General features: G+C 34.4%; 9 protein-coding genes, 1 long non-coding RNA gene and 77 other non-coding genes across 106 annotated transcripts in view; 6 read left to right on the top strand and 81 right to left on the bottom strand.

Moving 5' to 3' along the window:
• LOC123906965 (beta-glucosidase 24-like) overlaps positions 1-1,545 on the top strand; it is a 4,238-nt gene extending 2,693 nt beyond the window's left edge. Inside the window, exons 10-13 of the mRNA XM_045957000.1 lie at positions 34-65; positions 187-289; positions 540-648; positions 753-1,545. Of these exons, the coding sequence (XP_045812956.1) occupies positions 34-65; positions 187-289; positions 540-648; positions 753-948 (440 nt within the window). The 3' untranslated portion in view covers positions 949-1,545. The remainder of the gene's footprint in view (positions 1-33; positions 66-186; positions 290-539; positions 649-752) is intronic.
• Positions 1,546-4,557: 3,012 nt separating this feature from the next.
• Positions 4,558-15,426, top strand: LOC123906964 (beta-glucosidase 12-like). 2 transcript variants are annotated; one of them, XM_045956999.1, is made up of 14 exons: positions 4,558-4,803; positions 5,475-5,544; positions 6,098-6,156; positions 8,760-8,835; positions 8,954-9,031; positions 9,113-9,200; positions 9,292-9,547; positions 13,498-13,613; positions 13,880-14,097; positions 14,288-14,319; positions 14,475-14,577; positions 14,834-14,942; positions 15,074-15,314; positions 15,346-15,426. In XM_045956999.1, exons 1-13 carry the CDS (start codon positions 4,639-4,641, stop codon positions 15,282-15,284), a joined length of 1,581 nt encoding a protein of 526 aa, XP_045812955.1. In that variant the 5' UTR covers positions 4,558-4,638; the 3' UTR covers positions 15,285-15,314; positions 15,346-15,426. The 2 variants fall into 2 exon arrangements, with proteins under 2 accessions (XP_045812955.1, XP_045812953.1); XM_045956997.1 differs by having other exon boundaries at positions 15,074-15,426.
• Positions 15,427-18,014: 2,588 nt separating this feature from the next.
• LOC123909673 lies at positions 18,015-22,287 on the top strand. 3 transcript variants are annotated; one of them, XM_045960549.1, is made up of 3 exons: positions 18,015-18,235; positions 19,947-20,221; positions 20,864-22,287. In XM_045960549.1, the coding sequence occupies exons 2-3, from the start codon at positions 19,975-19,977 to the stop codon at positions 21,847-21,849; spliced, it is 1,233 nt and encodes a 410-aa protein (XP_045816505.1). In that variant the 5' UTR covers positions 18,015-18,235; positions 19,947-19,974; the 3' UTR covers positions 21,850-22,287. The 3 variants fall into 3 exon arrangements, with proteins under 3 accessions (XP_045816505.1, XP_045816503.1, XP_045816502.1); XM_045960547.1 differs by having other exon boundaries at positions 19,947-20,248; XM_045960546.1 differs by having other exon boundaries at positions 19,947-20,266.
• Positions 22,288-22,930: 643 nt separating this feature from the next.
• LOC123908926 (cullin-1-like) lies at positions 22,931-25,799 on the bottom strand. The gene is made up of 3 exons (XM_045959665.1): positions 25,467-25,799; positions 23,804-25,303; positions 22,931-23,692 (listed from the first exon to the last, which is right to left on the bottom strand). The coding sequence occupies exons 1-3, from the start codon at positions 25,695-25,697 to the stop codon at positions 23,204-23,206; spliced, it is 2,220 nt and encodes a 739-aa protein (XP_045815621.1). The 5' UTR covers positions 25,698-25,799; the 3' UTR covers positions 22,931-23,203.
• A 4,981-nt stretch (positions 25,800-30,780) lies between these two features.
• On the top strand, positions 30,781-31,645 carry LOC123905103 (disease resistance protein Roq1-like). The gene is made up of 2 exons (XM_045954744.1): positions 30,781-31,422; positions 31,621-31,645. Exons 1-2 carry the CDS (start codon positions 30,941-30,943, stop codon positions 31,643-31,645), a joined length of 507 nt encoding a protein of 168 aa, XP_045810700.1. The 5' UTR covers positions 30,781-30,940.
• A 1,982-nt stretch (positions 31,646-33,627) lies between these two features.
• Positions 33,628-38,662, top strand: LOC123904012 (TMV resistance protein N-like). The gene is made up of 5 exons (XM_045953711.1): positions 33,628-34,700; positions 34,888-35,160; positions 35,291-36,142; positions 36,563-37,373; positions 37,628-38,662. Exons 1-5 carry the CDS (start codon positions 33,753-33,755, stop codon positions 38,455-38,457), a joined length of 3,714 nt encoding a protein of 1,237 aa, XP_045809667.1. The 5' UTR covers positions 33,628-33,752; the 3' UTR covers positions 38,458-38,662.
• A 118-nt stretch (positions 38,663-38,780) lies between these two features.
• LOC123909089 (basic-leucine zipper transcription factor A) lies at positions 38,781-41,370 on the bottom strand. Its single transcript, XM_045959866.1, has one exon. It carries the CDS (start codon positions 41,297-41,299, stop codon positions 39,194-39,196), a length of 2,106 nt encoding a protein of 701 aa, XP_045815822.1. The 5' UTR covers positions 41,300-41,370; the 3' UTR covers positions 38,781-39,193.
• A 10,352-nt stretch (positions 41,371-51,722) lies between these two features.
• LOC123908218 lies at positions 51,723-55,903 on the top strand. 12 transcript variants are annotated; one of them, XR_006809586.1, is made up of 10 exons: positions 51,723-51,887; positions 51,965-52,009; positions 52,116-52,169; positions 52,600-52,681; positions 52,801-52,850; positions 53,596-53,619; positions 53,853-53,922; positions 54,586-54,683; positions 55,258-55,370; positions 55,517-55,903. It is a non-coding gene; the product is annotated as an uncharacterized LOC123908218 (long non-coding RNA). The 12 variants fall into 12 exon arrangements; XR_006809577.1 differs by having other exon boundaries at positions 53,551-53,619; XR_006809585.1 differs by having other exon boundaries at positions 52,775-52,850; positions 53,551-53,619.
• Positions 55,904-56,374: 471 nt separating this feature from the next.
• Positions 56,375-72,893, bottom strand: LOC123908217 (beta-glucosidase 12-like). Its single transcript, XM_045958784.1, has 13 exons — positions 72,666-72,893; positions 71,157-71,226; positions 69,159-69,217; positions 60,471-60,546; positions 60,128-60,205; positions 59,931-60,018; positions 59,566-59,821; positions 59,024-59,139; positions 57,934-58,151; positions 57,611-57,642; positions 57,173-57,275; positions 56,949-57,057; positions 56,375-56,713 (listed from the first exon to the last, which is right to left on the bottom strand). The coding sequence occupies exons 1-13, from the start codon at positions 72,849-72,851 to the stop codon at positions 56,518-56,520; spliced, it is 1,587 nt and encodes a 528-aa protein (XP_045814740.1). The 5' UTR covers positions 72,852-72,893; the 3' UTR covers positions 56,375-56,517.
• A 10,702-nt stretch (positions 72,894-83,595) lies between these two features.
• Positions 83,596-86,323, bottom strand: LOC123908857. 6 transcript variants are annotated; one of them, XM_045959584.1, is made up of 4 exons: positions 85,955-86,323; positions 85,307-85,545; positions 84,405-84,496; positions 83,596-83,640 (listed from the first exon to the last, which is right to left on the bottom strand). In XM_045959584.1, the coding sequence occupies exons 1-4, from the start codon at positions 85,999-86,001 to the stop codon at positions 83,638-83,640; spliced, it is 381 nt and encodes a 126-aa protein (XP_045815540.1). In that variant the 5' UTR covers positions 86,002-86,323; the 3' UTR covers positions 83,596-83,637. The 6 variants fall into 6 exon arrangements, 3 of the variants coding, with proteins under 3 accessions (XP_045815540.1, XP_045815541.1, XP_045815539.1); XM_045959585.1 differs by having other exon boundaries at positions 83,602-84,496; positions 85,307-85,369; positions 85,454-85,545; XR_006809750.1 differs by having other exon boundaries at positions 84,201-84,496; positions 84,684-86,323.
• Positions 86,324-87,694: 1,371 nt separating this feature from the next.
• Positions 87,695-87,813, bottom strand: LOC123912209. Its single transcript, XR_006811099.1, has one exon. It is a non-coding gene; the product is annotated as a 5S ribosomal RNA (ribosomal RNA).
• Positions 87,814-87,984: 171 nt separating this feature from the next.
• On the bottom strand, positions 87,985-88,103 carry LOC123912225. Its single transcript, XR_006811118.1, has one exon. It is a non-coding gene; the product is annotated as a 5S ribosomal RNA (ribosomal RNA).
• A 171-nt stretch (positions 88,104-88,274) lies between these two features.
• Positions 88,275-88,393, bottom strand: LOC123912122. The gene has a single exon (XR_006810996.1). It is a non-coding gene; the product is annotated as a 5S ribosomal RNA (ribosomal RNA).
• A 171-nt stretch (positions 88,394-88,564) lies between these two features.
• LOC123912158 lies at positions 88,565-88,683 on the bottom strand. Its single transcript, XR_006811038.1, has one exon. It is a non-coding gene; the product is annotated as a 5S ribosomal RNA (ribosomal RNA).
• Positions 88,684-88,768: 85 nt separating this feature from the next.
• On the bottom strand, positions 88,769-88,887 carry LOC123912259. Its single transcript, XR_006811157.1, has one exon. It is a non-coding gene; the product is annotated as a 5S ribosomal RNA (ribosomal RNA).
• Positions 88,888-89,060: 173 nt separating this feature from the next.
• Positions 89,061-89,179, bottom strand: LOC123912241. The gene has a single exon (XR_006811137.1). It is a non-coding gene; the product is annotated as a 5S ribosomal RNA (ribosomal RNA).
• Positions 89,180-89,350: 171 nt separating this feature from the next.
• LOC123912328 lies at positions 89,351-89,469 on the bottom strand. Its single transcript, XR_006811222.1, has one exon. It is a non-coding gene; the product is annotated as a 5S ribosomal RNA (ribosomal RNA).
• Positions 89,470-89,639: 170 nt separating this feature from the next.
• Positions 89,640-89,758, bottom strand: LOC123912381. Its single transcript, XR_006811272.1, has one exon. It is a non-coding gene; the product is annotated as a 5S ribosomal RNA (ribosomal RNA).
• Positions 89,759-89,929: 171 nt separating this feature from the next.
• Positions 89,930-90,048, bottom strand: LOC123912120. The gene has a single exon (XR_006810993.1). It is a non-coding gene; the product is annotated as a 5S ribosomal RNA (ribosomal RNA).
• Positions 90,049-90,219: 171 nt separating this feature from the next.
• Positions 90,220-90,338, bottom strand: LOC123912119. The gene has a single exon (XR_006810992.1). It is a non-coding gene; the product is annotated as a 5S ribosomal RNA (ribosomal RNA).
• Positions 90,339-90,479: 141 nt separating this feature from the next.
• LOC123912118 lies at positions 90,480-90,598 on the bottom strand. The gene has a single exon (XR_006810991.1). It is a non-coding gene; the product is annotated as a 5S ribosomal RNA (ribosomal RNA).
• Positions 90,599-90,771: 173 nt separating this feature from the next.
• Positions 90,772-90,890, bottom strand: LOC123912117. Its single transcript, XR_006810990.1, has one exon. It is a non-coding gene; the product is annotated as a 5S ribosomal RNA (ribosomal RNA).
• Positions 90,891-91,061: 171 nt separating this feature from the next.
• LOC123912116 lies at positions 91,062-91,180 on the bottom strand. Its single transcript, XR_006810989.1, has one exon. It is a non-coding gene; the product is annotated as a 5S ribosomal RNA (ribosomal RNA).
• Positions 91,181-91,351: 171 nt separating this feature from the next.
• Positions 91,352-91,470, bottom strand: LOC123912213. The gene has a single exon (XR_006811104.1). It is a non-coding gene; the product is annotated as a 5S ribosomal RNA (ribosomal RNA).
• Positions 91,471-91,643: 173 nt separating this feature from the next.
• LOC123912115 lies at positions 91,644-91,762 on the bottom strand. Its single transcript, XR_006810987.1, has one exon. It is a non-coding gene; the product is annotated as a 5S ribosomal RNA (ribosomal RNA).
• A 171-nt stretch (positions 91,763-91,933) lies between these two features.
• On the bottom strand, positions 91,934-92,052 carry LOC123912114. The gene has a single exon (XR_006810986.1). It is a non-coding gene; the product is annotated as a 5S ribosomal RNA (ribosomal RNA).
• A 171-nt stretch (positions 92,053-92,223) lies between these two features.
• On the bottom strand, positions 92,224-92,342 carry LOC123912113. Its single transcript, XR_006810985.1, has one exon. It is a non-coding gene; the product is annotated as a 5S ribosomal RNA (ribosomal RNA).
• Positions 92,343-92,514: 172 nt separating this feature from the next.
• On the bottom strand, positions 92,515-92,633 carry LOC123912112. The gene has a single exon (XR_006810984.1). It is a non-coding gene; the product is annotated as a 5S ribosomal RNA (ribosomal RNA).
• Positions 92,634-92,804: 171 nt separating this feature from the next.
• On the bottom strand, positions 92,805-92,923 carry LOC123912161. The gene has a single exon (XR_006811041.1). It is a non-coding gene; the product is annotated as a 5S ribosomal RNA (ribosomal RNA).
• A 172-nt stretch (positions 92,924-93,095) lies between these two features.
• Positions 93,096-93,214, bottom strand: LOC123912111. The gene has a single exon (XR_006810983.1). It is a non-coding gene; the product is annotated as a 5S ribosomal RNA (ribosomal RNA).
• A 173-nt stretch (positions 93,215-93,387) lies between these two features.
• Positions 93,388-93,506, bottom strand: LOC123912109. The gene has a single exon (XR_006810980.1). It is a non-coding gene; the product is annotated as a 5S ribosomal RNA (ribosomal RNA).
• Positions 93,507-93,678: 172 nt separating this feature from the next.
• On the bottom strand, positions 93,679-93,797 carry LOC123912108. Its single transcript, XR_006810979.1, has one exon. It is a non-coding gene; the product is annotated as a 5S ribosomal RNA (ribosomal RNA).
• Positions 93,798-93,969: 172 nt separating this feature from the next.
• LOC123912107 lies at positions 93,970-94,088 on the bottom strand. Its single transcript, XR_006810978.1, has one exon. It is a non-coding gene; the product is annotated as a 5S ribosomal RNA (ribosomal RNA).
• Positions 94,089-94,260: 172 nt separating this feature from the next.
• LOC123912106 lies at positions 94,261-94,379 on the bottom strand. Its single transcript, XR_006810977.1, has one exon. It is a non-coding gene; the product is annotated as a 5S ribosomal RNA (ribosomal RNA).
• Positions 94,380-94,550: 171 nt separating this feature from the next.
• Positions 94,551-94,669, bottom strand: LOC123912105. The gene has a single exon (XR_006810975.1). It is a non-coding gene; the product is annotated as a 5S ribosomal RNA (ribosomal RNA).
• Positions 94,670-94,842: 173 nt separating this feature from the next.
• Positions 94,843-94,961, bottom strand: LOC123912104. Its single transcript, XR_006810974.1, has one exon. It is a non-coding gene; the product is annotated as a 5S ribosomal RNA (ribosomal RNA).
• A 172-nt stretch (positions 94,962-95,133) lies between these two features.
• Positions 95,134-95,252, bottom strand: LOC123912103. The gene has a single exon (XR_006810973.1). It is a non-coding gene; the product is annotated as a 5S ribosomal RNA (ribosomal RNA).
• Positions 95,253-95,423: 171 nt separating this feature from the next.
• LOC123912102 lies at positions 95,424-95,542 on the bottom strand. Its single transcript, XR_006810972.1, has one exon. It is a non-coding gene; the product is annotated as a 5S ribosomal RNA (ribosomal RNA).
• Positions 95,543-95,714: 172 nt separating this feature from the next.
• On the bottom strand, positions 95,715-95,833 carry LOC123912101. The gene has a single exon (XR_006810971.1). It is a non-coding gene; the product is annotated as a 5S ribosomal RNA (ribosomal RNA).
• Positions 95,834-96,004: 171 nt separating this feature from the next.
• LOC123912100 lies at positions 96,005-96,123 on the bottom strand. Its single transcript, XR_006810969.1, has one exon. It is a non-coding gene; the product is annotated as a 5S ribosomal RNA (ribosomal RNA).
• Positions 96,124-96,296: 173 nt separating this feature from the next.
• LOC123912194 lies at positions 96,297-96,415 on the bottom strand. Its single transcript, XR_006811081.1, has one exon. It is a non-coding gene; the product is annotated as a 5S ribosomal RNA (ribosomal RNA).
• A 171-nt stretch (positions 96,416-96,586) lies between these two features.
• On the bottom strand, positions 96,587-96,705 carry LOC123912258. Its single transcript, XR_006811156.1, has one exon. It is a non-coding gene; the product is annotated as a 5S ribosomal RNA (ribosomal RNA).
• Positions 96,706-96,876: 171 nt separating this feature from the next.
• Positions 96,877-96,995, bottom strand: LOC123912137. Its single transcript, XR_006811014.1, has one exon. It is a non-coding gene; the product is annotated as a 5S ribosomal RNA (ribosomal RNA).
• Positions 96,996-97,166: 171 nt separating this feature from the next.
• Positions 97,167-97,285, bottom strand: LOC123912098. The gene has a single exon (XR_006810967.1). It is a non-coding gene; the product is annotated as a 5S ribosomal RNA (ribosomal RNA).
• Positions 97,286-97,458: 173 nt separating this feature from the next.
• LOC123912224 lies at positions 97,459-97,577 on the bottom strand. The gene has a single exon (XR_006811117.1). It is a non-coding gene; the product is annotated as a 5S ribosomal RNA (ribosomal RNA).
• A 171-nt stretch (positions 97,578-97,748) lies between these two features.
• Positions 97,749-97,867, bottom strand: LOC123912097. Its single transcript, XR_006810966.1, has one exon. It is a non-coding gene; the product is annotated as a 5S ribosomal RNA (ribosomal RNA).
• Positions 97,868-98,040: 173 nt separating this feature from the next.
• Positions 98,041-98,159, bottom strand: LOC123912296. Its single transcript, XR_006811192.1, has one exon. It is a non-coding gene; the product is annotated as a 5S ribosomal RNA (ribosomal RNA).
• Positions 98,160-98,330: 171 nt separating this feature from the next.
• LOC123912257 lies at positions 98,331-98,449 on the bottom strand. The gene has a single exon (XR_006811155.1). It is a non-coding gene; the product is annotated as a 5S ribosomal RNA (ribosomal RNA).
• A 171-nt stretch (positions 98,450-98,620) lies between these two features.
• Positions 98,621-98,739, bottom strand: LOC123912096. Its single transcript, XR_006810965.1, has one exon. It is a non-coding gene; the product is annotated as a 5S ribosomal RNA (ribosomal RNA).
• Positions 98,740-106,933: 8,194 nt separating this feature from the next.
• On the bottom strand, positions 106,934-107,052 carry LOC123912157. The gene has a single exon (XR_006811037.1). It is a non-coding gene; the product is annotated as a 5S ribosomal RNA (ribosomal RNA).
• A 171-nt stretch (positions 107,053-107,223) lies between these two features.
• On the bottom strand, positions 107,224-107,342 carry LOC123912319. Its single transcript, XR_006811213.1, has one exon. It is a non-coding gene; the product is annotated as a 5S ribosomal RNA (ribosomal RNA).
• A 173-nt stretch (positions 107,343-107,515) lies between these two features.
• Positions 107,516-107,634, bottom strand: LOC123912095. Its single transcript, XR_006810963.1, has one exon. It is a non-coding gene; the product is annotated as a 5S ribosomal RNA (ribosomal RNA).
• Positions 107,635-107,805: 171 nt separating this feature from the next.
• On the bottom strand, positions 107,806-107,924 carry LOC123912240. The gene has a single exon (XR_006811136.1). It is a non-coding gene; the product is annotated as a 5S ribosomal RNA (ribosomal RNA).
• A 171-nt stretch (positions 107,925-108,095) lies between these two features.
• LOC123912094 lies at positions 108,096-108,214 on the bottom strand. The gene has a single exon (XR_006810962.1). It is a non-coding gene; the product is annotated as a 5S ribosomal RNA (ribosomal RNA).
• A 172-nt stretch (positions 108,215-108,386) lies between these two features.
• On the bottom strand, positions 108,387-108,505 carry LOC123912195. Its single transcript, XR_006811082.1, has one exon. It is a non-coding gene; the product is annotated as a 5S ribosomal RNA (ribosomal RNA).
• Positions 108,506-108,676: 171 nt separating this feature from the next.
• Positions 108,677-108,795, bottom strand: LOC123912318. Its single transcript, XR_006811212.1, has one exon. It is a non-coding gene; the product is annotated as a 5S ribosomal RNA (ribosomal RNA).
• Positions 108,796-108,968: 173 nt separating this feature from the next.
• LOC123912093 lies at positions 108,969-109,087 on the bottom strand. Its single transcript, XR_006810961.1, has one exon. It is a non-coding gene; the product is annotated as a 5S ribosomal RNA (ribosomal RNA).
• A 171-nt stretch (positions 109,088-109,258) lies between these two features.
• On the bottom strand, positions 109,259-109,377 carry LOC123912239. Its single transcript, XR_006811135.1, has one exon. It is a non-coding gene; the product is annotated as a 5S ribosomal RNA (ribosomal RNA).
• Positions 109,378-109,548: 171 nt separating this feature from the next.
• Positions 109,549-109,667, bottom strand: LOC123912092. Its single transcript, XR_006810960.1, has one exon. It is a non-coding gene; the product is annotated as a 5S ribosomal RNA (ribosomal RNA).
• Positions 109,668-109,839: 172 nt separating this feature from the next.
• On the bottom strand, positions 109,840-109,958 carry LOC123912422. Its single transcript, XR_006811310.1, has one exon. It is a non-coding gene; the product is annotated as a 5S ribosomal RNA (ribosomal RNA).
• A 171-nt stretch (positions 109,959-110,129) lies between these two features.
• On the bottom strand, positions 110,130-110,248 carry LOC123912198. The gene has a single exon (XR_006811086.1). It is a non-coding gene; the product is annotated as a 5S ribosomal RNA (ribosomal RNA).
• Positions 110,249-110,420: 172 nt separating this feature from the next.
• Positions 110,421-110,539, bottom strand: LOC123912091. The gene has a single exon (XR_006810959.1). It is a non-coding gene; the product is annotated as a 5S ribosomal RNA (ribosomal RNA).
• Positions 110,540-110,711: 172 nt separating this feature from the next.
• On the bottom strand, positions 110,712-110,830 carry LOC123912420. The gene has a single exon (XR_006811308.1). It is a non-coding gene; the product is annotated as a 5S ribosomal RNA (ribosomal RNA).
• Positions 110,831-111,001: 171 nt separating this feature from the next.
• Positions 111,002-111,120, bottom strand: LOC123912197. The gene has a single exon (XR_006811085.1). It is a non-coding gene; the product is annotated as a 5S ribosomal RNA (ribosomal RNA).
• A 172-nt stretch (positions 111,121-111,292) lies between these two features.
• LOC123912090 lies at positions 111,293-111,411 on the bottom strand. The gene has a single exon (XR_006810957.1). It is a non-coding gene; the product is annotated as a 5S ribosomal RNA (ribosomal RNA).
• Positions 111,412-111,582: 171 nt separating this feature from the next.
• Positions 111,583-111,701, bottom strand: LOC123912320. The gene has a single exon (XR_006811214.1). It is a non-coding gene; the product is annotated as a 5S ribosomal RNA (ribosomal RNA).
• Positions 111,702-111,872: 171 nt separating this feature from the next.
• Positions 111,873-111,991, bottom strand: LOC123912160. The gene has a single exon (XR_006811040.1). It is a non-coding gene; the product is annotated as a 5S ribosomal RNA (ribosomal RNA).
• A 172-nt stretch (positions 111,992-112,163) lies between these two features.
• LOC123912089 lies at positions 112,164-112,282 on the bottom strand. The gene has a single exon (XR_006810956.1). It is a non-coding gene; the product is annotated as a 5S ribosomal RNA (ribosomal RNA).
• Positions 112,283-112,453: 171 nt separating this feature from the next.
• Positions 112,454-112,572, bottom strand: LOC123912087. Its single transcript, XR_006810954.1, has one exon. It is a non-coding gene; the product is annotated as a 5S ribosomal RNA (ribosomal RNA).
• Positions 112,573-112,744: 172 nt separating this feature from the next.
• On the bottom strand, positions 112,745-112,863 carry LOC123912086. Its single transcript, XR_006810953.1, has one exon. It is a non-coding gene; the product is annotated as a 5S ribosomal RNA (ribosomal RNA).
• A 172-nt stretch (positions 112,864-113,035) lies between these two features.
• On the bottom strand, positions 113,036-113,154 carry LOC123912085. The gene has a single exon (XR_006810951.1). It is a non-coding gene; the product is annotated as a 5S ribosomal RNA (ribosomal RNA).
• Positions 113,155-113,325: 171 nt separating this feature from the next.
• Positions 113,326-113,444, bottom strand: LOC123912084. The gene has a single exon (XR_006810950.1). It is a non-coding gene; the product is annotated as a 5S ribosomal RNA (ribosomal RNA).
• Positions 113,445-113,616: 172 nt separating this feature from the next.
• On the bottom strand, positions 113,617-113,735 carry LOC123912083. Its single transcript, XR_006810949.1, has one exon. It is a non-coding gene; the product is annotated as a 5S ribosomal RNA (ribosomal RNA).
• A 172-nt stretch (positions 113,736-113,907) lies between these two features.
• LOC123912082 lies at positions 113,908-114,026 on the bottom strand. Its single transcript, XR_006810948.1, has one exon. It is a non-coding gene; the product is annotated as a 5S ribosomal RNA (ribosomal RNA).
• Positions 114,027-114,197: 171 nt separating this feature from the next.
• LOC123912201 lies at positions 114,198-114,316 on the bottom strand. The gene has a single exon (XR_006811089.1). It is a non-coding gene; the product is annotated as a 5S ribosomal RNA (ribosomal RNA).
• Positions 114,317-114,488: 172 nt separating this feature from the next.
• Positions 114,489-114,607, bottom strand: LOC123912081. The gene has a single exon (XR_006810947.1). It is a non-coding gene; the product is annotated as a 5S ribosomal RNA (ribosomal RNA).
• Positions 114,608-114,778: 171 nt separating this feature from the next.
• LOC123912080 lies at positions 114,779-114,897 on the bottom strand. Its single transcript, XR_006810945.1, has one exon. It is a non-coding gene; the product is annotated as a 5S ribosomal RNA (ribosomal RNA).
• Positions 114,898-115,069: 172 nt separating this feature from the next.
• Positions 115,070-115,188, bottom strand: LOC123912196. The gene has a single exon (XR_006811083.1). It is a non-coding gene; the product is annotated as a 5S ribosomal RNA (ribosomal RNA).
• A 172-nt stretch (positions 115,189-115,360) lies between these two features.
• On the bottom strand, positions 115,361-115,479 carry LOC123912079. The gene has a single exon (XR_006810944.1). It is a non-coding gene; the product is annotated as a 5S ribosomal RNA (ribosomal RNA).
• Positions 115,480-115,650: 171 nt separating this feature from the next.
• On the bottom strand, positions 115,651-115,769 carry LOC123912078. Its single transcript, XR_006810943.1, has one exon. It is a non-coding gene; the product is annotated as a 5S ribosomal RNA (ribosomal RNA).
• Positions 115,770-115,941: 172 nt separating this feature from the next.
• Positions 115,942-116,060, bottom strand: LOC123912076. The gene has a single exon (XR_006810941.1). It is a non-coding gene; the product is annotated as a 5S ribosomal RNA (ribosomal RNA).
• Positions 116,061-116,232: 172 nt separating this feature from the next.
• LOC123912075 lies at positions 116,233-116,351 on the bottom strand. The gene has a single exon (XR_006810939.1). It is a non-coding gene; the product is annotated as a 5S ribosomal RNA (ribosomal RNA).
• Positions 116,352-116,522: 171 nt separating this feature from the next.
• On the bottom strand, positions 116,523-116,641 carry LOC123912199. Its single transcript, XR_006811087.1, has one exon. It is a non-coding gene; the product is annotated as a 5S ribosomal RNA (ribosomal RNA).
• Positions 116,642-116,813: 172 nt separating this feature from the next.
• Positions 116,814-116,932, bottom strand: LOC123912074. The gene has a single exon (XR_006810938.1). It is a non-coding gene; the product is annotated as a 5S ribosomal RNA (ribosomal RNA).
• Positions 116,933-117,103: 171 nt separating this feature from the next.
• On the bottom strand, positions 117,104-117,222 carry LOC123912063. The gene has a single exon (XR_006810926.1). It is a non-coding gene; the product is annotated as a 5S ribosomal RNA (ribosomal RNA).
• A 172-nt stretch (positions 117,223-117,394) lies between these two features.
• On the bottom strand, positions 117,395-117,513 carry LOC123912052. The gene has a single exon (XR_006810913.1). It is a non-coding gene; the product is annotated as a 5S ribosomal RNA (ribosomal RNA).
• A 171-nt stretch (positions 117,514-117,684) lies between these two features.
• LOC123912041 lies at positions 117,685-117,803 on the bottom strand. Its single transcript, XR_006810900.1, has one exon. It is a non-coding gene; the product is annotated as a 5S ribosomal RNA (ribosomal RNA).
• Positions 117,804-135,409: the final 17,606 nt, after the last annotated feature.

The following is a 135,409-nucleotide window of genomic DNA, read 5'->3' as shown; positions in this document are numbered from 1 at the left end:
AATTTGTGAGTATGATGCATTTTGTTGTGACAGATGAACGTAATGGAATACCTATTGGTCCAAAGGTATGTATTTAAGTAATTTAATTGTAACTTTAACCATGCAATAATGCTTCATTTCAATTAGTTTTTCCTTTTTTTTTTTTGTTACTTATTTGATGACAAAATAGTGCCTGTATACATGCAGAGTTCTTCAATATGGATGTCAATTTATCCAAAGGGAATTCATGACCTGTTGCTGTATACTAAAACAAAGTACAATAACCCTTTGATCTACATCACTGAAAATGGTAGAACTCTAATTGTTGGTTCAAATTTAATTTTTATTTAATGCAACAACGCCACTTCAGATTGAAGATATGTCTAATGTTCGACTTATGTCAGTATCTCACATTGATGCAACACTGACAAAAGTAGCTCATAGCCTATAGTTACTTTTGTTTTCTTAAATTATTATTGATATTCATGTGTCGGTGTGAGTGGTTTTTTACTTATGACATTGATTTTTATGGGAAAAATATTTTATAAATGTATGTGTAGGTATAGATGAACTCAATGATCCAACACTCTCACTTGAAGAAGCCCTTGCAGATACAGCTAGGATAGATTACTATTATAGTCACTTGTATTATCTTCAAACTGCAATCAAGTATGTGCTATGGAACAAAAGAGGAAATTTTAATTTTTTAGTTATTTTGTTGTGTATGAGTTTTAGGGCATCCTTAACATTTTTTAACACTTTGAATTTTTCAGGGATGGTGTGAATGTAAAAGGATATTTTGCATGGTCATTGCTCGACAACTTCGAATGGATATTAGGCTATAGGGTGAGAACTGGAATAAACTTTGTAGATTATAAAAACGGTTTAAAAAGACATCCAAAAATGTCAGCCAACTGGTTTCGGAATTTCCTACAAAAGAAAAATGTTACCTATAGTGATTTCCGCTAAGAAGGCGAACTTCATTAATATGTGGCTTACATATAGCAACATTGTTCGTCGGTTCTTTTGGCCTATTGATGCATTGTCTCAAGATATAAGTTGATTTTGTAATGACGATTCTAAGATATAAAATCAAATGGAGATAGATTAAGAAGAAAAGAAGAGAGAATTGAACTTATAACTCATCTTATAGATTATTACTTCTGAAATTTAGTCAGAGATTATTAGAATTTGAGAGGCTTATACTCAACCACAAAAACTAGCTTCAGAGTTGAGGTTTGCACTAACTTATAAAGACTATCTTTACCATATCTCTAGCCAATGTGAGACTTCTAACAGAGATGACAATAGGATATGGGCACAAGGTCCTGCGAAATGCAAATATGTTGTGTATCCGCCTCATATCGATATGAGTATCCGATGTTTAAATTTTAAATGGATTAGACGATTATGTTGATATACAAGGGTTTACATAAATATGTATTAGATTATGTAAAGAAATTAGTAACTTTTGTAATTCAACCAAGTGAATATAACCTAAAACAAACAGAGCACTGTTTTAGTCATGATTATTATCCGTTAAAAATAAAATCAAAACCAAATCTATAGGTGTTTTATCCATGGATATATATATATCCAGAATTTTCTATTTGTATATATTGTTCATCAATTTTGCAATAAGCTAGGAAAAGTAGTGACAATCAATCACCCAATTGTTAATATGTTTATTTTAACTACAACGCCTTTGAAGCAACAATGGCAAATTTAATTCTTTCAACCCGATCACGGCTTCCGCAGAAAATGGGTCGTTTCAATCCAGCTATGAACCAAGAAGTAGCGTCAAACACTTATGATTCCATAATATATATGCACTCCGTAGAACAAATCGTTCGAGATTGATTTCACGGCCGAACTCTAAATGACCGGTTTATTCTCCTAAGAATTATAGGATATCCTCTATGTGTACATAGAATAATCCCCAAGCTTTGTGAGATGTGGCAAACTCTCCCTAAGAGTTTTAACACCCGCTGCATCCCAAATCAGGCATCAAACCAGGATCTTGACTAAACTAAAAGAGATACACACTATCTCATTTAAGTGCTATTGTGTGTGTGATGTACTACTTAACCAAAAGATGGGGAAGGTGAAGGTGTGTGTCTTCTATAGCGTTTTAAGGCTTTTAATTTTGTGCTATAAAAAATACAATGTTATGGTGTGAATTGGTTGTATGTTCCAAATTCCAATAAGTGCACAATTTTTTTTTTTACTCTTAAAACTAGAACTTCCGACCCGTGCACGCACAAGTCTGATTAAAAGGTATATGAAAATTTGGAGTAATATTAACCATAAATTTGGATAAATTTTCATACAACAGAAACTATTATGATATATTACAAAATATTTTCTTAAAAATTACAATATAAATTTTATTTGCATCTTCACCGTATTTGTCGATAATCAGAATCTTTAATCATTCTCTATAAGTAACTCTTAAAGTTACAAGACCATGTGAAAACACCGGCGACGAAAGATATATTTTAAGATGTTTAACAGATTGTCTTTACTCTTTATTTTAAATTTTGATTAAATATTAAAAGTTCACATTGATCTTAAATTGAATTATGATTTTTTTGGCATAAATGAATAGTGGCAACGAAGGAAAAAAAAATGAGACATGTTTTGTAAAAAAAATTTTAAAAAATTGAGTAAATATTTTTTTGTAATCGGACGTGTAAAAATTATATACACATTTCGTCATATCCCGATTTTTTTATAATTGGTTTACGGTTAGCTTATGTTAGCAAGCTTATAATATAAGATATAAGGGATGTTGCCGTTCAAATTTATTGAAAATTAGGGTTACCATATTAGAATTCCTAACTTTTATCACGATTGAAGCACATACTCTAGTGATTGAAAGACTTTATTGTAAGCAAATGCATATTCGATTTTTATTGTATACAAATTTGTATTTTTTTAAAATATAAAGCCACAATAAATCTATATATATATATAATTCCTAGATAGTTCTCCTACTATCTATATAAACCCTAATCCACATAAACCAATGACTTTTTCCATTTAGCCATGTCAATCACTTACAATGCCACATCACTTCTCTTTACATCATTATCATCTCTAGACTCTATTCACTTTTCATATACCTACATTTATATAGATGACTTTTCATATTGTCCACATTAAACCATGATGAACTTATACTAAAGAGCCACACTTTACTACTTACTCACCATATATTCCATCGGTTGCAAAAAAAATCCATCCATTTACATCATGCATATGTTCCATAGTAAATACAATAAAAATTCTTTATATTTTATTAAATTGATCAGTTTCATTTTTAAATTATTCCTGTGCACTAAATACCTATATGGCTATATATACGGTGCATAGATATTCATCATTTTTCGGTGAAATATTGTGATGGTTTTTATCTCCACAAATCCATTCCTCAAGACACATATAAAGGCAAGTGTATATATATTATATCAATTTAGAAATATTTACCTTACTTATTCCATTATTTTAGTAAATATTTTTAGTTTTTTTTTATTATTGACTCTTTTTCCATTATTATAATAATATTCCAATGCTTAACTAATTTTGTTTCCTCCCTTTGCTTTTTTTTTTTTTTTTTATCATTGACTCTTTTTTTATTATTATTTATTATTTGATCATACTTATTGTTTCAATTTTTCTATGTTATAATATAAAGCAGCGCATTACACCCGTGCACCGCACGGGTAAGGGTCTAGTATATAGGGAATATTAGAGGGAAAAAAATTAGATTAGGGTTAGCTTATATTAGCAAGCTTATAATATATATATATATATATATATATAAGAGATATAACTCAAATGCAAATCTATAACGCATCTTATTATTTGAACCCAGGGTACGTGGTTCGATTCCCACAAAAGGTAAAAACTCTATTAAAGAGGGTAGAGAATATCATAAGGTGGTACTGTCGGGATCTCCTAGAAAAGGGGTCCAGACTATTACACTACCGGCCATGTAGTGGGAGGAACCTTTGAGGTTACTCTAACGGTCTAGATGCGGTGTGAAAGACATATTCACTATGGGGGAACAAACCTAAAAGATACTTTCATTACATGTAGTGTTATATTCTTTTTTTTTTTATTAAGTAGACTATTGACTAGAAATTCCACCTTTAAGGTAAATAAGTAAGATGATCAGGGTTCGAACACCGGCTCCCTATATATAATGCAATATCTTACCAACTGAGTTAAGTTTACGGAACATGCAGTGTTATATCCTTGTTGTCATGATATATATAAATATATATATATATATATATATATATATTATACTTTAGGCTTTCACCACCCGTTTTAATCTGGTTCGGGGATCAGTTTTGACATCAAGTGGTTTCAGTCCCCTCCCGATCGCAGTTGCGGGGAATCGAACCGCGGTCCTCTCTACCAAGTTCAGCGTCAATCATCACTGATCCAACTTCGTGATATATTTGACATATCATATCATGTCTATTTGTACTTTCTTTATAAATGAATATTTAATGCATATTTTTTGAATTTTGTTATCTTTTTGCCTTCCAGATCTCAATTAATCTTTAAAAAGCTTTGGGTTTAATCGTACACATAAGTTCCACTTTATAAGGGCCCAAGTCACTCAACTTCGGATGAAATGAAGCAAATATGCAAAGTAGAGTAATGACACTTCTCTATGGAATTGTTGTGATTCTTAGCTATGTGGCTATAATTGAAGGTACAATATTATTAACCAACGATATTAGCAAGTCCCTCAACCGGAGTAGTTTTCCAGAAGATTTCATTTTTGGAACAGCTTCATCTGCTTACCAGGTACTCCAAATATTTCAATGTTCTTTTACAATTATTTGTATAAATAATGATAATATTATATACTACATTTGACAAAATTTCACAAAAAATCATGATAATATTATATACTACATTTGACAATGTATAAAAAACCCAAAAATCATGATGAATGTTCATCATCTTCGACAAGTTCTTCATCATGTGTTCGTCATCTTCATATATTCTTCATCATGTTCATCACCATACTACAATAAATTACACCCGAAAACACCTCAAAATAGCATGAATTTATGTGTTTTGTCTACGTCTATCTTTTTTTAAAGTATAAAGTTAAAATCCCCAATTTTTATTAAACCCTTAGATTTAGCAATCTGGGAATTTCTCCATAAAGCTTCTTATTTGACAGATTAAAAAACTCAAGCTTCAAATCTTGCAGATCCGTTGGAACATTACCAACAAAACCTATTATTAGCCAAATCAAGCTCATTAAGCTTCTCACCAGAAAATTGATTATCCCTAAGATCAAGCCTACCCAACTGGCTTAATTTAACCATACCGGTCCAACACTGATTATTTGAACCCAAACCTTACTCTCATTAAACTCAAGTGGATACACAAATATCATAAGGAACAACACCAGAGAGATTATTTATTTTCATCTCTAATTCAATTCACATTTATTTATTTTTTAGTATGAAGGTGCTGTAAATGTTGGTGGCAGAGGACCAAGTATATGGGATACTTTCACACATAATTATCCAGGTCTGTTAATTTCCTTCCTTTGTTGTTTGCATATATTATTATTAGTTTAAAATGAGTTGCTTAAAGCTACTCAGTTTGGTCTAGTGGTGATGGATTTAGATAGCATGTTAGAGGTGGTCAGTTTGATCCTTAGCTCCATTGTAAACAAAAAAATAATAAAAAATGAGTTGCATAAAATTAATATAGGCATGCACATCTATGTGAGTTTAACTCTAAGTCGGAAAAAAAAAAAAAACTCTCTGGGTTTAACTCTTGGTAGGAATATTGTATTGTATATATAGAATTTGGAGTTCGAATTTCAAACACCCCACTTATTTATCTTAAAAATTGAAAATGGTATTTTATGAACCGGCTTTATTGTCTGATAATGTGCAGAAAGTCCACCTCTAATATAATTCTAATACTATTTAAAATAAAATAATAAAATTGTTTAATACTTTACAGTTTATGCTATTAAAATAATAATTGTAAGCAGTGTTCATGAAAATAATATTGCAAGTGGTTACTTTTTTTTGTTGGCACCAAATTGATATGCATTTAATAAACTTGACAGGTAAGATAAAGGACAAAAGCAATGGAGATATAGCTGACGATGGATATCATCGTTATAAGGTTTAATTAATACTAAGCTCTACCTTGTGTGTTATTTTATAAGTAGTTTTATTTATTTATTTATTTTTTTCATAATTTATTTGATAAGTGGTTTAATGGGAGGGGGTTGTCTAATGTCACATTAGGGTCCGGTGAAATTGAGACCAATAGATTATAAAATAAAAAATTCCAAAAACAAAGAAATAATATTTTAACGGTGGATATAGAAACTGCTCCCTCTCCCGTCAAATTTGCACGGGAGGTAATCCTTTTCCGTGGTTTAATAGCTAGAATTTTACATTTTATGATGAACTAGTTTAAAGACTCATGCATTCGCACGGGTTCACTGATTTTTATTCGACGTTTAAAGTTTGTCACTATATTACTGTAGAAAATTTATTTAAAAATTTGTTATATAATATTGTTAAAATATTTCGTAAAAAAAATATTGTTAAAATATAAGTGGAATTATTGTGTTAATTATTTTTTGTAAATTTATTTATTCAATTTTTAATGTTTTAGTGACAAATAATGATCCCGTATATATTTTTAATAAAAAATTAGAAATTTTATTAGTACGTAATATTTAAGGTAATTTAGTAACTTTATTATATTATTATTAATTTTTCTTCCTATTTTTATGTATAAATTGTTATGTTTCGTTCCTATCTATAATCTATTTTGTTCCTATATTTAAGCATATCATCTTTCTATATTTTTTTTTAGATTGTTTTTAGTGAAATTACAATGAAAAATATAAAACTTGTAACGTGGTTAAAAGTAATAAAGATAAATTAAGTACTTTGGTAGTAATTGATTTTAATATATTAGCAATAGATAAATATGTCTATTTCTTTCTAAAACTTGCCATTACGATATCATCTACATATAGAAGTATGTAGAGAATGGCTTTCTCTTTCCTCTTAAAATGTATACACAATTATCATACCCGGTTCTCACAAAACTCATCTTCAAAGTAAACTCATCAAACAAATGATACCATTATCTTGGGCTTTTTTTCAACCGATACAAAGGTTTCTTCAAAAGATACATTTAGACTTGTCCTCTACAAAACCCTCAAGAATACATCTCAGATGCTCAAAATGGTCATATTCATGTGTTCATCTAGGTTATTTTATTGCGTAAAAAAAAAAAATCTAGGTTATTTTATTGTAGTGTGCTTGCGAAGTTCGTTGTATCTTTATACCTCATTTCCTACACAATTTAGAAAATTGCTTTTTAAGCCCCTTGGTTTGCTCTCAAACCCCCCTAAAATCCCAAAATACCCTTGTCATTGGCTCCAGTTTCGTTTGGTAAATACAAACCGAAATCACTTAAGTTCGGTAAATACGTGCTGAACACGCTGTGGTTCGGTAAATACGAACCGAGGTAATGTCATACTGTGATGAATCTGCTTATCAAGCTAGCGTTAGCTTAATGTCACATGCCTTCGGTTTACAGGTACCGAAGTGACGTTGTTTCGGTTTGTACCTACCGAAGCATTACAAGGGTAAAATGGTCAATATGGGGGGCCTGGGAGGAATATCACAAGCTTAAAAAGCAATTTTCCACAATTTATTAAACTGCTCTAAAAGGCACTTTGGGCCGTTATCAGTTGTTAACACGTTCAGTTTAGTTCCATTTTAAAATCCTACAAGAGTATGTCATTCCTTGAACATTTCAAAGGTGTCCCTATTATGTTCCAAAATGTGAACTCATACTATTATAGATAAATCATCAATCATGGTAAGAAAATAGAGACCACCCACATGACTATATGCTTTAGCCGAACATCAAAGATTCGAGTAAAACATACTCAAACGGTCTACTATAGAATAGTGCTTATTGTTCTATGCCTATTACCTTGTATGCAATTATCACAAAACTCTAGTTTATTCACTTTTACACTACCTAACAAACCTTGTTTAGCTAATTCAATCAAACCCTTTTCACTGACATGCTCTAATCTCAAATGCCCAAATTTGATTTTATCATGTGAGTTTTGATTAGCTAATGATGCATGAGCAATAAAAGTAGAGCCACCCAAAATGTATAAACCACACATTTTGGTATATATCTTTAGCAATTACCAATGTACCATGCCAAATTTTCAACATTTTATGTTCAATTATAGTACAATAGCCTAATCCATCAAACATGCTTATAGACAAAAAAAATTCACTCAAGTTTGGGAACATACCTCATATCCCACAAATGGAATTCACCACTCTCAAATATCTTAAGACGAATTGAATTCATACCTTGAACCTTGCAAATTTTGTTGTTACCGAGGTGAACACTAAAGTTCCTCCAATGAATCTTCATTATTCAATATGTTTAGATTTTGTCTCACTACTGTAAGTCTTAAAATATGTCAAAAAATGCAGGATTTTATATCACACCGAAACAAACTCCTCACGCGTCATACAACTTTTGGAGCATGTTTTGGCTTTGCCATATACGCCTTCCATTTGAGGCATAATCAACCAGACTAATTTTTTGCATATTTTAAGGCATAAACAACACTATTTTATGTAAATTTTAATAAAATATTACCTTTGTTCTCAACTTTTTATTAGTATAAAAAAATGATAAGATCCACATTTTACCATTTTAAAATGCAGGAAGATATTGAGATCATGAAGGACATCAACATGGATGCTTATAGATTTTCTATCTCTTGGTCCAGAATACTTCCAAGTAAGAAACAGAAAACTAAGACTAAGAACATTTTCCCTGGAAAACTTTTAACTGTGTATGTGTTTATGAATGATTATGAATATATAATATATATGTTAGATTCCTTGACTAATTGCAGAAGGAAAGCTTGGTGGAGGTGTAAATAAGGAAGGAATTAAATATTACAACAATGTTATCAATGAGCTATTGGACAAAGGTTCATCATATATGAAATTAATTAATTTTTATAAACTTTTGTCCAAAATACTTCATTGTTCATTTGCATTTGTGAATGTAGGTCTTCAACCCTTTATCACTCTTTTTCATTGGGATCTTCCTCGAACACTTGAAGAAGAATATGGTGGCTTTTTAAGTCCTAATATAGTGTAATTCACATTGATCCCTTATCACCAAAGATAATCAAATATCTTAAAGTAAGGCATATGATCGTGTGTTTTTCTTCCTACCTATATCCAGGAATGATTTTCGAGACTATGCAGAACTTTGCTTTAAAGAATTTGGAGACAGAGTAAAATACTGGATAACATTAAATGAACCATGGTCCTTTGCCACACATGCTTATGCTGAAGGAACGTTTGCACCTGGACGATGTTCACCCTGGCAAAAAGTAAATTGCACCGGTGGAGATTCCGCTACAGAACCATATATAGTGACGCACAATCAATTACTTGCTCATGCATCTGCTGTCAATATCTACAAAACCAAATATCAGGTTATTTTTTATTTTAATTTTTTATAGGTAAATTAAAAGCATTATAGGACATCATAGTGAGTAGTAGACTGATAGAAACATGGATCAAGAGTTGGGCCTTGACAGTGGGCCTAAAGCCTAAAGTTTGGAGAGTGCATACAAGGAAAAAGAAGAAGCATGACGTGTCTAATTGAGGGGAGGAATGCATGTGTGTGCATGAGAAGCATGAGTCAGTGCTATATATGTGGCTAGAAGGAATGAGAAAGAATCATTGAGGAATTCTGTTATTGAGTGGGATCACTTTTTAGTGATTTGGGGCACTTAGTGCTTTGGGGCTAGTAGACTCTCTACTAGTTTGTTATTTCCTTTATTCTGTTATCTTCTATCTTGTAATTGAAACTCCATTAATAGCAATTGCAAGCTTTTCTTCCATTCTACTTCATTATTACTGTTACATTCATTTTCATAATTCATAAACCCATCAATTGGTCCGACCTACCGGATTACACTTCCCAGGAACCAGTGATCGTAAGACAACCATAATGGAAGAAACAATGAGTGATTTGAAATCAACGATGCAAGAGTTCGCTTACCAACTGCAACAAAGAGGCTTGATTCTAAGTAAATTGTGCAAACAACTTGGCTTGGAGGAGACATCGCTGGAAATTGAGAAATCAATTGAAGATAACTCATACGGTTCACTGAAGAATCCATCGGAGCAATTAGATCGAAAATCGCCGGCGACACCTATAGTGACACCCTCAGTCACGAAAAATCACACGATTGTGGTTGACGTGATAAAAGAGAAAAACGATGGGTCAAAGGATGAATCAGTGCTAAAGGTGATGAACAACGCTGGAGAAGTCGCGTCTAACAATGAATTACAACCAAGGTTAACACCAAAGCCAGAAAAGGTCGTGGAGATTGTGACAGAGACGAAGGAAGTGATTGAGGTACAAAGAGGAAAGAATCAGGTGTTTGTTTTTGAGCCACTTCCGATGCCGGAACCGCCGGTCTTGGATGCATCAATTAAGACTTTACTCGAACCAAAGCCGCCTGATCTACTCTCGCCGGAATTACTTCAGTCAAAATCGCAGGACTCCAATCAACTCGCGACAATGCTTCCACGACGAGGACCGACACCTGAACCTCCAGGTACGAATCCTCCACAGTCGCCGGTGGCCAACATCCTAATGGTAGGGAAGGATTCAATCCCTAACGAGCCACGTGATGTGTACGCTGATGTGCACGCTGATGCTGAAGGTGGGAAAGATCTAGAGAAATTAAGGGCAAAATTGGTATTTTGCAACTTGAATAGTGAGGTGACTAGAAGACATTCAACATGTGTTTTGGGTATAATGATCCAAAATTCAATTGGAGAGTATGTTGTTTGGAATGCAACCTCTCTTTTGGCGTGCTATAAACAGAGCTTTGAATTTCATTGGATAGAGGAAAAATTACTTTATCTCCCTTATGGTATTGATTCATTACTAACAATGGTTAAAGATTTCAAAGTGTTAGATGCGTTAAAGATGTCTACTTATGCCATTGCCAAGTGGCAATATAAAGATGTCAAGGTATTAAATGTGCTACAGATGTTAACATATGCAATAGCCAAGTGGGCATTTACATGGGAGTGTGCATGGCATCTTTTATCTCCACCTCTGCAGAATATCTACCAATTTCAGTATGGGCAAGGGGTTGATGAGCATTCAGGAAAGGAAAAATGTGTAAGTATTTTCATTCCTAATCATTATATTGGCACATTAAAGGAATTGAGCAAACATGTTGTATTTATAAGAGTTGGAAATTCTTCTAATCTAATTAGGATTGGTTGCTCGCTCAAACAACACAATAATAGAGTCATACGATCTATTTGTGATGCAATTCAATCGGTAGCTATTAAACAAATAGAGACACATGAAAATAAATTTCCAAGATATGTATTAAAGAAAGGTTATGCCAAAGATCTTGCTGTTGCAGCAAGGGGGGGACTTCAACAAGCATTTCATGAGGTTTTAGATGTGGTTCTAATTGATAAAGTAGGTGGTAGATATGATTATGAACTTTTGATGCAAGCATTGTCAAGTTATGAATATTTTCTCTGTGACAACACGTCTAAGTTCATTTCAAGTCTTAAAGGCATGGATACAATGGAGTATCAACCAATATTTATGAAAAAGTACATAACTCCAACTATGGACAACAAGAACAGAGAAAAGGGCATAGCACCAACACCATTTGCTTTTCATATAACCATCTTATCAATGAAGGATGAAGTCAGTGGTTTTATCATACTTCTTGAATTTTTAGAAGAGACACCACTGGATATATTGATTACTGACCAGTATAGTGAGCCATCATATGTCATAAGAGTGAAGCTTGAAATGCTTATTGCAGTGGCAAATGAAACTAACACATATGATGTGGCGACACAACTGTGTGAATGTACTGCCAATGTAAACATTCCAATTGCTAGGGAATCAATTTGGTTGGTTGGGAAAATGGCACTGCAGCAGTATGTGTATGATGTCAGTATTGTTATTCCACTTCTTCACTTTCATGCGATGGAAAAGAGCTATGCTACCTCTAATGCTTTGATGTTGGCAACTACAATAAAGTTATCAGCAATGGTAATACCATGGGATCCATGGAAGTTCAATACTCATATGACCAAATATGCTTATCAATGTTGCTTGAGAAGTGCTCTTTCAATCTATGGTTTGCTTAATATCGTATATGACAGAGGAAATATTTGGCTCAAAAGCATTTGGGTGGTGCTTATGTTGGTGTATGATAGAGGAAAGTTTTGGTCTTCAAGCATTTAGGTACAATTCAGGTTCAACCTTAGTATCTTCAATGGCTCAATCTCTATGTATTTCTCAAGCGAATGGGCGGATCACCTAGCAGCAAGAAGAGTAATAGAAACCTCTCCCAACCTTGAGGACAAGGTTGTTCTTAAGGGGGTGGTATTGATAGAAACATGGATCAAGAGTTGGGCCTTGACAGTGGGCCTAAAGCCTAAAGTTTGGAGAGTGCATACAAGGAAAAAGAAGAAGCATGACGTGTCTAATTGAGGGGAGGAATGCATGTGTGTGCATGAGAAGCATGAGTCAGTGCTATATATGTGGCTAGAAGGAATGAGAAAGAATCATTGAGGAATTCTGTTATTGAGTGGGATCACTTTTTAGTGATTTGGGGCACTTAGTGCTTTGGGGCTAGTAGACTCTCTACTAGTTTGTTATTTCCTTTATTCTGTTATCTTCTATCTTGTAATTGAAACTCCATTAATAGCAATTGCAAGCTTTTCTTCCATTCTACTTCATTATTACTGTTACATTCATTTTCATAATTCATAAACCCATCATAGACATTAGAGGAACATCTAGTAGCACTAATTCTATGTCTCTCTTTGCTCATATACAATATAAAAAAAGAGGAAACTGTACAAAGTGAGGGGGCTAAACCTTACTCGGATAAAAAGCAAAACAAAAAAAAAATACAAAGGAAAAAAATCAAAAAGCAAACCAAAATTAGGGAGACTATCCCTAAACTAGTCCTCAATGAAGACATGAGGCAAGATTTTCCACAAAAGAAAACCTCTGTAATATACCAAGAGAAGTCGACTTGTTGAAACTTTCCTATTCCACTCTAATACTTCCATAAAGGAATCATTGAGAGTATGGCAGAGTTGGACCCTTAGACCGGGTATGATATATAACTCCCAACGCAAATTTTGTGTTTTAGTTTTCTTAGAGACGTACAAAATAAACGGAACCTTTTCTTCGATATTGAACCCGTTCTAGTTGTCCATTTTTTTATTTTTTATCTTCTTCATATAATCAGGTTGCTGCAACACAAGATGTGGAATGAGAAGAGAGTTAAAATCAATCTTCAATATCAGTTTATGTATTTCTTTATTGATTAATATTAATATTGAGCCTAAAATTTTTCTTACTTTGTGTGTGCAGCCATCTCAAAAGGGTAAGATAGGGATAACACTGGTGTGTCACTGGATGATTCCACTCTATGATACAAAATTGGACCGTGATGCTTCACAAAGATCCATTGATTTCCAGTTTGGATGGTAATTAACAACTTTATCAACCTAAAATTCTACGTGGAACACAACTATAGTCTATATATTATACCATGTACATTTAAACTCTATTAGGTTAGCTAACCATAAAATGGTGTAGCGTTGACATTTTCATTTATAGTAATTATTAAAATTAAATATGAGAAGCTCTCTAAAGCATGTCACATCATCACAATGCTTGCTTATGAGCAATTCAACATTCCTTTTACTAGTAAAAAATTAAATATCTATTTTAAAGAATGTATATATTGTAGGTTTATGGATCCATTGACAATAGGAGATTATCCAAGTTCCATGCGGTCATTAGTAGGAAGTCGATTACCAAAGTTCACAACATATCAAGTCAAGCTTATAAGAGGTTCATTTGATTTTATTGGCTTAAACTATTACACTACCAATTATACAACCAATGCACCTGAGTTAAGTGATGCCAAACCCAGCTACCTCACAGATTCACTTGTTATTGTTACAAGTAAGTGTATTTTATCACGCTGTTTTTAGTAATAGAATACGCTCTTTATTGATTAAAATTTACGAGTCCCACAAAATTTATATGAAATTCACATAATTTAGTGGGACTCGCATGAATTTATCTAATAAAAGAAGCGGGTGATTTTTCTTACTAATGGATTATCATTTATATATTTTATTTTTGTTGACAGACGAGCGCAATGGAATACCTATTGGACCAACGGTATGTGCAAGATAATTTAATTGACATTACAACTATATTGTTATTTACAATGCAAATACAAGTTACAACCATATTGCCTTATTTTAATTAGTTTTTGTTTTTAATTTTCTTTTGGGCTTCATTGAAATAAAATTGAATCTATATTACACATGCAGGCCTCTTCAACATGGTTATCAATTTATCCAAAGGGAATTTATGACTTGTTACTCTACATTAAAATAAAGTACAACAACCCATTGATCTACATCACTGAAAATGGTAATACTGTTTGTATTCACTTTCAATCCATTTCTTTAAGTTGCAAACATTAAGTTATTTTTTTTTATTTATTGGTTTTCACCAGCAGTATCCGGTCCACTGGACCGCCTAATCTAGTTCGGAGGTCAATTCTGACATTGAGGTTCCAGCCTCCTTCCAATTCATTTATCCTAAAGTTTACATACGAAATTTATGCTATATATGTTTATTTCCCTCAAGTTTATGTTAAACAACTATATTGTTAATTTATATATAGGTATGGATGAGTTTGATGATCCAACACTTCCTCTTGAGGAAGCCCTTGAAGATACACTAAGGATTGATTACTACTATAATCATCTCTACTATCTTCAAAACGCAATACAGTATGTATCCTCAAAACGAAAAGAAATTTACATTAACAAAAGAAATTTATAGAACAATATTATAAATTCTGTCACAAATTGTACTCATTAAAATTGACACTAATATGATTCATGTATCCAAATTTTGTCAGGGATGGCGCAAATGTGAAAGGGTATTTTGCATGGTCATCGATTGACAACTTCGAATGGATTTTAGGATTCACCTCGAGGTTTGGCTTATTCTATGTAGATTACAATAATAATCTCAAAAGATATCCAAAAAAGTCAGCCATCTGGTTTAGAAATTTTTTAGAACACAAAATAGTTACACAAGGTGATTCACACGAGTCCATTTATTTGTAATTGATATATAGAATAAATATGTATTTCAATATGCCAAAAGGATTTCAGTTGCATTTGCATAATACCTGTTCAAGGGGTAGAAAACTTACGTAAATTGAGAAGCTCTTTATTTTTATTTTTCTTTTCTAAGTTACGTTCATGACCCCTTGTTTTTACCTTTTTTTTTTTTCAATATGCCAAAAGGATTTATATAACAAAAAATTCGTAAGTTTTATATAACAAAAAATTCGTTAAGACTTGGACTCTTTGTCCCTCCGAGTTGCAACATGTTCTCCTTGCAAATATTCTTGAGTTGTTTGTTTAAGATCGTAGATTTTATTTCTTTTTTGCTAATTTCTTCTTTATAAATAAAAGAGAAGAAAAAAATTTAGACACACAGTTAAGAGCGGATAGATCCTCAAATTATTTCTCAAGAATAATGTGGTTCACATGTATAATTTATTGAGCAAATTCTTGATTTAGATCTGCCCGAGAAATATCTTATTGATAAGGGTTAAATATGTTTTTAGTCTCTATAAATAATTTAAATTTCGTTTTTAATTCCAATTTTTTTTTTTAGCAAGTTTGGTCACTCAAATATTTTCTGTCACTTCTTTTGGTCCTTACTTTTTTATTCAACTCATGTATATTATTTGAAATCTTGCTTCTTTTTCCCGCGATCATGTTTAGTGTATTATAGATATCTCTTGTGAAAGTTTAATTTTTATTTTTTTTAACTAGAAATGAATTAAATATGAATTTTTAAGTCATATATTATAAAAAATATCAACAAGTTTTGTACATGCTTATAAAAAAAAAGTTTTGTATATTATAAATTTTGTAAATATGAATTAATTTTCTTAACATGAATTAAATATGAATTTTTAAGCTATTAGCGCTAAAAAAATCATAAATAATTAATCTTATGTTAAAAACTTCTAATTTTTTGTCGGAGGAGTTTTTATAATATTATAAACTAGTCACCATGTTCGTGCGTTTGCACGGGTCAAAAATTATAGATCAATTATAGAAATTTTTTGTTCTACCCCAACATATTTTTCAAAATACCTAGTATACCATTATAAAAAATTAGTATATTTTAATAATTTTTTTTTGTCGTATTTTACTGTTCCGGTAGACTGTTCATCCTCCCAAAAAACTGTTCCGGTAAGTATTTATCTTTACCGGTACACTTTTTAAAAAGTGTTCCGGTATGCAACATTTACCGGAATACTCTTTAAAAAGTATACCGGTTCGTTTGTTTATCATTATACATACCGGAACACTTCCGGTAGTTAAAGTGTTCCGGTATGTACATAAGTGTACCGATATGTAACTACGCAAAAAGTGTTCTGGTATTTAACAAGTGTACCGATATGTTAATATCAGTTTTTTTAATTTTAATTTGTTCTTTTATTTTTAAACAGATATGGCTTATCTCGGCGATAAAAGTCAAATATTGGTAGATACTACTAATGTTTTTACAACTAATCAAAAATTTGCTACCCCAAATGCTGTTGTCACATGGGCTTGAGATGTTGGAGATGTCAATAAAGTCGGTATTACCATTACTCGATCAGGTAAAAAGAACAGAATAATATTAATAAATTAGACCGGATAATTGGATACATACCATAAGACATTGAAAATGAACTATAATAATATTTCAGCACTAAATTTGTATACAAAATAAGGATTTAACAGTTGCAACGAGAGTGTAAACAATACAAATTAAAAATAATTTGATTAGTATAACTTAACAAATAATAACAAAACAAACAATTGATTACCTGACCAAACCATACATAACGAGCAACATGCTGCTCGTATCGAGTCAGGAGACTCGTATCGATCAGCCCTCTAGGCCAGCCCTGCTGCACAACCTACTGCTCAGGCACTGCCGGCAAAGGCTCATCGTGAGGCTCATTGTGTTTCGGCTCCCCCTGATGTTGTCGAGACTCTGCACGTCCTCTGTTATGCCTAATTATGTCGTATGTTCCTCTGGTGCGCACCACTGAGAAAAAAAAATAAAAAAAAAATCACAGTGAACCGGTACACTTTGAAAAAAGTGTTCCGGTATGTAAATTTAAACTAAACCGTCGAAAGCATACCGGTACACTTTCGTTGAGAGTACCGGTATGAATATTCATACCAGTACACTTGAAAAAAGTGTATCGGTAAATAAATCGAACCGGCACACTTCAAAAAAGTGTACCGGTATGTAAAATTACACTTACTGCTCTATTTCGGCAAACTCACACCGGAACACTTTCTTTGAGTAGGGTAGAGAATGATTTTTTTTTTTTTGCTTTTCAGTTTTACATTATATATGAGGACATATTTGTCATTTTAAATTCAGTTGTTGGGGTAGAGTGAAGATTGTTGGGCTAGAAATTTTTTTTTCTCAATTATATTATATCTCTTAACAACCGAACCCTTGGGACCTTCTTCAACCCCATGATGTGATGAGTCGACATCGAGGTGCCAAACAACTCCGTTGATAAGAGGTCTTGGAAGAAATAAGAAAGATATGTATTAAAAAAATCATTAAAAAAATTTGAAAGTACACAAAAATTAGATTAAAAGGAGGGAAGAAAAATTGTGATAGAAAGTATTTGGAGACTAAAAATGAAATTCAGAATATTTATAAGATAACAAATTTAATAAATAATTTCTTTTTTAATACATTAAAAATTGAAATATTTAATTTTTTTTAATAAATAATTTCTTTTTGCACAAACATATCTCGATGTAAATTTTGGGTCATGGGCTAAAGCCTAAATCATGGACTACCCAAAACAGGCCCGGGCTTAAGCCTAAAGCCTACATAGCCCGCCCGGGTCAGTCCTACTTCCTTCCTTCCTCACGCATTGCCATTTGCTTCTCCTTCGACTGCCGTGTTCTCCGAACTCACTATCATTGTCGCCTTCAAACAGTTTCTGCTTGCTGGGTACAATAGCAGACGAATCCAGGTAACACAACTTCTTTGTAATTTTTGTTTATGTGTTTCATTAGGTTCTTTTTCACCCTAACTTTTGTGATTTTTCTTTCAATTTCAATTTGTGGGCTTTGATTTTGAATTTTATTGATGCTTGAATCTGTGAAATTTATGATAAAAATTGGGAGTTGAGCGGAAATTTTTGTAGTGCAAAAGCAAAATTATTGGTATTTGTAGGAATTTGTGGAGTGGAGAAAATTTGGGTTTTTGTTGAAAAAAAAACTAATTAACCTTGAAAAAGAAGGAAATTATGGGTCTCTGTGAAAGGGTGATATGTTGCGCAATATGGGAATTTAATTGAGAAGTTCAGTTGGCAGGGACATAGATAGCATTATATATGCTGGGGCGGGGTTCGAACCCCGGAGAGAAACTCCACTTATTCACTTTAAGGGTGGAGGGTGGAATTTCTAGCACTAAGCTACAAGACCAAAAAATTAAAAAATTGAGAAGTTTAATGGAGAAAGAGATTTCATTAGCTCATACAGTATTTTTTTTTATTTAAATTTTATAACTGAATTGTGAATGTATATACAATGCACTACTTCATAATGAATATTCTGCAATATTTGTTGTTAAAAAATTTACATTTACATTTAAATTTAATTTATTTATGAAACATAACACTAAGCGTTATTGCTGTAAAATGCATGATTGTGGATAACAAGATGTTAAACTATCTTTGCATTGTTCCATTGAGCTTAACTCAGTTGGTACTTGGTAGAGAGACCACATTATATATGCAGAGGCTGGGGTTCGAACCCTCGACATTGTACTTATTCCACCTTAAGGGTGAAATTTCTAGCAGTAGGTTACTTGACCCAAAAGAAACTCTTTGCATTGTAGTTGACCATTGACCATTACAGACTAATTGCTCTACTAAAATTTATGTTGATCAGATATTTAAAGTTAAACTAATGATGCATCTATATCATGCAAATTTTTGTATGGTGTGTAAACTGTGTGGAAAATGTGATTCACAGTTGATGCATATGTTTTCCTAGTGGAGTTTTTTTTTTTGTATGTTGCGTCTACTAGACTCAAACTTTTTGTTTGAAGATTCTAGGTCCAGCCGCACAATGTGTCTTGCTATCTTATTTTGGAAAAGTGTGCTGTTAGTTATATCATGATGTCTTTGGCGTTTGATTGCATATCTGACTGTTGCACTTGTAACATTAACATTTTAGTTACTATATGAGAATTGAATATATATTTATGAACCTAAATATTGATTCAGCTATACTTTTTTACCTCTTCAAAAATACCCTAAAAATAGTCACTTTTGTGATTCTGAACTTAAAAATATTGATTCAGCATTTGTAGTTTTATTTGTGTTGGCTTATGCTTGCTCACTTTTGTGATTCATAAATGAGTTTTATGATGTGGATGGATAGTGATTTAATTTGCTTAATAGTTGAATTCATTAAGATTGTGCCTTTCTTCGCGGATTTGGAAACACTTCTACCTCATGTATGTTGAAAAATATACACCTCTCACTCCCTTTTCCCCCTTTTAATTGGTACAAAATATAAGATCTCTTGAGTTTTCTGTAACAACTGCTGCTCCGAGCAATTGAACATGTTATTTAAATATAAAAGATGCCAGTTTTTTGGTCTTTGTGAATTCATTCTGTTTGTGTATGCGTTGTATTTTGGATTTGAAATTCTCGATCTGTTTGCTTTCCTCAGTTTAGTTGATATTTTTCCGCTGGTGAAAATGTCAAATGAGATTGTAACAAGCAGTGAGATAGATTTTGAATGTGAAGATTTCAATGGTTCCAAGCGCCCAAAAATGACGTCTAAAGTATGGGAAGAAATGCAGCGTATTCAAACAACCGAAGGTAGTAAAGTTCTATGCAAACACTGTGGAAAGCTGTTGCAAGATAACTGTGGAACTTCTCATTTGAAGCGACATTTAGTCATATGCCCCAAGCGACCAAAACCAGTCGGTGTTATTGCTCAAGGTTCAATGTCATCACCGTATCTCCAAGGTAGCTATACTGCCAAAGGTTAGCGTGATATAATTTTTGATGCACAATCCTTGTTCTTTCCTCCAAATTCATGCTATCTCCATTTTTCTTTACTCAATTAGCTTACATATAGTTTATCAATTTTAGTACTCTGTGGTGAATGAACTGAAACAAAGTCCTAGCCGATTAACAGTTGAAAATATTTAAAAAATTGGGATGGGCATATCTTCTAAATGGTTATAAGTTTCGAGCTTTGCTTGCTAGTATAATTGATCACATGCATTCAGTCTGATAAACCCTAGGTCTAACACAAGTGGTTGATGTGCAGGGTTTGTAAGTGTATATAAAAAGTCGCGATCTTCTTTAACTCACCTATTAAAACACCACACTTGAAAAGCAAATGCCACATATAGTAGTCATAGTAGTTTGAGATTGCTCGTCACAGAATTAATGCTTGCTATATCTATAGTGAGTGGCTAGAGAAACTTGATTTCTGTTCCTGCGTTTTGTAATTAAATTTTGCATTTATTCCCATTGAAATGTGGCTATATCTCATTTCTTTTTTCATTTGTTCATAGCAAACAAATTTTTTGTTACCTTTCATTATCGCTACTAACTTTTTTCTTTTTGTTGAAGATTCTGGATCAAGCAAAGCGCTTATGGTACGCCCATTAAAGGTCGAACTTCAACCGCAGGTCATTAGTTTTTCTCCTACTCCAAATTATGGCGCTGCAACTGTTACTATTGCATCCATTGCAAATGCTTCCAGTCCCAATGGAGAACTAAATCATAAAAACAGTTCCACTTTGTTACTGCCTAGCATTGAATCTTCCCGAAATCAAGATGAACTCTCTCTGGATGACGCAGAAATGAAAGCATTTTACGCTTCTCTAGATGTCAAGACCTCATTTAAGTCATCTTCCCAAGATACCACGGTTATCAGTGAATCTTCAAACACTACACCTTGTGAAGAAACCAGCAATGCATTGAAAACCCTGCAAGATCTTCTCTCCAAAGACTTCTCTGTTTTATTGCAGACCGGGCATTGTGTAACCATGAAATCTACCATAGAATACCTTTCAAAGATGTCTGCGGTCAATGGAATCTCGGCGGAAATGAGGTTGTTAATATTAGAAGTTTCTAGAGAATTCACTCGGTGTAGTTGCGACTACAACAATGCTAGTAAGAAAATAGAGTCTGCGAGCTCCAACATCATCAAAGCAGATAAACTAGAAGAAAGTCTAGAAGGAAACAAGAGTGAGTTCAACGATATTTTGTCCTTAGAAAATGATTTGTGCAACCAGCTAGCAACTTTGGAGCAACGAAAGAAAGAGCTAGAAGAGCAAATAACCGGAATCAAAGCTAACATATCCGTGTTTCAATCAGCTAAGATTACGGCTACAAAGAGAAAAAGGGATGTTTTTGAAGAAGCAAAGACTCTCAAAGCACAAAGAGATGAGTTGAGGGAGCAAGTTCCTCACTTGAAGGAAGAGAGAGAAGTGGCCAAGAAAATCCAAGAAAATATTCTAGCTGAATGGTTAAAGCTTGGAGAAAAATTTGACAAAAGCTTAAATGGGGTGAATTCTGAGGACTTGAATGGTCAATTAGAAAATTCCATATGACAAACCGAATTTTAACTACGTCAGAAGATACTTTCATCATACATACCAACTCCATGATGAACTAAAAAAGAGCTCTCATATTTGTTGTATACTTAAATGGTGAGTTGCAACATTTTTTTCAATTGATTTTAGTCTCATGATCTTAACCTGGACAAATGTTTGTGGAAGCTCTTCTTACTTTACGCTTTAAGATTGAAAAATGGAGAAAAATCAATGAATGAAGAGCTCTCATATTTGTTTTAGTAATTTGAAGTTGTTATGTATGTAATTCATATATGATACCGCAGAATTGTTGCATTTAATGTAGATAAATGTTGTTAGGAAATATATGTTGTGGTAGGATATGGATTCCCGGCAATCAAGACATGGTGCAGTTATGCAGTCATTGCATTATACACCCTTTGATTGAAATCAAATTATACAGATTTAACACTAAAATATATTGATTCGATTTAATAGTTGAGATTCAATGATTTGTGTAATCATTAAATCCGTTGCGGTAATTTAATGATTGGTGTAACTTGTGAGCATGATGTGATTTGCAGCATCAATTTTTTTTTTTGGGTACATTTGCGGCATCAATTTTATTTTAATGTTATCTCAAAACAATTGGAGGATGGTAATAGAACTCTAAATATTATGTTGTAGCTACCATAGACATTATGTACGAGTTGGGATTCAAACTCGGGATTTTCTACTTTTTTAACATTTAAAGTGAGTTTATCTTGGCTAGGCTTTACTTAACGCACGGCCGAACTTTGGATTACTAGGGCTTTTTTTTTAGGAACCGAGGGTTAACACAAAGTGAGTTTATCTATTAGGCTATTTGACAAAAAAAGTAAAGGATTAAATTGTGTTTACCCAGTGTAATGTGAACGAGTTTTTGTTTACCCTCTGTATATTTTTTTTATTCCTTCGTCGTAATGTCAAGATTCTCTCGTTTAGAACCCTTAGTGGACATGTTTGCATCTGATCTTACATATTTGATGACATGACATACGTGGTTAGCTAATTATATGTTCAATACTTAACTAAAACATGGTAAGAAAATTAAAAGGAATAATTTGATGGTTTAGAAATAATTGAAATTGGATGAGCATTAAAAATTAGGCTAAGCAACAACAATTTTTATTCTATAATGTAAATCAACAATTGGTTATCATGCTTATCATTTTTTTTATGCAAAAAATTTCGCTAAGTAAGACTCTTCAATCACCAGTTTAAGCAACCGACTACATCCATTTACAGGATTATGTAAACCTTAGGAGTTCTCAATCGACCGTACTTAAGAATCAAATTGAGTTATCTTAGTAGCTTTCTCAACCCGCACCATTCTGTACATTAGTACTTTCCCCTAAGCTAGATACTTGAAGGTGTTGGGGTTATCTTTGTCCCTCTCGAGGTAGTCTCGAGTGATGAGATCTTCAATCCGCTTCTTGATTGTTTTGATATCAGGCTTGAACATGCGGCTCAACAGTTCAACGCACTCCAAAACTAATTGTTGATGGCCCAAAACTTTCCTACTCTTCATAATGCGCACAATAGCTGCATCAATAGCGTATCGCCTGTCTTGGTCAACATCTTCAATAACCTTCTTCCTTTCATCAACAGGTGGTAGAGGGATCTTTATCCTTCTCATTTTGTCAGTAAATTTGGAATTGAACTCAAAGATGTCATTTGGGGATATTGTTTTGGTATTAGGCTCCTTAAGAAGGATTTTGTATTTTGCACAGGAGAGAGAATGAAGCAACCTAACTAGATCTTCATTATTCAAATTCAGCTGAGTCATAATCTCTGAATAACTCAACTTATCAGCAGTGTTGAATAGTAGCAAGGCAGCAGCCTGTAAAAACAATTATCAAATATTTCAATAATCAGCATAACAGAAGAGGACCAATATCTTGCTCAAAAAAAAAAAAAAAAAAAAAAAGACCAGTCTCAGGAAGGGAATTACCTGATAGGTTGATACAATTAACTCAATGGTTTTTGGATCAAACTTGCCAATGATATTGCAAGTTCCCAGTGAGTAAATCCATGTGAGTTTTCTATGCTTTGTCCTTGTTTCATAAAAGCCCTTAAAAACTTCGACGCACTTGACCATCTCTGAAGGGAGGCGGAGATCAAAGGACTTATAACTTGGCCAAAATCCAGTGGTAAGAACAGTGACCGTCAAGTCAATTCCAGGATTTACATCTGAGTTCTCATTAAGATATTCCTGAAATTTCAACTGATTGTCCCTAGCCAATGTCAAGTCTACTATCATTCCCTCCATCTTCGATGTGAATTGGCCACCACATTGCTGCTTTAACTTGGTCAAAATACACTTCTCATGGTCATCATTCGCACTCCTGTCAAAAAGTAATCTTCGGGCAAGCTTCTTCCTGTAAAATTCTGCAAAGAGATCCTTGTCAGTGATATATGCAAGCAACTTGACTACCTTCCCAAGTGTTTCTTCAATGGCTTCATCACTCATCTTCTCACTTCCACCCTTTTTAAGGATATTATCACAGAATGAAGATAATAGTTCAGCACTGGAACTACCAGCAACATTTTTATTGCAGAATACCTCAAATGCTTCCTTTAATGCCTTATGGAATAGTGTGTGATTCATAAAGCAATTATTAACGTATGTCATATACTTGTCATGGAGCTCTATGAATTTTCTGATAATGACTTGATCCTGAGAGCCAGAATCACTTGTAGTCTTCTGATTGCTAGCAGTTTCTTTTGCCAGTTGAACCAAAGCAGTACCCTCATCAGTAATATGCTGCTTGAATACATTGGCAATAGGATCCAACCCTTTAGGAATTTTATAGTAAAGTCTATACATCCTAGAGAGATCATCCACCTTATCATCTCTAAGCAAGACACGACATCCTGAGTGCTCCTTCTCGAGTAGTTGATTTGCACAGTTTACTAGCAACTCATGTTGCACTTTCTCTATCAGTTTCTGCTCAGTGCTAGCATGCAAGTAATGAGACACTCTTTCTCTCTCTCGTTTCAAGCAATCCTCAGCCTTTAGCATGTAATCTGGGCAGGAGTCAGACTCGATCCAGATTGTAGCCTTACTTTTGTAGTAATCGACTGTATCCTCAAGCATCTGCCCCTCAAAATCCTGTTCATAATGCACTATCTCACCCATACCAATCTCAACAAATATGTCAAGAACATTTTTCAACAATGATCTATCAATTTGTTCGCCCTCGCGTTCTTTGTCAATAAGATCAATCACAGCTTTCCTAGCATTAGCCCGCACCACGATATAAACCAAATCACGGAAGGCGGAATGCCCAACTGCATTGAGTGGAGGAAGGGAGTGTTTTGCAACATAGTAGCGATCAAGATATTGGAAGAAGCGTGAAAGCCACTTAACCAGGACCTTGTGGTTTGACCACCTCTGGACAAACTCTCTTAGCATGAATTCGTCATGCTTGTTTCTTACAGCAGACAAAACCTAAAAAAGAATGTTGAAAAGAGTATCAGACACACAGTAAATCATATATGACAAAAGGAGCAGGAGGTCCGGGGTTCAAGTTCCTGCAAAGGAGAAAAAAACTAACATAACATTGTAATATAGTGAAGTGAGGAAAAAACATAAACAGTGGAGGTTTCCCTACCGTGGACCTAATGTATTCTTTAAAACACCGCTTGTATTTTTCATAAAGCTCTTTTGAATGGTCATGTGGTGCCTTCTGAGTACACATGTTATAAATGGTTGTGTACAGCATCATGTACTCCTCAGAACTGAACTGAGATTCAGGTAATCCTTCGAGAAGTCTCTTCAATTTTGTAATTCCTCTCTGCATATGGGACCAGCCTTCGTCTAGCTCAATTGTTTTGCGGTCCATTGTAGCCCTAACTGAAGCGATGAAGTGAGTGTGGATTCAAAAGAAAAAGGGTTTTGAAGAATGGCGGTGAAATAACATGTTGATTGTTTGTGGTTTGTGTGTGTATATACTATATATAGTTACTGTGAAAGGTTTAATCCACACGCAAGCTAATTGGATTGGGCTTATTAGATTTTCTATAAAAATTTGATTTTGTATAAAAAAAAATAAAATTAGAGTTTCTAAAAAAAAATAAAAAATATTAGAGTTTTTTTTTGGAGCAAATATTAGAGTTTCTAACAAAAAAAAAAGAATTTCTGAAGAAAACAAAAGTTAATATTAGAGTTTCTAGAGAAGCTCTATCTAATTAAATATGTAGGTACCGTTTGACCTAACTTTTTTTTTTTTTCTTTAGAAGTAAAGTTAGGCCAAACAACAATTTTTAAAAGCTCTAGTAAGAAAAAGCAGCTTCTATATTTTAAGAAAAATTATAATATATAGTCAAACATATCTTTTAATTTTATTATAATAAAAATAAAAACAACTTTTAAATTTTTTTTAATAAAAAAAATAATATTTACCAAACAACTTTAATTTTAGTTTTAATGCTATTATTTCTAGCTTTACGGTTAAAATAACTTTTACATATAAAAAAAGCTGGGTCAAACCGACCTAAGGCTAAGTAACAACAATTTCCATTCTATAATATAAATTATTTGCACATAAATTATAATTATTTGTTCCTCCAAAATAGTTATTCTAATTGAATATCACCTAACCAATAATAATAATAATAATAATAATAATAATAATAATAATAATAATAATAATAATAATAATAATAAAATATAATATGGTACTATTTGGCCCAGTTTTTTTAGATGTAGAAATTATTTTAACCGTAAAGCAAATAATAGCTTTAAAACTAAAATTAAAGTTGTTTATTAAATCTTGTTTTTTTTTTTAAAATAAAAGGTTAAATGTTATTTTTTATTTATTTTATAATTATTATTATAATATGTTAAAAGATATGTTTAATAATATATTATAATTTTTATTAAAATACATAGAAGCTGCTTTCTTACTAAGCTTTTTAAAATTGTTGTTTGACCTAGTTTGTTACTTCTAAGAAAAAATAAGAGGAAAAAAAACTAGGCCAAATGGCGGAGTTTGATGGTGGCTCTGCAAATGTACAGAATCGCTACCAAGTAATAAAGTAGTAAGTTATCGTCTCCACAGGGATTGTGCCAAAGCTACCAGTTTCGGTTAGGAATTAGGATAGTTTTGCTTTCGCTTTGTTTGTTTGAAAAAGGTTTTCAGACAGAGTTAGATTGTATAAGACTAAAGATAAAAGAAAGAGTTCAAAATGATAAAAGTAGGTTAAGTGCTTTCGAATCCCTCCCCTATTTCTGCTTGGTAACTGACGCTATATCTGCTCACTATTGAAGCATTATCTGGAGATTAATTTCTATTAAAGTAAGCCTAGTATAACTATACTTACTTCTATTGTAATCTGTTTAGGTCAAACCAATTAAGCTAGGTTTAGCATTCATTATTTTGTGTCCTTACCCATAACGAGTTCAGCCTTTAATGGGCGTCCTTATCTTTAGAGGTTCCTAATTTAACAAGTTCTCTAGTGTAACTGGTTCCCTAATATCAGTACAGAATTTAACTATGTGTAATTTTTAATCTCAAACCTAACCGCAGATACTGAATTTAATGGTCTCATATAAGTAGGTTATAGTATCTCTTTGTTTCCGAAGTCTTAGATGTGTCACGATATCCACTTCGACCATAATTACTAACAGAATATGCACGCGTTCATATATGCCGGTGAATAAAACGATAAATACAGATACTAACAGATAATAAATGAATAGCAATTTGTAAATAGACTTGGAAAATAACCAGATTACATGTCTCAAGCAGTCCTAGAGGAGTTCATCTACTTGCCCTAACCTAAAGGGACTTAGCTACTATTAAGCATATTGAACAATAAAGAAAACATGCATAAAAATAACCTCGATTCCTTGCAGAGGAAGTTAGTCTCCCGATGGTGGGGGAGAGTCTCCCTCTCTTAAGAGCTCCTTGACCCTCCTTGCTCCTCCTCCTTTGCTCCTTAGAGAGCTTATAGTTCTCTAAACTTCTGAAAGAATAATTGTGAAGGAGGAAAGCTCTATTTATAGTTTTTCAACTAGGTTTGGGCTTTTTCCTGCGATCCATCGTATCCATCGTAGCCACGAGGGTGTTCAAATTCACCTCATCGTGGCCACGATAGATCTTATCGTGGTACGATGAAATATTTGCTTCAGATATTCTTTGTTGTTAAACTGCCTTTCATCGTGTTGCGATCAATCTCATCGTGGGTACGATAGTTTGTGCGTTTTCGGCCATGTTTGCTTGTCATCGTGGCCACGATGTAACCCATCGTAGCCATTATGGAGTCCATAATTTGATTTTTGCTTTAACACGAAAGTTGTATCTCTTTGTCTTAGCTTTCCAACGCATGGTCATGGTCCTCGATCTAACAATCGTAGCTCAAGTTATGAAATTTTTCGTACGATGTGGTATTTCTTCATCGTTCTACGATGGCTTCTTCAATTTCTTCCCTTTTTTGTGCATTTTCCACTTTTCTTCATTCTTGGTTAAGTAACTTCATAGCTTTAGTTATTTGCTTCCATTTGGTCTTCAATTGCTACTAAAACTACTCTAAAATAGTACAAAAAACATCATATAATTGACTGTCATCAGAGTTCTATAAAAAAATATAATATTATATTTTCTAAAAAAAAAAATATTAGAGTCTACTTCTAATATAATATATTAAAATTGATTAGTATCAAATTTATTAATTTGTCCTTATCAGTTTTAGTAGTATTCCAAGTTTTGTATTCTTCATTGTAATTTTACTCATAAAAATAGGAACAAAGTTAAAAAATATAAAAATCTATGTATAAAAATAGGAAAAAAAAATTTAGTAAAAAAATATATAAAAAATAGAAACATTAAAGATATTATATATAAATCTATGCAAAAAATGAAAAAAAAAACAATAAAAAAATTATAGAGTAGAAATAATAAAATACATACGCATAAAAATAGAAACATCAACAATATTACTACTAATAATAATATAATAATTACCTTCAAAAAAAAAAAAAAAATAATAATATAATAAAGTTTTTTTTTTGACACAAATAATATAATAAAGTTAATTACTATCACTAGGCGCGTTCCGCGCGTGCATGTGTCTAACTTATGTAAAAAAAAAAGATATGTCTTATGTTATGGTCAGTTTGTTAATAAAAGATTTTTGTAGCTAAAAGAAAATGTACCTTATGTTATGGTGAGTTTGTTAATAAAAGATTTTGTTGCTATTAAAAAAAATCAAGGGTATTGTTGGTATTATGAAAAGGCCACACCAAAACTCATGTATTCTCTTTAAATAGACATTTGTAATCTTATTTGAAAAACAACTTTGAAATGAAATAGAAGTATATCTTAGCTATGTCTCCTCTTTTAAGTTCTTGGATTAGAACTTGTTTGAATCTTATCAATGGCTTTCTTACCATTATGGCGATTCTTCTTGGCTTATCAATCTTCTTGATTGTGGCGCCTTCTTCTCTTTCCTCAAATCCATCTTTGTTTGTTTCTTTTCCCCTTTCATTTGTTACTTTGTTAATTTGAAGAATCACTTGATGAGATCATTCATTATACGTGGAAGCCACTCTGTCATCAAAAGGAGTACTTAATCTCTTACAACTCAAAGTAGATTAAAACAAGCTTTGGATACAAATCATAGGATCAAGACACCAATTAAAAAAAGAGACACAAGCCTTGTGGCCGGACCGACCATTAACAAACGTCCAAGAAATAACTTTGATATCATCCAAAAGGGAAGAAATATTCGGCATAACTCCATTAAAAACCACATTGTTTCGAAGCTTCCAAATATTCCACGTAGTGGCTAACCAAATCAAATGTCTAGAACGTTCATCTATTTTTTTTTTTTTTTGAATAGAGCACCAAACAACAAAATGTGATTCCAACCTCCCACATCTATAGGTAAGCTCTTACCTATCCAAATGTATACCGCGTCCCACACTCTTTTACTAAAAGGACAATGGAAGAAGAGATGGACACAATCCTTGTGGACCAAAAAAAAAATGCGCGACAGATCATGCAGATTAAGCATAATACATTTATGATGAAGCGCCATCCTCGTGGGTAGCCTTTCTAGAAGTAACCTCCAACCGTAATTTTGGACGGGACATAATTCCTCCATAGCTTTCTAATAGCAACTAGTACATTAGGATCCAACTCCGCTACCTGATGATTACAAGGTAAGAAAATTAAAAGGAATAATTTGATGGTTTTGGTTTAGGGACTAAATCGAAAAACAAGGATAACTTAAAAATTAAATTGAGTGTGTACTCATTATTATTTTCTCCGGTATTATATATAAGTAAAAGTTAACAATTTAGATTCACCGAAAAGTGAAAAATGATGTATTTGGTTCACAATATAGACTACATAAATAACTTTTTTAATTGAATCTAAAAAAGTTAATTTTACGAACAAGGTAAAAAAAAAGGAAAATTATGTGGTATATATGATAATTTCTAATGTATCAGTACATTAGGTCATTAAATTTATAGGTAAATGAATATTTTTTTAAAATAAATTATTTTTCCTATCATTAAAACAATTATAATAACCAAATATCACTTATAAAAACTGTCAAAAATATAAAATTTGATTTTTTTTTTGAATTTTTATTCCTCATAACAGTTAGTATTGAATTTTTTTATGAAAAAATGTTAAAAAAAGTGTAAGGCTTATAAACAATGAAATTGAGTTTTTTCTTGTGATATTATTATCTCTTAAATACAATAATCGAGTTATAATTTTTTAAATCATATAAACAATCATTCATTTATCAATTTAATGGTCTAATATACCAGTACATTCAAATTATTCGAATTTAAAAAAAAAAATTAAAAAAACCAGAACAGTTGACTTTGCGGCCAATAATATAGGATGCTCAAGAAAAGTAATCATATATTCTTTCTCTTTTTTAATAACTTTTATCATTGGTGAATGAACCAAGAAAATAGGACCAAAAGAAATGATTCATTCCTTAAAATTTTACAATAATGTTATATAAACACAAATTTTAAAAACAAAGTTGATAAATATACCATTTTACAATTTTCTTTCATCCCCATGTGTTAGTTTACAATTTTCTTTCTTTCATCCCACATATGGCTTCATCCCCATCTTCTTTCAACCATGGATATGTTTACCATGTTTTCTTAAGCTTTAGAGGCGAAGATACGCGCGAAACATTTACCGGCCATCTTTACAATGCTCTTGATCAAAGGGGAATCAACACCTTCATAGATGATGAAGGGTTAAGGATAGGAGAAGAGATTTCACAATCACTTCTTAAAGCAATAGATGAGTCAAGGATTTCAATCATAATATTTTCAAAGAACTATGCTAATTCCACTTGGTGCCTTGATGAACTTGTAAAGATTCTTGAGTGTAAGAAAGAGAAAGAACAAGTTGTTTGTTCAGTTTTTTATAACATTAGTCCATCAGATGTGAGGCATCAGAGAGGAAGTTATCAAGAAGCATTTGATATGCTTGAAGAAAAATTTGAAGATAATAAAGAGAAGGTGAAGAAATGGAGGATGGCTTTGACCGAAGCTGCAAACCTTTCTGGATGGCATTTTAGTAATGGGTATGTATTGCTTTTTTCATTTTTTGACAAGAATTGTTCTCCTTTCTTATGGAATATATGCTAAATAGTAACTTTTGTGGATTAGTTAAGCATAATAAGAAAATTTTATTTTTAAATTTACATGGTACGGTAAAAATATAAAAAGTTATTTTTTTAACATTAATTTTATCTTTACTTTTTTTTATTTAATATATTTAGGAAGTATCTCGGGAATATTGTTTAGCATGACATTTTTCTTATTTATTTTTTTAGTTTTCATTACCAGTATCCGACTCACTGAACCGCTTAATCTAGTTAGGAAGTTAGTTCTTATATGAAGTGATTCAAGCTCCCTTTTAATCATAGTGGCAGGAGAACGAACCGTGTTATTTAAGGTAGTTATTGGGTAACTACCATTGACCGTCCGATTAAATATAAAGGTTTGAGATCAAAATTACTCCCTCTGGACACAAATATAAGAAGAAAAAAAAACACTTCAAATTTTGGATACAAATATAAACAAAAGTCAACTACTTTTAAACTAATTAATACTACTATTCCTAATATACTCTTATTTAATCATTTTACTTTTCAAAAGTTTATGTGATTTTCAAGGCATAAATCACTTTTCAAAAAGTAATATAGTAAACTTAACTCATGTTTTGCATTAAATCAAGAAAATTAACTATACTTACTAAATTTCTTAAATACAGCATAAACAATTATTTTTTCTTATATTTGTGTTCGGAGTACTATATTAAATTATTAAATTTATACTGCATACTCCGAAAACCGTTGAATCATAAACAGATCTTAAAAATAAATGACTGAAATAACTACTAGTGCGTACACTGCTAGAGGGGCCTATCCAGATCTCATCATCTTCTTGCAACAAAATTTGTATTAAAATACTCCCTCCGGTCCTTTTTATAAGGAACACTTTGGGGGAAAAATTTGGTCTTTTTTATAAGAAATTTTGACCAATTTTTAAATATTTTAAATGCTTAATTTCACTTATGCCCTTATTTATTATGAGAAATAATATTAAAATTAAGTAAGTTAGTTGAATCAAAAGTAATTAAATAAGGGTATAGATGGAATAAGTTTAAATTTATAGGAGTATTAAATGAAGATAACTATTTACAATGTGTTTTCTTGGTCTGTGTGATTTTTTCAAAGTGTTCCTTATAATAAGGACCAGAGGGAGTACTAATTATGGTAAGTAGCGATTAATGCTAAACTTGGTTGGAAAGATCACATTTCGATCATCACAATTACGATTAGGAGGGAGTTGAAATTACTTTATGTCAGAACAATATTAATTGTTGTATTAAAATATAATATTAATTGTTCATTAAGTACAACATTTAGTGTGTGGACATTTATATGTTTAAGCCACCCTCTTTATAAAGTGTTTGGTTGGTGAGTTTGTTTATAAAAAATAAGATGTATTTAAACTTTGGTAACAAATTTTTCCAGTTTATATTTTGAGATGATATTTTAAATTTTAAATAATTTTAGGGCTTATAGCTTTTTATATTTTATTTCACTTTAACCTTTATTTTTAAAATATAATAACTATCCGATAATCATGTACTTTTATGTTATTTTGTATTTATAACAATTAAATTTATCAAAATAGTTTAATTTTATTCTACTAATTTTTCAACTATAAATTATCAATTATCAACTATAGCTATAAGTTAGCTTTTCAACTATAAGATTGCTTATCGTTAATTAACCCAAACAGAGGATATTAGTATATCACTAAAAGAATTGGATAATGCACGGTTACCCTTACCTTTGATTTGATTATAGTTTTATGTTTTACAGAGTTGCACACTTGTGTGACTTGTCAATTAAAAATAAAAAACTAATATTTCGTTGCCGACCTGAGCAACGGTCTCATTCATTGCAGGCCCATATTTTTAGGATTTACGTTTGTTTGAAATTCAGGTGTTAGACATGTAATCTAATAACAATGGTTAATAATTACCAATGACTAAACAGAGAATCTAAAATAATAAATCCAGCCATATATTTAGGATTTAGTTAATTTGAAGTGAGTGATTCACTTTAAAGATAAGAAAATGAACCATTGATATTTCAATTTCAATGTATTCATGATTTATCATCTAGAACATATTTATTTTGCAAGATGGATATGTATATAACTATGTGTTTACAAAGTAGATGCAATCCTCACCTTACAAGCCGGTTTTGTAGGGTTGAGTTAGGTATCAAGAAAGTTGAATCGAATCCCTCTAAACGTCGCCACACACCCTGTCGGACTCCAAGCTCGTGTATCAGATGTTAACTCACTCTTAGAACTCGAATGCAATGATGTTAAAATGATAGGAATTTATGGTATTGGTGGAATTGGTAAAACAACCATTGCTAAAGCTGTATACAACACAATATACGATCAATTTCGATACGCGAGTTTTATTGCAAATGTCAGAGAAAATGCAAGTCATAGGGTTGACTTAGTCAAACTCCAAGAGAGACTTCTTTTTGAGATACTTGGAGAGAAAGGAATGAAATTAGGCAATGTTGATAAAGGGATCAACATAATAAAAGATAGGTTATGTAGAAAAAGAGTACTACTTGTAATTGATAACGTGGATGATGTTGAACAACTTCAAGCATTAGTCGGCGGATTTGATTGGTTCGGTCCCGGAAGTAGGATTATCATAACTACAAGAGATAAACATTTGTTAACTGCTCATGAAATTGGTTTAACTTATGAGGTTAAGAAGTTAAATCACATTGAATCTCTTCAATTATTTAGCTGGAATGCATTTAAAAGAAGTGAACCTAAAGATACTTATTTAGATATTTCGAATCGCGCTGTTTGTTACGCAGAAGGTCTTCCATTGGCTTTAACTATTTTAGGTTCTGATTTGTGTGGTAGAAGTATTCATCAGTGGGAATCTGCATTGGATAAATACAAGAGAACTCCTAATAGGAAAGTTCAGGATATACTTAGAATAAGTTTTGATGGTTTAGAGGAAAATGAAAAGGAAATTTTTCTGTATATAGCATGTTTCTTTAAAGGGGAGATAATGGAATATACATCGAAAGCGTTGCGCGCTTGCGATCTGCATCCAGTTATCGGTATTGCAGTGCTTGTTGACAAGTCTCTCATAAACTTGGATGAAAAAGGTGTATTGTCAATGCATGATCTTATACAAGATATGGGGAAGGAAATTGTTCGGCAAGAATCACCGATGGATCCCGGAAAACGGAGCAGGTTATGGCATTATGAAGATGTGCTTCAAGTACTGTCTGATGGAACTGTAAGATTTATATCTGTCATAAATTACTTTACATTCAACTCACTTTTAAGCAGAATCGATTTTACATAAATCCTTTCATTCAAAATCAAATTTTTTCACCATAGAACCCAAAAACACAGGTAAGTATCTTATATATTGAATTGATTCTGATGTGGCTTACTTTTGCTTAACATGAAATTTTATTTAGGGAACTGACAAGATTCAAGGTATAATGCTGAGCCTACCTGAAAAGCAAGAGGTGCAGCTAAAACCTCAAGACCTCAAGAAGATGAGAAACCTTAGAATGTTGATAATTCGGAATGCTGAATTTTTCGGAGGCCAGGTAAATCTACCAAATAATTTAAGGCTGCTTGATTGGGAGGAATACCCTTCTACGTTTTTACCATCTGATTTCCTTCCCGAGAAAATTGTAATGCTAGAGTTGCGGCGCAGTCATATAACATTGGACAAACCATTCAAGGTATGAAGAATATTTATAATAACGTTGAGGCGTAGTTCATGGCTATTATTTTATGGTAATCCTATTCGAGAAACTGTTTCTGACTATTATGTTTATTCAAAACGTAACCATTTGAATTTGTGTTTTACAGAACTATGCAAATATGACTTCTCTGAATCTTAGTTCATGTGAATCCCTACTAAATATACCTGATGTTTCGGGGATACCGAACTTAGAGCAAATCATTCTAGAGGATTGTACAAGCTTAGTTGAGATTCATGAAACACTTGGATCACTTGATAAACTTGTTTATTTAGGTGTTGAAAGGTGCACTGAGCTAAAGAAGTTACCAAGTGTCCTAAACTTGCCATCTTTATCATGCATTGCTCTTAATGGATGTTGTCAACTAGAGAATTTCCCACATTTACTTGGAAAAATGGAAAATCTGAGAATCATCGAGGCGGAAGAGACGGCTATACAAGAATTGCCTTCTAGTTTGGCCAACTTCAGCAACCTTGAGGTGTTAGTACTAAAATGTTGCACAAATCTTGAGGAATTTTCTAAAACCATTTCTTTGTTACCAAATCTTCAGTTACTTGATATTTCTGGCTGTCCAAAACTTCAACTATTTCATGAGTCCATGGAAAGTTCATCAGATTTAGAGTTACCACCAAAACCATGTCTAGATTTTGAATCTTCAAGCATGCAATCCTCACATGGTTTCCCTTTACTGGAAACACTTGATCTTAGTGACTGTAATCTATCAGATGATGATCTACATATCCTTTGTTGCTTTTCCAACCTCACATCATTAGACATCTCAAGAAACCATTTTGTAACCCTGCCTAATTGCTTCAACAAAATGAGTAGCTTGCAGGAGCTTTACATGGCCAATTGCAAGAATCTTCAACAATTTTCTGGGATTCCACCTAATTTAGAACATATAGATGCCACTAGTTGCATAATGTTGGATTCACAATCATTGAACCTATTATTGAGCCAGGTACTTCTCTATCACTTTGACTCTGAACCTGGTTGAATTGACTTATTTCAGCATAAACACTTGTGAGACTATTCAGGAGAACTTACGGAAACAAATCATGACATGTCCATAGTTGTTTTCAGCTTATTTCCACAAGCTTTCCATGATAGCCTATGAAAACAGCTTATAGCTTATATAAAAACAAATTGACTTTATTTTATCTTTTGATACAAAAATAGCTTATGCATAAGCACTTACTCCCTCTGTTTCAAATACAACAGTTATTCAATGAACTTAAAGTGAAATTTTGCTAATAATAGGGAACGGGGGAGTATATGATAAGCTCTTAGTTAAGCTATTTATCCAAACAAAACCTTTGTCTTTCCGAGTACTTGAGAATTGGTAGATATTCCAAATCACATTACAATTCTTTTGTAACAGGGATTCCATAAGGAATTCAAATTTGAAGTTATAGCACCAAGGCCAAGATTACCAATGCCATTCAACTTCAATTACTATAGCGAAGAAGGATCCATGTCATTCTGGATTGGCCAGAAATTCCCAAGAATTGCTCTATGCTTCATTTTTGAATTAGGAAATAAAAGAATTGGTTATTTTGCATGTGAAGTCGAAATATCTATTAATGGACAGAAAGCATTGAATAAAGAACAGTACTTCCTTTCAGTTTCTGGTGATCTTGTATGGCTTTATCATCAAGAAAATTTGGTGGATTTAAATACATATTTATTGCATGAACAGAATCATGTGGAAGTTTCTTGTGAGATTGTAGATGCGAGTAAAGGCGCAGATGTGGCAGTATCCTTTTGTGGAGTTCATGAGTATAAGGAAGATGAGGAAGTGAAGATACCAAATTTGATATTGATCACAAGTTCTAGTCCTTGTACTAATGAAAACTTGGATAACACTCAAATATCTAAGGAACTACATGAAAATCAATGTCATTATGAAGAAAACTTGGAAAATGATTGTTGCACCTTGCCTGAGAATTCAAAACTTCATGAAATATCAGATGAACATATGCAACTTCTTTCGGCTTCAACTAGGGAAGAAATGTTTGAAGGTAATGATTGTAAGGTTCAGAAGAATGGAAAAACTACAGATGTTTTGTCAGCTGATACAATACATCAAAGAAAGGAAATCTATTCATCGGATATGCAGCTATATGGTGATAGAATTTGGGATCCAATGCTATTAGAATGTCAATTAAACTGCATGAATGAGAAGAATAAAGGTAAGAGTTCATGAATTTGGGATCCAATGCTATTAGAATGTTAGTTTAACAGTTGTTACTTGATATAATTTTTGCAAAATATTTTGACATCAATTTTGATGGTTTACACAGTTTAAATACGTGGTTAATTACGTTCAGTATGGTTAACCAAAATTTAAAATGTCATTAACCATGATTTTCAGGTGTATATTTGAACACAAATTGTGATTACTGGATATCATGTATATTTTTACAACCTAATATTCATCCTGCAGACAACATTTTGCTGAGTCATCAAGAATCGAAGCCAAAAGTATCTTTAAGTGATGACAATATGGAATCATTTTATTCTACTCTCCATGCTGAGAGATATGCTTCGTTAGGAGATACAAGTGATGATTCAAAATTGGTTTATCCTAAAATGAGTGAAGAAACCAAGAAAGCCTTGGAAACTTTGAAGGAAGTCCTCTCAGAACAAATTTGTCATCTTCTAGAACCAACATCATCCACATCAATGAAAACTACATTGGAATATCTTTGTACTTTAATTGCAGATGATGATGTCTCAATGAGGTTAAAGTCTGTAATACTACAACTTTTAGCAGAATTTACTCAGTGGAGTTGTGACTACAATGATGCAAACATGAAACTTGACTTCTCAACGACAATGCTATCAAAGCTACAAAAACTTGAAGAGGGTGTAGTAGCCAACAAGAACCAATTCAGTGAATTTGTGTCCATAGAAAGTGAGTTAACAAGCCAACTAGTGTATTTGGAAGAAAGAATGAAAGAGTTAGAAGAGCAGATTAGTTTCATTAAAGGGAACATTTCAATATCTGAAGTGGCTAGGGACTCTGCTGTTAGAAAGAAAAAAGAAACCTTTGATGCAGGAAGAATGTTGAAAGCTGAAAGAGATGAGTTGAGGAAGCAAAGGCTGCGGTTGAGAGTGGAGCAAGAATCAGCTAAAGCTACCAAAGGATACATTGAGGATGAGTGGTCAAAGATTAGAGAGAAATTTGATAGAATCTTGAAAATATTTTTGGTCAAAGATGAGTGTCATCTCCGTAGAAACTCACAAACACATTGTATGTCCAACCGTGGTTGAAGGAAGTAGAGGAAGAATTTTTCATCAGTATAACTTATATACCAAGCTATATACTTTCAAATATAAGAAGAATGTTAAGAATGAAATGATACAGCATAAATTTCCATAAGAACTAGGAAGCTATACAAGCTGAATCATCTTTTTCATGTATAACTTTGGTTTATTAAAACTATTGAAATTATCAAATTGGAATTTAAAAATAAAAGTCAACGCAAAAGGAAGGTCGATAATATTAATGTTGGTGGCAGGCATGTCATGTATGCAACTTTGGATCAATTAATATTTTTATACACAAAAAGACATGATTATTTATATTATATAAAATAAATGAATAGATTATATTTAACAAATGCATAGTACAACGAAGCATATTCTACCAAATTGCTTAGATCTTCTAACATCAAGAAGGAATTGTCATTTTTAAAATTGACAATTAACAAAGAATTTATACATTAATATCAATATAAAAATATTTGAAACATGAGAAGCAGAGAGTTTTCGTGTCAATTTTTCGTATGACAGTGCATATACAGGATCACCAAGCCAGCATTAACCAAATTGGGAGATTCACCAGGTGGCCATTCAACAGAGCCAAAGTATCTAGAAGAATAGAAGAAAATCAAAGGATATACCTGATCAGAATATTTGATAGGTCCTAAATTGAAGGAACTGTAATCCCACAAGCTATATAAGGTAATACCTGAAAGACCAGAAATTCAAATGTGCATATTCAGACTTAGTTCTTAAGTGATTTTTGGCTTATAAACCCCATTTTTTTAACCCGGCCTTTGTTTTTCAACTTCACTCCTCGGCGTCGTGGAAGGATTTGCCACCAATGCGGCTTCTTTTTCCTATGTCCATGTGCAGTATTCTTAGACCCTTTCACCCAACCATTCTTGGATGGCTTTGGTTTTTTCGAATGCCGGATATGTCTCAATAGTCCTTCCACAAGTCTGTGAAACTGCCCAACCTGGTTTCTGCGAGGCGAATATTTTGTAATAGCCCCTCTCCTTGTCTTCTCATCTTTATGATTTGTTATCATCCCATGTTTGTTTTTGTGATGGAAAACATTCTGTAAATTATTCCACATTGAATGTCTAGGACCTTCATAAGAATGAGTGCTACCATTATCACCATCAAGATGGTGGTGGTGATGATGGTGGTGGTGATGGTGAAAGATTAGCCCCAGCTTATTTTTCAGTCTTTTTAGGCCTCCAACTGTTTTCTTAGGATTTCCTTTACTGCGATGTCCATAAGATTGAAAACTTCCAACTCTATATGAAGGGTCATCTTCCTTATTAAGATATGAATCACTACTCTCTTCTGAGTTTCCTTCATATGATGCATCAACCATCCTTCCTGATTTGGAACCTTGTGTACCAACTGACAAGGAGTCCTCCGATTGACTACTAGTATTGGCACTGTCTTGCTGAGAAGTCGATTGAGAAGAAGAGTCAGAGTTTGAACTTGATTCCTCTGGTTCATGAAGTTGTGGCCGAACCCTTGTCTTAGAAGGTTCAGCATGTCCCGTCTTATGACTTCCTCTCCTGTCTAAAACTGACCCATCTCTATGTTGATGGGAATTCACCTTAATCTCACTTGATCTCTGATCTAACAGAGTTGGTTTTATTACCATCTGATGAGGGGGTAGCTTATCTCTCCGTGCAACATTGGGTGTGGATTTTGCTAATTTTTGTGCATGGGAAGATTCAGAATTCCTTTCCTTCTGTTTCGGATCAGTCTTAGACCAACCTGCTACTGGAGTTTTTCTAACTAAACTTTCCCTATTTGTTTGACTACCTAACATGGAAGACTTCTTAGTAAGATTATCTTGACTCAAAGGAACCCTCAAACCTTGAATACACTCACTAGCTTGATTTCCAAATTGAGAATCACCACTAACTAACCTATTCAAAGACTTGACTCTATCTACAAAGACCGTGTTTTGTACTGAAGGTTGGATCCTAGTTCCACTTCTCAATTCTTCTCTTACTGATACCGTTTGGGTACTAATATGTTTTGGTATATAAATGCTTTTTGCAGATTCTGGATTTGTATGCAGTCCACAATTTTGATAAGCCACCTGACTCTGATTCGATGATTCATTTCGAGATAAAAATGGTTCTTCAACTGCATTTGCTGTAATCAAATTTTCACCTTTAGAACTTGAATCACATGTGTGCTGATTCATTAATCTATGTCCTTCCCAGAGAGGCCTTTTTGAACTCAACTGACTTCTTGCAGCACTGTCTTTTCTCTGTAGTTTGGGACTTCCCAAATTAGCTACTTTGTGTGAAAGATCTCGAACTGTGCCGTTCTTACTGGAATCAACCAAATTTGAACAAATTTTAAAGGCCAAAATGCGAGATTCGATTCTTTTGATTGCATTAACCAAATCATCAGAGAAATCACTCTTCTGTGCTAGACATTCAGCAAATCTGGCAGCACTAGAATTGCATTCAACTTCACGAATATTGTTCAGCAACGGCATAGTATTGTCATCATTAGACGACTCACCAGCTTTCTTGTCTAACATTTGCAATGATTCTTCTGCATGATCACCAAGACCATATAAAACATTCACATTATTATGATGTTGCTCATGATGATTACTATCTATGTTTGGTGAAGTGCCCTCATTAGATCGATTCTGTTGCATCATACCATTCTCCTCACCTAAACTGCTTAGTGTTTTACTTTTCGTTCCTCCGTTATCAGACATGCTAAAATTTGACAGTTCTTTTTTACATAGTAATTCCAATTGAGGCTGTCCATTCTTCTGTATAGCCATTTCATTGCTAGTTTGATATTTTTCCGAGGTTTGAGACGTGTTGGTTGCCATTGAAAACTTTGATTGCGGCACCGTAACATGTTTTTCTTGTTCAATGGATATCTTAGAGTTGCCTGCTTGTGTTGCTGTTATCTGTTAAATCAGCATATAAAAATATAAATCACATAAGTTATAATCTCTTTCCTCTTTAAAAAGTCAGGTGAGTACTAAAAGTAGAAGCATTGTTGCAAATAAAAGTGCATTTTAAGTTCAAACAAAAATAGTAAAAGTTTAAAAAAGAGAAATGTTCATCAAACAAAGACACCGACACCAGTTTCCACATTTTTAATAATTTTATCTCTCTCCTCAGAACCCGAACGACACACAACCTTGGTGTATTTTATACGGTTTTGGGTATACAGTGTCGGATTTGTGTATCTGAACATTGTTTCTCTTCTAAAATATTTGCAATGGTTGGCTTGTAAAATAAAAAAATTCCGCAATCAAACAACTAGGGTTACCTTAGATAAGACGACTCACATTTCAACCTTGTATTTTGACTCAGATTTACCAAAGTTGGACCATAATCTGTCCAATAAAAATAATGGAATGATCTAGATTGCAAAAAAGTCCAGATTTCTCAATTGGACAAAACCTAGATAAAATTTGGAGGTTTCCCTACAGTTTGAGAATTGCAAATTCACCCGAGACAAAACCCATGTTGTCTTAGATCAGATGACTCAATATTGCAACTTTGTATTTCGACTTGAACTTAGCAAAGTCTAAAACCTAACCCGTCCAATAAATTCGAATTCATGATTTTTCAATTGAACATAATCATAATCAAATTTAAACATAAGTTTACACCACCCCATGAAAACAGTGAATAGAACCAAAATAGAAAATAATTATATTGTAGATTGATGAAAATTAAGATGCAAAACCTTTAAATGAGTCTCAAAAACAATCTCAACAGCAACATCAAGTAAACTTTTCAATAAAACTCGAGCTCTCTCAACCACCTGCAACAAACAAAATCAAACAAAAAAAAAAAGTTACTAATTCAAAAAGCACTTCTCAGATTCATTCATTATGAAGAAATCAAATTCAAACAAAAACACTTAAAAAGGTTAATATAAAGTAAAAAAAAACGCTAACATTTTCTGAATTTGAATCCTTCAAAACGTTAACGTTATCTTCAAGAAGTCTGTATAAGAGTCTTATAGCGCATAGATTATCCTGCGCTTCTTCGAAGTCCATCATTCACCGCACGAAAGTGTTTTCGGGGTTGATTTGAAACGCGCGTTTCAGTCACGAATTGTGAAAGTTGAGGAAAGTAAGGTTCATATCAAAAATTAAAAAGTGAAATAAAAAGTAACTGAAACGAATCGTTTTGGAAATGCTGAAGAAGAAGAAGAAGAAGAAAATGAAAACACTGAAACGCGCGTAATGTAATTGTTAGAAACGGTGTAACGGTTGGGTTGCGATTAATCGCGTGTATGGATCCGGATCCTCTCCTTCCAGATCCTCTACATCAGTCCCTCAACCATTAATATTGACCAGTAGATGTATCTAATGGTTCTTAGAAGAAAATGATAAAAAATTAAATTATGCATATCTCCAAATTTAACTAACCACCGCAAATTCATGGCTTAATTTTTGGAGAGAGAAAGAAAAAGAATCATTACCAAAAAAAAAACTTCTCTTCTTCTTTTGTTTTGAGCAGCAAAAGATTTTATGTAACAAAATCAAAACATAACATAAGGCATGTTATGTGAGTAATATAGTACAACTACAACATGGATAAACATGGTTCAAAACAGAAAATAAAAGCAACTAGCCACAAAGGAAAAGATGCAGACAGCAAACTCCCTAAAGCACAAAATCACAACTGCAGCAAACAAGAACAGCAGGCATACAATAGCAGGCATCCAAACACCATCACCTTCCCATACAATCGATCGGACTCCACTTCCATTCATATAAAAGACAGGGACCCTTCGCAATCCTCCCCATAAACCATTGCCATGATAGAACCTTAATTTGTTCCACCATCTCTTCAACACTCACAATAGTATTATTGAACACACAATCATTCCTTCTCTTCCACAAAGCCCACATAAAAGCATTCCATATCAAACACATACCTGCCTTCACAATTTTTGTACTGCCACAAGTAGTCCACGTAGCAAAAGAAGTGACAATATTTGGAGGAATCATCAGATAAAAACCCAACCAAGTAGTAAGGTCATACCATACCTTCGCGTATAATCACAATGGAGAAATAAGTGCGCCGCTGTTTCTATTCTCTGTCCGCACAATACACAATTCTGTTGGTCATGCTGGAGCATCCTACGCTTCAATAAATTGTCCATTGTCGGATACGATTTAAGAGCAATTGCCACACAAACTTACGTGTCTTCGAAGGCCATGCACACTTCCAAAGCCTTTTAAAGGCAAAATTCTCCACAGGTTGCAGAATTCGTGTACTAGGCTCCATTTTTTCCAATAAACCATATGCCGATTTAACCGTAAATCCTTGGATCCCGTCACCTAACCACAGCCAGCTATCATGATAATCCATAGGAGCAAACTGAGCAATAATATCACATAGTTCACAAAATTGATCTTCTTCCCATTGAAATCAATTTCGACGCCACAACAAATTCCAACGCCACTGACCATCTATCATGCCACCCAAGTTTTGGATCACCTCCTGTTTCTGAGCAGATATACCAAAGAGCCAGGAAATCGTTGCTGTAAAGATTGACCCCCGACCCATATTTCATTCCAAAAAGATGTTGAGTCACCTCTTCCTATCTTCTTTCCCACTGCCAAACTAAGCCAGTTAGAAATTCCATCTAGTTTACATAAATCTCTCCACCAAGATGAAGCAATTCTTGGTACATCCACATCCCCTAGAAATCTTTTACCAATAATATCACTTCCATATGTAGCTATAACGATCTCCTTCCACACCGCATCTTCCTCATGTGACAACAACTTCCACCGCCATTTCGCAAGAAGACTTGTATTAACTAACCGAAGGTCTCGAATACCCAACCCCGCTTCGCCCTTCGGCCTACAAAGAGAAAAAATTCATGAGCATCCGAGGCACTTCTTTCTTATCTGTAAGCAAGTATATCCAAACACCAAGAGAAAAATCATCTACTATTGTCATGAAATAAAACGCACCACAAGAAGAAGTGTTGTGAATTCGGATTGAATCACACCAATAAAATAATTGATGTGTGGAGCAAATAACGATTAAGCAATTAAATAATGAGATCGGCAATAAAAATCACAAATCAAAAGATAAAGCGATAAAAGAAAAGAACACAAGAGAATTGTTTACCCAGTTCAGTCAATGTGACCTACTCTGGGGGAGAGAGCAGCTCTCCGATCCACTATCAAACTTGTTCCTTGATTACAATGAAATTCACCACAAGAGTTACAAGATTTAGAGTTTTTCCTAAATCTACCCTAAGCCCGAATTTCCTCGCGTGACCAAGAAATTCAATATGAAAGTGTTTCCCAAGGTGATAGAATGTTTCCCTAACCCTAGAGTCTTCCCAAGATGAAATCTCTCAACCCTAGCCTTTTTGTTAGCCTTTGAAACCCTAAATTCCCCTTTAAAAAGTCAGAAAACGCATAACATATATATAGGCCCGCAGACACTACGCCTGGGCGCAGCCTCCCACGCCTGGGCGTGAGCAACCTGAGTTCAGCCCAGTTTTTCACGCCTGGGCGCCAACTCCCACGCCTGTGCGTGAGCAGGCAGAGACTACCAAAACATGATTTTCTGATTTTTACATTATTTCAAGGCAATATTCAACAATTCTCCACCTTGCCTTTAAATCAATGGTGATGCCGACTTCTCATCAACCATCGTGCTGCTCTCTCCAACCTCCGTCTACTCTTCAACGAAGTTAATCAAGTCCAAGCAATGCTTGAACTTAGCTCTAGGTAACGATTTGGTGAACATGTCAGCTGGATTCTCCTCCGATGCAATTTTCTCCACCATGATCTCTTTTGTCTCAATCATGTCTCTTCCAAAATGCAACTGAATGTCAATGTGCTTTGTCCTTTCATGATACACCTGGTGATTTGCCAAATGAATGACACTCTGATTGTCACAATGTATCTTCACACATCCTTGACTAATCCCCATTTCTCCAATCATACCCTTCAACCATATGGCTTCCTTGACCCCTTCAACAAGGGCTATGTATTCTGCTTGAGTTGTTGACAAAGCTACAACAGATTGTTGATTGGCCTTCCACGTTACCGCTGTACCGAACAATGTAAACACAAAACCCGATAAGGATTTTCTAGTGTCTATGTTACCTGCATAGTCCGCATCCACATATCCCTCCAAAGCATCTCTTCCTGGATCAGTTCTTGTGTACTTCAGACCACCCTTCAAAGAACCATTCAAATACCTCAAAACCCACTTCAAAGCTTGCCAATGAACTTGGCCCGAATTTGCCATAAACCGACTTACCACGCTAATTGCATATGATAAATCAGGCCTACTACAAACCATGTCATACATGATGCTTCCAACCCCACTTGCATAGGGAGTACTCTCCATCTTCTTTCTCTCATCCTCGGATTGAGGACACTGTTTTATCGACAACTTTGAATGGTGACCAAGTGGCGTGTTCACTACCTTAGAATCTGTCATTCTAAACCGCTCCACCACTTTCTTCAAATAATCATGCTGAGATAAGAACAACTCACCTTTACTCCGGTCTCTCAAGATATCCATACCAAGTATCCTCTTCGCATTGCCAAGATCCTTCATCTCAAATTCACCATTTAGTTTCTCCTTGAGCTGTTGAATCTCTTGCTTGTCAGAACTTGCCATAAGAATATCATCTACATAAAGAAGAAGGTAGAGAATGACTTTCTCATTCCTCTTCATCATGTACACACAACTATCATAGTTGCTTCTCACAAATCCAGTCTTCAATAAGAAATCATCAAACCGACGATACCACTGCCTTGGACTCTGCTTCAACCCATACAAAGATTTCTTTAACAAACACACTTTTGAATTGTCTTTCACAAAACCTTCAGGTTGTTGCATGTAGATAGTTTCTTCTAACTCTCCATGTAAGAATGCGGTCTTCACATCCATTTGTTCTAACTCAAGATCATACATGTTAACAATCGCCATAAGTACCCTTATAGAACAATGTTTCACCACAGGTGAGAAGATTTCGTTGTAATCAATCCCCTCAACCTGAGTAAAACCCTTTGCTACAAGTCTTGCCTTATACCTTGGTGCTTCGACCCCTGGTATACCTTCTTTTCTTTTGAACACCCACTTGCTACCAACTACCCTTTTATTTTTAGGTAATGGCACAAGCTTCCAAGTCTGGTTCTTCTCCAATGAAAGCATTTCCTCATTCATTGCCTTCAACCAGTCTTGACTATCTATGCTTTCTGATGCTTCCCTGAAGTTCTTTGGTTCCGAGTCTTGCACTTCTTCAGCTGCATTCAAAGCATAACAAATAAGGTCAGCATAACCGAGTCTATTAGGTGGACGAATAACTCTCCTCTCCCTATCTCTTGCTAGCTGATAGTCAGGAACAGTTGTTTCATCACTTCCACTTTCATCAGGTACTTGAGTCTCATCCTCCTTTTCCCTCTCATCTATGGAAGGCTCCACCTCAAACTGAATTCTCTCCACCCCCGTTTCTGGTCTTTTCTCAAGGTCTTTGCACTTCATCCCCATTCGGGTCTCATCAAAAGTGACATCCCTGCTTATGATAAACTTTGATCCTCCAGGCTCCATCTTCCACAGCTTGTAACCTTTCACACCTTCAGGGTAACCAATGAAAACACACTTCACAGCTCTAGCATCAAGCTTATCTTGCTTGACATGTGCAAATGCTAAAGCTCCAAAGATTTTCAAGTTAGAGTAGTCTGCCGGCTTGCCACTCCAAACCTCCATAGGTGTCTTTAGATCAATTCCTGTTGATGGACATCTGTTGATCAAATATGCAGCAGTGTTAACTGCCTCTCCCCAGAAACTCTTGGGTAATCCAGCTCCCAACAGCATACATCTCACGCGCTCCAGCAAGGTCCTGTTCATCCTTTCAGCCAGTCCATTCTGCTGCGGTGTGTATGCAACGGTCTTATGCCTCTTTATACCTAGTTTCCTACAAAACTCATTAAACTGCTCTGAAACAAACTCCAGGCCATTGTCAGTCCTTAAAAGTTTTAGTTTACTTCCTGTTTGATTTTCTATTAAGGTATGCCATTCTTTGAATTTTTCAAAAGTGTCACTTTTATTCTTTATTATGTAAACCCATACCCTCCTAGAGTAATCATCAATTATTGAAAGAAAATATGAACCTCCCCCATGAGTAGACACAGATGCTGGACCCCAAAGATCCGAGTGAACATACTCGAATGGCCTAGTAGACTTATGCACTCCCACCCCAAACTTAACCTTATGTTGTTTTCCTAGAGTACAATTATCACAAAAGTCTAGTTTGTTCAATTTTTCTTTCCCTAGTAAACCTTGTTTAGCTAGTTCAACTAAATCCCTTTCACTAACATGACCTAACCTCAAATGCCATAGTTTAGTTATGTCTGCATTTTCAACACTAGTTACTAATGCATTAGAAATAACAGTTGAACCTTCTAAAATGTAAAGACCATTCATTTTAGACCCCTTAGCAATTACTAATGCACCATTAGAAATTCTCATTACCCCGCGTTCAATCCTAGTACAATACCCTAGATTATCAAACATGCTTATGGAAATTAAATTTCTTTTAAGTTCAGGAATATACCTCACATTCTTCAAAAGGAAATCACGATCGTCATACATTTTAAGATGAATAGTACCCATACCTTGAACCTCGCACGCTTTATTGTTACCTAGACGGACGACTCCACCTTCTTTAAGCTCCAAAGTTTCAAAGTACTCCTTTCTTGGACAAATGTGATATGAGCACCCCGAGTCGATGACCCAGCTCTTCTCAGGTTCCCAACTTGTAACTGTCAATGCTCCTGCACTCTCATAACCTTCCTCTTCACTAACGGCAATTTGAGCTGACGAAATACCACCACCCCTTCTCTCAGGGCAGTCCTTCTTGAAGTGGCCTGGTTCATGACTATGATAGTACTTTAACTTGCCACCACCATCACCCTTTGACCTAGACTTGGACCTATGCTTCTTTCCCTTCCCCTTACTTTTGTTCTCGCTTCTTCCTCTCGCCACATTCAGCCCTTCTCCGCTGTCATCAATCCTCAAGTCTCTCATCTTAGTCATCTCCTTGGTTCTCAAAGCCGATTGGACTTCATCCAAGGTGATAGTACCTTCTTTTCCATAGAGCAATGCATCCTTGAGGTTTTCAAATGACTTAGGTAAAGCACACAATAGGTGGAAAGCTTTGTCCTCGTCCTCCAAGTTCACATCAATGTTCGCCAAATCGTCAATAATCTTATTGAACTCCGAAAGCTGCTCAACCACGGACTTGTTCTCCGACATACGATAGAAGAACAACCGTTCTTTCAGACACTGCTTATGTGCCAAGGACTTGGTCATATACAATGAATCAAGCTTCGACCACATCCCTGCAGCAGTCCTCTCCTTTGCTACTTCTCTCAACACATTATCCGCGAGGCACAAGATAATGGCACTCAATGCCTTATCATTCATCTCGTTCTTCTCTGCTGCTGAGAAAGTATTAGGCATGTTCGCAATTCCTAACAATGCTTCTGAACACTTCTGTTGTGTTAATATTGCCCTCACCTTCACCTTCCACAACCCAAAGTCGTTACTCCCGGTGAACTTCTCAATGTCCCACTTAGAACCCATGATACTTAAATCGTTTGATCCTTTGCCCCACGGTGGGCGCCAATTGTTGTGAATTCGGATTGAATCACACCAATAAAATAATTGATGTGTGGAGCAAATAACGATTAAGCAATCAAATAATGAGATCGGCAATAAAAATCACAAATCAAAAGATAAAGCGATAAAAGAAAAGAACACAAGAGAATTGTTTACCCAGTTCAGTCAATGTGACCTACTCTGGGGGAGAGAGCAGCTCTCCGATCCACTATCAAACTTGTTCCTTGATTACAATGAAATTCACCACAAGAGTTACAAGATTTAGAGTTTTTCCTAAATCTACCCTAAGCCCGAATTTCTTCCCGTGACCAAGAAATTCAATATGAAAGTGTTTCCCAAGGTGATAGAATGTTTCCCTAACCCTAGAGTCTTCCCAAGATGAAATCTCTCAACCCTAGCCTTTTTGTTAGCCTTTGAAACCCTAAAATCCCCTTTAAAAAGTCAGAAAACGCATAACATATATATAGGCCCGCAGACACTACGCCTGGGCGCAGCCTCCCACGCCTGGGCGTGAGCAACCTGAGTTCAGCCCAGTTTTTCACGCCTGGGCGCCAACTCCCACGCCTGGGCGTGAGCAGGCAGAGACTACCAAAACATGATTTTCTGATTTTTACATTATTTCAAGGCAATATTCAACAAGAAGCATTTTTATAAGGACCCCACAAATCACAATGAATTAATTCAAACACACCATTAGCTTTGTGTTCACTAACAAAGAATTGTTGTCTGGGCTGTTTCGCTCTAAAACAAACATCACAATTTTTATTCAATAATTCTAAACACTTATTTTTACTAATATCAGGTATGGCCTGTGTGATCTTGAAAGAGGGATGTCCCAAACGCTTGTGCCAAAGCTCCACTTGATTCACTCCATCTATTTTGCACGCCTTCACCATTCGAAGTCCACGAAAATAATAGAGCTCATCTTTAGTGAGGTCCTGCATGACACACAATTTTTTAGTGAATTGTACAATGCAATTTGACTCATCAGACAATTGTGAAATAGATATCAAACTGCAGCTTAGTTTAGGAACGAAAAGAACATTTGTAAGCTTCAATCCTCCTTCCAACAGAACGGTCCCTTCTTTTGTAGCATTTGTCCTTTTTCCATCTGGTAACCCAACAAGACATGCTACAATATCTGGCACTTCACACATCTTGTTTAGGTTTCCTGTCAAATGATTAGAGGCACCGGTGTCAATGATCCATGATGAGAGACGACACGTTGATAAACCACCTGTTTCCCTTTGCCACTGGTCTCCTCATGTTTTTCTTCCTTCCCTGTTTCTCCCATCTCACTCACTTAATTCTCAATTTAGGGTTTAGGCGTGACAGAGTTTATGCTCTGATGCCATATAGAAACTTTGCAGCGGAAAGAATTTGCCTTGTTGTTTATTCATATATCAGGTACCAATATGTACAGGTAGCAAATACATATTTACATAAACAAATTAATTGTAGACAACACATAATTAGCTTTATTTGCTCATAATAATTATGCAGAGATAACACTATTATTTTGTCTGGTATATCTCGCTAAAATAGGCAACCATCAATCATATCTCATTAAGGCAAATGAAAAACTAAACAAAGCACTAGGTACAAAGTTTTGTCACTCAATTAAAATGAATACAAAAAAACAATTTTTGAAATATTCATAAATTATATTTATCAACGTTTGTGTCTTAGAGCCCGTTTGGTGCACAAGATAAGAGACAAGATAGGATAAATTTATCATATCCTGCCGCAATCCCGTGTTTGGTGATACAACATGATATGATAAGTTAATCCTGAAGCTTATCCTATCCTGTCTCTCTAGTTATAATTCTTATCCTGAATTTGAATTGAGTTACCAGCAGGATAGGATAAGAAGAAAAAAAATTACTGATTTATTTTATAAAATATATTTTAAAATACATAAAATAAAATAAATAAAATATAAATAATAAAATAATTATTTTTTAAATATATATGTGATTTTCTCACAGGAGTAATTTTGTAATTTACATATTCTAAAAAATCAAAATTTTACTAAAGTTACAATATTTTAAAGTAAAATGATTATTAAAAAATTGACAAATAGGGATATTAATCGAAATTTGATAAAAAATTAAATATAATTCTTTTGCAATAGTAGTTTTATTATTTACGTATGAGATATATCATATATTTATTTGGCTTATCTAACATGTATATATTATTGAGTTATTTATTTGATCATAATTCATATAAAAAATTAAACTTGATTATTTCCTCATGATTTTTATTTTAAATTATATAAAGTTATTTGATTACTTATTTATATTTTTTATTCATAAAATTCAAAGTATTACAAAATAATTTTAAAAAAATAACAATTGTTTTACAAGAGTAATTTTGTCAATTAAATATGTTATATATCTTATCATATTATTATGAGCAAATATGTATTAAAAACAAAATATAATAGTTATCATGTTTGTTATCCTGTGTGCACCAAACATTGGATATGATAACTGAGTATAATTGTTATCCTGCTGCTATCCTATCCTATCCTATCGTTATCCTGTTTTATATCCTATCATGTCACTATGCTATCTTGCGCACCAAACGAGCCCTTATAGAATAAAGTTTCAGAAATCCTATCTATTAACAATAGAAACCGCTTCACATAATACTGTTAGGGGCAAAAGAGGCGCGTACCCAGCACCTTCTCCCTCGTCCCCCGACGCTGTAGCTTCAAGAAAATTGCGCGTTTTTCAAATCCCTCTCCAACTGAGAATCTCACTTTTGTCCTTCATCACTGTAAGATTTTGATTCTATTCCTTTTATATTCTTATTTTGATTCTGATGCTTGCTCAGCACCTACTTCTCCATCGCAGCATCACACAAGTTTTCCATCCACCTTATAAATACCCTAATCAATGGTATGTCTTCATCCTTCGGATTTGAGCCCATTTTGTTGCTTTTAATTGTAAGTTGCTTTGTAATGGATTTTTCATTTGAGTTGGTTTCTGATTTACATCCATGTAGGAAGGCATGGAGAATGAAGGTTAGGGTTGTAAGGATTCCTCATCTCAATTCTTGGTAAAGTTCCATCTTCTCCATGCTTATTTTTTCTACCCATAATTTTTATGCATGATAAACATTTTTCCCTTCTCATTTCACGCACTTGAAATATTTGTTCTTTTTGCAAATTTATATGCCAGATTGTTAAAATTTGTGAGTTGTTATCCCAGTATCAATTTTAGTTAAACTACTTGATTTATCAATTTTAGTTAAACTACTTGATTTTGGGTGTGGGTAGTAGTGGGGATAGAAATAGAATTAGTAATTGAGATAAAATGCATTGCAGGTGTTTGATAAAATGCCCATGTGGAAAATTGTGGTAGCTACAATAGAACTATAAGTCATGGACTTAATTTTGAATGTCTTTATCTGTGGCCTTTATAATATGCATCATTTTAACAATATTAGACAGGTTTTTTCAGATATAATCTTCTAATTATACATACAGTTTTCTTTGTGTGCATAAAAAATCTCTGGCAAATACTATATTCTAAAGGTTTGTACACAATTTCATATCAGTTTTGCCATAGGTGGGTCATTATTTTCCACAATTCTGTTAGCTAAATTAAATTTGAAGTATTGATTCAATTATGAGTTATTTGGAATGGTTGATACATTGATAGATGATTATATAAGTTTGATTCACTAGGCGACGAGATTCAATGGACAACTTTAGAAGACAATTGTGAGTTGTGGAAGGTAAAGTTAAGCATTTTTCAGTTTAAATTTACAACCAAGAGGAGGAGTTAATTTGCAAAAGCACAATGATTGGTCTTAAAATGAGTTTTTCCTTCACGTTAAATAAGTTCTTAAACTGCATATCTTCTTTTTGAAAATTCTTACCAGTTGAATTTGATCTCAATAAAAAATTGTTATTCAAGTTTTCTTCAACTGTGTATTTAAATATGATCTGATCCAAACCTTCCAATATTCATGAGGCATGCCTAATATTCTTATGTTTGGGTTCGATTGTCTGTATTTTTAACTCTTACTGTTATGTTCATTTTCATTACATGTCATGTTGATTTTCATGGAGTATTATTTTTTTACTATATTGATATGGATATATTTTGAAGAGGAAAAATTGTTGCACTCATATAGCACAGTTTTAGGTAGGGATCTAATTCTTTTTTTATAGCTATATTTGTTATAAACTTCAAAATGAGAACTAGGTTGCTCATGCATGATATTATATAACTCTGCTTTTCCTGTTAGGCTTAACTTTGGGTATGACTTCGAATTAATTAAATTTGTTAGTGTCTCACTGCCTTATTTCTGGTTATGATATTTACTTAAATGTCATCATTTGTATTTTGTTAGTATTCTTTTGTCATCTCTCTTTATGTTATCAGCTGATGCAAATGTTTGATTTTTTATTGCATGCCACTTTCTAATTCAGTGGACGACAATTTTTTCCTAACCTTAAGATGGTTTTGGTCTGCAGATCCCATGATTGTTCCAGCTATTGGTAAGAATCCATACTCTTAACAAAAGTCTTGCCAAATGTTAACCGGAGATACCCCATTTTGGGTGTTTTTTGCCTTTCCCCGTTTGTTATTCATCTAAATTTCTTTTCAACTATTAATTTGATTGAATGTATTTCTTCTCCATGAACACAATCGGGTGAGAGAGATTCTCTCATGATTTTTGGGTTTTTTTCTCCTCATTTATTGTTTTCTTTTTCTCTATTTTTTTCTTCAGCAACAGGAAATAATGGCAGAAAGTTTGGTATGAGAGATGAAAATTGCTTGACTACATATATGTATGTAAGGTAATTATAGAAAGGGATGGAAAGACGCATCAATCATTTATTTTATCTTTTGTTTTTGTAGGTTATGTTTATATTTTTGGGCTAAGAAACATGGTTCAAATATTTTAGAAATGAATTCATTGAATGAGAGATTGATGAAATTTACTCTTCAGTTATGGGCTTTTTAATTTATGAAATAACACTTCATTTTGAGTTTTATTTGTTATTGGTTCATTACATCTTTTGTTAAGATCTAACTAATTCTAAATAAAAAAGAATGGAATTCTAGACGAAGTTGAGTTTTATGTTTTTGTTTTTAATTAGTTTTTAGCGTCTTCTCTTTCTAAGATGTCTAATCCAGTGGAAATTTAGAGTCTTTGGAATCAATGAAAAATACTTTTATCTTCTGCAATGAAATGTTATATATGTAATGAAATGTAATACATGCAATCAAGTGTCATAAGAACCGTTTGTTATTTCTTGCATATTGGTTCCTCTGTGTTTCAAGGAATTTGATCCCTTTTAGGAAAGAAAGTTCTTAGAACTCATAAAGGTCTCAAACTTTTGGTCATTTTGTTTTATTTCATTGCTTTTTGTGTTTCAGTAATTATATATTTTCGTAAATCGTATCTATTTTAATTTTTTGCATCAATTCATTTCTTTCTTGGTGCTTGAAATATGCAGGAGCTAAAAGTAATGGAAAGAAGAAAAATTATAGCTTTCGGGGATTTTGGTCATCGAGCATTTCACAAAGGAGTTTGGAGCTTTTGTCATTCTCGTAGGTAAACTACTTTTAATGACTTGCTTATGGGAGATTGCTCCAGCACAAATTTTTACACTATACATATTTGGTTTGATAAATTTATGACTAATTGAAATAGATTACTATACTATACTGCATATCTAATAAGTTTATGTCTAATATGAGTAAGTTTTTATTAAGATTACTTATTTCTTTTAGCGTTGTTAAACTTTGGCATATTACTTTTTGTGCAGTTCATGGAGAAAAAGAAACATTGTTTAAGGTTTTAGAACCAGCAGTCGCTGAATACTTTTCATTTTTGTTTTCCAATAATGCAAATACGAGATCTATTTATTTTTTGGATTTTCAATTCAGCAGTTAACTTATCATTATTAATATTTTTTTTGTGGTTAGAACACATTGGATAAAATGGGTTGCTAGCTATTTCCTGAAATAAAATTACATTTACCAATATTGTATAGCTTTATGTTCAATTTCAATTTCATTTGTAATGTGTGGCTGTTGTTCAATTTCAATTTCAATATTGTATAGCTTTATGTTCAATTTCAATTTACATTTACCAATAAAATTACATTACCAATTTTGAATCCCAGTTAATGCCTTAGACTCAATGAAATGTGTGGCTGCTGTAAAAAGGAAAGGAGAAGTGCAAGAAGAGGATATTTGCATGAAGTTTCTTACTTCCTTTTCATTGATGAAGAAAGAGGTAGTACATTAATTTAATTTATTATTGCTATCTATCTTTTATATTTGTTCATCATCATAAATAACAGTACATGGGATGCCATCTTATTATATTAAACAACCACTTTACTTGGAACATGTACTTATGATTGTATTTTATGCTATTAGGTGAGTGAAGATCCATTCATCTTGCTTCTTGCAAAGGTAGTAGAAGTTTTATGTATTTTGATTGTCTTAATTTAATTTTTTTCCCGGTTGATTTGGAAGAAGCTGAATACATAGTGTTCAAGTACATATGGTGAATAGAGGAGGAATAGAGAAATACAACTTATGATATGAGGTTGGGACTTGGGAATTTGTAAGAATGTGACAAATTAACTATATCTTTATGAATTGTTGATGTCAAACATGAATACAAGATTGATCAAGTAGTTGGTACTTAGAGAAAATTTGTCTCAATGATGAAATTGGTAATGTCCATGTTAAGAAAGATTGTGAAGGCTGTGAAAATTGACAATGATGAATATGAGTTTAAGATTGTGAAGGTTGTGTCAATTGGACTTGTTTTATCATATTTTTTTTTCTTCTTTCATTTATCCTTTAACTTTAAGTTCAGTTTATTTATAGTTTTTAATATTTACAAAATAAATAAATTATTATTACTTTTATCAAAAGTGATTGAGACTTTTAAATGCTTTTGCTCTAACACTATGTAAGTTTTTATTTGGTTTTAGACAAAATGATAATTACTACCGTGAGATTTCAGATTCAAACATAGATCAAAGTTTTAGCTTAATAATATTTCCATTTATAAATATTTTGATTTAAAAAAAAATATTGTCAATCTAGACATTCTAAAAATTGTTTATAATTAATTATGGTGTCAATAAAAACATTTGGAGTTTGATAACGATAAAAAATTAAGTTTTTTTTCTTTTCAAATTAACGTCGAGTTCTAAATACTATGTAAACATGTTGCACCCGTGCGGTGCACGGGATTAACACTAGTAAGAACACAAAATAGAAAGTCAAACCATTCAGCATTACACACCTTATATACATACACAATTAATTAGACATATAGAAATGTTACCACTGAATATTGTTAATTTCTCATGGTATCAACAATTTAAGTTTCTAAGTTATTACTGATAAATTAAGTTTTTTTTTTAGCATGAATCACTATATTTAACAATTTTGTGTTGTAGGAAATTCTTAAACCAGATAGCCGACATTTTTGGATATCTTTTCATGCCATTATTGTAATCTACAAAGTATAATCCAAATCTCATTGTGTATCCTGAACTCCATTCGAAGTTGTCAATCAAAGACCATGCAAAATATCCTTTTACATTCACGCCATCCCTGATAAAATTTAGATACATTAAACATATATACAAAAAATTACTAAATAAAAATCCCTACTTTTAAACATATAATTAGTGTGATTAAATTTAGATACAAAAGAAAAAGTGAAATGTACATGTCACTAAATCTCTCATCACAAAATTTAGTGGGAGAATTAGAGATGAATTTCACATTATTCTTCTATAATTTTTTTATATCACTAATTATTTTCTTTTAGTTTTAAAACACTTACTCAATAGCAGTTCGAAGATAATAGAGATGATTATAGTAGTAATCAACTCTAATTGTATCTTCAAGGGCTTTCTCAAGAAGGAGTGTTGGATCATCAAGCTCATCCATGCCTAAATATAGATTCACAATATAATTGATTGTTTACCATAAAATTATGTTAAAAGAAAATAACTTCTAATAAGAAATATGTTGAAACTAAATATAAATGATATATTAGTATAGTACCATTTTCAGTGATGTAAATCAAAGGGTTGTTGTATTTTGTTTTAGTATAGATTAAAAGTTCACGAATTCCCTTTGGATAAATTGACATCCAAAATGAAGCTGCCTGCATGTATAATATAGGTTCCCTTTAATGTTAATAATAATTAGCAAGAAAGATTTAAAAATAAAATGTGGTGAGGCATTATAAATGTGTTTTTTTCTTTTTAGTCCTGCTATACATTTCTATCAACCGCCATGTCATCGAGTGCCAATGTATATGTTTTTGCCATATTAGTATTTTTTTTAATAGCAACTAACGATGTTAAGGATTAAAACCAAATATATTTGATCTTTCAGGAACTATTTCTATGACAAAAAAAAAATACAAGGACAAAAACTAAAAAAACATGAATTTACAAGGATGAACAACATATTTAAGCTTAGTTAAATTACACATACCGTTGGACCAATAGGTATTCCATTGCGCTCCTCTGAAAGAAATAAATACAATCGCTTTATTTTTGGTGTATTATACTTAAATAAATTAATATAGGAATCCATACAAAAAATAATTCAGGATTTTCTTATAGAGCTAGCTATTCAGGATTTGAATTTTACTATTTCTGATCAATTAAATTTTAATATTAGTTCAATATAAGCACTTGAGAGTCCAACTATATTTATTTCTCACATGTTTAAGACGTGATATTAACTTTATGTGCATTTAATTAAAATTTAAAATGTACATTTATTAATGACACCTCTTCATAAAACACACTTACGTGTAAGAATAGCAAGTGAATCAGTAGTGTAGCTGGGCTTAGCTTCACTTAATTCTGGTGCATTAGTTGCATAAGTGGAAGTATAATAGTTTAATCCAATGAAATCAAAGGACCCTTTTACAAGCTTTGCTTGATATATTGAGAATTTTGGTAATCGGTTCCCTACCAAGGACCTCATGGAGCTTGGATAATCTCCTAATGTCAATGGATCCATAAACCTAAAAGACATACATTCTATAAAATTGATCTATTAATAAATACAAGAGATAGATAAGTATATCATTATAAATATACCATTAATTTTCATTTCATTTGTAATTCCTCTAAAAAATTCCTTAAACAATAATCGCGAAATGTTTTTGGTCAGTAAATTTGTACGTTATGAAAATAAGTTAAACGTGATATTATATACAAACAAATTAAAGAATAGAATATGATATATTTATAGGGATCAAAAATTTATTTTAACGTAAATATTTTATCCTATAAATATATCATATTGCACTTTTAGATTCTATACATAATGCCACATATGCCTTCTTTAATAACGATGACTAAATTTTGTTGACATAAAATATTTGTTGAACTATTGTTTGAAGAAAAAATTATGACAAAATCGAAAAGTAATATAATTATAGAAAGAAAAATTTATTTACCCTAAATACTATTTTCTCCATCCTAAATTATAAGTTGTTTTGAGAAAAAAAATTGTTCTAAATTATAAATTATTTTACAATGCTAATGAAGTGTTAGATGTTATTTTTTTATTATATCCTTAATTATTTATCACTCTTTTTTAAAATTTTTTATTTTATCTTTTACATACTATTAATGAAAGATAATTTTATAAAATAGTTCCTAATTTATTTTTTCCATAGACAATTAATTTTATTTATTAATTTATATAAAATGGTCAAAAACAACTTATAATTTAGGATGAATGTAACATGATTTAAAATGTCAACAATGAGTTACACCATTTAAGGCATGCCTTCTATGTTAATAGAGTCTACGGTAGTGGATAATTAATTTATTAATTTATATTGTTGAGTTCCACTTATAATATAAGATTCACTAAGAAGTTAATTACCATCCATATATGAAATCTATGGCTCTTTGTGCAGCTTGATGATCCAATTCTGTATTATTGAGTGGCATCACCCAGTGAGACACTAGTGTTATCCCTATCTTGCCCTTTTGAGATGCCTGTGTGCAAAAAGAAAATGAGAGTTTGGCGGGTATCAATATAAATAATAATTAGTTCCTCTAAAAAAATAATTAAAAAACACATAGTATAAACAAAGAAAAAAAACACATAGTATAAATAGTTCTGGCCTTAAGTGGGAGGCAACGTCAAACTATATGATCGATTGATTTAAGCCAAAATCTAAATTCTTAAACTTTTCATATACGTGACTAAATATCCTTGAGGAGGTGTATTAGAGAAATGCAGATGCCCTAACTCTCCTAGAAATTAAATATGATCTCTCCTAGAAACATCTAAATGCTTTGGCATAATCCTTATAGTACCTTACATGTTACAACATGGTTTTGTGAGGTTGAGTAGATTTCAAAATATATATACACTTTTGTGAATTGATTTTTTTAAAACAAAATAAATCAAAATAAAACCTGATATTTAGTTTTGTAGACATTAACAGCTAATGCATGAGCAAGTAATTGATTGTGAGCCACTATATAGGGTTCAGTGGCGGAATCTCCACCAGTGCAATTTAGGTTTTGCCAAGGGGAACATCGTCCAGGTGCAAACACCCCTTCAGCATAAGCATGATTGGCAAAGGACCATGGTTCATTTAACGTGATCCAATGTTTTACTCTATTTCCAAATACTTTAAAGCAAAGCTCTGCATAATCTCGAAAATCATTCCTGAATATAGAGGTAAAAGGAAAAATACATGAGATTGATTATATATTTAACTTAATGGCATTTGACTATCTTTGGTTATAACTATATAATTATAAGGGATGTAAATTACACTATATTTGGACTTAAAAAACCACTATATTCTTCTTCAAGTGTTTGAGGTAGGTCCCAATGAAAAAGGGTTACAAAGGGTTGAAGACCTGCATTGATAGCATTTAAATTATTTTAGACAATTGCCAAAAAAAAAAAAATTAGACAAAATTCAGTAAAAACAATGAAATTTAATAAATTTCATATATGATAGATAACCTTTGGCTAGCAGTTCATTGATGAGGTTGTTATAATAATTGATTCCTTCCTTATTTACACCTCCATCAAGTTTTCCTTCTAAAAATAGCCAATCAATATAAAATTTAAATAAATAAGAAACATTATTCATTATATATAGTCATTCATTTACATAAAAACGTATAAATATTGACATTATAGAATGATTTGATTGAATACATGTTCAAAAAGTTGTGTACATGCATACAAATTCAATTCAATTTTTTTTCTTATATTCATTAAGAAGACAAAACACCCAAAACTTTAAAAAAAGAAAAAAAAAATGAACAAAAAAAAAAGAAGAAGAAGAGGGTTTGTTTCTTACTTGGAAGTATTCTGGACCAAGAGATGGAGAATCTATAAGCATCCATGTTGATGTCCTTCATGATCTCAACATCTTCCTGTGTTTTATTAGTAATCTATTCAGGAGAATCACAACTATATGTGCTTTAGGATTTTTTTTTGTTAGTTGTTACTTTCACCATCAGTTTAATCTGACTCGAGATCAGTTCTGACATATGTATTTTAACATTATTGTTTAATCATATTAATGACAAATGTAATATATTAACAAAGAAGTGAGTGAGATATATTAGATGTACCCTCAAACCAATACAAGAAAGTGTAGATCCACAGATGAAAAAAAAGACAAAATCATGAAGAAAAAAAATATAGTAAATAATACAAATAAATCGGTTTTCGTCAAAAAAAACGATACAAATAATTCGGCGTTGAGTAGCCTACCATCTTTCGTCAAAAAAATATATAGTAAATAATTTTTTTTTTTTTTTAAAGAAATAGTGGTGCTAATTAATTAGGTATTGAGTATCCCATCATTATTTTACTTTTTTATTATGTCAGAAATTTAGAATTGACTTTTGAATTAGATTAGACGGTTTAGTGGACCGGATATTGATAATTAAAACCAAGAAAAAAGGGAAAAAAAAGATTTTTATGTAGTGGAGGTTTTGGGAGAAAGATGATTAATTGGCTAATCTTTTATATTATAAGTTTGTATACACAAGCAAACTCTAAACCCTAATTTGTTTTCTATGTTTTCCCTCCATTTTATCTTGCAATTTTTATTAAAAAATAATACAATTTTGTCTTGAATAGGATTCGAACCCGCAACCTTTCAGTGCAAGACAATATTTCCAACCACTATGGCAAATATACCAATTGTGATTAAAATTATGTGCAATAATTGATAAGCACCATCAATTTTAAAAGTATATCATATCAAAATTATTGTTGACTATATTATTCATCACGAAATATTTTTATGCCTTTCCTGATCAATAATTTTTTTCTACCGGATCATAAATTTAGAGAATAATTATCATGTGAGATTTGGAAAGTTATTATCACGTGTAATTTGGAAAGTTATTATCAAACTCAATTCTGCTAAATCAATTTTTTTTGCAATACAACCAAACACAATCATAGTCATGTCACTAATCACATTCATTATTTTGATTTTAACATTGCAGATTTAATATTAACCGATGATCAATTGATACAATATGCATTAGCAGACCAATTGTGATTTAAATTATGTCCACAAAGTGTTAAGCTCCATCAACTTTCATAGGAAAGATTTCATACGATAATTAAGCACCATCAATTTTCATTGCACAATTTAAACAATTAAAAACCAATAATCTCTTATATTATAAGCTTGCTAACATAAGCTAACCCTAAACCAAATTTTTTCCCCTCTCATTTTCTCTTTCTTTTTATTGCAGCTTTATATTAAAAAAATACAGATTTGTCATTGAACCTGCATCCCTTACTTATAATAAAACCTTTCAACCACTAAAACATGTGCTTCAATTATGAAAGAATTTAGGAATCCTAATATGTTAACCCTGTTTTCAATAAATTTGAACGGCGGAATTAATCACAATTTTTATTTATTTATGTATGTCTACTTAATTAAGTTTATGTTCTTAATTATGTCTTTAATTTTTTTTTAACCTTTAATTATCATCAATTTTTTAACCTTTAGTTTTCAGTAATTTTTTTTTAATAAGTAAACAAAACGATCGAGTTCCAAAATTATTTAAAAAATATATAAAATACAAAATAAGCACATAAACAAATATAAAATAATTAGTCCATGAAATTCTATATACTACTCTTATTGAAAATGCTCTTAGAATTTTTGTATTTTATTTTTTTATTGTTACATATTACACCTGATTAGACCCATGCATCGCATGGGTCAAAGTTCTAGTTAAGTTGGAATAAGGTTTGTCTCCCGAAGGTGTGGAAAATATTGAATGATTTATTAGCCATGTTAAACAAATGTATATGGAAATGTCTTTATAAAACCAAATTCTATTTTCTTGTTTTTCTTGATAGTTCTTTTACGAGGGTTATGAATAAGTTGTGGTATTTTTTTGGTACAATGAATAAGTTGTGGTATGGATAATTACTATGAAGAATTGCCTTAAAATCAGTTTTTGACAAATTTGCTTAGCGAATTTGCTTGAGTTTTTTAGGTGCAAATCCAAAGAAAACATGTTCCAATGTATGTGTGTTTTGATATGCATGATTTTTTGTTTTTTGTTTTTTGTTTTATTTACAAGGGAAAAATACACTCACCTCCCTTGAGGTATCTTTAAATGACACAAACACTCCCTCTAATTTTATAATAGACACTAACCTCCCTTCAAGGCTCTTAAAATAAATCAAAATCTCCCCTATATTTACTTAACGGTGTTAGTAATTCGTTAAACACCTAACTTTGGAGAAGAACTAAAAAAGCATCTGGTTACAAAAAATTCTCCAGTAATCCTTCCACGGTGTTGGTGTTATTTGGAGGGATTGAAAAGAGGACAAAGAAAAAAAATGAAGGAAAAGATGCATATGAAAAAACATGATTGGAAAACAAAAAATAATAAGAGATTTCTATCTATTTTGACGGCAACTTAACAGTACTGCAGGGGAGGTTTGTGTTTATGAGAAAATAGAGGGGGGGTTTGATACATATAGCTAGAGTTTAGGGGAGGTGAGTGTATTTTCCCCTATTTATAAATATAGGGTTTCAGAGTGCAAAAACATGTGGGATTCAAAGGACTTCAATTAGGATTTGCAACCAAAATAAAACTAGGGTTTAGGAGAGGATCAAGGCTAGGACTGAGAAGAGGATCTTTGAATCACCTTGGGTACTCTAAGGGCTTGTTCGAAACACTTCTCAAATTCTCTATTTTAGTTTTTAAAAATTTAAAAACTAAAAACTTATTTGACAAGTTTTGGGGACTAAAAAACTGAAACATGTAAAATGTGTTTTGATTTTCTATTTTTATTTTCAGTTTTTAAAACGCTGCTATTTAGGCCCCCTGATTTGCTAACAGGCCCAATTCTACTTTTTTAATTAATAAGCCCAATTCTTTTTTTTCCTTTTTAATTTTTCAATAATAAAATTTTTAATTAATAAAGTCAAGTGGTGGTAGCTGGTCAACTACCGGTCAACGCCGGACCTCCGGTGCCGGCACTGTGGTCCGCGATGGCGGATCCCATATTTTCCGGCGATCCACGGCGGGCGACGGAGTTTCGGTGGCCGGCGGTGGAACTAAGGCGGTTGGCCACCCCCTTCCGCTTCCACCACTTTTTTTAATGAATAATATTTAAATTATTATTTTATTTTAATTTTTTTTTTAAAAAAACTGTTTTTTAATTTTCAGAAATTTGTTTTTTGATTTAAAAAAATCTGCCTTTTACTTTTTTTTCTTTTATAAAAATTTCTGATTTTTTTTTATAATAAAATTCAGTACTTTATTTTAACAAAAAAAAGTTTTAAAAAGTATTCATTTTTTAAATAATAGAAAAGATTTTAAAATAATCCAAAGAACAATTTATTTATTTACAAAAATAATAATAAAGAAATTGTTCTGGTGAACACTCGAAGGAGGTTATATTATTAATAATGTGAGGATAAAATTACATAAGTTTTGATCAGTGATTGACCATTCATTTTACAAGAAGCAAGAGATGCTATTTATAGGCTTTCAATTCCTTCCTCTCCACGCTTAGCCGTCGCGTTTTTCGGCCACCTTCTTCTCCTGCGAGTCCACGTCTAAACAGGGGCAGTTATTCTTTCCTTCGTCTCCAAGCTATGATAAATCGTGGGGGTGGCGGTGATCTTCTTCCCCGAGAAACGATTAGTGGGGAGTCATGGAGGTGGAGATATTTTCATGTGAGTTATCTCTTTCCCTGGTTCAAGGCGCCACCTGTCTTCTTTCCCGCCCTTGTATTATTCAAAACTTGTCCATATCAATATTGGGCTTTTCTCTCTTGGACTTGAATCTATTGGGCCTAGCTAAATTTATTATGGTCCATTGCCCGGTCCACAGCCCCCATGCATGAGGCTTCAGGAAGGCGAAGTGCTTTTGAATGAAGTAACTTGGCGATTACGTACTATGCCTCGGCGTTGTTCTATGTCGCATATTTTTTGCTGACTCATATTCTTTGTTTGCTTATTGCTTTGTCCTTCTTTTTGTTTTTTGTATTTCTTAGATAATTTGTACGCCATTCTGTGGCTTTTGAATATCTTGATGCATGCCCTTTGTGGCTTTTTGAATATCTTGATGTATGCCCTTTGTGGCTTTTGCATTTTTTTGTTGCCTCTAAGTTCTTTTATCCATTTTGCCTTTGAAAATTTATTATTAGCTTTGTACCTGCAATAACTCGTTTTTTGGTGGATTTAAACGAGTTGGCGTTGTTTGGGCCTCGCCTTTTCCGTTGTATTTGCATTTTCACGTTGGCGTTGACAACAATCTCGCCTTTGAATTTTTATTGTTAACTCCATACCTTCAGTATCCTTGGCTTTTAAATATAATCATATATCATTTATGACTAACTTTATATCTGTTTCTTTTTTGGCGATTATAAATGATTCGGTGTTGTTATGACTCGCCCTTTCCTTGATTCGCCTTCTTTATCTTTTTGTTGTACAAAAACTTTCTCCATTGGTGTTGTCTTCACAAGGGCTCGCCTTTGCTTGTTGAGTATCAACCGTAACTTTGTAGTCAGTGACTTCCTGCTTTCCTTTTTCTCTAGACCACCCCTTAACGATTTTAACGTATTGAAGATTTATCTATTTTCTCATAGAGATTGTTTTTATGGATTTATCCATTTCATTCTTTCTTTTTCATAGATGATGGCCATGGCACCTTGGGCGACACATGGAGTTTTCTATGTTGTATTTCACAGATGATGGCCAGGGATTTTTACGGCGCTCCTGGAGTTTTCTGCGTTGTATGGCGATGCCTTACGACAGAGCTCATAATTTAATTGAGTTGCCGTTTTATTTTGGGCCAGAGCCCGTAGATTGGCCTTTATCTTTGGTTCAGAGCCCGTAACTTAATCAGGTTGACCTTGATTTTTTGGTTCAGAGCCCGTAACTTAATCAGGTTGACCTTTATTTTTGGTTCAGAACCCGTAACTTAATCAGGTTGACCTTTGATTTTTTGGTTCAGAGCCCGTAGCTTAATCAGGTTGATCTTTATTTTCTTTGGTTCAGAGCCCGTAACTTAATCAGGTTGACCTTTGATTATTTTTTGGTTCAGAGCCCGTAACTTAATCAGGTTGGCCTTTGATTTTTTGGTTCAGAGCCCGTAACTTTATCAGGTTGACCTTTAATTTTTTTTTGTGGTCATAATCGTAACATGTGGTTAACCTTTATATGAATTAACACAAACATTTCGATTAAAACCCAGATTTGTAGTTAACTTTTATATAAATTAACAATGACATTTTGAAAACAATGAGCCTCAATAAAAACTCCTGTTTTCTCAGGAGAAAAGAGTGTCCTATTGCTCTTTTATTCTCTGAAAATTTTTTAATACATCAAAGATTCAACAATAATCTGGAAAACAAAAAATAAAATCAAATGAAAATGATACCGCCACTGGAGGCTTGTTACGACGCTCCTCGCCTAACTTTAATAAAACCTAAGGTTTATGACATTCCACGTCCTGGGCAAGACTTCTCCTCCCATTGTCTCCAAATTATATGATCTGCCTTCAAAAACTACATGGATGCGGAACGAACCTTCCAGTTAGCTGCAAACTTTCCTCCTTTATCCTTTCCCATAGGCCTTTTCAACACTAAGTTGCCTTCTCTGAACCTTCTCTGGATGACACGAGTGTTATATCGTCTTGCTGCTCTCTGCTTTGTGGCGAACTCAAAAAATCAAAGGTTCTCCTCATAGTCCTTTTTCTTTGTGAAACTAGCTTAATGCTAGGTGATATTGACAACTTGTGCGTGATAATGCTTTCATCTATCCATGGCATGTTAGAGGGTTTCCACGCAAATTTGTTGTTTGGTGAGGCTCTTCGCCAATCTGCACTTGTTCTAACTCTTCAATGGGGCTCACTCTCCTGTCTTGAAATTCCTCCCTGGGATCCATGTCTGCGGTTTCTATCACATTTATGCTGCTCTGCCTTGGCGCCTGCTTCTGTTGAGGCGCAGACCCTGAATTGGAAATTCTATGCCTTATCTTCAAACTGGATTCATAACATCATTTGGCTAATAACTAATCGTCTCTAACAGTCCCTACTCCCCCATTATCCAAAGGATACTTCATCGAAAGGTACAATGTTGACATGACGGCGCCTAAAGCATTGAATTTTGGCCTTCCAATGATGATGTTATAAGAGGTGAATTGGATTTTAACCACTGAGTAATGGACCTTGATGGTAAGTAATCACACAGTGACTCTGCGTGGCTTTGGCGAATCGAAAAGAGGCTAGTTGATGTGACTTTCACATGTTTGGATCCAGCAAATTGATGGATGAATTTTTTGTGGAAGTTGGCATAACATTCAATAGAATTTTTTGGAAGATTCATGTACCAGCGCAACGCTTCATCCTTGAACGTTCCAGATAGCAACTTGCACTTCAAATGCTATGGGGCATTTATTATGGCGGTTTGCGTGCCTACTGTCATTAGGTGCTCTAATGGATCTGTTTTTCCATCAAATCAAGGAAGGTGTGGGACCTTGATACCTTCCAGGACTTGAGTTTCCCATAGATGTTGTGCTAAAGGTTGGGAATCAACAATGCCCTCACCTTCTTCCTCTTCATAAGCTTTTTTTGCTTTTTCACGCTCTTCTGCCCTCTCTACGTCTATGGCCGCCATTTGGGTCTGCAGACGTCGAATTTCTTGGACGACTGCTTGCAGAGTCGTGACATTAGAGTTTTATGGGAAAAATGTTTTACCTCAGCCCCACGGTGGGCGCCAAAATGTTCTGGTGAACACTCAAAGGGGGTTATATTATTAATAATGTGAGGATAAAATTACATAAGTTTGGATCAGTGATTGACCATTCATTTTACAAGAAGTAAGAGATGTTATTTATAGGCTTTCAATTCCTTCCTCTCCACGCTTAGCCACCGCGTTTTTCGGCCACCTTTTTCTCCGGCGAGTCCACGTCTAAACAGGGGCAGTTATTCTTTCCTTCGTCTCCAAGCTATGATAAATCGTAGGGGTGGCGGTGATCTTCTTCCTCGAGAAACGATTAGTGGGGAGTCATGGAGGTGGAGATATTTTCATGTGAGTTATCTCTTTCCCTAGTTCAAGGCGCCACCTGTCTTCTTTCCCGCCCTTGTATTATTCAAAACTTTTTCATATCAATATTGGGCTTTTCTCTCTTGGACTTGAACCTATTGGGCCTAGCTAAATTTCTTGTGGTCCATTGCCCGGTCCAGAAATTAATTTTTATTATTAGGATTTAAAATAATTATATTCAAATTAGAAGAGAATAATTATGAAAATTTGAAATATATATAAACAAGATTGATTTTTAAGTTTTCGAAACATATTTTAGAAATAATTTTACCAAACAAACTTTTTCATTTTCTCTTTTCCAAAATAGTTTTTGAAAATAGAATTACCAAACAAGTTTTTTTCTTTTTTTCTTCTTGAAAACTATTTTTCAAAAGAGTTTTTGAAAACTAAAAACAAAAACTCAATCAAACAGGCCCTAAATCATTGAGTCTCTTGGTTACGAGTAAAGATTCGAAAAAACTAGTAGAATTAGGATTAAAGAGTAATTCCTGTAATTACTTTGAAAATCTTTGTGTAACGAAACCTAATTTATTACTAGAACAGAAAGTTGTTTTATTCCCTAGACATAGATCATCTTTGGATCGGGTTGGATAAACAAATCATATTGTCTTCTTCATCATCTTCTTTTACATTTAGCTAGAGTATGGATTCTGGTGCCATAATGTTTCTTCTGTATTTGGCAGATTTGCGCTGTCTTGGTATTGAAAAATGTAGGAGAGAGTGGATGAATTTTGTATATTTTATTTAGCTAGCTGATTTTGTGTCTGTTTGTTTTCAGATTTTTCACCAAAAAATTTATTTTTTCCAAAAAAATCTATTTTTTTTTTATCTTACTTGTGTTTGTTTCAGATTGTTTCAAAAATCATTTTAGTAAAAAAAGTATTTTTTTCATCAAAATGAGAATCTATTTTCAACAGCTTTTATCAAAATCCATTTTTTTTATCAATCGTTATCCCTCACCATCTTAAAACAAAAGTTTTTATGATTGTAAACAAACGACAAATAGCTTTAGATTTTCTTTAAAATTTCTACAAAAAAAAAAATCTCTAGATTTTTTTCATAAAAATCTTTTTTTTTAAAACTGAAATAAACATGTATTACGAGTAAATTTAATTAGTTCTTTTGGTAAAACACATCTTGCAACACATTATTTTGATACAATTTGTAACATTTTATGTGGCCATCTATGCGTAATTTAATTTTATTTCTAAAATGTATTACGAGTATTTAGTTTTTTCATTTGTTGGGCTTAGGCCCTCTTCTCTATTCCCAAAAAAAATGTATTTTAAACAACATATGTTTTTCAAAGAGGTTTTATAACAAATATCTTATTTAAATAACAATAATTCAAAACTCAATTCAAACTTGTATTTTTCATCACGAACAAGACCCTTTTCTATAGTGAGGGTAATATAATCCTTTTGTATGAGCTTAGTACCTTATAACGATGGTATTCATCGATGGCTACATCTCCATTGCTTCTATCCGTTATCTTACCTGTCAAGTTCAGTAGCAAAATGCGATGGTGTTTTTAATTGGATGGAATAATAAATATAGAATTACTACTCCGCACGATCCTATATATAAAGAACACATTGAAAAAAACACACAGACTAAGGAGGTTTATTTTTTCATTTAAAATTCTAAAATGTTATGAGTTATTTCAAAACTAACCATGAGAATGTGTCTGTATAATTAATGCATAACATTGAAATAGATTGCATTTTATACAATTTAATAAGAGTATAAAAGAGATTATCTATTTAATAAAGAATAAATTTAAAAAGTGTTTTTTATAAAAATGACCAAATTTTTTTTCAAAGTGTTCTTTATATATATATATATATATATATATATATATATATATGGGGAGGGATCAAATTACACCGGTGTAACATTTGAGTAATGTTACACCGCTAAATAATGCTTTATCGAATACAAATTTTACAAAATTCACCGTTGGATTGAAAACTTATATCGTATAGATCATCTATGTTGAATTGTATAAAAATCTAAAATCGTTTGATATGTTTTTGAGATAAATCAAGATTAACGGTATTCAATAAAAATGCATAAACCATTAATCTTCATCGGTCTCAATAACATATCAAACGATTTTAGTTTTTTGTAAAATTTAACATGGATGATCTATACGATATAAGCTTTCAATCCAACGGTGGATTTTGTAAAATTTGTATTCGTTAAAGCGTTATTGAGCGGTGTAATATTACTCAAATGTTACACCGGTGTAATTTGATCCCTCCCCTATATATATATATATATATATATATATATATATATATATATATATATATATATATAGTCACGATCCGTTGACATCAACTAGTTTGACACCAAATGTTACACCTCTCAATAACGTTTTAACCGATATAAATTTTATAAAATCCACCGTTAGATTGAAAGTTTACATCATATAGATCATTTGTGTAAAATTTCAAATAAATCCAAAATCATTTGATATGTTATTGAGATACATCAAAATTAACGGTTTTTGTATTTTTTTAAATGCCGTTAATCTTTATGTGTCTCAATAGCACATCAAATGATTTTGGATTTGTCTGAAATTTTACACAAATGATCTATATGATGTAAACTTTCAATCCAACGGTGGATTTTATAAAATTTATATCGGTTAAAACGTTATTGAGAGGTGTAACATTTGGTGTCAAACTAGTTGGTGTCAACGGATCCTGACTCATATATATATATATATATATATATATATATATATATGATTGGAGGGAGTATTAGTTTTACTTAATAGGCTAATACGTTGACTAATTTAGACATAATTATGTGATAAAATTTTACTTATATTTTGGCCAAAATACGTATTATTAAAATCTGACAGAACTGACATTCGAACCGGATTAAGTGGTCCAGTGGGCCGGATACTTGTGTAAAAACAAAAAAAAATCTCTTTAATTGAAAACAGGACAAAATGAAAAATGAAATAACATAAATAGATAGATAGGTAGGTTGGTTGAAAAATGTGTTCCTTCTTTATAAAACAAAAAAAAAAAAACAAAATGTGTTCCTTCTTTATTAAAAAAAAAAAAGGATAGGTCGGTAGGTTGTTGCGTGATTAAAATGAAATCCTTATCCAATTTCATAAAATAAAATGAAATATATTATCTATAAAATAAAATGAAATAAAATAAACCACTTGTACTTTTATTTTATCGAAAAGAATCATATTATCTCTCTTTATGTCAAAACAAACACATTCACCAACTCATTATTTTGTTTAAAAAAAACAAACACATGCATCAACTTAAATGATAAGTTTTACCAAATAATCGTGCAGCATCTTACGCGTTTAAAAAAATGATTTTAAGTTAATAAAATAATTTTAGGCATCTTTCATAACATATAAAATTAAGCATCCCATATACAATGGATAAAGGAAATAGACCTGGATATTTATGCGTGAAAGCATCCCATATACTTGGTCCTCTGCCACCAACATTTGCTGCACCTTCATACTAAAATATGTCCATTGAATTAGCGACATAAATTAAATTAAAGCTTAAAATTAGAGACAATAAATTTTAATTGATATTTTTTATGAGAATTTTGTATACACATTTTATTTAGATATGCACCGATATATTGTTGAGGTGGACAATTTTTGATAATTTCACAAATAGTGTTTTTAAATTTTTGTGGATGCGTCAAAAAAAATTGTGGACTTATCGGAATTACTCACCTCAGCAGTGTATCGATATATATCCAAATAAAATATGTACCTAAGTGTTCATTATTTTTTACGAAAAACTAATTAACTTATGACAAATGTTAAAACGTGCTCTAAGGATATGATAAACAATTTAATATAGAAACATTCTTTTCACAAGATGTGCATTTAACTTTTCAAAAGTTAAGTTATTATATTTTTTAATACAATAATTCTATTTTAATTTTTTTTACATATATTTTTATGACACACGTTAACAAAACTCTTTAAATTATTTCATTTAAAATCTACCAATAAGTGTATTTTTGTTGTTTGTTGCCCCATTGTATTTTTGTTGTTTGTTACCCCACGGTTGTTTTTCATTGTTCGCCATTTGTGTTTTTTTTATAGGATAAATTTAAGGTGAGGGGATAAATTTATCAACTTGTAGATATTAAATGATCATAAGTCATGAAATTATACGAAAATTCATTTAAACTTCTGTTTTAATTTCTTAAATTATTCATTTTTATAATTTAATTAATAAAATATAAATAATTAATCCACATAAATAAATCTATATTATCAAATTGTATGTCATGTCATTTAAAATATACCTAATTACCATTTTTATGTTTAAAATTTGACGAGAGAGCAAACCCGAGTGATTTAAAATAGGGAGATTGATTTTGCGAATGAATGAAAATAGAGACCAACACTATAATTAAGTTTTGTTTTTTATTTGTATCGTTATATACCTAAACAAAAAAAAAAAAAACAAAATTACACCACAGTTCCTTTATCTTAATTTTTTGTAATATTTTAGTTCTTTATCTTTTTTTGTAACATTTTGGTCCTTTATGGTTTTTTTGTAACACTTTGGTCTTTTATCTTGTTTTATTTGTAACATATAGGTCCTTTAATTTTTTAAATAAATACGATAGGGGACCAAAGTGTTACAAAAAAAATGGACTAAAGTGTTACAAATAAAAAAGATAAAAGACCAAAATGTTACCAAAAAAAATAAAGGACCAAAGTGTTATAAAAAATAAGATAAAGGACCAATAATGTAATTTTGCAAAAAAAAAAAATTAAATAGTTTGTAACCTTATATGTTGAAATGTTAAAGTAAAGATGAAAATTATTACACGTATATGTTGAAATTCCACGTAAAAATTGTTACAAAATAAAAGGCAAAATATTGAAAATTTCAAATAATAGTAAAAGAGTATAGAAAAGTTGGTGAACCTGGTAAGCTGATGAAGCTGTTCCAAAAATAAAACCTTCAGGGAAACTACTCCGATTGAGGGACTTATTGATATCATTGGTTAATAATATTGTAGCTTCAACTATAGTCACATAGCTAAGAATCACAACAATTCCATAGAAAATAACATTTTGTTCCATAACTATGCTTTGCAATATTTTCTTCATTTCAACCAAAGTTGTGTAGCCTGGGCTCTTATATAGTGGAACGTATGCGTATGATTAAACCCAAATAGTTTAGGTATTATTAATTAAGATCAATTTGTAGAAGTCATTCCTAAGTTCGGATATCATGTTTAAAAAAAAAAAAATTGTAGAAGTCATAATAAAGATTATAATAAAATTAGGCTTAATTAGTAAAAAAATCACCCTTAAAGATATTTTTGATTTCAGATTTGTCCCTTAAAGAAAAAAAGATCTGAATTTAAAGAAAAAAAGGTCCGAATAGGTCCCTTAAAGACATCTCCGTTAATCAGTTTGGTCCCTAAAAAAATATTCGAATAGGACCAAACTGATTAACGAATATGTCTTTAAGGACCTATTCAGACCTTTTTTTCTTTAAGGGACCTATTCAGACTTTTTTTTTTCTTCAAGAGATCAATGTGAAATCAAAAATATCATTAAGAAACTATTTTACTAATTAAGTCATAAGACTAATTAAACGTGACTTGATGTGACCGAGCTGGCATCCAATTCAATTTTTTGTTATTTTTTGTCAACGATATGGCTTTATTATTTATTTCATTCATTTTTTATCACGATATGTCAAAAGTCAAAACTCACCTACTAGTACTTATCGCAAAAAAAAAAAAGTCCCAACATTATTTTATCAAGATTGATAAAATATAGAACAAATGTATCCAGGCACCTCTTAAGCTTCACTAATAATTAGGTTTTAAATTTTTTAGGTAATAGTATTGTCTTTAAAAAAATTTAGGTATTACATAAATAGTAGGTTATTTAAATAACCTACTAGGTTTTTAATTTGTATAACCTACTAGGTATTTAAATAGTAGGTTATTTAAAATTTACGTTTTAAATTTGTTGCACATTAACCTTTAAGTCAATCTCTATTACCTTGATGTACCGTGGAAGTTAACGTTAATTTCTACTGTGATGAATATTTTGATTAAAAATACACATATAACTATGCAACAGTTTTTGTAACAAAAAATAACTTGATAGGAAAATTACTAGTCAAAAACATGGATGATGTGAGTTGACACATACGCATGGGTTTTCCTTTTTATGCTATTAACATGGATGAATAAATAAATATTATTTATTTTTAGTCGAAAAAAAATCAACAAGTTTTGATCTCTAAAATATTTCCCGTGACAATATTATTATTTGCTTTTAACTTTTAAGTCAATTCATGTGTATTATTCAAAATTTTGAATGAATTTTCGTATTCGTTTTTAAAATAGTAATAAATATATTTTTGGCCTTTTTATTTAACTGAATTAAGAGCATCTTGATATCAAAGGAAAAGTAAACATCTCAACTATGTTACTAATCACCCTCATCCTATGCCCATAGCTGATAGATATATAAAAATAAAAAGCAAAAAAAAGGAAATATGTACATGGGGGATTATACCTTATTCCAACTAAATAATAGAGACGCTACATGAACCAGAAGGGACCTAAGTTGTCCCTCAAGATGTCAACGTTTCTAAACGACGATGAAACTTGCTCTACATCCAAAAGAAAAAATCCAGCTTTTTGCAAAATCCTTCAAGGTAACTTTTGAAGTAGAGTTGCCTATTCCCCATGTGTTCCAACAGAGGGGCACCCTTTGAGATGGTGGGATAGGGATTTCCTGCACTACTTGCTAATTTCTTTTCTTTTTTTTTTCTTTTGTTGCTTCGATACAAACTCTATGAATGGATGTTCTTGTTCCGCCATGTCTACCCAAACTTGCCGTATGAGTTGCATATCTTTCTTAACTCCGGAGACAGGGCCTTATTTTGAGTGTCTACAAAATCACTATTATCCATTTCATTGCCATCCCCCTCTACCATTTGGCCTTGCAAACAGACTCATGGATCACAATAGTACTATTATCATCATTGAATTCATCACTACTAATACTAGTACTATCCATCTCTTTGTCATGCTTTTTAGCACTGACACGTTCCAAAATAGGCACCGCTTGATGTGTAGCTTTAGGCTCATTAGAATAGGTGTTATCATGAAAATATACTAAATTTCATTTTTAAGTCTCTCTAAAAGATTTCTTCGAACTTTGGTTCTCTAAATTTCAAGTTTTGAATTTCAGTCCCTGCTTTTTTCTTTTCAAAAGTCTGCGTGTCATATCTCAAATGACTTTTTTTAAAAACATGTCATTATTAAGAGTTTGAAATATATTTTTTTACTTAAAATAAACGATATTCATTCATTAAAATTGCATAGAGTACTTCGATGCAATACAAATTCAAAGTCGCTAAAAACAAAAAAGATAAATTTAAAAACAAACTCACATGTTAATAGCATAAAACGAAAAATTGCATATTCCTACAAATTTAAATATGATTATATTGAAGTGTCCGAAATATCCATGCCTCCGGATTTGTAGTGTTGATGACACCAAAGTCGACATTGATTGAATCTACACTAGATTGGAACTAATCCTTCAACCTGAAACAAATAAACACCACACAAATACGAGACAACAAAATACACCGCACGAAGACGGGATAACAAAATACATTGTACGAAGACGGGAAATCAAACAAATATGTGAAAATCACACTTATTTATTATAACGAGAAAGAAAAGAAAAAAATGATTTGGAGGGGTGATTTGTAATACCCGATATTGATTGTCTATAATATCGATAGAAGTATACATAGGGATACAATAAGATTACATTGCATAAAGTCCAAATACATGGTTAGGATCAAGGTTTTAAATTACGGTCCGCATCCACAATTGCGGCCGCAATATTGCTGATGCGGTAGCCACCGCAACCGCATCAGATGTTTTCGGCGATGTTCCTTCAAATTTTCTCACCAAAAAGTAAAATTTATGAACTTCAAATCCTAATTTGTGTCAAATTAATGAAAAATCTTACTTTTAACAATCTCTCAACTGTGTATTTTAAATACATTCAAATTATTGTTTATGGAATAAACTAAGACTATGCAATGGTGGATAAATAGTGTAGTTACATAGTAGTTTCATTTTCTATAGTTTGTGAAATTTCAAAATGATTTCACGCCGCAACAACCGCATTGCGCTTTGCAGCAACCGCAACCGCATCTTGAAGGATACTCTGGTCTGTTTACCAGTCAAGCAATGAGAACACTTCTCCAAATCTGCATTCTTTAATCCTGGAAGCACATCCTTTGTGGCTAAAACATTCAGCCCATTTTCACTGATATGACTGAGCCTTCGGTGCCACAAAGATGCTTCCATGTCGATAGCATTCACACTGTCTCTAGCAACCAAAGCTTTTGTCCAATACAGTTTAGAATTTTTTCTCCCCTCTAGCCATAACCAAGTTACCTTTGCTGAGTTTCCACTTTCCAGAACCAAAGTGATTATCATAACCACGATCATCAAGCATATGCACATAAATCAAATTAAAGCGGAAATTTGGAGGATGTTTGACATCTCTAAGCAACAATTGCATTCCCATGTTGGTTCGCAAGCAAACATCACCAACACCAATTACCTTAGATATATCATCATTACCCATCTTCAACACTCCAAAGTCACTGGAAGTATACGACATGAAGAACTCCTTCCTCGGTGTAACATGCAATGTAGCACCACTGTCAACAATCCACATGCTCTCATCTGATACATGATTAACAGAATCATGATTACAGAGAATAACAAGGTCATCATTGGTAGCAGTAATAATACGATCATCATCATGATCTTCACGATGTCTTTGTTTATGCTTACCCTTCTTGCCTTTGTTATCTTTTCTCAACTGAAAACAACACTTCTGTATGTGCCCTGATTTGTGACAATAATTCCACTCAACATTCTTGTATCTCCCTTTGGACTTGCTTCTGTTATTCTCTCTACCACCCTTCGATTCTTTCTTCTGACTTGTCCCCCTATTTTCAGTGACAAGTACTCCGGGTTGAGTTGAAGTACCTTGTGCCTTCCTTCTCATGTCCTCATTAAGTATACCACCTTTAGCCGTTTATAAAGAAACAACACCTTTAGGAGCAGAACTTGTAATAGAAACCCGAAACGTCTCCCAAGACTCTGGTAAAGATAGCAATAGAAATAGTCCCAAAAGTTCATCTTCAAATTTGATACACATTCTTGACATATGATCAAGGAGCCCCTGAAATAGAAGTCCTCTCCTTATACTTCAAACTTATATGAAGCTATTCAACAAGAACAATTTATTATTCCTTGATTTAGAGGCATACAAGGACTCTGTGATTGTAAACATTATCTTCTACATATTGCCTAATAAAACCACATACATGTAAGTGTTCAAACTCTCATTCTTCATCAGACACAAAATCTGGCTTTGTGGAACTAAACACCGGTAAATGCAATTTCTTCAGAAATATAAAGTCTTTCATCTTGCCCTTCCACAAATGGTAATTAGAACCATTCAACAATACCATCTTCATATTTGTATTTGACTCCATCATTCAAACAAGTAAAATTGCCCTTAACCAAGAGTTCTGATACCACTCTGATGGGGAATTAACACTCAATAATAACCCCAAACTTGTAAGAACCTTTAAGGATCAACAACAAATATATGGCAGCCAATAGAACAAAATAAAAGAACAAAAGAACACCAGAATTTTAACTGGAAAACCCTCGATGTGAGAGTAAAATACCAAAGAGTCCAGACCAAAGAAATAGCTGCACTATAATCAAATACAAGTGCTAACAACCGATTACACAACAAAGCACTAAAGCTTACAAAACAAGAAGCTGAAATTTTTGAAATTTTTCCAAAACACCTGCTGTATTGCGAGCAGAATATCTCAAGAACCAGACCTTGTTTCGACGATCCGAACGGTCAAAAGATAGCCTCTGGAGCTGCTAACCTGCCCTCCAAGTTTGAGCGATATCCAACGGTTAACGAATCGGGAATCTGAGTTTTAATGAGACTGATTTGTGAAAAACGGGGGAATTGATTTCTCTCTTCTTTTCTCTCTTTTTGAAGATTGTTCTCTCACAAAATTTACTCACATAATTACCCTAGTATGATCACTCTCCACTTATATAAGTGAGACATAATGGGCCAATAAACTTGGATTTTTCTCCACATAGGAAGGGAGTCCAAAACCCAATACAAAGTTTCCAAACCACCGCATGCCACACCAAAAGAATACCTTTAGGTCCTTAATTGTTTCCCTTTCCTACACCCCTTGAGAAACTCATAACTATTCCTTTACACATGCTTACTTATTTTCAATTTGGTTTCTACTAATTGGATCTAATTAATATTGTTCTACTAATTAAATTTGGATGTTACATGATTTTAGGCCAAAATTGACCTTAAATCACCTCTATCTGATATACTAAAAAGAACAAAAGAAGAGAAGTTGTGATGGCTAGGGTTAGAACTTAGAAGAGATGAAGAAAAGAGAGATTGTATTTAAGACTTTGAAATACTATTAGTTTGATAATTTAACTATTTAATTTTTAAATTTTATTAATTAATTTATAACTTTAAATTAAAGATTAATTTGTTAAACTAAAGATTAAATGATTAAATAATTAAACTAATGATATTTTAAAGTCTTAATAATAATAATAATAATAATAATTAATAATAATGATATGTTGAAGAAAAAAAAAAGACATATACTTAGGGAACCCATTGCACACCTTTAGTAACTAGAAATTTCCTAAAGTGACATTTTGCAATTGCTCGTCCTTTGTGGTAACAATAATGACAAACAACATGACGATGATCCTTGTGATTCCGCTTATTATAGAAAGTTTTTCTTTTGCTATTATCGTTATTCTCAACAAACTTTTTCTTTTCCACAAATTTGCTTTTATAGGGCATTTAATAGGCTTTTAAAAAGATTTAGGACTGATACTCTGATAGTAAAAACTAGTATCCGGACCCGTGCCAAGCACGGGTAAAATGAGACTACAAAAAATAATATTTTAATATTAAAATTTTCAAAATTCTTAAATAAAAAGAATATAAATATAGGATATCGTATTAATATATGAATATAAATATAAATCCGGTGTAAATCTCAATGTAAAAATATAGACTCGTGTGTAAACTTTTTTTAAGAAAAAAACTAAACAAACAAAAAAAAGTTAAATTCGATAGTAAAATAAATATGAAACAAAAATACCCTATAGAAATTATCATAATATATCTTATATTAGTTAATTTTCACATCAATATCCTCCGAATAAAATAAATATAGAACCTAGTATATATTATAAATAAAAAATATGTCTCTGTATTAATATATGAACAAACATACGGTTCCTATAATAATATATTTTTTTGGTATTCGTTTATCAAAAATATATACTTTTTGGTATTTACCATCTTGTTCTTAGGGGAAGAATTCTCTGATAATTAATAGTTCGACCGCCATATGCATATATATCCCCAAATAATACATGTGCAAAATTCTCACATAAATAAAAAAAATAGATCATATATAAATAACAAAATAAAAAGAACACATGCCACATAAAAATACAAAAAAAAATAGGTCTATGTATTAATATATGAGTAAAAGTATAAAATCCCGTATAAATGTCTTAAAATAAAAGTATATAACCACGATAAAAAATATAACAAATAAAATAGATAAAAAAAAGGAAAATTAATAAAAAAAATAGGAGAATGTCTTAAAATCCCGTATAAATGTCTTAAAATACTTGTACTATTTTCCTCCTTTTTTTTTTGAACAATTCTCTTCCTCCTCTTTATTATTGGTCTTCTCTTTTTTATTTTGGTACAAATTATTGGTGTTCTCTAAATAAATAAAAAATTAATACAGAAAATAATCTTAACGTAATCAAATAAATTTAATCCAATCTAAGAAAAGAATATCATTGATCCCGTCAAGTTCTATCGCAACCAACATGGTTTTAATTCATTCCTTTCATAGTCTTGCTATACATCTGCAAATAAAATATAATAAATGATTAAATCCAATATAAAACATTGCTTTGGATATTTTTACGGTACAATAAATATAATAAAATTAATGTTTGCAATAAAAAGAATATTCCTTAACAATATGAATTTTCTGTACAACTATTAATAGAATGTTGCATCGCCTATTTCATTATAGAATGTTTTTAATCCAATTTTGCATATTATTAGTATTAATGGTACAACTATATATCATCAATTGTCTATGTAGAATTTGAATTTTTGGTTTCTCATGTGAATTAATTGTCAAAGCCATATGAGAAGAGAAACCTTTTGGACATGCCATGTGTACAAAATTCTTTGAAAAAAAGGACTCAAATCACGGGTAAAAACGTGTTTGTAAATTCTTGTTCCTATGAAACTTATTTCAATTAGAACACAAAAATTCATATTTTAAATTATTCTATTTTACTTTTCTTAATAAGTATGAATTTTTTTATTTATTTATAATATAAAGCGAAGGAAAATTTCAATACTCTATGAATTCTTTTTCTCAAATTTAACTTCCCGTTTATCCACTACTTTTTTTTTTACTGATTATATATAGTACTTTCTTACTAAATCTCTTTTTTAAATATTTTTTCTTTCGTCACTGTAGTATTTTCTTACCAATTTTTTTTTAATCAATCCTTACCAAATATTTTGAGAAAGGATTAATACTCAAATTATAGCATTTAAAGCATTTAATTATATTAAAAAATATTATATTTTTTTCTCTCAAATATATTTGGCTTATTAGTAATTTTTTAAAAAAAATTGTAAAAAAAATGATATATTATTAGTAAAGATCAATAAATTGCAGCTTTTTACATTGAATGATATTGATGTTGCTTATGTGAATTTATTGTCAAAATCATATGGGAAGAAAATCACTATCGAAATGTCATGTGTACAAAAGTCTCTGAAAAACAGCTATCAAATAATATATCAATAGATTCCAATAGCAATTGACGTTGCAATTAGAAAGAAATGACCATTGCTTATTGTGAAATTTGAATCAGAATGTATAATGATAAAATAAATGATCATTGCTCTGTTTCCTTTTATTTTTTTGAAGCAGAATAATGATAGAAAGATCAACTTTGTAATTAATTTGATTATGAAAATAATGTCAAAACAATGCTAGAAGAGAATTGATATGAGTGTGTCATGTGTACTCTATATATATATATATAGCAAAATAATGTTGATACAAACTTAGAGAAAAAACACAATCAATTAAAGGAAATCATTAATCATTAATAACATAATAATTTACGTTAATGCTAATATTTCATTTTACATCAATATTTCATGGTATTAAGGAATAAAATACGGAGTATTTCATTGTATTAAGGAATGAATGCATTTAAATGTTACAGAAGGTAACCTATTTCAAATCAAAAACATTAATGAAAAATCATTGAGAAATTGATGAAAAACCATTTAAATGGTCTTTGTATTTCATTATATTAAGGTTATTATTTAAATTTTGTCAAATATATATATATATATATATATATATATATATATATATATATATATATATATATATATATAAATTTAATATAATTATAAAACCAACTTAACACATTTTAAATAATAATTGTTAGTATGAAACTTCACCTACATCTAAAAAATATATATTATAGTGAATTTATAATACTCAACTAATTATTATGATATTACTTGTATTGTTGTTTGATAGATATAATTTCAAAACAAAAATCATCATAATGTTAATACCAAAGAAAATATGTACCACTGAATAATTCATGCATCTTTGTTATATATTTCAATGATCTTATTTAAAAAAAATTTAATTTCATCTTCCCAATTTTTTTACCCATAATTTCATCTTTCTATCATTTTATCTTCATTATCATATACAATTTCTTATGAAAATCTTAATTTCATGTGAACAAAAATTTCGTTTAAAAAATATTGACTTCAAAACCATGGACAAATGAAAGTTTTTTTATTAAAAATTCACATTCACAAATTTTTAATGGCCCACTTGTCAATGCCCTTTATTTTATAGTATCAAAACGACTTGGTGACATAGTTGAAAATTATGAACTCTCTAAAATGTTAACTTTGTATCTGAGTGTTAATTGTTGTCTCAAACCAAATGATTAAAATCTAGTATATTATTCAATTGAAGTGAGACATGAGCCTTATTCAAATAGGGTAGATCTAGTGACATCAATCAACCACTTAATAATACCACAAATATTTTATAGACATATACTAACATACATAAACAATGCTAGACCAAAAATGAATTCCTCGTCAGGCTTGAATGTATTTGTAAATAACATGGGTGAACCCTTTGCATTGAACTTGAGAAACAATAACAGTAAAATCTAAAATGCCATTAAAATCTGATATTTAGTCATGGATAGAATAGGAGTAAATCCTTGAAAATTGAAAAAGGGAGGGTCATCTCATCTCATATAAAAATTAAAGATATAGCACTATCATTTGAACAAAAACAAAAAGCATTATCATTTGACAATATACTTTTGAATCTTTCATATTACTTGATAGCTTTGAAGAGTAATTCCTGCAAGAATTGATACATAAGATCTACTCGCAGAGCAAAAGTGTTCCATGTGGAACAAAGCTACATATTTCAAAAAGAATTAAGTTAGCACAAAATTATTATTGCATATCTCTAAAAAAAAATAGTCAATGTTGCACAAATAGAGAACTACAAATCATGTTTTAAAATAGAAAAGGAAACACAATAATACATCTAAATGGTAGTAGCATGATATGAAATCATCCGGTGTATAGCTCATCATTACTGAGAATTGGTTCTATTATCAATTCAAAGACAGTGAAAAAAAATTAAAAAAGCACAATATACATTATCAAAGGATGAGGTGCAACAAAGGTAGATGAAGACTCAAATACCAGTATACACATATTATACTGGTATTTGAGCAACAATTTTAGCAATTTAAAAGTTAGTGGCTCTCTACCATTGCACATTAATATATTCAGGTTCATCTTACTTTCAACTGTACTTAATTGGCTCAAAGTTAGCCGGTTAGTGGCTCTCTACCATTGCACATTATAGCGGCCTTGTCAGAAGCTTTTTTTTTTTAAAACAGCAAAATGTTATTATAAGCTCTTACATAGCACATGAGTACTAAAAAGAGACAGCTAAGAAGCAAATTTAAGGTCATTAGAACCTAGAATTGCAATTGTATAAACATGAAAACAGAAATTATGGTGGTAATTAATTAATAGCCATTGGGCAGCACAATCATAAGACCAAATGCAATGAAAATACAATCATAATGAACGAACAAAATAAACATATGTATTGCAAGATCAATAATTTAAAAAATGAATAACTCACATCAAATATGCTGATGTTCGAAATACAAAGACTTCTAAACGATGACTTTTAAGTATGCCATAATGGTGTAATAAGTTCAAATATGTAGACAGTGGCAAATTAGACAAAACAGATCAATTTAACCACATTCAATAGTGGAAGGAACATGATTGTACCATGAACTATTATGCTTCAAAAGAGAATCCCATAAATTAAGCTACAAATTTTATTATATCTAATGAAATTTTAAATGTGATCATTAAGCTAAAATTCATTTATTCTAAAATTCTAAATAATAAACCTTAAATAAAGAAAAGAAGGAATGACAAAACAAACCTGCCTGCTCGACCGTGTAATCTTTGTTTCAGAAGAGGATTTTGAAGCAGCATGCAGCCCATTATTTTCTACGTACCTTCACAGAGATTGGAAAAGTAAAGTGCAAATATAAGTGGAATGGTTTGCTAAAGTGATGACCGTCAAATTGTTGTTCTCTGCCTACTGTAGAATGAAAAATAAGAGCAAAATAAAGTAATTAGCAAACAATAAAGGAAGAGAAAATTTAAATAATATTTGTTATAAACTGAATGCAGTAAAAATAAGTGGAATGAGAATTGAGCTTTGACACTTAAACACAGCAGTAGAAGGCCAAAAAAAATTATCAATGCAAAAAATAAAAGATTGAAACACACGCTTGATTATTTTCTTCAATTTACTGTAATGTTAAACTGCCTCTAACAATCAAAACATTAACTCTAGTGCTGGAATATTCAACATGAAACTGTCCTGAAACATCACCAATATTCAATACAAACAAATAGAAGAATAAAAAAATCAGAACAAAGGCAAGAATCGATTTACTTTGATACTTGACAAAAACGAAAATACAGAGCAATTATGAGAGAAAAATGAAAACAAAATCATTGATAGTCACTCAGCTGTACCGTTTGACAGAGAAAGGACAACAACGACCCTAACTTAGGATCATGAAGGTTTGATGAAGAAATCAACGCAAGGAAACGACATCAAGAATGGAGAGGATGCAAGTAGGATGATAGTACCTGGGCCGGCGGCACTTTGATTCAATGACGATAGTGCTAAGAGGGAGATGATGATATGCTTAGGGTTTTAAAAAAGCAGCACCAATGCCGACAAACTATTGAGTGAGATTAGGCATTTGAAAAACATCTTAGTGTATTTTTTTTCTTTTAAAAATTGGCCTAATTATGGCATTGAAGGCTAAATCATTGTGAGGGCATGGTTACCTTGAGTACACCACGTGGCAAGAGAGATTCAAATCGGTGTGGCTTATTAATATTTATAGATGACTTTGGAGTTGGAGCAGCGACGCGAGATCCTAATGAACATAAAGCACAGATCAATAAGAAACTATCTCCCACTACTGATAGTAGTTGAACTGTCAGTTCTTTCAAAAGCTTAAGATAAGCCATATATAATGTATCCATCAAAGACAAATGTATAATGTGTAAGAAGAATATATATCTAAACATAAAATTAAGTTTAAATAAAACAAAATGACATACAGTATTATTCAAATCATTCATTGTGAAATGCTGCCAATGCTACATATGATGATACACAAACCACTTGAGCAACAAACTTGTCGAGCACCGATCTACAAATACTGTGAGGACATCATTATTCATAACTATATTGGTTTTCCTACCAAGTTCCCCCTAACAGCAAGTTCCAATATAGGTGAGAAAGCAATTACTTAATGGCATTTGCCTCGCATAATTCTCAAAGCATGTTGTTGCCAACCAAGGTGTAGCTCAACCTATTACAATAAGGTCTTACCACAAACAACCACTTGTTTAAAATGGTTTGATTAATGAATCTAAACTGACAAAAATACATGTAATAATGCAACTAATAAATAGATAAAATTTGAAGTGAAGAAAATATGAAAAGTCATGAGAAAATATGTAAAGAATCTTAAGAATGAAGAAATATAGAGCAGTATGTAGAAAAATGGTAAGTCACATTCACCAAAAAATCTGAGGTCACCAACTTTTTTTCTTTCATTTCTCATGGTGCAACGCAATGCTATAAAAGCACTGTTAATTTCACTACTCTAACAAATATGTTATGATAGTAGCTCCAAATATTCTTCAATTTTGATCAAAACGAACCTCCAAGAACTTACCAAAAACTATATATACTAAGTTTAGGCCAGAAATCAGCCAATCTTTTACAAAAGAAACGTGCTCTGCAGCAATGGAAAAGTGAAAAATGAATGAAGCTAACAATGGAAAAGACATAACAATTAGAATGAGATGAGAAGTGGTGTTACCGGAAATGAAGGAAGAAGAAGAAGAAGAAGGGATGCGAAGTGAAGATGCCTGGTGGCTGAGGAACCTAGGGAAGACGTGGCTGGGTGAACCTCTGCCGCTCATATTTGAAAAAAGTGACTAAATGTGAAGCTTTGAAAATGATTCAACTTGAAATAAATAAATAGAATAAAATGATGTAGAAATACAAAACTTATATCAACATCTGTAGGTCAATGATCCTATGAGAAAACATTCCATCATTCCTCAAAAACAAAAGATACTGTGGTACATCCTCATCAAGCATAGTACCAATAACACAAAATAAAGCATCAAATTATATATATCAGAAATGTAACACAATAAGTAATTACTAATATCATTACATATGAGGAACTGGTGGTCTATTTGTTGCTATAATAATAAAGCTACTCATTCAAAATCATCCTAAATATGTTATTAAGACGAAAAATCAAGAAATTAGCAAAGCAATTTGAAAAAAGTGGGAACACTAATGTAATTACCTGAAGCCATATGTCATTCTATCAATTACTTTGAAATCCTCTTTCATATGAAAAAGATCCCAAATATAATTCCTGCAATTTCCCTTGAATTCACTTTCTCCATCATCGTCATTTGATTCAAGAAGCCAAGGAATATGAAATATTTGATTGTAGCTTAATCATTTGAATCACGTTCCTTTTTCACGAAAACATCATTGTTGCATTTGTTAGAGAAAAAGCACTGAGGATAGGAACATGATGATTTTTAGCCTCATATCCCTCTCCTAAAATTGAAATACTTTGTGAAATTTGTCCAATGGCGGCAGGCAGGTAACCAAGGATTTAAGTTGAAGAGAATAGTTTAGGGTTACTGAGAGGAGAATTAGAGAAAAAAATTTATTTGACACGAATTGTCAACGATATGATTAATTAATAAATTAAAGCACAAATTAAGGGTATGATGGAAGACGATTTGAAACGGTGATGCGGAAGATATGATCAGCGTAGTAATGGCATTTATGGTCAAATGAAGGAGAGGCTTGCATTGAGAGGAGAGAGAAAGGGAAATATGTCTGGCTTATTACATATTATAGATTACTTCCGGAACAAATGCCTTGTCCAATTTGACTTGGAGAGTTCTAACATCTTGTCAAATGAGACAAGTTTCACAACCAAACAAAGATAACTCTTGATCTTCACAAACATCTTTTGATTTTATTACAATAGATGCTTTTAAGGGTTCTAATTCTTTTTGAATTTCGGAAACTTTAGCTTCCAAACTTAAAATCAATTTTCTTTTATCATCTAGCTAGTTTCTTAAAAGCCTTAAGAGGCGCTTCATCAAAAGAGATAGAGTGATGATGACTTACCTTCTTCTTATGTTATGTTGATGGTTAGCAAGGTAAGATATAGTTGCCACAATTTATGAGTGGATGACTCTTCGCTTTCACAATTTATGTAAGCCCTTCTACCCTTGCTTCCAGTTTTGGAGCCTTTTCCTTTTCTCTTTTTTTTTTTGAGGTTTGCACAATCCATTTTGTAAGAGGTAACCCTAATAGAGGTAACCCTAATTTTGTCCTTACTCAGAATTTTGCGGCAGTTCAGTAGTCCTTCGTGATGACCTCGTTCCAACACTCTCATCCGCTTATTATATAATTTGGTAGATATTCCTAAGCTGAAGTTCAAACTCGTCACATAATGATAATATCACTTAAGTTTGTCATACGTTTGTACGTAATACATACAAAGCAATTACTAGAGATACCAATAAGGATGCGTATGTAGGTAAGCAAAATGAACTTAGCTAGACAAAGTTAACATTGTCTTTCCCTTTATCCCATCATTGTCTTTTTCATGGCTGCCTCATGCAACATGAGAACATAAATTAAAAAAATACCGACCATGTATAAAGACAACATCACAAAACGTATAAAAAAAAAATCTAAAAATACCACCAAAAATATTTAAATATCCAATCAACATAACACAAATTATTTTGGAATTTTTTAATGATATGGAAAATTAAAAATAAATAAAAACTGGTCTAAATGATTGAATTTTGGATTTTGATCCCGGAATCCCGTTATCAATCCTTGATGTGGGAATAATGATCCTGAATTTTTTTTGGATTTTCAGGCCAAATTTTGGAGAAATCCGAGAAAGTAGACTAAAACACGATATTTTTCATTAATCTCGCCAAAAATTGAACGATAAAATTTATAACACGGTGAAAACTAAACGAAATAAAAAAAATCGAAAAAAGAGGTGCAACACAAGGACTTCCCAGGAGGTCACCCATCCTAGTACTACTCTCGCCCAAGCACGCTTAACTGCGGAGTTCTGATGGGATCTGGTGCATTAGTGCTGGTATGATCGCACCTGATATGTAATACGGTTTAATTGTATATATGTCTTCCATCTTTCAGGCCAAATTTTGGAGAAATCCGAGAAAGTAGACTAAAACACGATATTTTTCATTAATCTCGCCAAAAATTGAACGATAAAATTTATAACACGGTGAAAACTAAACGAAATAAAAAAAATCGAAAAAAGAGGTGCAACACAAGGACTTCCCAGGAGGTCACCCATCCTAGTACTACTCTCGCCCAAGCACGCTTAACTGCGGAGTTCTGATGGGATCCGATGCATTAGTGCTGGTATGATCGCACCTGATATGTAATACGGTTTAATTGTATATATGTCTTCCATCTTTCAGGCCAAATTTTGGAGAAATCCGAGAAAGTAGACTAAAACACGATATTTTTCATTAATCTCGCCAAAAATTGAACGATAAAATTTATAACACGGTGAAAACTAAACGAAATAAAAAAAATCGAAAAAAGAGGTGCAACACAAGGACTTCCCAGGAGGTCACCCATCCTAGTACTACTCTCGCCCAAGCACGCTTAACTGCGGAGTTCTGATGGGATCCGGTGCATTAGTGCTGGTATGATCGCACCTGATATGTAATACGGTTTAATTGTATATATGTCTTCCATCTTTCAGGCCAAATTTTGGAGAAATCCGAGAAAGTAGACTAAAACACTATATTTTTCATTAATCTCGCCAAAAATTGAACGATAAAATTTATAACACGGTGAAAACTAAACGAAATAAAAAAAATCGAAAAAAGAGGTGCAACACAAGGACTTCCCAGGAGGTCACCCATCCTAGTACTACTCTCGCCCAAGCACGCTTAGCTGCGGAGTTCTGATGGGATCCGGTGCATTAGTGCTGGTATGATCGCACCTGATATGTAATACGGTTTAATTGTATATATGTCTTCCATCTTTAACACGGTGAAAACTAAACGAAATAAAAAAAAAATCGAAAAAAGAGGTGCAACACAAGGACTTCCCAGGAGGTCACCCATCCTAGTACTACTCTCGCCCAAGCACGCTTAACTGCGGAGTTCTGATTGGATCCGGTGCATTAGTGCTGGTATGATCGCACCTGATATGTAATACGGTTTAATTGTATATATGTCTTCCATCTTTCAGGCCAAATTTTGGAGAAATCCGAGAAAGTAGACTAAAACACGATATTTTTCATTAATCTCGCCAAAAATTGAACGATAAAATTTATAACACGGTGAAAACTAAACGAAATAAAAAAAAAATCGAAAAAAGAGGTGCAACACAAGGACTTCCCAGGAGGTCACCCATCCTAGTACTACTCTCGCCCAAGCACGCTTAACTGCGGAGTTCTGATGGGCTCCGGTGCATTAGTGCTGGTATGATCGCACCTGATATGTAATACGGTTTAATTGTATATATGTCTTCCATCTTTCAGGCCAAATTTTGGAGAAATCCGAGAAAGTAGACTAAAACACGATATTTTTCATTAATCTCGCCAAAAATTGAACGATAAAATTTATAACACGGTGAAAACTAAACGAAATAAAAAAAATCGAAAAAAGAGGTGCAACACAAGGACTTCCCAGGAGGTCACCCATCCTAGTACTACTCTCGCCCAAACACGCTTAACTGCGGAGTTCTGATGGGATCTGGTGCATTAGTGCTGGTATGATCGCACCTGATATGTAATACGGTTTAATTGTATATATGTCTTCCATCTTTCAGGCCAAATTTTGGAGAAATCCGAGAAAGTAGACTAAAACACGATATTTTTCATTAATCTCGCCAAAAATTGAACGATAAAATTTATAACACGGTGAAAACTAAACGAAATAAAAAAATCGAAAAAAGAGGTGCAACACAAGGACTTCCCAAGAGGTCACCCATCCTAGTACTCCTCTCGCCCAAGCACGCTTAACTGCGGAGTTCTGATGGGATCCGATGCATTAGTGCTGGTATGATCGCACCTGATATGTAATACGGTTTAATTGTATATATGTCTTCCATCTTTCAGGCCAAATTTTGGAGAAATCCGAGAAAGTAGACTAAAACACGATATTTTTCATTAATCTCGCCAAAAATTGAACGATAAAATTTATAACACGGTGAAAACTAAACGAAATAAAAAAAATCGAAAAAAGAGGTGCAACACAAGGACTTCCCAGGAGGTCACCCATCCTAGTACTACTCTCGCCCAAGCACGCTTAACTGCGGAGTTCTGATGGGATCCGGTGCATTAGTGCTGGTATGATCGCACCTGATATGTAATACGGTTTAATTGTATATATGTCTTCCATCTTTCAGGCCAAATTTTGGAGAAATCCGAGAAAGTAGACTAAAACACGATATTTTTCATTAATCTCGCCAAAAATTGAACGATAAAATTTATAACACGGTGAAAACTAAACGAAATAAAAAAAATCGAAAAAAGAGGTGCAACACAAGGACTTCCCAGGAGGTCACCCATCCTAGTACTACTCTCGCCCAAGCACGCTTAACTGCGGAGTTCTGATGGGATCCGGTGCATTAGTGCTGGTATGATCGCACCTGATATGTAATACGGTTTAATTGTATATATGTCTTCCATCTTTAACACCGGTAGACTAAAACACGATATTTTTCATTAATCTCGCCAAAAATTGAACGATAAAAATAACACGGTGAAAACTAAACGAAATAAAAAAAATCGAGAGGTGCAACACAAGGACTTCCCAGGAGGTCACCCATCCTAGTACTACTCTCGCCCAAGCACGCTTAACTGCGGAGTTCTGATGGGATCCGGTGCATTAGTGCTGGTATGATCGCACCTGATATGTAATACGGTTTAATTGTATATATGTCTTCCATCTTTCAGGCCAAATTTTGGAGAAATCCGAGAAAGTAGACTAAAACACGATATTTTTCATTAATCTCGCCAAAAATTGAACGATAAAATTTATAACACGGTGAAAACTAAACGAAATAAAAAAAAAATCGAAAAAAGAGGTGCAACACAAGGACTTCCCAGGAGGTCACCCATCCTAGTACTACTCTCGCCCAAGCACGCTTAACTGCGGAGTTCTGATGGGATCCGGTGCATTAGTGCTGGTATGATCGCACCTGATATGTAATACGGTTTAATTGTATATATGTCTTCCATCTTTCAGGCCAAATTTTGGAGAAATCCGAGAAAGTAGACTAAAACACGATATTTTTCATTAATCTCGCCAAAAATTGAACGATAAAATTTATAACACGGTGAAAACTAAACGAAATAAAAAAAATCGAAAAAAGAGGTGCAACACAAGGACTTCCCAGGAGGTCACCCATCCTAGTACTACTCTCGCCCAAGCACGCTTAACTGCGGAGTTCTGATGGGATCCGGTGCATTAGTGCTGGTATGATCGCACCTGATATGTAATACGGTTTAATTGTATATATGTCTTCCATCTTTCAGGCCAAATTTTGGAGAAATCCGAGAAAGTAGACTAAAACACGATATTTTTCATTAATCTCGCCAAAAATTGAACGATAAAATTTATAACACGGTGAAAACTAAACGAAATAAAAAAAATCGAAAAAAGAGGTGCAACACAAGGACTTCCCAGGAGGTCACCCATCCTAGTACTACTCTCGCCCAAGCACGCTTAACTGCGGAGTTCTGATGGGATCCGGTGCATTAGAGCTGGTATGATCGCACCTGATATGTAATACGGTTTAATTGTATATATGTCTTCCATCTTTCAGGCCAAATTTTGGAGAAATCCGAGAAAGTAGACTAAAACACGATATTTTTCATTAATCTCGCCAAAAATTGAACGATAAAATTTATAACACGGTGAAAACTAAACGAAATAAAAAAAAAATCGAAAAAAGAGGTGCAACACAAGGACTTCCCAGGAGGTCACCCATCCTAGTACTACTCTCGCCCAAGCACGCTTAACTGCGGAGTTCTGATGGGATCCGGTGCATTAGTGCTGGTATGATCGCACCTGATATGTAATACGGTTTAATTGTATATATGTCTTCCATCTTTCAGGCCAAATTTTGGAGAAATCCGAGAAAGTAGACTAAAACACGATATTTTTCATTAATCTCGCCAAAAATTGAACGATAAAATTTATAACACGGTGAAAACTAAACGAAATAAAAAAAATCGAAAAAAGAGGTGCAACACAAGGACTTCCCAGGAGGTCACCCATCCTAGTACTACTCTCGCCCAAGCACGCTTAACTGCGGAGTTCTGATGGGATCCGGTGCATTAGTGCTGGTATGATCGCACCTGATATGTAATACGGTTTAATTGTATATATGTCTTCCATCTTTCAGGCCAAATTTTGGAGAAATCCGAGAAAGTAGACTAAAACACGATATTTTTCATTAATCTCGCCAAAAATTGAACGATAAAATTTATAACACGGTGAAAACTAAACGAAATAAAAAAAATCGAAAAAAGAGGTGCAACACAAGGACTTCCCAGGAGGTCACCCATCCTAGTACTACTCTCGCCCAAGCACGCTTAACTGCGGAGTTCTGATGGGATCCGGTGCATTAGTGCTGGTATGATCGCACCTGATATGTAATACGGTTTAATTGTATATATGTCTTCCATCTTTCAGGCCAAATTTTGGAGAAATCCGAGAAAGTAGACTAAAACACGATATTTTTCATTAATCTCGCCAAAAATTGAACGATAAAATTTATAACACGGTGAAAACTAAACGAAATAAAAAAAAATCGAAAAAAGAGGTGCAACACAAGGACTTCCCAGGAGGTCACCCATCCTAGTACTACTCTCGCCCAAGCACGCTTAACTGCGGAGTTCTGATGGGATCCGGTGCATTAGTGCTGGTATGATCGCACCTGATATGTAATACGGTTTAATTGTATATATGTCTTCCATCTTTCAGGCCAAATTTTGGAGAAATCCGAGAAAGTAGACTAAAACACGATATTTTTCATTAATCTCGCCAAAAATTGAACGATAAAATTTATAACACGGTGAAAACTAAACGAAATAAAAAAAATCGAAAAAAGAGGTGCAACACAAGGACTTCCCAGGAGGTCACCCATCCTAGTACTACTCTCGCCCAAGCACGCTTAACTGCGGAGTTCTGATGGGATCCGGTGCATTAGTGCTGGTATGATCACACCTGATATGTAATACGGTTTAATTGTATATATGTCTTCCATCTTTCAGGCCAAATTTTGGAGAAATCCGAGAAAGTAGACTAAAACACGATATTTTTCATTAATCTCGCCAAAAATTGAACGATAAAATTTATAACACGGTGAAAACTAAACGAAATAAAAAAAAATCGAAAAAAGAGGTGCAACACAAGGACTTCCCAGGAGGTCACCCATCCTAGTACTACTCTCGCCCAAGCACGCTTAACTGCGGAGTTCTGATGGGATCCGGTGCATTAGTGCTGGTATGATCGCACCTGATATGTAATACGGTTTAATTGTATATATGTCTTCCATCTTTCAGGCCAAATTTTGGAGAAATCCGAGAAAGTAGACTAAAACACGATATTTTTCATTAATCTCGCCAAAAATTGAACGATAAAATTTATAACACGGTGAAAACTAAACGAAATAAAAAAAAAATCGAAAAAAGAGGTGCAACACAAGGACTTCCCAGGAGGTCACCCATCCTAGTACTACTCTCGCCCAAGCACGCTTAACTGCGGAGTTCTGATGGGATCCGGTGCATTAGTGCTGGTATGATCGCACCTGATATGTAATACGGTTTAATTGTATATATGTCTTCCATCTTTCAGGCCAAATTTTGGAGAAATCCGAGAAAGTAGACTAAAACACGATATTTTTCATTAATCTCGCCAAAAATTGAACGATAAAATTTATAACACGGTGAAAACTAAACGAAATAAAAAAAAATCGAAAAAAGAGGTGCAACACAAGGACTTCCCAGGAGGTCACCCATCCTAGTACTACTCTCGCCCAAGCACGCTTAACTGCGGAGTTCTGATGGGATCCGGTGCATTAGTGCTGGTATGATCGCACCTGATATGTAATACGGTTTAATTGTATATATGTCTTCCATCTTTCAGGCCAAATTTTGGAGAAATCCGAGAAAGTAGACTAAAACACGATATTTTTCATTAATCTCGCCAAAAATTGAACGATAAAATTTATAACACGGTGAAAACTAAACGAAATAAAAAAAAATCGAAAAAAGAGGTGCAACACAAGGACTTCCCAGGAGGTCACCCATCCTAGTACTACTCTCGCCCAAGCACGCTTAACTGCGGAGTTCTGATGGGATCCGGTGCATTAGTGCTGGTATGATCGCACCTGATATGTAATACGGTTTAATTGTATATATGTCTTCCATCTTTCAGGCCAAATTTTGGAGAAATCCGAGAAAGTAGACTAAAACACGATATTTTTCATTAATCTCGCCAAAAATTGAACGATAAAATTTATAACACGGTGAAAACTAAACGAAATAAAAAAAAATCGAAAAAAGAGGTGCAACACAAGGACTTCCCAGGAGGTCACCCATCCTAGTACTACTCTCGCCCAAGCACGCTTAACTGCGGAGTTCTGATGGGATCCGGTGCATTAGTGCTGGTATGATCGCACCTGATATGTAATACGGTTTAATTGTATATATGTCTTCCATCTTTCAGGCCAAATTTTGGAGAAATCCGAGAAAGTAGACTAAAACACGATATTTTTCATTAATCTCGCCAAAAATTGAACGATAAAATTTATAACACGGTGAAAACTAAACGAAATAAAAAAAATCGAAAAAAGAGGTGCAACACAAGGACTTCCCAGGAGGTCACCCATCCTAGTACTACTCTCGCCCAAGCACGCTTAACTGCGGAGTTCTGATGGGATCCGGTGCATTAGTGCTGGTATGATCGCACCTGATATGTAATACGGTTTAATTGTATATATGTCTTCCATCTTTCAGGCCAAATTTTGGAGAAATCCGAGAAAGTAGACTAAAACACGATATTTTTCATTAATCTCGCCAAAAATTGAACGATAAAATTTATAACACGGTGAAAACTAAACGAAATAAAAAAAAAATCGAAAAAAGAGGTGCAACACAAGGACTTCCCAGGAGGTCACCCATCCTAGTACTACTCTCGCCCAAGCACGCTTAACTGCGGAGTTCTGATGGGATCCGGTGCATTAGTGCTGGTATGATCGCACCTGATATGTAATACGGTTTAATTGTATATATGTCTTCCATCTTTCAGGCCAAATTTTGGAGAAATCCGAGAAAGTAGACTAAAACACGATATTTTTCATTAATCTCGCCAAAAATTGAACGATAAAATTTATAACACGGTGAAAACTAAACGAAATAAAAAAAAATCGAAAAAAGAGGTGCAACACAAGGACTTCCCAGGAGGTCACCCATCCTAGTACTACTCTCGCCCAAGCACGCTTAACTGCGGAGTTCTGATGGGATCCGGTGCATTAGTGCTGGTATGATCGCACCTGATATGTAATACGGTTTAATTGTATATATGTCTTCCATCTTTCAGGCCAAATTTTGGAGAAATCCGAGAAAGTAGACTAAAACACGATATTTTTCATTAATCTCGCCAAAAATTGAACGATAAAATTTATAACACGGTGAAAACTAAACGAAATAAAAAAAATCGAAAAAAGAGGTGCAACACAAGGACTTCCCAGGAGGTCACCCATCCTAGTACTACTCTCGCCCAAGCACGCTTAACTGCGGAGTTCTGATGGGATCCGGTGCATTAGTGCTGGTATGATCGCACCTGATATGTAATACGGTTTAATTGTATATATGTCTTCCATCTTTCAGGCCAAATTTTGGAGAAATCCGAGAAAGTAGACTAAAACACGATATTTTTCATTAATCTCGCCAAAAATTGAACGATAAAATTTATAACACGGTGAAAACTAAACGAAATAAAAAAAAATCGAAAAAAGAGGTGCAACACAAGGACTTCCCAGGAGGTCACCCATCCTAGTACTACTCTCGCCCAAGCACGCTTAACTGCGGAGTTCTGATGGGATCCGGTGCATTAGTGCTGGTATGATCGCACCTGATATGTAATACGGTTTAATTGTATATATGTCTTCCATCTTTCAGGCCAAATTTTGGAGAAATCCGAGAAAGTAGACTAAAACACGATATTTTTCATTAATCTCGCCAAAAATTGAACGATAAAATTTATAACACGGTGAAAACTAAACGAAATAAAAAAAATCGAAAAAAGAGGTGCAACACAAGGACTTCCCAGGAGGTCACCCATCCTAGTACTACTCTCGCCCAAGCACGCTTAACTGCGGAGTTCTGATGGGATCCGGTGCATTAGTGCTGGTATGATCGCACCTGATATGTAATACGGTTTAATTGTATATATGTCTTCCATCTTTCAGGCCAAATTTTGGAGAAATCCGAGAAAGTAGACTAAAACACGATATTTTTCATTAATCTCGCCAAAAATTGAACGATAAAATTTATAACACGGTGAAAACTAAACGAAATAAAAAAAAAATCGAAAAAAGAGGTGCAACACAAGGACTTCCCAGGAGGTCACCCATCCTAGTACTACTCTCGCCCAAGCACGCTTGACTGCGGAGTTCTGATGGGATCCGGTGCATTAGTGCTGGTATGATCGCACCTGATATGTAATACGGTTTAATTGTATATATGTCTTCCATCTTTCAGGCCAAATTTTGGAGAAATCCGAGAAAGTAGACTAAAACACGATATTTTTCATTAATCTCGCCAAAAATTGAACGATAAAATTTATAACACGGTGAAAACTAAACGAAATAAAAAAAATCGAAAAAAGAGGTGCAACACAAGGACTTCCCAGGAGGTCACCCATCCTAGTACTACTCTCGCCCAAGCACGCTTAACTGCGGAGTTCTGATGGGATCCGATGCAATAGTGCTGGTATGATCGCACCTGATATGTAATACGGTTTAATTGTAGATATGTCTTCCATCTTTCAGGCCAAATTTTGGAGAAATCCGAGAAAGTAGACTAAAACACGATATTTTTCATTAATCTCGCCAAAAATTGAATGATAAAATTTATAACACGGTGAAAACTAAACGAAATAAAAAAAATCGAAAAAAGAGGTGCAACACAAGGACTTCCCAGGAGGTCACCCATCCTAGTACTACTCTCGCCCAAGCACGCTTAACTACGGAGTTCTGATGGGATCCGGTGCATTAGTGCTGGTATGATCGCACCTGATATGTAATACGGTTTAATTGTATATATGTCTTCCATCTTTCAGGCCAAATTTTGGAGAAATCCGAGAAAGTAGACTAAAACACGATATTTTTCATTAATCTCGCCAAAAATTGAACGATAAAATTTATAACACGGTGAAAACTAAACGAAATAAAAAAAATCGAAAAAAGAGGTGCAACACAAGGACTTCCCAGGAGGTCACCCATCCTAGTACTACTCTCGCCCAAGCACGCTTAACTGCGGAGTTCTGATGGGATCCGGTGCATTAGTGCTGGTATGATCGCACCTGATATGTAATACGGTTTAATTGTATATATGTCTTCCATCTTTCAGGCCAAATTTTGGAGAAATCCGAGAAAGTAGACTAAAACACGATATTTTTCATTAATCTCGCCAAAAATTGAACGATAAAATTTATAACACGGTGAAAACTAAACGAAATAAAAAAAAAATCGAAAAAAGAGGTGCAACACAAGGACTTCCCAGGAGGTCACCCATCCTAGTACTACTCTCGCCCAAGCACGGTTAACTGCGGAGTTCTGATGGGATCCGGTGCATTAGTGCTGGTATGATCGCACCTGATATGTAATACGGTTTAATTGTATATATGTCTTCCATCTTTCAGGCCAAATTTTGGAGAAATCTGAGAAAGTAGACTAAAACACGATATTTTTCATTAATCTCGCCAAAAATTGAACGATAAAATTTATAACACGGTGAAAACTAAACGAAATAAAAAAAATCGAAAAAAGAGGTGCAACACAAGGACTTCCCAGGAGGTCACCCATCCTAGTACTACTCTCGCCCAAGCACGCTTAACTGCGGAGTTCTGATGGGATCCGGTGCATTAGTGCTGGTATGATCGCACCTGATATGTAATACGGTTTAATTGTATATATGTCTTCCATCTTTCAGGCCAAATTTTGGAGAAATCCGAGAAAGTAGACTAAAACACGATATTTTTCATTAATCTCGCCAAAAATTGAACGATAAAATTTATAACACGGTGAAAACTAAACGAAATAAAAAAAAAATCGAAAAAAGAGGTGCAACACAAGGACTTCCCAGGAGGTCACCCATCCTAGTACTACTCTCGCCCAAGCACGCTTGACTGCAGAGTTCTGATGGGATCCGGTGCATTAGTGCTGGTATGATCGCACCTGATATGTAATACGGTTTAATTGTATATATGTCTTCCATCTTTCAGGCCAAATTTTGGAGAAATCCGAGAAAGTAGACTAAAACACGATATTTTTCATTAATCTCGCCAAAAATTGAACGATAAAATTTATAACACGGTGAAAACTAAACGAAATAAAAAAAATCGAAAAAAGAGGTGCAACACAAGGACTTCCCAGGAGGTCACCCATCCTAGTACTACTCTCGCCCAAGCACGCTTAACTGCGGAGTTCTGATGGGATCCGATGCAATAGTGCTGGTATGATCGCACCTGATATGTAATACGGTTTAATTGTAGATATGTCTTCCATCTTTCAGGCCAAATTTTGGAGAAATCCGAGAAAGTAGACTAAAACACGATATTTTTCATTAATCTCGCCAAAAATTGAATGATAAAATTTATAACACGGTGAAAACTAAACGAAATAAAAAAAATCGAAAAAAGAGGTGCAACACAAGGACTTCCCAGGAGGTCACCCATCCTAGTACTACTCTCGCCCAAGCACGCTTAACTGCGGAGTTCTGATGGGATCCGGTGCATTAGTGCTGGTATGATCGCACCTAATATGTAATACGGTTTAATTGTATATATGTCTTCCATCTTTCAGGCCAAATTTTGGAGAAATCCGAGAAAGTAGACTAAAACACGATATTTTTCATTAATCTCGCCAAAAATTGAACGATAAAATTTATAACACGGTGAAAACTAAACGAAATAAAAAAAATCGAAAAAAGAGGTGTGTAACACCCAAACCCGTTATTTAATTAACTCTGCCTTTATAAAATCTTTTTCGAAAATACGCGGCGGAAAAATTGAAAATCTGATTTATAAAGCGCTGGTTTGAATATCACAAACTTCATTCAAAGATAATACTAATACATTTATCTAGTAAAATATTCGAATGAACTAAAAACAAAACATCGCATCGAACGATGCGTTATTAGTTATACAAAACGGATACTTTTCAAATGAAAGCTTAAGACCAACAGAGTATACTAAGAGGACTACATGCATATACATATAAAGACCCCTTTTTCCCGTGTCTCAATCAGAGCAGAGCTTCACCATTGCACTCGAACGAGGCTAACACATAACCTGTCAACCTGGACCCCCAAAGGTCCAGCAATTACACATAGCAGAGAGTTAGAAAACATAAACATAAATATAAGTGTGAGTAGTATACTACACACTCCACACGCTATCATGCATTTCTAACTCACGCACATACATCGTCAAATACGACTACCAATTATTCATTCATTTACAAACACACCAATCATATAGTTTCACGTCTTCTCGGACACTACCAAAGTGTTCATTTATAGTCATGACGGACTCTACACTTGTTCATTTTATAGTCATGACGGACTCTACTCATATACCAAGACATGGCAACAATCACAGTATTAAACAATTAGTAAATACCAAAGCTTAACACATACGGAAAACACATTACACCCCAATCAGATAATGTCACATAACAATTATCAAATACATGTGCATTTACCCTAATGCATCTAATGCCAATTATCCAATGTCATGTCATCCCTAGACACGACTAATGCATGTGGTACCAATTTACATTGTTCAGATTTCAGTCATGACGGACTGTTCAGTTTTCAGTCATGTACGGACTGTTCAGATTATAGTCATGTACGGACTGTTCAGATTATAGTCATGCACGAACTCTACATCAGCAGTTTTACATCATGCAGGATAAGCGTCTCACCAATGGTGGACCAAACCAGTTTTACATCATGTTGGATGCTGCTATTCACCCCATTTAAGATGAACCCAGTTTTACATCTTGTTGGATGCTGCTATTCACCCCATTTAAGATGAACCCAGTTTTACATCTTGTTGGATGCGTCGGAACTTACCGAACCACCTTATCTCCCTTGGATAAGCTCAATAACAGTTTTATATCATGTAGGATATGGTTATCATCAACCATCTCTCCCATAAAGAGGAGTCACACAGTTTTATATCATGTTTGGATATGGGCTCCAGATCTCGGATAACATAATCCCATCTTCGGCCACTTTTCATAAACATAGTCCATTTTCATCAATTATTGGAATTCACATGATTCCCATAACACAATTATTCATGAATGCATGATTACTTTTAAACACATCAAATACATGACGCTATCTAGCTCGAAGCTATTCATTCACTGATGCGGAAACACAATTCCAACATCTAACACATTAGGATAACACAATATCCTATCACTCCAATCATAATTATTCACATGATAATTATCTGCATAACCATTTTTATACACATAAAGTTTCATTTACACTTATGTCATGAAACACACATCATTTCCTTAACATTGCAAATTAATGCTAAAACATAAACATAGTCACTTGAACTACAAGTCATTGCATACGCGTGCGAATCATATAACGATTAACAATAAGCATTGACAACATCAACATGTATCAACAAACATGTAAGGATACCCTTAAACCATGTTACAAGTGCCTAATTACACTTAAAACAATTATCAAAAAGTTGCTGTCACAGTGCTGTTCGCTAAGCGAATCCGTAGCGAACCCGTAGCGAATCCGTAGCGAACTACATCAGAGGGTTGCAGGTACATGGCGAACAGGTAGCGAACTTATTCGCTAAGCGAATCCGTAGCGAACCCGTAGCGAACTTATTCGCTAAGCGAATCCGTAGCGAATCCGTAGCGAACTACACCAGAATATCTGTTCTTGAGTTTTCTAAGGCGGTTTAACATTGAATCAACTCAAAAATTCATCTAGACATGTTATAAATTCTTATAAACAGCTAATTCAAGCATATATGGTACTTATGAACATTAATTAACACTCACAAACACCCACATACATCACACTTACAAATTCATACCAATTTCTTGCATTTTAAGCAAGTTTAACAAAACATGCAAATCATTGATCAAACATCTACATATACCCACTTTCAACTCCCCAAAGTTGTTTACCTCATCTACCATGAGTTCACTACACATGTTAGGATCAAAAGAATCCAATTTCCATTAAGAAAATCACCCACAAAACCCACAAGAAAATAGAGTGGAAAGAGTTTGGGAATGGAGGAATCGACATCCTCCCCTCTTTCGAATCACTCACGAATATGTAATCTAACTCTCGTACCTTAGCTCGACGAATCCACAAGCTTGCTCTTCTCTTTCTCTCCCACGAGCTCTCCCTCTCCCTCATGAGCTCCTTGCCCTAGCTAAGCTCTTCAACTTCTCATGGATTGCAACTTATGAGACTATTCATTGGTTTGACTTGCTACTTATAGCTCTCTCTATTCTCATGGATCAAAGCCCACTTGGCTTAGGCCCAATGCCTATTCCACGCCCAAAGGCCCAAACAACATAACTTCTCGCTCATTAACTTACGTTCTCGTTAAATGATTATTCACCGCTTAATAATTTAATTATAAATCACGCCCTCGCGTAATAAAATAATTAAATAACGAATACTAAATTTTGGGTCGTTACAACTCTACCCCCCTTAAAAGATTTTCGCCCTCGAAAATTACCCGACTAAAACACAACTCCGGATAAACTCCCTCATCCGACTTGCTAATTCCCAACTTGCATTCTAACCAACGGGTTTTCTAGTCATAATACCTTAACCGATACGGTCTCTTACACAAACTCCGATTCAAATTCACACTTCTTCCGGATTCGTACCAACAAAACATACAAACTCCAAACCAAACCAAGTTTGACAAAATCAGTCAATCCCAATCGACACAATCTCGTCTACTCATCAACAATAGATCAAGGACAGCTAATCCCTTGATTTGTCGATAGATAGTCAACAATCGTGATGATGGCATAAACCATTCTCATCAAACTACTTAAAACTTTCTCTTAACATCTTACGGTACTCGCAGCACCACTCCAAAACAAAACCACTTAACCCAAAATACTCCGAAAGACCCTTCCGTTGCACACTTCACAACTTTTCAAATTCCATAAGTTCTTAACTGCGTCGAATCTCACTCCAACCATTCATCCGGTAGCACAACCCCTACGCTCATTTGTTGTCCAACTTCTCAAGGTTCTTAACACATTCCAAAAATATATTATCTCCAACCGTCAAATTCTTTTCCTTCGCAACTCCCAAATCATTGCGTCGAACCCCATCATAACTGTTTTATTTTCCAAACAATCTCTTATCCAAATTTCTAGGTTCCTTAACACGACATTTCCAATGTCACTTTTCCGTCGAGGTACTTTTATCCAAAATATTACCTTAAGTCACTCGTCGACTAACTATCATTTCATCGTCCATGATGAAAATATCCAAAATACTTTATTTCCTTACCACATAATATTACTATACTACTCCAACATATACGATGTTCCCAACATCACTTAGTCTCCACCGACTTTTTCCATTACATAAATAATTTTCCAATTGCTACAAAACATCTCTGATACTTACTTCAAGCATCACTTCCAAATTCTCAACACACATTTTCCTAACACAACAATCACTTATGTGTGAGATAGTCCTTTCCGCAAATTCTTACTTGACATAAGTCACTTTCTTACGTCTCTCTAATACTCGTGCTCGACACGTTTCCAAAGGCTAACTTTCTTATCCCCAACATCCAAAGGTAACACTTCGCACTTAGCTTCTCAAATCCTTCCAAGAAATGACTACTCGGTTCAAACATACTCAACCTTTATAAATCCTTCCTAGGCTCTTCTTGATCACCTAGTAATTCTGTATTTAAATCTCAGCTACTATCAAAAGTTGATTTCCAAACAATCATGATCTCCGTCTTTGTTGATTCCAACACAACTCTCATCAGATTCCTCTGAAAACTTTTCATCAACAAAGCTTCCATCTTTATCACTCTTCCTCCTCTTTGAGGATGAACCACCAAGTGAAAGACAACCAAACAATGGAACATTCTTGCTACGAGTTCCGCTAGAAACACTACCAGTCTCACTTATTGTAATCGGGTTTTCAGTTCCCTAACCACACCTTCCATCCTTGACATCAATCTCCCACTTAACTTAACCCTCAAGGTATCCACCATTCGCTTACTCGTCGTATGATCATCACTAGGTTTTCTTACCCTCGACGCACACGTCTCCTCCGTTTCCCAGCAACGGTGTTCACTTAACATTCAATCTGCTCCATCGTTCCCCAATGGCCACATTCTCCCTACGGCTAAACAACTTCATTCTGACTCACTCTGAAATGATCATCTGATACTTCCTCCAAAGTATTCTCCAAATAAGAACTCCACTTCGAACAATGCTACTCAATCTTAAACAATCTACTTCAAGAACATCTCTATTCGTCCTTACTTCTCGCGTTCGAAACATCTTGGAGAGACAAAATCTTCTCCCCCACTTATCTCAAACCCACCTTTACACTTCCACTAGAACATCCGGTGTAAGCACCTAACCGTCCTATCGATTCCAAATATATTCTCTCAAGAGAAATCTAATACCGACAGCATTCACATGCATGTCGTATGCAAAGGGTAAACATAAGGTAAGATATCTAAGCATCTACTCAAAACCCCGGTGCAGTCCTCTTGACATACACACCACTGCAAAATACATAAACACACTATTCCCATCTATGCTAATGTAACAACCTACGTAACAACTAGCATACATAAACACAACAACATGTCAATACATATATTTATAACTAAAATATATGTAAGACAACAAAACATCCATGTACACAAGACATCGAGTCAAGTACATGCATTACATTTCATTTGCCCGCATACTTACAACATCTACTCAAACATGTATAAAACATAGCATGTTCTAAAACAAGTTCTCATCATGAGAATACATTCACACTTAAGTAAACACTCAAGCTATAAACATAATAATACACAACAAAAACAGACAGACACAACTGGCACACATGCTCACTCGATATGAATGCACAGACCGGCTCTGATTGACACACAACCTCACAGTCCGAAGACAACCTGCTCTGATACCACTTTGTAACACCCAAACCCGTTATTTAATTAACTCTGCCTTTATAAAATCTTTTTCGAAAATACGCAGCGGAAAAATTGAAAATCTGATTTATAAAGCGCTGGTTTGAATATCACAAACTTCATTCAAAGATAATACTAATACATTTATCTAGTAAAATATTCGAATGAACTAAAAACAAAACATCGCATCGAACGATGCGTTATTAGTTATACAAAACGGATACTTTTCAAATGAAAGCTTAAGACCAACAGAGTATACTAAGAGGACTACATGCATATACATATAAAGACCCCTTTTTCCCGTGTCTCAATCAGAGCAGAGCTTCACCATTGCACTCGAACGAGGCTAACACATAACCTGTCAACCTGGACCCCCAAAGGTCCAGCAATTACACATAGCAGAGAGTTAGAAAACATAAACATAAATATAAGTGTGAGTAGTATACTACACACTCCACACGCTATCATGCATTTCTAACTCACGCACATACATCGTCAAATACGACTACCAATTATTCATTCATTTACAAACACACCAATCATATAGTTTCACGTCTTCTCGGACACTACCAAAGTGTTCATTTATAGTCATGACGGACTCTACACTTGTTCATTTTATAGTCATGACGGACTCTACTCATATACCAAGACATGGCAACAATCACAGTATTAAACAATTAGTAAATACCAAAGCTTAACACATACGGAAAACACATTACACCCCAATCAGATAATGTCACATAACAATTATCAAATACATGTGCATTTACCCTAATGCATCTAATGCCAATTATCCAATGTCATGTCATCCCTAGACACGACTAATGCATGTGGTACCAATTTACATTGTTCAGATTTCAGTCATGACGGACTGTTCAGTTTTCAGTCATGTACGGACTGTTCAGATTATAGTCATGTACGGACTGTTCAGATTATAGTCATGCACGGACTCTACATCAGCAGTTTTACATCATGCAGGATAAGCGTCTCACCAATGGTGGACCAAACCAGTTTTACATCATGTTGGATGCTGCTATTCACCCCATTTAAGATGAACCCAGTTTTACATCTTGTTGGATGCTGCTATTCACCCCATTTAAGATGAACCCAGTTTTACATCTTGTTGGATGCGTCGGAACTTACCGAACCACCTTATCTCCCTTGGATAAGCTCAATAACAGTTTTATATCATGTAGGATATGGTTATCATCAACCATCTCTCCCATAAAGAGGAGTCACACAGTTTTATATCATGTTTGGATATGGGCTCCAGATCTCGGATAACATAATCCCATCTTCGGCCACTTTTCATAAACATAGTCCATTTTCATCAATTATTGGAATTCACATGATTCCCATAACACAATTATTCATGAATGCATGATTACTTTTAAACACATCAAATACATGACGCTATCTAGCTCGAAGCTATTCATTCACTGATGCGGAAACACAATTCCAACATCTAACACATTAGGATAACACAATATCCTATCACTCCAATCATAATTATTCACATGATAATTATCTGCATAACCATTTTTATACACATAAAGTTTCATTTACACTTATGTCATGAAACACACATCATTTCCTTAACATTGCAAATTAATGCTAAAACATAAACATAGTCACTTGAACTACAAGTCATTGCATACGCGTGCGAATCATATAACGATTAACAATAAGCATTGACAACATCAACATGTATCAACAAACATGTAAGGATACCCTTAAACCATGTTACAAGTGCCTAATTACACTTAAAACAATTATCAAAAAGTTGCTGTCACAGTGCTGTTCGCTAAGCGAATCCGTAGCGAACCCGTAGCGAATCCGTAGCGAACTACATCAGAGGGTTGCAGGTACATGGCGAACAGGTAGCGAACTTATTCGCTAAGCGAATCCGTAGCGAACCCGTAGCGAACTTATTCGCTAAGCGAATCCGTAGCGAATCCGTAGCGAACTACACCAGAATATCTGTTCTTGAGTTTTCTAAGGCGGTTTAACATTGAATCAACTCAAAAATTCATCTAGACATGTTATAAATTCTTATAAACAGCTAATTCAAGCATATATGGTACTTATGAACATTAATTAACACTCACAAACACCCACATACATCACACTTACAAATTCATACCAATTTCTTGCATTTTAAGCAAGTTTAACAAAACATGCAAATCATTGATCAAACATCTACATATACCCACTTTCAACTCCCCAAAGTTGTTTACCTCATCTACCATGAGTTCACTACACATGTTAGGATCAAAAGAATCCAATTTCCATTAAGAAAATCACCCACAAAACCCACAAGAAAATAGAGTGGAAAGAGTTTGGGAATGGAGGAATCGACATCCTCCCCTCTTTCGAATCACTCACGAATATGTAATCTAACTCTCGTACCTTAGCTCGACGAATCCACAAGCTTGCTCTTCTCTTTCTCTCCCACGAGCTCTCCCTCTCCCTCATGAGCTCCTTGCCCTAGCTAAGCTCTTCAACTTCTCATGGATTGCAACTTATGAGACTATTCATTGGTTTGACTTGCTACTTATAGCTCTCTCTATTCTCATGGATCAAAGCCCACTTGGCTTAGGCCCAATGCCTATTCCACGCCCAAAGGCCCAAACAACATAACTTCTCGCTCATTAACTTACGTTCTCGTTAAATGATTATTCACCGCTTAATAATTTAATTATAAATCACGCCCTCGCGTAATAAAATAATTAAATAACGAATACTAAATTTTGGGTCGTTACAAGGTGCAACACAAGGACTTCCCAGGAGGTCACCCATCCTAGTACTACTCTCGCCCAAGCACGCTTAACTGCGGAGTTCTGATGGGATCCGGTGCATTAGTGCTGGTATGATCGCACCTGATATGTAATACGGTTTAATTGTATATATGTCTTCCATCTTTCAGGCCAAATTTTGGAGAAATCCGAGAAAGTAGACTAAAACACGATATTTTTCATTAATCTCGCCAAAAATTGAACGATAAAATTTATAACACGGTGAAAACTAAACGAAATAAAAAAAATCGAAAAAAGAGGTGCAACACAAGGACTTCCCAGGAGGTCACCCATCCTAGTACTACTCTCGCCCAAGCACGCTTAACTGCGGAGTTCTGATGGGATCCGGTGCATTAGTGATGGTATGATCGCACCTGATATGTAATACGGTTTAATTGTATATATGTCTTCCATCTTTCAGGCCAAATTTTGGAGAAATCCGAGAAAGTAGACTAAAACACGATATTTTTCATTAATCTCGCCAAAAATTGAACGATAAAATTTATAACACGGTGAAAACTAAACGAAATAAAAAAAAAATCGAAAAAAGAGGTGCAACACAAGGACTTCCCAGGAGGTCACCCATCCTAGTACTACTCTCGCCCAAGCACGCTTAACTGCGGAGTTCTGATGGGATCCGGTGCATTAGTGCTGGTATGATCGCACCTGATATGTAATACGGTTTAATTGTATATATGTCTTCCATCTTTCAGGCCAAATTTTGGAGAAATCCGAGAAAGTAGACTAAAACACGATATTTTTCATTAATCTCGCCAAAAATTGAACGATAAAATTTATAACACGGTGAAAACTAAACGAAATAAAAAAAATCGAAAAAAGAGGTGCAACACAAGGACTTCCCAGGAGGTCACCCATCCTAGTACTACTCTCGCCCAAACACGCTTAACTGCGGAGTTCTGATGGGATCCGGTGCATTAGTGATGGTATGATCGCACCTGATATGTAATACGGTTTAATTGTATATATGTCTTCCATCTTTCAGGCCAAATTTTGGAGAAATCCGAGAAAGTAGACTAAAACACGATATTTTTCATTAATCTCGCCAAAAATTGAACGATAAAATTTATAACACGGTGAAAACTAAACGAAATAAAAAAAATCGAAAAAAGAGGTGCAACACAAGGACTTCCCAGGAGGTCACCCATCCTAGTACTACTCTCGCCCAAGCACGCTTAACTGCGGAGTTCTGATGGGATCCGGTGCATTAGTGCTGGTATGATCGCACCTGATATGTAATACGGTTTAATTGTATATATGTCTTCCATCTTTCAGGCCAAATTTTGGAGAAATCCGAGAAAGTAGACTAAAACACGATATTTTTCATTAATCTCGCCAAAAATTGAACGATAAAATTTATAACACGGTGAAAACTAAACGAAACAAAAAAACATCGAAAAAAGAGGTGCAACACAAGGACTTCCTAGGAGGTCACCCATCCTAGTACTACTCTCGCCCAAGCACGCTTAACTGCGGAGTTCTGATGGGATCCGGTGCATTAGTGCTGGTATGATCGCACCTGATATGTAATACGGTTTAATTGTATATATGTCTTCCATCTTTCAGGCCAAATTTTGGAGAAATCCGAGAAAGTAGACTAAAACACGATATTTTTCATTAATCTCGCCAAAAATTGAACGATAAAATTTATAACACGGTGAAAACTAAACGAAATAAAAAAAATCGAAAAAAGAGGTGCAACACAAGGACTTCCCAGGAGGTCACCCATCCTAGTACTACTCTCGCCCAAGCACGCTTAACTGCGGAGTTCTGATGGGATCCGGTGCATTAGTGATGGTATGATCGCACCTGATATGTAATACGGTTTAATTGTATATATGTCTTCCATCTTTCAGGCCAAATTTTGGAGAAATCCGAGAAAGTAGACTAAAACACGATATTTTTCATTAATCTCGCCAAAAATTGAACGATAAAATTTATAACACGGTGAAAACTAAACGAAATAAAAAAAAAATCGAAAAAAGAGGTGCAACACAAGGACTTCCCAGGAGGTCACCCATCCTAGTACTACTCTCGCCCAAGCACGCTTAACTGCGGAGTTCTGATGGGATCCGGTGCATTAGTGCTGGTATGATCGCACCTGATATGTAATACGGTTTAATTGTATATATGTCTTCCATCTTTCAGGCCAAATTTTGGAGAAATCCGAGAAAGTAGACTAAAACACGATATTTTTCATTAATCTCGCCAAAAATTGAACGATAAAATTTATAACACGGTGAAAACTAAACGAAATAAAAAAAATCGAAAAAAGAGGTGCAACACAAGGACTTCCCAGGAGGTCACCCATCCTAGTACTACTCTCGCCCAAACACGCTTAACTGCGGAGTTCTGATGGGATCCGGTGCATTAGTGATGGTATGATCGCACCTGATATGTAATACGGTTTAATTGTATATATGTCTTCCATCTTTCAGGCCAAATTTTGGAGAAATCCGAGAAAGTAGACTAAAACACGATATTTTTCATTAATCTCGCCAAAAATTGAACGATAAAATTTATAACACGGTGAAAACTAAACGAAATAAAAAAAATCGAAAAAAGAGGTGCAACACAAGGACTTCCCAGGAGGTCACCCATCCTAGTACTACTCTCGCCCAAGCACGCTTAACTGCGGAGTTCTGATGGGATCCGGTGCATTAGTGCTGGTATGATCGCACCTGATATGTAATACGGTTTAATTGTATATATGTCTTCCATCTTTCAGGCCAAATTTTGGAGAAATCCGAGAAAGTAGACTAAAACACGATATTTTTCATTAATCTCGCCAAAAATTGAACGATAAAATTTATAACACGGTGAAAACTAAACGAAACAAAAAAACATCGAAAAAAGAGGTGCAACACAAGGACTTCCTAGGAGGTCACCCATCCTAGTACTACTCTCGCCCAAGCACGCTTAACTGCGGAGTTCTGATGGGATCCGGTGCATTAGTGTTGGTATGATCGCACCTGATATGTAATACGGTTTAATTGTATATATGTCTTCCATCTTTCAGGCCAAATTTTGGAGAAATCCGAGAAAGTAGACTAAAACACGATATTTTTCATTAATCTCGCCAAAAATTGAACGATAAAATTTATAACACGGTGAAAACTAAACGAAATAAAAAAAATCGAAAAAAGAGGTGCAACACAAGGACTTCCCAGGAGGTCACCCATCCTAGTACTACTCTCGCCCAAGCACGCTTAACTGCAGAGTTCTGATGGGATCCGGTGCATTAGTGCTGGTATGATCGCACCTGATATGTAATACGGTTTAATTGTATATATGTCTTCCATCTTTCAGGCCAAATTTTGGAGAAATCCGAGAAAGTAGACTAAAACACGATATTTTTCATTAATCTCGCCAAAAATTGAACGATAAAATTTATAACACGGTGAAAACTAAACGAAATAAAAAAAAATCGAAAAAAGAGGTGCAACACAAGGACTTCCCAGGAGGTCACCCATCCTAGTACTACTCTCGCCCAAGCACGCTTAACTGCGGAGTTCTGATGGGATCCGGTGCATTAGTGCTGGTATGATCGCACCTGATATGTAATACGGTTTAATTGTATATATGTCTTCCATCTTTCAGGCCAAATTTTGGAGAAATCCGAGAAAGTAGACTAAAACACGATATTTTTCATTAATCTCGCCAAAAATTGAACGATAAAATTTATAACACGGTGAAAACTAAACGAAACAAAAAAACATCGAAAAAAGAGGTGCAACACAAGGACTTCCTAGGAGGTCACCCATCCTAGTACTACTCTCGCCCAAGCACGCTTAACTGCGGAGTTCTGATGGGATCCGGTGCATTAGTGTTGGTATGATCGCACCTGATATGTAATACGGTTTAATTGTATATATGTCTTCCATCTTTCAGGCCAAATTTTGGAGAAATCCGAGAAAGTAGACTAAAACACGATATTTTTCATTAATCTCGCCAAAAATTGAACGATAAAATTTATAACACGGTGAAAACTAAACGAAATAAAAAAAATCGAAAAAAGAGGTGCAACACAAGGACTTCCCAGGAGGTCACCCATCCTAGTACTACTCTCGCCCAAGCACGCTTAACTGCAGAGTTCTGATGGGATCCGGTGCATTAGTGCTGGTATGATCGCACCTGATATGTAATACGGTTTAATTGTATATATGTCTTCCATCTTTCAGGCCAAATTTTGGAGAAATCCGAGAAAGTAGACTAAAACACGATATTTTTCATTAATCTCGCCAAAAATTGAACGATAAAATTTATAACACGGTGAAAACTAAACGAAATAAAAAAAAATCGAAAAAAGAGGTGCAACACAAGGACTTCCCAGGAGGTCACCCATCCTAGTACTACTCTCGCCCAAGCACGCTTAACTGCGGAGTTCTGATGGGATCCGGTGCATTAGTGCTGGTATGATCGCACCTGATATGTAATACGGTTTAATTGTATATATGTCTTCCATCTTTCAGGCCAAATTTTGGAGAAATCCGAGAAAGTAGACTAAAACACGATATTTTTCATTAATCTCGCCAAAAATTGAACGATAAAATTTATAACACGGTGAAAACTAAACGAAATAAAAAAAATCGAAAAAAGAGGTGCAACACAAGGACTTCCCAGGAGGTCACCCATCCTAGTACTACTCTCGCCCAAACACGCTTAACTGCAGAGTTCTGATGGGATCCGGTGCATTAGTGCTGGTATGATCGCACCTGATATGTAATACGGTTTAATTGTATATATGTCTTCCATCTTTCAGGCCAAATTTTGGAGAAATCCGAGAAAGTAGACTAAAACACGATATTTTTCATTAATCTCGCCAAAAATTGAACGATAAAATTTATAACACGGTGAAAACTAAACGAAATAAAAAAAATCGAAAAAAGAGGTGCAACACAAGGACTTCCCAGGAGGTCACCCATCCTAGTACTACTCTCGCCCAAGCACGCTTAACTGCGGAGTTCTGATGGGATCCGGTGCATTAGTGCTGGTATGATCACACCTGATATGTAATACGGTTTAATTGTATATATGTCTTCCATCTTTCAGGCCAAATTTTGGAGAAATCCGAGAAAGTAGACTAAAACACGATATTTTTCATTAATCTCGCCAAAAATTGAACGATAAAATTTATAACACGGTGAAAACTAAACGAAACAAAAAAAAATCGAAAAAAGAGGTGCAACACAAGGACTTCCCAGGAGGTCACCCATCCTAGTACTACTCTCGCCCAAGCACGCTTAACTGCGGAGTTCTGATGGGATCCGGTGCATTAGTGCTGGTATGATCGCACCTGATATGTAATACGGTTTAATTGTATATATGTCTTCCATCTTTCAGGCCAAATTTTGGAGAAATCCGAGAAAGTAGACTAAAACACGATATTTTTCATTAATCTCGCCAAAAATTGAACGATAAAATTTATAACACGGTGAAAACTAAACGAAATAAAAAAAATCGAAAAAAGAGGTGCAACACAAGGACTTCCCAGGAGGTCACCCATCCTAGTACTACTCTCGCCCAAGCACGCTTAACTGCGGAGTTCTGATGGGATCCGGTGCATTAGTGCTGGTATGATCGCACCTGATATGTAATACGGTTTAATTGTATATATGTCTTCCATCTTTCAGGCCAAATTTTGGAGAAATCCGAGAAAGTAGACTAAAACACGATATTTTTCATTAATCTCGCCAAAAATTGAACGATAAAATTTATAACACGGTGAAAACTAAACGAAATAAAAAAAAATCGAAAAAAGAGGTGCAACACAAGGACTTCCCAGGAGGTCACCCATCCTAGTACTACTCTCGCCCAAGCACGCTTAACTGCGGAGTTCTGATGGGATCCGGTGCATTAGTGCTGGTATGATCGCACCTGATATGTAATACGGTTTAATTGTATATATGTCTTCCATCTTTCAGGCCAAATTTTGGAGAAATCCGAGAAAGTAGACTAAAACACGATATTTTTCATTAATCTCGCCAAAAATTGAACGATAAAATTTATAACACGGTGAAAACTAAACGAAATAAAAATAAATCGAAAAAAGAGGTGCAACACAAGGACTTCCCAGGAGGTCACCCATCCTAGTACTACTCTCGCCCAAGCACGCTTAACTGCGGAGTTCTGATGGGATCCGGTGCATTAGTGCTGGTATGATCGCACCTGATATGTAATACGGTTTAATTGTATATATGTCTTCCATCTTTCAGGCCAAATTTTGGAGAAATCCGAGAAAGTAGACTAAAACACGATATTTTTCATTAATCTCGCCAAAAATTGAACGATAAAATTTATAACACGGTGAAAACTAAACGAAATAAAAAAAATCGAAAAAAGAGGTGCAACACAAGGACTTCCCAGGAGGTCACCCATCCTAGTACTACTCTCGCCCAAGCACGCTTAACTGCGGAGTTCTGATGGGATCCGGTGCATTAGTGCTGGTATGATCGCACCTGATATGTAATACGGTTTAATTGTATATATGTCTTCCATCTTTCAGGCCAAATTTTGGAGAAATCCGAGAAAGTAGACTAAAACACGATATTTTTCATTAATCTCGCCAAAAATTGAACGATAAAATTTATAACACGGTGAAAACTAAACGAAACAAAAAAAAATCGAAAAAAGAGGTGCAACACAAGGACTTCCCAGGAGGTCACCCATCCTAGTACTACTCTCGCCCAAGCACGCTTAACTGCGGAGTTCTGATGGGATCCGGTGCATTAGTGCTGGTATGATCGCACCTGATATGTAATACGGTTTAATTGTATATATGTCTTCCATCTTTCAGGCCAAATTTTGGAGAAATCCGAAAAAGTAGACTAAAACACGATATTTTTCATTAATCTCGCCAAAAATTGAACGATAAAATTTATAACCCGGTGAAAACTAAACGAAATAAAAAAAAATCGAAAAAAGAGGTGCAACACAAGGACTTCCCAGGAGGTCACCCATCCTAGTACTACTCTCGCCCAAGCACGCTTAACTGCGGAGTTCTGATGGGATCCGGTGCATTAGTGCTGGTATGATCGCACCTGATATGTAATACGGTTTAATTGTATATATGTCTTCCATCTTTCAGGCCAAATTTTGGAGAAATCCGAGAAAGTAGACTAAAACACGATATTTTTCATTAATCTCGCCAAAAATTGAACGATAAAATTTATAACACGGTGAAAACTAAACGAAATAAAAAAAATCGAAAAAAGAGGTGCAACACAAGGACTTCCCAGGAGGTCACCCATCCTAGTACTACTCTCGCCCAAACACGCTTAACTGCGGAGTTCTGATGGGATCCGGTGCATTAGTGCTGGTATGATCGCACCTGATATGTAATACGGTTTAATTGTATATATGTCTTCCATCTTTCAGGCCAAATTTTGGAGAAATCCGAGAAAGTAGACTAAAACACGATATTTTTCATTAATCTCGCCAAAAATTGAACGATAAAATTTATAACACGGTGAAAACTAAACGAAATAAAAAAAAATCGAAAAAAGAGGTGCAACACAAGGACTTCCCAGGAGGTCACCCATCCTAGTACTACTCTCGCCCAAGCACGCTTAACTGCGGAGTTCTGATGGGATCCGGTGCATTAGTGCTGGTATGATCGCACCTGATATGTAATACGGTTTAATTGTAGATATGTCTTCCATCTTTCAGGCCAAATTTTGGAGAAATCCGAGAAAGTAGACTAAAACACGTTATTTTTCATTGATCTCGCCAAAAATTGAATGATAAAATTTATAACACGGTGAAAACTAAACGAAATAAAAAAAATCGAAAAAAGAGGTGCAACACAAGGACTTCCCAGGAGGTCACCCATCCTAGTACTACTCTCGCCCAAGCACGCTTAACTGCGGAGTTCTGATGGGATCCGGTGCATTAGTGCTGGTATGATCGCACCTGATATGTAATACGGTTTAATTGTATATATGTCTTCCATCTTTCAGGCCAAATTTTGGAGAAATCCGAGAAAGTAGACTAAAACACGATATTTTTCATTAATCTCGCCAAAAATTGAACGATAAAATTTATAACACGGTGAAAACTAAACGAAATAAAAAAAAATCGAAAAAAGAGGTGCAACACAAGGACTTCCCAGGAGGTGACCCATCCTAGTACTACTCTCGCCCAAGCACGCTTAACTGCGGAGTTCTGATGGGATCCGGTGCATTAGTGCTGGTATGATCGCACCTGATATGTAATACGGTTTAATTGTATATATGTCTTCCATCTTTCAGGCCAAATTTTGGAGAAATCCGAGAAAGTAGACTAAAACACGATATTTTTCATTAATCTCGCCAAAAATTGAACGATAAAATTTATAACACGGTGAAAACTAAACGAAATAAAAAAAAATCGAAAAAAGAGGTGCAACACAAGGACTTCCCAGGAGGTCACCCATCCTAGTACTACTCTCGCCCAAGCACGCTTAACTGCGGAGTTCTGATGGGATCCGGTGCATTAGTGCTGGTATGATCGCACCTGATATGTAATACGGTTTAATTGTATATATGTCTTCCATCTTTCAGGCCAAATTTTGGAGAAATCCGAGAAAGTAGACTAAAACACGATATTTTTCATTAATCTCGCCAAAAATTGAATGATAAAATTTATAACACGGTGAAAACTAAACGAAATAAAAAAAATCGAAAAAAGAGGTGCAACACAAGGACTTCCCAGGAGGTCACCCATCCTAGTACTACTCTCGCCCAAGCACGCTTAACTGCGGAGTTCTGATGGGATCCGGTGCATTAGTGCTGGTATGATCGCACCTGATATGTAATACGGTTTAATTGTATATATGTCTTCCATCTTTCAGGCCAAATTTTGGAGAAATCCGAGAAAGTAGACTAAAACACGATATTTTTCATTAATCTCGCCAAAAATTGAACGATAAAATTTATAACACGGTGAAAACTAAACGAAACAAAAAAAAATCGAAAAAAGAGGTGCAACACAAGGACTTCCCAGGAGGTCACCCATCCTAGTACTACTCTCGCCCAAGCACGCTTAACTGCGGAGTTCTGATGGGATCCGGTGCATTAGTGCTGGTATGATCGCACCTGATATGTAATACGGTTTAATTGTATATATGTCTTCCATCTTTCAGGCCAAATTTTGGAGAAATCCGAGAAAGTAGACTAAAACACGATATTTTTCATTAATCTCGCCAAAAATTGAACGATAAAATTTATAACACGGTGAAAACTAAACGAAATAAAAAAAAATCGAAAAAAGAGGTGCAACACAAGGACTTCCCAGGAGGTCACCCATCCTAGTACTACTCTCGCCCAAGCACGCTTAACTGCGGAGTTCTGATGGGATCCGGTGCATTAGTGCTGGTATGATCGCACCTGATATGTAATACGGTTTAATTGTATATATGTCTTCCATCTTTCAGGCCAAATTTTGGAGAAATCCGAGAAAGTAGACTAAAACACGATATTTTTCATTAATCTCGCCAAAAATTGAACGATAAAATTTATAACACGGTGAAAACTAAACGAAATAAAAAAAATCGAAAAAAGAGGTGCAACACAAGGACTTCCCAGGAGGTCACCCATCCTAGTACTACTCTCGCCCAAACACGCTTAACTGCGGAGTTCTGATGGGATCCGGTGCATTAGTGCTGGTATGATCGCACCTGATATGTAATACGGTTTAATTGTATATATGTCTTCCATCTTTCAGGCCAAATTTTGGAGAAATCCGAGAAAGTAGACTAAAACACGATATTTTTCATTAATCTCGCCAAAAATTGAACGATAAAATTTATAACACGGTGAAAACTAAACGAAATAAAAAAAAATCGAAAAAAGAGGTGCAACACAAGGACTTCCCAGGAGGTCACCCATCCTAGTACTACTCTCGCCCAAGCACGCTTAACTGCGGAGTTCTGATGGGATCCGGTGCATTAGTGCTGGTATGATCGCACCTGATATGTAATACGGTTTAATTGTATATATGTCTTCCATCTTTCAGGCCAAATTTTGGAGAAATCCGAGAAAGTAGACTAAAACACGATATTTTTCATTAATCTCGCCAAAAATTGAATGATAAAATTTATAACACGGTGAAAACTAAACGAAATAAAAAAAATCGAAAAAAGAGGTGCAACACAAGGACTTCCCAGGAGGTCACCCATCCTAGTACTACTCTCGCCCAAGCACGCTTAACTGCGGAGTTCTGATGGGATCCGGTGCATTAGTGCTGGTATGATCGCACCTGATATGTAATACGGTTTAATTGTATATATGTCTTCCATCTTTCAGGCCAAATTTTGGAGAAATCCGAGAAAGTAGACTAAAACACGATATTTTTCATTAATCTCGCCAAAAATTGAACGATAAAATTTATAACACGGTGAAAACTAAACGAAATAAAAAAAAATCGAAAAAAGAGGTGCAACACAAGGACTTCCCAGGAGGTCACCCATCCTAGTACTACTCTCGCCCAAGCACGCTTAACTGCGGAGTTCTGATGGGATCCGGTGCATTAGTGCTGGTATGATCGCACCTGATATGTAATACGGTTTAATTGTATATATGTCTTCCATCTTTCAGGCCAAATTTTGGAGAAATCCGAGAAAGTAGACTAAAACACGATATTTTTCATTAATCTCGCCAAAAATTGAACGATAAAATTTATAACACGGTGAAAACTAAACGAAATAAAAAAAATCGAAAAAAGAGGTGCAACACAAGGACTTCCCAGGAGGTCACCCATCCTAGTACTACTCTCGCCCAAGCACGCTTAACTGCGGAGTTCTGATGGGATCCGGTGCATTAGTGCTGGTATGATCGCACCTGATATGTAATACGGTTTAATTGTATATATGTCTTCCATCTTTCAGGCCAAATTTTGGAGAAATCCGAGAAAGTAGACTAAAACACGATATTTTTCATTAATCTCGCCAAAAATTGAACGATAAAATTTATAACACGGTGAAAACTAAACGAAATAAAAAAAATCGAAAAAAGAGGTGCAACACAAGTGGTCTTACAAGAGCCACGCTGCAGTGGGAGTATCGCAAGAAAAACTATCAAGAAGCTAGGTTTCAAAAATTATGTTTTGGCCGAAGCTAGGGGTTTTTCTGGTGGTATTTGGCTGATGTGGAACAGGTCAGACATTCAAATTCAATTAATTCAAAATAACTTTCACTTTCTTCATGTGCAGGTTAGCGAGAAAGGTATGGAACCTTGGCTTCTCACTGTGATTTATGCTAGCCCTCGAGAGAATGAGAGACATGATACTTGGCAATTATTGTGACACCTTGCTACTTCAATTAACAAACCGTGGCTTGTGATGGGTGATTTTAATGAAATTGCTTATCCAGATGAGAAGAAAGGAGGTGCCCCAGTAGATGTTAAAAAATGTCAAATTTTTAACAGTTGGATCAATGATTGTAACCTCCTAGAAGTCACCACCGCAGGAACGCGCTTTACTTGGAGAGGTCCTAAGTGGAATGGAAGGGATAGGGTTTTCAAGAAACTAGACCGTGTCCTATGTAATGTTGATTGGAGAATTAAATACCATGAAGGGTTTGCTAAGGTCCTTCCAAGGGTTCAATCTGATCATCATCCCATTATTGTGTCACTAGAGGGGCATGCCACTTCAAGCAGAAACCGTCCTTTTCGTTTTGAGGCAGCATGCAATTCTCATGTTGATTTTAAAGACTTTCTGAATTCCAACTGGGAGAAGGACACAAATATCGTTCAAAGTCTTCACAATCTTACAATTCAACTCAAAAAGTGGAATAAAGATATCTTTGGGGACATATTTAAAAGAAAGAAGGAAATTTTGGATAGACTTAATGGTATCCAAAATAGCTCTAACCATGGACATAGCATATTTCTTGAGAATTTGGAAAAAGAGTTACAAGATCAACTTGCTGTCACCCTTTATCAGGAAGAGTGCTTCTGGTTTCAAAAATCTAGGAGTCAATGGATTAATGATGGGGACCGAAATACAAAGTATTATCATTCTAAAACCATTGTTAGAAGGAGACGCAACAAAATCATTTCTTTGCGCAAAGAGGATAGAACATGGGTGGATGAACCAGAAAGCCTTAAAGACTTGGTATGAGAATTCTATATCAATCTCTTTAAAGAAGATAAAGAAGTTCGTGATCCGATTGTTTCTTGGACTACCTATGTAACACCCCATGTCAATTTATCTAGAATATCGACAAGAGTGTACACAACTGAATCGGGAAACATTAATTACATTAGAAACACATGAATAGGATTACAAAATCCAAGAAGTGAATACAAAATTGAGCTAACATCTAAATATATAATCTAACCGAGTCTTATACAACATATAAGAAAATCTTAACATCAGCTCAATAGTGTATTCCACATATCTGAACTTAATGCTTCAAGGCCTCGACACCTCGATCAACCTGTCTATCTGAAACAAAATGTGGGGGGTGAGACAGTCACTTCGTCTCGGTGGTTCCATTTACCTATAGAGTTAGTAACTAAGAGGAAGAAACTTACAGTTGATCATTTCATACGTAACATCATATTCATTCGTCAATTACATATCATATAAATAAGTGCATCACACAATAATTATCTGGGTTCATTTTTACGTAGACAACCTGAGGTGAGTTAGGCTCAGGAGGTCTACCTAGTCGGTCAAATTCCCTATCAAGGGCTATGACTCGACTCCTTGACTCGTCTTGTCGTTATGTGGAATTCCCTCTGGGAATCCAACCAGATTATCCAACTCCTATATCAGGTAGTCTCTGGTATCACTAGGACCATAACTTAAACATTTTATTCATATACGTGGTCCAAAGCCCACTGGAACATTTCATAATTAAATATGGCACAAAGCCCATAATCCATTCCATAAGATCAACTGTCTAAGTTCTATAAGTTTTCTAAACCTCTTGTGAATAATAAACCTCTTAGGTTGTTATTTTGTTGGTACTCACTAGTATTTCTAAATCCATTTCTTATATGTTAATCATCGGGAGAACTATTTATATTTCCCTTGTGTAACCATATTGTTGGATATTTGAATTGGCTTAATTTTGCTAAAACAAATATACTAACAAGATGTTGGATAACATGTTACAACATCATATTTATTCAAGGAAATCTCGCGCATTTATGAGAGCATCTGCTATTTATGGAAATCCACTTAAAGAGCACGCTCAATGGAGATTTGATCTGATCAGGAGCTTTAAGGATAAGACAAACTTAATGGAAAAGCTGGATGACTTATCCTATCATATAAAGTCCTTTAAACACTTTTGGAAAGTCTTGATATATCCTTAATGAAGATTGAAAAAGTATCAGATCATCCTTTATGATTCTCAAGGAGCGTCTGAGCATTTGTGAAGAAAGAGGAGCGTGCTAGATCATTATATATACGAAGACCAAGCTCAAGACTATGTATCTCATTGAAAAATATTAGTTACACATATTGAGTCTTTGTTGAGTCTTTTATTGTTTGATTGTAATTCTTGCTTGTGGATTCTATAACACGAGTTAAGAAGTAAGTTTATTATTTTAAGGTGACTCCTAAGCTTTGAAGTACGAAGTTTACCGTGTGTGATTCACTTGAAGCTTTTAAGCAAAAGTGAAGTAGTGTCTTGGTAAGTTGTTGCCACATCATTCCCAACATTGTTTAAACAACACAGGTTGTGTTGTGTGAGTGGAAGTGAGATGGGATCTCATGTCTAGGAGTTCCTAGGCAGAAGTTGCATGAGTAGTGTCGAGGTTATAAGGCGTAAATCAGGGGTTTGCTGGAGGTCTTAGTTTAAGGCGTAAATCCTAGGGTTTGCTGGAGGTCTTAGTAACTAGAGCTATTAGTGGATTTCCTTCATGGATTGGTATCCCCCAGAGTAGGCAGTTGGCTGAACTGGGTTAACAATTACTTGTGCACTTTATTTATTTTCTGTCAGTATTTTATATGTTATGTAAGATGTGCCAACAATAGAAACAACATTATTCATAAAGTAGTTGTTGGGACAGCTTCGGTAACATCATTCTAGTGATACCAGAATTTCAATTGGCATCAGAGCAGGCACCCTTTTCTGTTATTTTGGGTGAGCTCCAGGGAAGTACTTTCTGGTACAATGGATAAAGAAGGAGGGTCATTGTCTAAACCCCCTTTACTGACAGGTCCTGAGAACTATGACTATTGGAAATCTCGTATGGAGGCTTTCATAAAATCAATTGACAGCAGGACATGGAAGGCTGTGATGCGTGGATGGGAACCACCAATGGTTCTTGACAAGGATGGCAAGAAAACTGATGTAAAGAAGCCAGATGACGAATGGACAAAAGATGAGGATGATCTAGCACTTGGCAACTCCAAAGCCTTGTATGCAATTTTCAATGGTGTGGATGCTAACATGTTCAGGCTTGTCAAGAGATGTACTACTGCTAAGCATGCCTGGGAAATTCTGAGAAAAGCTCATGAAGGAACATCTAAAGTAAAGTTATCTAAGCTTCAGATGCTTAAAACCAATTTTGAGAATCTCAGAATGAAGGAGGAGGAAAGCATTCATGACTTTCAAATGAATGTGCTTGACTTTGCAAATTCGTTTGATGTACTTGGAAAACCTATCTCAGATGAGGAGCTAGTTGGAAAAATACTCAGATCTTTGCCTAAAAGATTTGATATGAAGGTGACAGCCATTGAGGAGGCTCATGATCTTTCAAGTCTAAATTTAGATGAACTCATAGGATCACTCCAAACCTATGAAATTGGCTTGAACAGGAGGAATGAAAAGAAAGATAAGAATCTAGCATTTTCTTCAAAAAGTGCTGCTGATAACTTAAAAATTGAATCTGAAGGAGAAGAAAGCTTAGCTGAGAAGAAAGCTATAGCTAATAAATACATTAGTTGATTTAAGATTTGTATAAACAAGTATTTTTACTAATTAACTACATTAGTATTATTTTGATTGAAGAATGTAATACTCGAACCACAACTTTTATAATATCAAACATTATTTTCCGTTGCGTATTTTGACAAAGATTTTACTAAAGGTAGAAATATATAAATAATGGGTTTGGGTGTTACAATTGGTATCAGAGCCCCGTTGTCTTCGGACTGTGTGGGTTATGTGTCGATCAGAGCAGGTCTGTGCAGTCGGACCAAGTGAGTGTTGTGTGTCAGTCGTGTTTGTCTAACAATTTTGTTGTGTTTGTTTTGTGAAATCATTCATGTTGTTCGTTTAGGAACTATGAGTGATGTGAATTGGATTAGATGATCCATTCTTTTGTTGAGCAGTGGTGTGAGTGCTATACTCCTATGTTTATAATAGTTGTATATGCGTAGAGTTTAACCTTTTTGTAGTTTAAACTTGATGGATTGATGCTTATTGCTAATTGTTGATGATCCGGCATGATGTAAAACTGCATGTGACGATCCGGCATGATATAAAACTGCATGTGGTAATGATTTGAAATAATTTTAAAAACTAATATTATTTCTTAAAGATTTTGGTGAAAATATAGAGTTATTTTCTTTTGGGTGAGTGAAAATTAAATTTTCAAAATGGTGAGAAGAGTATGATATTAATGTGTCCTGGTATGTGTTTGTTATATGTTTGTTTATAACATGTGCTAGATGATTGTTGATGCATGATTCTAATTGTGCTTTCAAGTTTATAATGATGTTATATGCTTGAAGTTTTGGATTTTGTGGATTAGTGAGTCGAGAAAACGAGAGTTTAGTGAGCGTAAGTTCAAAACCGTAGCAGAGCACCCGGATTTTTGGATGTGCTCGCTAGGCGAAGAATGAACCTCGCTGAGTCTCGCTAAGTCTTGCTAAATCATGTGAATGTTTTTGACTTGTCTCGCCGGGAGCTCGATAGTTTTGCTAAGCGAGGGAGCTAGGCAAGAATTTTATTTTGTTGATATTGAAATTCTGGCACACTAGTAACACGATGTTGAACACGATGCTCCAACACTGTATGTTTGATCCGATGATCCAACACTGTGTTCAACACTGAACTAGACGAACAATAAGGAAATATAAAATGCACGAAACAGAATAACACAGTTATTTGTTAACCCAGTTCAGCATAACAGCCTACTCTGGGGGATACCAATCCAGGAGTGAATCCACTATGATAGTATTAGTTCAAAGCCCTCAATAAACGCCCCGTTTATGACTTCTCACCTAATCACCACCAGTGCTATATTCTACCTAAGTCACACCTAGGTATGAGAACCTCCGCTCAACTCCTCTTAATCACAGCCACTGTGATCGTACACGTTACAGTTTACAGATGAAGACACACTTCTTAAAACAACCACCAATTCCGTACTTCAAAGCTTAGGAATGGTTCATACACACTATCTCCTTGCTTAGAAGCTCCGGAGATATTACAACACAGTAACACACAGTCCTTAATCTTGCATCAATGTAATACAAGAAGAGGAACACAATTAACAATACTAAAACCCTAAACACACGCTTTGTAAAACTCAATTTCGGCTTCAGTGTGTTGAACAATGGTGTCAATATTCTTTAAATAACCTACACTAGCATAGGCTAGGTCTTCAATGGTCTTCAATAACACAGCCTGATTAAAGGTTCCTTCAAGAAATAATCTTCAATTAAAATGTTTTGTTTCCTTAACTTGAAGATCTGATTAGCAAACAAAACTGGGTCACGAGATCCATTATTAATTATACGTGACAGTGCTCCTTATCCCAAATATATTTTCACCAAATATTTATTCCTTCCATAAATAGATTTATTGTCCATAAATATATTTTAGAAACAAATCTTTTATCTCTTAATATTGAGGAACAAATAATTCATAAATCGCTTACTGAAGATTCTGGAAACACCTGTGTGTTGGCACACAAATAAAAGGCGTGGATTAATTCTTCAAACAGATCTTTCAAAAATCTTACGCAAAAATATATCATTCGCGAAAACAGAGCGCACTGGATGTGGTGTCCAATGTTGAAGCATGAATGTTGTATCCAATGTTGAAGCATTCTATCCAACATCTTGCTTGAATATTTGTTTTAGCAAAATGAGGCCAACATAAAACACCAACAGATATCTTGTCCTAAGTTGATTAGATGTGAGATTCTTGTCTTCTTGTGTTTGTTAGGACTAGAATAAATGTGAATATGAATTATTTCTATGCAATGTTCATTTTTCTTGTGTGTTTTGATTTCCTAACTTTGAAAAGTGAAGGAAGTATAGGTTACTTGGATGCTTGCATGATTTTGTGTAAGTGTTTAGGTATCATGGGTTAGGTTTTGTCCCTTGTATGCGACATGCGTGTAAACGATGTTGATACTAGTTTCTTCTTAGGAAGAATATGTTTAGAGACGATAGAACCGTGGGGTGTGAGCACCGGAAGTTCTAGTGGAAGAGTACGAGTGAGTTTGAGATAAGTGGGGGAGAAGGTTATATCCCTCCGAGATGTTTCGAACGTGAGAAGATGAGATGAGTAGAGATGTTCTTGAAGCGGAATACTCAGGAATTGGCGACGTTGTTCGAAGTGGAATGAATGGGCGCAACAAGTTGTGAGAAACTACTAGAAGAGAAGTTGTCAGACCAAGTGTTTCGCCGTAGGGGCGTTAGTGAGATTGCTTAAGGGAGATGAAGAGTATTCGGAACGGTTGGAGATTGTGTCTCGCACTAAAAGTTTGAAGGCATCATTTTTGTGGACCAAGGTTGAAGTACCTGTTTGATCAGAAGGAGTCGAATATGAGGAAGAGGAAGTGATTATGATTCTTGAGAGGTGATGATTTTGAAGTAAGTTGTCATCCAAGTGGATCGGATGTTGTAGCGGATTCTTGAGTAAGAAGTTTTACGTGAGTCGTGCATATGGTAGTAGGTTGAATTGGTTGAACAATTCGGAGTTCTAAGTCTAGTGTGTGAAGTGATTTCCAGAAGAGATTTGAGAATCTTAGAGAAAGAGGTGTGAAGATTAGTGAACCGTTGGTGTTAATTAATCGAGGAGAGGAAGTAGGTTTTAAAGTAGATGAGAATGGAATTGAGAAATATCATAATAGGATTGGTATGCTTGTTGAATCGTTGGAAGTAAGGATTGTATGAATAATCAAGTTTGTTGGGTTTTTGTATATTGGCTACATTTTGCAAAAACATATTTTAGCCAAGTGTTGAGACAAGTGTGCTGACCCCAAGTGTTGTGACAAATGTTGTTACACTTTGGAACAACACCTGACTCTGTTCTACGCGCGCCAGCTGGATGTTATTATTTTCTACTCAATCTTTTGAAGATCTGTTTGAAGAATTGTTTCAAGGTATCTTGCAGAAGAAGGCGCACGTGTTTAATGTGATTTAGAAGGCAGCTAAACCCAAGTTTTATTTTCCAAAAGAATTATATTTTTGGAAAATATATTTTTGCGGTTTCAAAAATATAACTATTATTTTCAAAAATATATCACTGCTGCCGCAATTCTAGAAGCCCTAATTTTGTCTTGAAGCCCAAGTCATTCTACTACTATAAATACGAAGGCAAGCATATGGTTTCAAGCATCTAAAATCGTGTTCTTACAAAGCGTGTGTTTTAGGGATTTTAGAGTGTTAATTGTGAGCCTATCTTGTGTCTCATTGATGCAAGCTTAGGACCTGAGTGTTATTGAGTTGTAAGTGTGAACTTCTCCTAAGCTTTGAAGTACGGAGATTGTTCTATTGTGTTGTGTGGTTTACTCGCAAGCTTTTAAGCAAGAGTGAATCCTAGTTTCTTAGGAGTGTGTCTCCACCTGTTGTGTTTGTGTAATTGAATAGCAGCGCTGTCTGTGTTGCTAAGGTGGGAATTGGGACGGGGTCTCATATCTAGGAGTTCCTAGGTAGAAGGGTCATTGGGTAGTGATTAAGTGAGAAGTTGTAAACGGGTGAGTTTAGCTTCGAAGTAATACTGCTGATAGTGGACTTCATTCCTGGATTGGTATCCCCCAGAGTAGGCTTTAGGCTGAACTGGGTTAACAACTCTCGTGTGTTATTTACTTTACTGTTTGTATTGTTTTATGGTATTTACTCTGTTTATAGACAAGTGTTGGCGCACTAGTAACAACATCTGTCTACAACAGACAAGTGTTGCTACACCTTGAGCAACACCTGTCCACTGTGTGCCAGGAATTTCAATTGGTATCAGAGCAGGCACCCTGTTCTGAATTTTAGGGTGAGCTCCAGGGAAATCGTTTCTGGCAAGGATGGACAAAGAAGGAGGTTTTGTTACCAGACCACCTCTCTTGGTTGGCGCTTCAAACTATGACTATTGGAAGTCCCGCATGATGGCCTTCCTAAAACAAATTGATAGCAAGACATGGAAGGCAATTCTGAGAGGATGGACTCCACTTGTGAAGATGGACAAAGATGGTAAACCAACTCTTGAGTTGAAATCTGCTGAAGAATGGTCCAAAGAAGAAGATGAGCTTGCTCTTGCAAACTCAAAAGCATTATATGCGCTATATAATGGTGTTGACAAGCACATATTCAGACTCATCAAAAAGTGTGTCTGTGCTAAGGAAGCTTGGACAATTCTTGAGACTGTTCATGAAGGTACCTCTAAAGTGAAGATGTCAAAACTTCAACTCCTAACAACTAAGTTTGAGAATCTAAGAATGAATGATGATGAAACCATTCAGGATTTTCACATGACCATACTTGATTTTGACAATCAATTTGATGCCTTGGGTGAAAAGATACCTGAAGAAAAGCTGGTAAGAAAAATGCTTAGGTCTCTACCTAAGAAGTTTGACATGAAAGTCACAGCTATAGAAGAAGCAAAGGATATCACAGATATGAAGCTAGATGAACTAGTTGGTTCACTACAAACCTATGAGGTAGCCACAAATGAAAAGATGGATAAGAAAAACAAAAGTATTGCTTTTGTTTCAAATGCTGAGGAAGAAGATCAACTGAGTGACACAGAATCTGAACAAAGCATCTCTGATGCAATGGTTCTTCTGGGAAAACAATTTAATAAGGTGCTAAAGAGAATGGACAAACGCTCTAAGACAGGTGCAGCTGACATTGGGCGCAACACTTACAGGAACTTCAGAAAATCTGTAACAGATGAAAAATCAGCTCCAAATAAAGGTGTTCAATGCCATGAATGTGAGGGGTTTGGTCACATTAGAAGTGAATGTGGTACCTTTCTGAAGAAACAAAAGAAGGGGTTAACTGTAACTTGGTCAGATGAAGATTCTGAAGGAGAAACTGATACTGCAAAGGCTATACATGTATTGACAAGTGTTTGCACATCTGACACTGAATCATGTGAAGAAGAACTGACCTTTGATGAGCTTGCTGAATCATATAAAAAGCTGTGTCTGAAGAGTGCAGAAGTCTGCAGAGTCTCTGAAGAGCAAAAAGAGACAATCACTAAGTTGCAAACTGAGAAAGCTGCTAATTTGTCAAGAATCTCTGAATTTGGTACTAAATGGGAAGATAGTTTAAAGATCATTGAGCAACAGAAGGCAACTATCATCAACTTAGAAGCTGACAAGATCAAACAACTGACTGAGATAGCCCATCTGAATGAAGAGGTAACTGAATTAAACTCTCATCTTGAGAATTTAAAGAAGCATGTTCTTAGGCTATTCAAAGGAAGTGATCTAGATGAAATCCTGGAAACTTTGCCTGCCCCCAGTAGATCCAAAACAGGCATTGGGTATGAATACAAAAATGTTAATAGGATTATGGATTACAACAAAGAAGGGAAATTTTTGCCTGAGTTGAGTAAACAACCGTCTCCAAAAAAGCATGACAGGATGTCGCCACACCTGTCTCCTAGACAGCAGAGACAAGTGTTGCCACATGTGGCACCACATCAGCAAAGATGGCAGAGACCTAGGTTTATACCTAGACCAAGAAGCAGGTACCATTCATGGAGATGTCATCACTGTGGAAGAAAGGGGCACATAAGGCCTTATTGCTACAAACTGTATGGTTATCCAAGTGAAATTCCACAAGAACCTGATCAATCCATCACTAAAACAAAGATGGAATGGAAGCAAAAAGATGATGCAACCAATACCAAGGAGTACACAGCTGAAAGCAGTGGGAAAGGTTTGATTGCCCATACGTCTCTCAGAGCCTCATCAAAAGAAGATTGGTACTTTGATAGTGGTTGTTCTAGACACATGACTGGTGTTGAAAAATATTTAAAGGAAGTAAAATCCTATGCCACAAGTTTTGTGACATTTGGAGATGGAGCAAAGGGGGAAATCAGAGGTATTGGAAGACTGATTGGCCATGGTCTACCAAAACTTGAAAATGTTCTCCTTGTAAAAGGACTAACTGCCAATCTAATCAGTATAAGCCAACTATGTGATCAAGGCATGAAAGTCAACTTTACAAAAAATGAATGTCTGGTCAGCAATAATGAAGGAGACATCCTTATGAGGGGTGTTAGATCAAAAGACAACTGCTACTTGTGGATCCCTCTTGAAGAAGGTAATGTATCTACATGTCTCTTAACTAAAAATGAAGAGGTTAAGCTGTGGCATCAAAAATTAGGACACCTTAACCTGAAGAGCATGAAGAGAGTCATATCAGAGGAAGCTGTCAGAGGACTACCAATCTTACAGATACAGGAAGGCAATATCTGTGGTGAATGTCAGATTGGGAAGCAAACCAAAGTGTCGCACCAAAAGTTGCAACACTTGTCCACCTCTAGAGTTCTTGAGTTACTACATATGGATCTGATGGGGCCCATACAAGTTGAGAGTCTTGGAGGTAAGAAATATGTTCTTGTTATTGTTGATGACTTCTCTAGGTATACTTGGGTGAATTTCATTAGGGAAAAATCTGAGACTTCTGAAGAATTCAAAAACCTTTGTGTACAACTTCAAAAAGAGAAAGACTGTGGTATTGTAAGAATCAGAAGTGACCATGGTAAGGAATTTGAAAACTCTAAATTTGCTGATTTTTGTGCTGCTGAAGGAATAATTCATGAATTTTCTTCACCAATTACACCTCAACAAAATGGTGTGGTTGAAAGAAAGAATAGAACCTTACAGGAATCTGCTAGAGTAATGTTGCATGCCAAAAATGTTCCTTACAAGTTCTGGGCTGAAGCCATGAATACAGCATGTTACATTCACAATAGAGTAACATAAGGAAAGGTACTGCTACAACATTGTATGAACTATGGAAGAATAGGAAGCCTACTGTGAAGTACTTCCATGTGTTTGGGTCAAAATGTTATATTTTGGCAGATAGAGAACCTAGGAGAAAATTGGATCCCAAAAGTGATGAGGGGATATTTTTAGGTTACTCAACCAACAGCAGAGCGTACAGGGTTTTTAACTCCAGAACAAGAACTATGATGGAATCAATTAATGTTGTTGTTGATGACAGTGACACAACAAGTGCAGATCCAGCTGAAGAGACAGATGTCATAACACCTGTCCCAACACCTGATGATGATCAAACTGAACCTGAACCTGATCAACATTCTGAGTCTACTACAGAGGTTCCTAGACCAAACAAGGGACCATCTACTAGAACACAGAAGAATCATCCTCTGGAACTTGTCATTGGAAATCCAAATCAAGGAATTGCAACAAGAAGATCAAAAGAAGCAATTTCCAATTCATGTTTCATATCAAAGATTGAACCAAAGAATGTTAAAGAAGCTTTGAGTGATGAATACTGGATCAATGCTATGCAGGAGGAACTAACTCAGTTCAAAAGAAGTGAGGTATGGGATCTAGTACCTAGACCAGATGGTATAAATGTTATTGGTACAAAGTGGGTGTACAAGAACAAAACTGATGAAAATGGTGATATTACTAGAAATAAAGCCAGACTTATAGCACAAGGTTACACCCAGATAGAAGGAGTAGATTTTGATGAAACTTTTGCTCCAGTTGCTCGCTTGGAGTCCATAAGATTACTCTTGGTTGTGGCATGCATCTTAAAATTCAAGCTATATCAAATGGATGTAAAAAGTGCATTCCTAAATGGCTATCTAAATGAAGAGGTATATGTTGAGCAACCAAAAGGGTTTGTAGGTCCAAGCTTTCCTAACCATGTTTACAAACTAAAGAAAGCACTCTATGGATTGAAACAAGCCCCTAGAGCATGGTATGAAAGATTGACTGAATTCCTCGTCAGCCATGGATACAAGAAGGGTGGTAATGATAAAACCCTGTTTGTAAGAGAAGAGAAAGGGAAGCTAATGATAGCTCAGATATATGTGGATGATATTGTATTTGGTGGAATGTCGCGACAAATGGTGGAACACTTTGTGCATCAAATGCAATCTGAATTTGAAATGAGTCTTGTAGGTGAGCTAACTTATTTTTTAGGTCTTCAGGTCAAACAAATGGAAGACACCATATTTATCTCTCAAGAAAAATATGCAAGAAACATTGTGAAGAAATTTGGTATGGAAGGTGGTAGTCACAAAAGGACACCTGCACCTACACACTTGAAGCTTACCAAAGATGAGAAAGGTGTTGATGTGGATCAAAGTCTCTATAGAAGTATGATTGGGAGCTTACTATATCTCACAGCTAGCAGGCCTGATATCATGTTTGCAGTTGGTGTTTGTGCTAGATACCAATCTGAACCCAAGATGAGTCATCTGACTCAAGTAAAGAGGATCTTCAAATATGTCAATGGCACATGTGGCTATGGAATTCTATACACTCATGGCAATGATTCTACCTTAATTGGATATTGTGATGCAGATTGGGCTGGAAGTGCTGATGATAGAAAGAGCACCTCTGGTGCATGTTTCTTCTTGGGAAACAATCTAGTATCTTGGTTTAGTAAGAAGCAAAATAGTGTGTCTCTATCAACAGCTGAGGCAGAATATATAGCAGCTGGGAGTAGTTGCTCTCAATTGTTATGGATGAGACAAATGTTGAAGGAGTATAGTGTGGAGCAAGATGTCATGACACTTTACTGTGACAATCTGAGTGCTATAAACATTTCTAAAAATCCTATTCAACATAGTAGGACTAAGCACATTGATATACGTCATCATTTTATAAGGGAGCTTGTAGAAGAAAAAATTGTTACACTTGAGCACATTGCATCGGAAGAACAATTAGCAGACATTTTCACTAAGGCGTTAGATGCAAGTCAATTTGAAAATTTAAGAGGCAAACTGGGAATTTGCCTTTTTGAAAATCAATAGCAGTTATTGCAAGGAGAGTGTACAACAGTTACTTTATCTTCCCTCCTACACTCTCTGCACGTTTACAAAGGGAAATCATTACAACATTTATTCTATTCCCAAAACACGCAACCAACTGCTCAACTTCTTGTGTTCGTTCCAAACACCCAAACCCTCTAAGGCTGGAAAAGCTACTGGTAAAAAGCCTGTGTATGGACCTCCAAAACCTGTAAGTAAGGTGGTTCCTAGAACTGAGACTAGAAAAAGGAAAGCTCCACCAACAAGTGATTCTGAGTTTGAACCAGAGACAGATGTTGCTGCATCTGGCAGCACATCTAGGAAAAGTGTAGGAAGGAAGAAGGTTCCTCAATCTGTTCCATCTGCTCCATTAGATAATGTTTCATTTCATCTGGAAAATGGGTCTGCAAGGTGGAAGTTTGTATATCATAGAAGGTTAGCTCTGGAAAGAAATTTGAAAGCTGATATTCTTGAATGTCCTAGTGTTGTAGAAGCTCTTGAGTATGCAGGTCTGATGAAAACTGTGGTTGGTTTGGACAAGTGCTTTGACAGGCTTGTGAAGGAATTTTTGATTAATGTTGCTGAAAACTGTAATGATCCAAGAAGTCCTGAATATAGGCAAGTGTTTGTACGTGGAAAGTGTGTCAGTTTCTCACCGATTGTGATTAATCAATATCTGCAAAGGGATTCTGAAGAAGTGGCTCCTCTGAAAGTCACTGACAATGAGGTCTGCAAGGTCCTCACAGGTGGCAAGATTAAGGTATGGCCTAGCAAGGCAAAATTGGCTGCTACTTCTCTCTCTCCATTTTATGCTGTTTTGAATAGGATAGCTGCACACAATTGGGTGCCTACAACCCATTCAGGTGATGTAGCCAGAGGATTGGGAAAGTTTATCTATGTTGTGGGTACAAAAGCCAAATTTGACTATGGAGCTTATTTCTTTCAAGAAACTTTAAGCCATGCCCTGACTTATGCTGTTGAGAAGCCAGTTGCTCTCCCTACTCTGCTATGCAATATAATTCTTGAGCAACACCCAGATATACTAAGGAGTACTGATGTTCCTTGTAAAAGGAAAGGGGTGTTGGTGATTGAGCAGAGGCTGCTGGATGGGACAAATGCTGCAGCAGGTGTTGGCACATCTGTCCAGGGTGGTATACTTTCAAGGAAGCAGATGATTGCAGACTTGACTGAGACCAGCAGAGCTCTTGAGGCCAGAAAGCTGAAAATAGACCGAGTGATTGAGGCACTCAAGGCTGAGGAAGCTGCTGAGATGGCTGAGGGTGAGCCAAATGGACAAGAAGGAGAAGAGGCTAGTGAGTCTGAGGATGGTTCTGAGGATGTGATGGAGGACTCTGATGAAAGTTCTTCAATCTGATTTCTGATGTTTCCTTATATTTGTTTCTGATGTACTTTTGTTGTTTTTCTTGGTGTTTCTTTTATGGGCAAGGCCCTAAATTTCTAGCACCTGTGTGTGCTCTATGGTCTGTAATAACTGCACACTGATATTCTCTATGCTCTGGTACACTATGATTTCCTATTCATGATGTTTGTCTAAATTGTGGCTAAAAAGGGGGAGTAGTGTGTGTGTATGACAAGTGTGCGGACAGATGTTCCCACATCTGGTGACTGTTTTTGTGCTAGTGTTCGTATGCTCGTATTGAGGGGGAGTGTGAGTAATATGCATGTACCGAGGGGGAGTAGTGAATATTCTTTCTCTATCTGTGTGTGTATTCATGAATTCAGGGGGAGTGTGAGTGAAATTATCTCTTGATCGCCTTCGCCTGAATGTATTTGATGACAAATGTTGTGCCAAGTGTTATGGCACCTGACTATTGAGTCCACTATCTACTATGACTGAGAATTTATTTTTCTCAGATGTCTATGGGAATTTATTTTTCCTGCTGTTCTTATGTTGAAGAAATGCGCTTTACACTATGAGGAGTTTATTTCTCCTACTTCTAAGCATCTACTATTGGGAGTTTATTTCTCCATTGTGTTGTTCCATGAGGCTAGATGTTTTGTTCCGCTGTTGCATTGCCTCTGATACTACTTAACTCTTCTGGAAGTAGTTCTTATTATGTGTTACTTTCTTTCCTAGTTGTGTGTTCATGTTGACTCGAAGGAAAAGTAATACTGTATCTCTCTATATACTGGTCTAATATTGTTTTAGCCAAAATTTGCCAAAGGGGGAGATTGTTGGGTTTTTGTATATTGGCTACATTTTGCAAAAACATATTTTAGCCAAGTGTTGAGACAAGTGTGCTGACCCCAAGTGTTGTGACAAATGTTGTTACACTTTGGAACAACACCTGACTCTGTTCTACGCGCGCCAGCTGGATGTTATTATTTTCTACTCAATCTTTTGAAGATCTGTTTGAAGAATTGTTTCAAGGTATCTTGCAGAAGAAGGCGCACGTGTTTAATGTGATTTAGAAGGCAGCTAAACCCAAGTTTTATTTTCCAAAAGAATTATATTTTTGGAAAATATATTTTTGCGGTTTCAAAAATATAACTATTATTTTCAAAAATATATCACTGCTGCCGCAATTCTAGAAGCCCTAATTTTGTCTTGAAGCCCAAGTCATTCTACTACTATAAATACGAAGGCAAGCATATGGTTTCAAGCATCTAAAATCGTGTTCTTACAAAGCGTGTGTTTTAGGGATTTTAGAGTGTTAATTGTGAGCCTATCTTGTGTCTCATTGATGCAAGCTTAGGACCTGAGTGTTATTGAGTTGTAAGTGTGAACTTCTCCTAAGCTTTGAAGTACGGAGATTGTTCTATTGTGTTGTGTGGTTTACTCGCAAGCTTTTAAGCAAGAGTGAATCCTAGTTTCTTAGGAGTGTGTCTCCACCTGTTGTGTTTGTGTAATTGAATAGCAGCGCTGTCTGTGTTGCTAAGGTGGGAATTGGGACGGGGTCTCATATCTAGGAGTTCCTAGGTAGAAGGGTCATTGGGTAGTGATTAAGTGAGAAGTTGTAAACGGGTGAGTTTAGCTTCGAAGTAATACTGCTGATAGTGGACTTCATTCCTGGATTGGTATCCCCCAGAGTAGGCTTTAGGCTGAACTGGGTTAACAACTCTCGTGTGTTATTTACTTTACTGTTTGTATTGTTTTATGGTATTTACTCTGTTTATAGACAAGTGTTGGCGCACTAGTAACAACATCTGTCTACAACAGACAAGTGTTGCTACACCTTGAGCAACACCTGTCCACTGTGTGCCAGGAATTTCAAAGTTTATTAGAAGATGGAAGTAGGATAACGATTCGAAGGATTTTGTGAGAGGCTTGTCGAAGAAAGAGTAATTGGATTTGGATAATGACCGGACAATTGGTGTCACATGTTGAATGAGAACGTAGAGTCTTGGAGGTTGAGATGAAGCTAAGTGAGTAGTAACGTCTTAGAATGATTAGAAATAAGAAAGTTAGCCGTTGAAGAACGTGCAGAGGATGAGTAGTAGGAGGTCATGTTGGAAGTGACTTGTGTTAGGTGAGAGTTTGCGAAAAGGATTACCGCACACATGAGTAGATGTTGTGTTTGAGCACATATAGTAAGGAGTTGAAGGCGATGCCTAAGGTAAGTGTCGGAGAGCATTTTGTAGTGTCCACAAGATAAGAGTGAGTAAGTATTTACTAGGAAATTTGGATTTATGGAATAAGAAAGTCGGTGGAGACTAGTGTTGTTAGATGCATCGTGGATGTTGGTGTAGTATGGTCATAATCGGTGACAATGAAATAAAGGATGTTAAATTGTTTCATCATGGATGATTGAATGGTAGTAATTTGACGTATAACTTCAAATGTATTTTGGACGAGAATTTTGGAAATTTTTCTAGAGATGTCATATTGGGAGTAGACAAGGAGTCATTAGTAAGAGTACTAAGACAAAAGTTGATTAGAATTTGATGGATAGAATTAGATCGTATGGCGAATATTTGGAGCTTTGTAGATTTAATTCAAGAGTTCTATATTGGTATCGAATGTATTAAGGAGAACTGGTATTGGAAAATGTTTGCGTTAAGGAATGCAAATGTTGGTTAAGAGATGATTTGAGAACGGAATAGTCGTGTTGGGATTCGACTCAATGAATGGAGATATGTGAGAAAAGGAATTTGACGGTTAGAGACGGTAGTTTTTAGCATGTGTCAATGAAGTTCGAGAATGTTGGTCATCAAGTGATTGTTGGAATTGAATTATCGAGTGATATGTTTGGAATAAGATACGACATGAATAGGTGATGTAACACGGTTAAGTGATCCATGAGGGAATCAGAGACTTATAGGATTTGTGGAGTTGT

The sequence above is a fragment of the Trifolium pratense genome, linkage group LG2, assembly GCF_020283565.1.
Source record: "Trifolium pratense cultivar HEN17-A07 linkage group LG2, ARS_RC_1.1, whole genome shotgun sequence".
NCBI classification, from domain to species: domain Eukaryota; kingdom Viridiplantae; phylum Streptophyta; class Magnoliopsida; order Fabales; family Fabaceae; genus Trifolium; species Trifolium pratense.
Note: the sequence above shows the minus strand (reverse complement) of the source record. Positions and strands in the feature narration are given on the sequence as shown.

Excerpts from the sequence above, each read along its gene's own strand:
- LOC123906964 (XM_045956999.1), top strand. The coding sequence starts at position 4,639 with ATGCAAAGTAGAGTAATGACACTTCTCTATGGAATTGTTGTGATTCTT. Across the intron at positions 5,545-6,097 it reads TTTCACACATAATTATCCAG|GTAAGATAAAGGACAAAAGC; the intron begins GTCTGTTAATTT and ends TAAACTTGACAG. Across the intron at positions 14,098-14,287 it reads TTCACTTGTTATTGTTACAA|ACGAGCGCAATGGAATACCT; the intron begins GTAAGTGTATTT and ends TTTTGTTGACAG.
- LOC123909673 (XM_045960546.1), top strand. The coding sequence starts at position 19,975 with ATGTCAAATGAGATTGTAACAAGCAGTGAGATAGATTTTGAATGTGAA. Across the intron at positions 20,267-20,863 it reads AGGTAGCTATACTGCCAAAG|ATTCTGGATCAAGCAAAGCG; the intron begins GTTAGCGTGATA and ends TTTTTGTTGAAG.
- LOC123908926 (XM_045959665.1), bottom strand. The coding sequence starts at position 25,697 with ATGGACCGCAAAACAATTGAGCTAGACGAAGGCTGGTCCCATATGCAG. Across the intron at positions 25,304-25,466 it reads AAGAATACATTAGGTCCACG|GTTTTGTCTGCTGTAAGAAA; the intron begins GTAGGGAAACCT and ends ATTCTTTTTTAG. Across the intron at positions 23,693-23,803 it reads TAATTGTATCAACCTATCAG|GCTGCTGCCTTGCTACTATT; the intron begins GTAATTCCCTTC and ends TTGTTTTTACAG.
- LOC123905103 (XM_045954744.1), top strand. The coding sequence starts at position 30,941 with ATGGCTTCATCCCCATCTTCTTTCAACCATGGATATGTTTACCATGTT. Across the intron at positions 31,423-31,620 it reads GGATGGCATTTTAGTAATGG|GAAGTATCTCGGGAATATTG; the intron begins GTATGTATTGCT and ends TAATATATTTAG.
- LOC123904012 (XM_045953711.1), top strand. The coding sequence starts at position 33,753 with ATGATAGGAATTTATGGTATTGGTGGAATTGGTAAAACAACCATTGCT. Across the intron at positions 36,143-36,562 it reads TGAACCTATTATTGAGCCAG|GGATTCCATAAGGAATTCAA; the intron begins GTACTTCTCTAT and ends CTTTTGTAACAG. Across the intron at positions 37,374-37,627 it reads CATGAATGAGAAGAATAAAG|ACAACATTTTGCTGAGTCAT; the intron begins GTAAGAGTTCAT and ends TTCATCCTGCAG.
- LOC123909089 (XM_045959866.1), bottom strand. The coding sequence starts at position 41,299 with ATGGCAACCAACACGTCTCAAACCTCGGAAAAATATCAAACTAGCAAT.
- LOC123908217 (XM_045958784.1), bottom strand. The coding sequence starts at position 72,851 with ATGAAGAAAATATTGCAAAGCATAGTTATGGAACAAAATGTTATTTTC. Across the intron at positions 59,140-59,565 it reads TCTACAAAACTAAATATCAG|GCATCTCAAAAGGGCAAGAT; the intron begins GTTTTATTTTGA and ends TTTTGCACACAG. Across the intron at positions 57,276-57,610 it reads GAATACCTATTGGTCCAACG|GCAGCTTCATTTTGGATGTC; the intron begins GTATGTGTAATT and ends TTATACATGCAG.
- LOC123908857 (XM_045959583.1), bottom strand. The coding sequence starts at position 86,001 with ATGAAAGAGGATTTCAAAGTAATTGATAGAATGACATATGGCTTCAG. Across the intron at positions 85,546-85,954 it reads AGAATGACATATGGCTTCAG|AGGTTCACCCAGCCACGTCT; the intron begins GTAATTACATTA and ends TATGAGCGGCAG. Across the intron at positions 84,497-85,306 it reads CTTAGTATATATAGTTTTTG|GATCTCGCGTCGCTGCTCCA; the intron begins GTAAGTTCTTGG and ends TATGTTCATTAG.